General features: G+C 36.8%; 1 protein-coding gene across 1 annotated transcript; it reads right to left on the bottom strand.

Moving 5' to 3' along the window:
- Nucleotides 1-52,959: 52,959 nt before the first annotated feature.
- LOC121169405 (60S ribosomal protein L39-like) lies at nucleotides 52,960-53,209 on the bottom strand. The gene has a single exon (XM_040999991.1). It carries the CDS (start codon nucleotides 53,207-53,209, stop codon nucleotides 53,078-53,080), a length of 132 nt encoding a protein of 43 aa, XP_040855925.1. The 3' UTR covers nucleotides 52,960-53,077.
- Nucleotides 53,210-144,179: the final 90,970 nt, after the last annotated feature.

Here is a 144,179-nt window from a genome sequence, read left to right as displayed (position 1 = left end):
AATCATTTATATAGTAGTAATTGTTTTATTCATATCTATTAGGGGATCACAAAATGAGTAAGTGAGAGAGAGAGAGAGAGATCCCATTCGTTAATCAAATGTCAATAATTGCTAACTGGAAGGGGGGATGGGAGCCAAATCTGAGAGTCATAAAAATAACCCAGTTGTTTCAGGTGTGTTGCGGAAACCCAACTGATTGAACCATCACTGCATATCTCCAGTTCTGCATTATCAGGAAGTAGAGCCAAGAGCTGGAGATTGGAATCGAAATTAAGTACTTTGCTATGGAACGTGCAGATGTAACTCTTTCTTAAGTATCTACTCCCTTATATATACATCTTTATCATACTTAGTTAACACTTTTACCAATTAGGTAACGTAGCAAAATGATTATGAGCTTGAGCTTTCGAATCCAAATTTCTGGAAACCAGGATATATTGTTTACTTAAATGACAAGTTACTAAACATTGATGAGGCTCGTTTTTTACCTTAGAAATAAAGACAATAGAAATACATACATGTAATAACCAATATAATTCTTCTCAAGTGCTTTGAATACTTTCTTTTACAGAGACATTATATTGGGTGTTATATCTATTAACTTTTGCTAAGACATATGAGAAGAGCCTGCTGCTGGGGTATAGCATGTTGAGTCTCAGCTTGTGATGCCTGGAACCCACACAGGTGCCAGTTCCTGTCCTGGCTGCTCCTTTCTGACCTAGTCCCCTGCTGATGTCCTGGGAAAGTGGTGAAGGATGGCCAAAGTGCATTGGACCCAGAAACCGTGTGAAAGACCCAGAATAAGCTCCTTGTTTCAGGAAAGGCCAGCACTGGTGATTGTGTTTATTTGGAGAGTGAACCAGTTGGAAGTCTCTCCTTTCTGTGTAACTCTACCTTTAAAGTAAAAAAGCAAATAAGTAATAAAAGGTGGAATATGAGAAATCTAGCCTACATTTACTCCCAATAAGCCTAGTTCTAACTCCTAAATTTACTTGATAGTAAACTGATGATTTAAGAATTAATTCTAGGCGTTGGCATTGTGCTGTGATAGAAAAAGCCACTGCCTGGAGCACTGGTATCATATATAAGCTCTGATTCAAGTCCTGCTTGTACCACTTTCTATTCACTTCCTTGCTAAAACGCCTGGGAATGTGGTGAAAGATGGCTCAAACACTTGCACCTCCACACTAGTGTGGGAAACCCCAAAAGCTCCTGGCTCCCAGCTTGAGCCTGGCCCAGCCTTGGCTGTTGCAACCACCTGGGAGAGTACAACAGATGGCAGATCTCTTTGTCACTCCCTCTATCTCTGTAACACTTTAAAATAAAATAAATAAATCTTTAAAAATAGTAAAAAAAATGATTGTATAATTTGTAAAATGATTGTTTTTTCTCTCTCTTAAAAAATTAAAACAATTTAGTGTATACCTCTAATCTTGTTTTGGTTTTCCTATTTCTGTATTCTTAACTTGAATTTATTCCATGATGGACTAGCGAATATGTTGCTGGTTGACCTTGTTGTAGAGGTCACAGATGCTAAATTTTATGAGTACTTGTCTATTTGACAATGTTTTATGCCCTATAATATAGTGGTCGTTAACCACAGTGACTATTGAACACTTGAAATATGGTTAGTTGCACTGAGCTGTGCTGATAGGTATGAAATTAAAACATAATTGCAAAAACAGCTTATGTGTAAAATATTTTGTTTATAATTTACATGAATTTCATATTGAAATGATATTTTGTATATCTTCTTATAAATAAATTATCCAAAGTGTGTGAGTTGTTACCTTTTTCAATATTTTATTTGGGACATCTCGGATTACCCTAAGGTATTACTGGAAAGTATTAGAGTTTCATGTTGACTCACAAATAGAATTTTTCAAGTGCCTTGATAATTATGTTCGGATGCACGTAGAATCAGTTCTTTTTTTATCTTGGAAAATCCACAAATTTGCTCAGAAATGGCTTCATGTTGAAATGAAGAACTCCCACTTTGGGAGTTAACCAGCATAACAAAGTATCTGTGTCTCCTTCTCTCTCTTTTACTACTTCATATAAACATAAATAAATCTTCAATAATAATAATGATAATAATAATAAATACCAACATTCAATATTAGAGAACTATGTTTATGGCCTAAGTTTGAGGCAGTGCATTTTAGTTTCTTGCTTTTCTTTCTTGATCTCATATTCTACATCATTTCATTAAGGATGTATTTTTTACAACAAAAATCCATAGTAACTTATTGTCTGTTTTTGTTTAATTGATAATTTAGAGGATCTGGAACTTACTGATATGCATTTGACTGAATAAAGAGGTTTTTAATATTTTCAATAGCATTCAAAGAATGAGTTAAAACAATTTTTTTTTATTATTCTATCATTTAAAACTCAATGTGTTTCAAAGGCAAAGACAGAGAGATGCACAGGTTGGGGGGAGAGAGAAAGAGAAAAAGAGAGGGAGAGAGACAGAATCTTCCATAACTCAATTCATTTCCCAAATGTGTGAAACAGTTGAGATGAACCAGGCCAAAACCAGGAGGATAACGACTCCATTGCGGTGTGCTTTGTGGGGTGATGGAGGCTCAGCGATCCTTGTTACTGCTTTCTCAGCTGCACTAGAAGAAAGTTATGAAGGAGGCAGAATAGACAGGAATCAAACAAGTACTCTGTTAAGAGATAGGAGCATTCCTGGTGGTGGTTTATTCTGTATTTCGATAAAATCCTACTGTTATGTATATGAATATATACATATGCTCAATTTTCGACTTATTTATACAAATATGCATATTAAAGATATTGAAGTTTGCTCATACAACTAAAACTTATTTATTCTTTTAATCTATTTAGCAGAAACATTATAAAATATACTGGTAGAATTTATAAGAATGTTATCAGGTTGTATACTTTTTTAAAAAGTTTTATTTTATTTTTATTGTGAAGGAGCAGAGACAGAAAGGCAGATCTTCCGTCCGATGATTCAGTCTCCAAGTGACCACAACAACCGGTGCTGTGCTGATTGGAAGCCAGGAGCCAGGAACCTCCCCCAGGTCTCCCATACGGGTGCAGGGTCCCAAAGCCTTGGGCTGTCCTCGACTACTCCCCCCAGGCCATGAGCAGAGAGCTGGATGGGAAGTGGAGCTGCCAGGATTAGAATTGGTGCCCATATGAGATTCAGGCTTGTTCAAGGTGAAGACATTAGCCACTAGGCCACCATGCCAGGCCCAGGTTGTATATTTATTTTTTAATTGCCTCAAATGAAAAATTTAAAAAGCCTCCCCAAAACTTGTCTTTATCTTTCTGTCACTGGCAAGAGGAAGAGAATTGACAGAAAACCTCCTGGTGTTTTTAATTAATTAATTAATTAATTTTTTGCTAGGACTTGAAAGACCAAATTATTTTCAGCAACATTAATAAGAAAAATAATCCAGATACTTTACATTAAAATCAAAAGTAAAATGAAAACATTCTAAGATCAATTATGGTCCTTCTGGCGAGATTTTTTTTATTATATGAGGGAAAAAATTATATATAATATGTTGCATTAATTATATAAATAATATATGATTATATATTATAATAGATAAATATATACCCTATATTGAGAATAAACTGACGATTCTTATACAACACTGAAACAGATATCTCCCCTCACATGGGCAAAAGCTTAAAATAGATCCTCACATTAAACAGGTGCCTGAATAGGAAAAAGCATTCGGCTAGTCACTCAGAATCATTGATCATCAGAGAGACGCAAAGTTGTTAGAATGAAATAAAACCCCTGCAGCACCCCCTCCATGCATAAACATTTTCTGTAGATTCATAACATAAATACTAGCATACAACATAAATACTAGCAAACATGTGGAACAACCTGAAATAAATTGTTACATCACTTCAGAACACTGCTTAGTAGTATGTCTGAAACACGGAACATGGCTTACTCCATGAACCAAGAGATCCAATTTGGTTATGTAACTGACATGATGTTGCTATGTCCACCAAAAGAATCGTGTAAGAAGGCTCGGGCATCTGCATTCACAGAAGGGCAAAATCTGATGCATTCAAACTTCTGAATAGTTGTGGAATGAAGTAAGGGAGAGCAACGAAAATGAAGGAGCCCTGTCAGACACAACAACATAGTTGAACCTCACACATTGCTAAGCTGGAGAACACACATACAAAAGGACACAAAACATAGGGGATGACCTAGAAATCCAATCTACTGATCTAAGTGGCTGGTACGAGGCTGCATACGTACGTAAAAAGTCGTCCTTCTGCACACTTGAAGATTTATGCACCTTACCTAATGTTATACCTCCACCAACCAAGGTGAAAAATACCACACCATACATCCTCATTTTGTGACAACGAAAAGGCTAACGCGGTTTTTCTACAAGTGTTTCACCTGAAGGCCTATCCAGCTACTGTTCCTGAAGAAGCCGCTCCTCACGGGTGGAAGGCATTTCTTGGAGAACTCAGCTGGTGGACATTAAGAACAGCACACATTTCAGGCAGGGAAGGACTTGGGGGCTGGTGCAGGGGAAGAAAAAAAAAAAAAAAGCTTTTAAGGGAAGTCATTTTTAATTGAGCAGCTTCCAGAAGCTCAAAACCAGCTCATGCCCTGTTTACTGATGGATAAGTGCAGCATTCCTTGGGCCCGGCGCCATGGCCTAGCAGATAAAGTCCTTGCCTTGCATTCGCCAAGATCCCATATGGACACCAGTTCCTGTTCCTGGCGGCCCCACTTCCCATCCTGCTCCCTGCTTGTGGCCAATCTTCCGCTTGGTCTCTCCTCCTCTTTGTGTATCTGACTTTCCAATAAAAATAAATAAATATAAAAAAAAAAACAGTATTAATGACACAACTGCTTGACACAAGACGCTGCAGTAAACACACTCTCCAAATACAGTACTTTCATACTCAGTGCTTCTTGGTCCCCCTCTGAGGCATGCCAGGCTTAGGGCCCAGCCTACAGATGGAAAGTGAATGTTTCTATAGTGTTGCTTAACTTACTTACTTATGGCCACACAGCTGGTGAGGTGCCAAATGGAAATGCCAACTCCACTCGATCTGAAGGCAGAACCAGGGCTAGAAAAGGCTACTGCGGATGGATGGGTGGAGTTCAGGCCACGCCCTCACATTATGACGTCGTGGAACACTTGCGGCAGAGCCTGCCATGCTTCCAGGCCAGGCTGGTCCAACCTTCAGGCCCTCAGCAACAGTACAAAGTTGAGTCCGCAGCCAAATCACCAGCCAGGTACCTGTGAGCATGGCACTATCCCCCCACTCCCAACCAATTACCATGGGAAATCTGAAGTGTTTCAAGGATCTTCTAAACATTTGTTTTTCTAATATCAGGAACACACTGGAGGTACTTACCAGAAATAGGCGTGGACATTTCACACCCCATTTCAGGAAGAAGGAGGACCTGTGCAAACCACCCTCCACCCCTCCCGCAGCCTTCTTCCCCGTAGGCAGGAGGAAAGCAGGTTGTAATGTTATCAGCCTAGAGATGGGGAAAGCTTGTGGGGACAAGTTGCGCTATGGGAATGGAAGAAAAAATGTGTGGAGTAAAGCAGGAAGCAAGAAATACCTGTGACTGAAGTATGGGCCGCAAACACAGCCCTCCTACGGCCCCTGTGCCTCTTCTAATACCTCTGTTACTTAAAATAACAACAACAGTAATGATCAATATTTATTTTAAAAAACAAAACAGCTTTACATATAGAAAGAGAGGAACGAAAAAAAAAAAAAAATGACTCATCTTCTTGCTCACTCCCCAAATGGCTGCTAGCCTCCACTACTACTACTTTTTTTTTTTTTAAGATTTATTTATTTTTCTTACAAAGTCAGATATACAGAGAGGAGGAGAGACAGAGAGGAAGATCTTCCGTCAAATGGTTCATTCCCCAAGCGGCTGTAACGGCTGGAGCTGTGCCAATCCGAAGCCAGGAGCCTCCTCCAGGTCTCCCAAGCGGGTGCAGGGTCCCAAGGCTTTGGGCCGTCCTTGACTGCTTTCCCAGGCCACAAGCAGGGAGCTGGATGGGAAGTGGAACTGCTGGGATTAGAACCAGTGCTCATATGGGATCCTGGCACGTTCAGGGCGAGGACTCTAGCCACTAGGCCACGACGCTGGGCCCCACTACTACTTTTTAAACAACCTGCTAGAATCCAATTTTTCCCCATAAATCTACTGTATGGATCACTAAGAGGTGTCCTGTTTAAATTTGATCAAATTACTTCTACATTTTAAACCCTCAGTATTTTGATCAAAATAATGTGGGAACTTCTTAATCGAGTATAAAAGTCCCCGTCTGAACCGGTAGTCTTATTTGACAACATTCTTTCCTCACATTTGTATTTTTCAGTAGTATCGTCTTTCTCAAAAACACGTAACACATTTTAAGACCTTAGACAAAATTCTACTAGTATTGTTATCGCTTGTTTCATGTGTTTGCTTTGTGTGCTCAACCAGCTTGTGAAGACAGGATCCATTCCTGGATCGTTGGGACAACTGAGAGATTCCCCCAAAGAAGAACACATACATTCTTGGCTCAGGTGCTGAAAACATTGAGAACCTAAATAAAATAATGAAAGTGATGCACAAGCTATTGGTTTAGTGCTGAGATGGGCTAAATTGGAATACTAGTGTTCTGCTAGTAGAGACGGAGATATATTCAATGAATCTCCCAATTCACCAGACTTATCTATGCAGTTAGTCACTCCAAGCCCAGAGTCACCCATTCCACAAAGAAACATGGCTCAGTCGGGATTTAGGTAGGGAAGAGCAGAACTGGCAATTCTGGGAGTGGGAGCAGAAGGGCAGGAGGCAAATCAACCTAAAAGAAGCAAAAAAGGTGATACTGTTTACTCATTCCTGATTACTACTTCCAAATATAGCATTCAAATGTGCCAGTCTTGGTTCTTAGTCATCCGGATATAACAAGTGGAGAGAGGGGCAAGATGTGTTTAAGCAAAAATCCTTCTTCATGCTAACTTGAGGGTCGGAGGTTCTATTTATTTCACTTATAAAATTATTAATCTTTCTGTTTTTCAAGGTCTATTTGATGGTTTTGAGAAAGTAATGAACTTAATGTTAAATGTATAACCAACTAGAGGAAGCCCAGCCTAGAAAATTAAAACAATTTCAGTAAAGTCAATAAAAGAAATAATTGTTAACCAAGGAGAGGTTTTGAGAACATGCTTTCAACAAGTATGTACTTTTTCTTAAGGTATCTGGTATTAAGCCTGGGTCCCTAATGAATTGCTGGCTTCTTGTAGTGTCTTATAAGAAGAAAGAATAGCTTACAAGTAAAAGACACACCTTGTTTTGACAAGGTGGAATGAAAAATGTGTGGATCATCTTATGCTAGGTGGATATACATCTTAAAAAGCTATTAAACAAATAAATATTTAACAAACGTTGTTATCACATATATTCAAATGCAATATTTCTCTGCTACTGATATTTCTTTCAAGAGTAGGAAAATCGGCTGCTGGAGTTTTGATCAACCAACAAATGGACTATGCCTTGGCTATATTATCATAAAATATATTTTTATAATTACTTAGAGGCATATTGAAATTGCGTTTGATTTTGCTATTTTAAATGTCATGTTTCAACAGAATATTATCAGTGCTCTCTGAAGCAAGCAATTGTGCTTGTTATTTTAGCACTTTGATTTATTGGACATTAACCCCTTAAATGCCAACCTGATATTTGTATTCCTTACATGCCTCTAGGCTCAGGTCAGAGCTTCAATTTTACTTTGGCCATTCCAGTAATAATTACTGGAAATACTACTTAAACTTACTATTGAATTTCTCTGTAAAGATTTAAGCCTTTCTCTTTCTCTGTAGTTATTGTCATGAATTTAGCTAGGGTGTATAATTAATGATGTACATTATTGGGTTGAACATGTAGAGGCTATAATATTTTATTTTTATATATTTGTAGAATTTGTATAATCTGTGGTAAGGTACATTGAGAATGAAAGGTAAGAAATTCATTTCAATAGTTATTAATTGAATTTTCCTTTATGTAAGGGATATAAATCTGGGTTCTTGAACAAATAGATTGCTTTCCCCTAAATAACTTTAATTCCTATTGAAATGTTTATGACAAATTTACGAATGCAATATAATATGAACATGGTAAATTCCATGAATTACTACACAGTGCTCATATCTTCAGAACTATTAAATAGTTGCTCAGAACCAGGGAGATCACATCTGATTACTAGGATACTATAGTTAAGAAGTGTTTTGTAACAACACATTCAGAGTACATATGTAGAAACCATCTGTCAGTGAGGTCACCATTATTATAGGGAAAGCTGGTACTAATAGAAAAGAAACAGTACCAGAAATAATTTTTAGTGTATATTAGAATTTTTACAACTAAATAATGTAATAGGTACTAACGGTGGCAGGATACATATGAGAACAAATGAAGATTGAAAAGAAACTGTGGAATGTATCCAGAAAGAGAAAAAATAGCTTAAAATGCCTACAGAATGATATGCAAATGGTTGAAGACTGCAAAAACACTAAACATAATTGGTCAAAGGCTTTACCTAGCACATTGTTTCATATCTTTCTTTAGCCAAGTGTAATGTTTTTTTCTTCTTTTATAAGATGAGAAGTTTTCCAGATGTCTGATTCCTATTGGATATCAGTGAATCATATGAGTTGTAGTTTCAATTAAAATAATATTTTTTACTAGGTAGAGAGTAATAAGGCTAGATGAAATATTGCTTATGTATTTCTTTGGTATTTATAAACTGGTTATTTCAATAGAAAATTCCAGGCCTTTAGTCGATTCTATGTACGGTTGACAATGATTTTTATCCATATACTTTCTACATATATTAGCATGATATATATAGATTACTGAGCACAATCAATGCCATTAAACTTGCCATTAAATTAACACTGAGCTATATAGTCACCATCTAAAGAATTAGCAATAAAATATCTATCACATATCCCTTGGTTTTCTTGAGATTTCTAACATTTGTTTTCTTTTTTTTTTTTTTTATTGTTGCTTACACTGTATTATGTAGTACAGTTTTATAGGCGCTGGGGATTCCCCCCACCCCTCCCCATACCCCTCCCCCCGTGGTGGATTCCTCCACCTTGCTGCATAACCATAGTTCAAGTTCAGTTGAGATTCATTGCTTGCAAACACATGCCTAGCATAAAGTTCAGCGTCTTATTGTCCAGATAAGTTCAGTGGCCTCCTGGGGAGACCTTCTATGGTCTGAAGATAGGTCTAACAGAGTAAAGATCCGGTCAGTTAAAAGCCCCAACAAGGCCTCAATATCAATATACAACATTATGGAATTAATTGACATAGTATTGGGTAAACAATATGTTAAAAATAATGCAAGTTCCATTCTTCGAAACATCTGGGTTGAGACAGCATCTATGACACGTTCAAAAAATAACAAACAACCAAACAATAAATTACAGGTTAAATCAAGGCAAACATGTGGTATCTAATCTTTTGGGATTCGCTCATTTCCCTTAGCATTATAGTTTCCAGTTGTGCCCATTTAGCCACAAAGAACTGCATTTTGTTTTTTTTAATAGCTGAGTAGTATTCCATGGAGTAGATGAACCAAAGCTTTCTTATCCAATCTTCTATTGATGGGCATTTCGGTTGCTTCCATGTTTTTGCAATTACTGATTGTGCTGCAATGAACATAGGGATGCATGTTGGTTTGTCGTAAAACAGGTGTTTTGGATATATTCCTAGGAGTGCTATTGCTGGGTCATATGGCATGCAGATTCCGAGTTGTTTGAGTGTTCTCCAGACTGATTTCCATAAAGGCTGTACCAATTTGCAGCTCCACCAGCAGTGGAGTAGGGTTCCCTTTTCCCCGCATCCTCGCCAGCAAGCGTCGTTGGTGTTCTTGTTTATGTGGGCCAATCTTACTGGTGTTAGGTGGTACCTCATCGATGTTTTAATTTGGATTTCCCTTATTGCTAGGGAGCTGGAACATTTTTTCATATGTTTGTTTGCCATTTGGACTTGTTCCTTTGTGAAATGTTTGCCCATTTCCCGTGCCCATTTCTTGAGTGGCTTGTTTGTTTTGGTTTTTTGGTTGTTTTGAAGTTCTTTGTATATCCTGGAAATTAGCCCCCTATCGCCTATATCGTGTGCAAAGATCTTCTCCCACTCTGTGGGTTGCTTTTTTACTTTGTTGATTGTTTCCCTTGCTGTACAGAAGCTTCTTAGTTTGATGAGGTCCCATTTGTTTATTCTGTTCTCAACTGCTATTGCTTTTGGTGTCCTTCTTAGAAAGTCGGAACCTACTCCTAGGTCTTGCAGTGTATTTCCTACATTTTCTTGCAAGAGTTTGAAGGTTTCTGGATGTAGGTTTAGGTCTTTTATCCATGTAGATTGGATCTTAGTGTATGGTGATAGATGTGGGTCTATCCTTTTGTTTCTACAGGCTATCAGCCAGTTGTCCCAACAACATTTACTAAAGAGGCCTTCCCACTTGCTTGAGCTATCATTGGTCTTTTTGTCAAAGATTAATTGGCTGTATTTGTGTGGGTTCCCTTTTGGTGCTTCTATTCTATTCCATTGATCTTCCTTTCTGTCTTTGTGCCAGTACCAGGCTGTTTTGATAACCACTGCTCTATAGTATGTCCAGAGGTCTGGGATTGTGATTCCCCCTGCTAACCTCTTATTTTTCAGGATGGTTCTAGCTATTCGTGGTTTTTTGTGTTTCCAGATGAACTTTTGAATCATTGTATCCAGTTCCGTGAAGAATGTTTTGGGCAATTTGATTGGAATTGCATTGAAAATGTATATTGCTTGTGGTAGTATAGACATTTTAATGATATTGATTTTGCCTATCCAGGAGCACGGGATGTTATTCCATCTTTTGAGGTCTTGTTCAATTTCCTTTTTAAATAGTTTGTAGTTTTCTTCGAATAGGTCTCCTACGCTTTTGGTTAGATTTATTCCCAAATACTTCATACTTCTCTCTGTTATTTTGAATGGTATCCTGTTGGTTAGATCTTCTTCCATCTTGGTGTTATTTGCGTACACTATGGCTGTTGATTTTCGTTCGTTAATTTTGTACCCTGCCACTCTGCCAAACTCTCGTATAAGTTCTAGCAGTTTCTGTATTGAGTCTCCTGGTTTTTCTATGTATAGGATTATGTCATCTGCATATAGTGAAAGCTTGACTTCTTCGTTTCCTATACGTATGCCTTTGATTTCTTTTTCTTGTCTTATGGCCTCTGCAAGTACCTCTAGGACTATGTTGAATAGCAGTGGTGATAGCGGGCACCCTTGTCTTGTTCCAGATCTCAGTGGGAAGGGTTCTAGCTTTTCTCCATTCAGTATGATACTGGCGTTGGGTTTTTCATAAATTGCTTTAATTATGTTGTGGATTTTCCCATCTATGCCTACTTTGGCTAGAGTTTTTAGCATGAAGAGGTGTTGGATTTTGTCGAAAGCTTTTTCTGCATCTATTGAAACTATTATGTGGTTCTTGTTTTGCAGTTTTTGGATATGGTTTATAACATTTATGGATTTCCGAATGTTGAACCATCCCTGCATTCCAGGGATGAATCCTACTTGATCCGGATGAATGATCTGTCTGATGATTTTTTGAATTCTATTGGCTAGGATTTTGTTGAGAATTTTAGCATCAATGTTCATCAGAGAGATAGGTCTGTAGTTTTCCTTCTCTGATGGTTCTTTGTCCGGTTTTGGGATTAAGGTGATGTTGGCTTCATAGAATGAGTTTGGGAGGGTTGCTTCCTCCTCTATTGTTTTGAAGAGCTTGTAGAGGATTGGGGTTAGTTCTGTTCGGAATGTTTTGTAGAATTCTGTAGTGAAGCCGTCTGGGCCTGGGCTTTTTTTCGTTGGGAGATCCTTGATGACTGTTTCAATCTCTACCTCGGTTATGGGTTTATTTAATTCTGCAGTTGCCTCTGGACTGAGTTTTGGTAAGTGGTGGGAGTCCAAGAACTTTTCTATTTCTTGGTGGTCCTCAAATTTGTGGGAGTACAGTTCTTTGTAGTAATTTCTAATTATTTTCTTAATGATTGCAGTGTCTGTTGTTATGTTGCCTTTTTCATCTTTAATGCTATTGATTCTCACTTTCTCTTGTTTTTTTTTTGGTCAATCGGGCCAGTGGAGTGTCTATTTTGTCTATTTTCTCAAAAAACCAACTTTTTGATTTGTTGATTTTATGTATAGTTTTTTTGATTTCTATTTGGTTTATCTCCTCCCTTGTTTTGATGATTTCTTGTTTCCTATTGTGCGTGGGACTCTTCTGCTGCTGTTTTTCCAGATCCTGGAGGTGTGTGGTTAGTTCCTGTATTTGGCGTCTTTCTTGGGCCTTGACATGCGCTCTGATTGCAATGAATCTACCTCTTAGCACTGCTTTGGCGGTGTCCCACAAGTTTTGGAATGTTGTATCAGAGTTTTCATTGGTTTCCATGAATTTTTTGATCTCATCTTTAATTTCTTCTCTGACCCATTGTTCGTTTAATAGCATATTGTTCAATTTCCAAGAGTGCCTATACTTCCTGGGGAGTTTTGAGTTGTTGATTTCCAGTTTCATCCCATGGTGGTCTGAGAGGGTACATGGTATGATACTAATGTTTTGGAAGTTGTTTAGATTCGCTTTATGTCCTATCATGTGATCGATTCTGGAGAAGGTGCCATGCACCGCTGAGAAGAATGTATAGTCTGTGGCCTTAGGATAAAAAGTTCTATATATGTCTACTAAGTCTAGTTGTTCTATTGTTTGTGTGAGCTCTGTTGTTTCTTTGTTGAGTTTTTGTTTCGTAGACCGGTCCATTGTTGTTAGAGGTGTGTTGAGATCGCCTACAAGAATTGTGCGGGTCAGTTGTATCATCTCTATGATCTTAGAAATATAGGAGGAATCAGATTTTTGTGATTACTGAATATAGCAAGAACAATAAAGTAAGCCTGTATCCCAGAGACTAAACTAAAGTGACAGGTCAAACTGTAAAGATTGAGGACACTCCAAGGATCAAATATATAGTAAGCAAGTAACTAAAATGATGGAAAGGGATACAGGAAGTTATATGACATTGTAAGTGATTATATATAGTATGAGTGAAAATCACCAAATAAAGAACCAAAACACAGCAAGTTAACTATCAGGTGAAAAAGTCTTTTGGTTAGTAGGTACTGAGATAGAAATAGCTTAAATTTACTTGGAAATTATCAGTTTTTCAGTTCATTGGGGCGATTTAGACTGTTAGTAGATAGAAACAGGGCAGTGGGGAGGGGACAGAAAGAGAGAGAATGAGAGAGAGAGAGAGTGAGACTTCCTATTGTCCACTGTCTATAATGGACTAAGACTTTTAACAGTTTTTTAAGGAGAAAGGTCATGGATGGTTACATCATTTTTTAATGGAGCTAGCCGCAGTTCTCAACAATTCTGAATTTTATGTAAATGCAAGAAATGTGATAAATAATCAGTAAATCCCACATCCCTCTGATTTCCTTATCCTCAGTTTTATCACCCTGTGAGTTACCTTATAAAATATGTCCTGTCCAAATACTGTTATACTTTCTTGCATAGAAATTTCTGAAGTGATATGCAAGCAGATACAGTTTATGACTTACAAGAAAGAACATTGATAGATTGAACTTATGCTCCTTCCTATAGGAAATAAACCATTCCTATCATCCTTAATATCTTCAAATGCAGTGTGATTAATGTTTTCATATAAAGCCTTAAACAATTGATTTACTATAATAAAACCTGGACTTATGTCAAGATTTAATATTCCATTAAGTGAAATGATTTAGGCTGCATGGAATTAATCAACCCACCTTGTTAACAAGAATTTTCCTCTTTGGAGGAAAATTAAGCACAATAGGCAAAAGAACTTTACTCTGGTAGCACAGAGACTACAATTAGTAATATAATTTTAGGTACAATCAGCTCCTGTTGAATTTGAACTTCTCTGGTATTTGCTTAGCTTTCAAATTATACTGACCTTCTCTGATCATTCTCAAATACTTAAATTTTTAGTATTAATATTCCCTAATTTTTTAATTCCTAGCTCTTAAAAATTTAACTATTTCCATAATATTTTCAAATGATACATTATAGGGCATGCATGAAGTCATGATTTTTACTTTCATAATGTGTAAGAAAAAGGAGTAAAGATAACTACTGGAATCATTTATGCCCCTCAAATGCTCTTGTTTACAAAAACAAACGAATTGTTTGTAATTCTCAAGATAGCAGCTTATAATTGTGTTTATGTCTCACTCTTGTGGTGATGATATTGCTAGTTATCTGGACTGTTATGTGGTATCAATAAATCTATTCTTGGATATGTATGAAATTCTTCAGCAGGGTAAAAATTACATCTCTTTAATCCACTAGATGGAGCAAAGTAGCCCTTCTAAGGTAAACTGTTTTCTCTGATTTTGCATATCCGGACCATACCTGGTCTTTACTCATGTAGATTTAAAACATTAAACTACCCACCAACCTGGACATTAGAATAGAAAAATTTGAGTAACAAAAGCTTTTACATAAATATTGTATATAATATGTTATATATAATATATAAAGATTATTATATTAATATATAATGTTATAATGTATAATATATAATATAATATTAAATAATTATATGCAATTGTATAACATAATATATAATATTATAATATATAATATATATTATTATATATAATGAAAAATCAAATATTACACATTCCCATAAATTTTTATAAACAAAAAAATATGAAAGTTTGAAACAGCAACATCTTTGCTATTTGGGTAAATGTGGTTCTTAGGATCATCTTGATGTTTTAGAGAGAGAGTGATGATAATGGTGAAATATAAATGATTGTCTGCAACTGAAAAATTCTGCTTTTTTGTAGGGAGATAGAGTCCACTGATATGATGTGAAAACATAATGTCGAATAAGTAGTTAAAGCACCATGAGTTTGATAGGCAGAGTAGATGTTTATATTAACAATAGTAATCTAATAAACTAAGATTCAATTCAATAGTTTTGCTCTAACATATCTGTTGAGAATTCAACTTTATAGTTTGCTAGGAAAAAAAAAATGGAGGAAACAATTTTTCTTTCACAGTACTCACTAGATACTGTACCAGGAAGATTGAATTTCATAACTCATGGTGTCTTAGTAACCTAAGGGTGAACAGAGATGAGCTGGATTTCTAGACATTATTTATGTAGTCCCCAGCACCTTTGCAAATAATTTCCTTAGCAAATTAAATCAATATCTGGCACTTTATGTGCTTTTAGGGAAGTCAGAGATTCTGATCTTAATAGCTGTGTCTCTGCTCCCCAGTTGTTCTCATTTCCACTCCAGGTAGACAAAACAGTTTCATCAAGTCAGGGTGAGAAGAATTGGGAAGAGAGTGGAACTGAAGGAGGCTGTTGTGGAATGAAGAAACTTCATCTTACTCTTTATATGTAGAAGGAGAAAATTAAGGTATTTGATGGTTCCTCTATTCAACAGCACTTATAAAAAAGGACAAATGCAAGTATACAAGCCTTCCTCTGTGTGTCAATCTTTTAACCTCATAAATATATTCCTTCCAAAACAGATTATTCTAAAGCTTTATAATCAATTTTCTAACACTGTCTTTTCCTGTTTCCTTTATGATTTACTGAACCAGTTCAATCTATTTGCCAGTGGCTATTCTTTTTCTTTCAAAAAGGAATTTTTTTTGTAACACCTACAAAGATGGTGCAGTACTTGAAATGAGACAGGTTAAAGCCATGATCACTTAAATCGCTATGACCTCAAATAAATAACATGGTTTTCAATGTATGTACTAGATATTTAAAAAGTAAACCAGGCCACTGTAGGTTCGCATTCCACTCTGGAAGATGGGGATCTCTTGATAGGTATAGTGTTAAACTGAACTGTCCATATCCAACAGAATTTAATTTTCTCTAATAGTACATTTGCCGGGGTTATTTGGCAACAATTTTCCTCTCAAAACTGATTTTCCAGCAATTTGATGCTGAGTTCATGAAATGTCATGCTACTACCTATCACATATGATCATTGCAAAGCCTCTTATGAAACAACTGGAAGAAATAAGTTATGAAATTGTATCAACCAGGGATTTTTTCCTTCTTAACTGAAGATGAGATTACTGATAGTTAACAGGGAAAGACTGCCTTAGTCCAGAGGCAGTAAAAAGATACAAATGGACTGCGGCACACAAAGGCTATGGAATTATCATGCATACAAAAGTAATCCATACAGGGGAAAAGCAAGTTTAAACAGGATCTCTAGACTTATTTGAAAGGTGAAAATTCAGGATGGTATATTTGTAGAGCAATAATTCACCTCTTTGCTTTTGAACATAATTATTTTTGTTGCCTGTGTACACAACCTAAATTAGTTTACTGCATCACAAAAGCCTAATACAGGATTATGTCTGATATCTCATATTCAAATAGAAGTCTTATCCAAATTATATATTTAAAAATTAGAAATCAATAACAAAATAATGGACCCAATTTAAAGTAAATCATACGCTTAAATGAAAAAGAAACACAAATAATAAATAAATAGTTTAAAAATTGACACCATTATTCACTAGGGAAATGGAATGTATAAGCACAACACACAAGCATCAGAATGATTAAAATTGAAAGTTATAAAAGCAATAACTGAATCAGGGAGGATATAGAAGTATAGGAATTTGCTGAAATAGTAAATGATACAAAAATTTAGCAAAGCTTTTTTTTGTGAGTTCTTATTCATTTTACTTTTTTATATTTTAGCATAGGTCAATAAAAAGTTTGGTTCTCTATAGGTTACATATACTTTTTCCCCCCTTTAGTTTATTTAATACTTATTTCTTTGCTCTTTATTTTGTGTGGCTTGAATATGATACATTTAAACATAGATGTATTGATATATATCCTGACCGCGGTTTACTAAGTTTCCATGACCAATGGTTGATTTATATTGCCAATTGTGGGGAATTTTCAGACATAATTTTTCAGATAATTAATTTCTTCTCCCTGAATTCCCATTCCATTTGTATTTCCATATTTGTCTTACAGGTTTTTTTTTTTTTTTTTTTTTTGCAACACTCTCAGTCTTTCTGATTATTTTTCAGCTATTATTTCAGATTTGGAATCTTCTATTGACATTTAATTTTTAATGTTTCTTTTAACACTAACACTTTTTGAAATGTATTTATTTATTTTATCATTCAATGATCCAGTTCCATAGGCTCCAGGATTCCCCTTCCCTCTTCCCAAATCCTCACTCCCCAACAAATTTCCCCCATGTCATTACAATAGTACAGTCTTTCACAATCAGTCATAAGTCCATCATTCTTCTGTTTAGGCGTATCCTGAAATTGTAGTCATGGACAGTGGCAGAGGCCAGCATCCTATTGTCAAGATACATTCAACATTTATTTTTTTAAAAGATTTATTTAAAAAAAAATGAAAGATAGGTGTTACAGAGAGAAGAGACAGAGTGAGAGGGAGAAAAGGTGAGAGACAGAATGATCTTACATCTGTTGGGTCACTTCCAAGTGGCAACATTGGAGATGATCTGAGTCCAATTGCCAAGAGCTTCTCCAGGTCTCCATATAATTTCCATATGAACCATATTCTGCTGCCTTCCCAGACCACCAATGGGAACCTGGATTGGAAGTGGGATAGCCAGGACATAAGCTGGAACCCATATGGGATGATGATTCTGGCAGTTGGAAGATTAGTGGGTAGAACCACTGTGCTGTCCCCCCAACCATCTTTTTTTTAAAACTTTATTTTATTTTTTAAAGATTTATTTATTATCTGAATGGCAAATTTAGGGATAGAAACATGCTATTTCTTTTTTACTTCCCCTGCCTCTTTGCTGATAAAAGTGAGCTGAGTCAAAGCTGTTTCTCATTAGAATAGGTTGAAGTAGGGAAGTATGTTTTGAAAAACAAAGGCCAGCAAAAAAGACCTGGAACCTAATCACTGAAACATAGAATTTTCCTCCACACCTCACCACTACATCAGTCAGGCTGATGGAAATTACAATTGGAGGAACTGTCTTATCTCAAATTATGTTAAGTAGTGTTTAAGGAAAGCCTGAGATATCAAAAAAGACAAACACAAGGATGCCAGAGGAAATTTCAGCTCGGGACACCATAGCTACATCAAATAATAGGCATAGCCTGACACAGCAAGTTAAATATTAAATTTGACACATAAAGCCTATTTATATCCATTCTTTTTATACGGTACAGAATATTTGACATGTAGCAACGAGATAAACTTACAGACCAAAAACAGGGTTTGAAGAGACAGAGCAAGAATCAGAAACTGACTCAGAAATGTCAGAGATATTGGAATTATCAGACTTACAATTCAAGACCTATCATTGCTCAGGACTCTAAGGCAAAAATATGTATTCAGATAGAAACTTTAAGAAAGTTTCAAAAGAAAATGCTAGAATCCTAAATTGTTTTAACTGAAACAAAGAATACTTTTAACAGACTCATCAATATATTGGACGTAGTTGAAAAATAATCACGGGAGTTGAAGAAATTTCAGACTACACAAAGGTGTATTACTCATCCAGAAAAATAAAATCAAATCCTGGTACGTACAACAAAAGAATGGAACTGAAGATCAATACACTAAATTTAGTTACCCAGACCCATATAGATGAATGTCACATTTACTTTTATTCATTGAAGTTAATAAATAAAATATAAAAATAGGAGGAATGTTATATCACTTGGTATGTAGTTATAAGTAGTGTTTCAGTGAGTCATGTACACAACAATATACTCTTCTCATTATTATGAATCCCTGACTTTATATTAATACCTGTAGCAAAAAAGCAGTTTGACCATATATGTTTATAGTATTTACAGAGGCAGTAAAAATGGCATTTTTCCCATCTATTTTATTTTTAATTGTATGATATAATTTATCTGGGATTTCCCTTACCCCTCCCCAAATTTCCTCTTCCCAACTGATTTTTCCTGTATTATTACAATAGTATAGTCCTTCATAAGCAGTCATAAATCCATCATTCTGTTATTTAAGTGTATCCTGATGTTGTAGGTATGGAAAATGGCAGAATCCAGCATCTTATTGTCAGGATGCATCCAACGGTGTCATTGGAGACCATCTTTTATTTGGAAGTAGAGATGCATATTGCATTGTATTTTCACATCTGGATATGGTAGTCTCTATTACACAGTTTCTATACATCTCTTTAAATGAAAACTCATAAAACAAAATAAACAACAGGAATAAAGTTAAAAAGAGTTTATAGCATCAAGGAGTTAAATAACATGCTACTGCATAACCAATATGTTGATGAGGAAATGAAGAAGAAAACAAAAACTTTATTGAAGAAAATGATGCTACCGTGTGGTCTATGAGTCAGTGAAGAATTTCATAAAATAGAAGAAACTATTTTGAAAAAATGAAAATAAAAACAAAAAAATTCAAAACCCATGGGTTGCAACAAAAACAGTATTGAAGGGGCTTTTGATCTTATAATTTGCATTACCGTGGCCTTACGTCTGTGAGAAAATATGTCATTTTTCCCTTTGGGATTGACTTATTTTTTTTTTTAAATGTTACATTTCCAAGCTAAAACACTTGCATAAAAAATGAAACATTGGAGCAAGGGTGGTTGCACAATAGGTTTGTCCTTCACCTTATTGCACCTTTATCCTATCTGAGCAGTTTCATGTCACGGCTGCACCATTTCCCATCTGTCTCCCTGCTTATGGACCGGAAAGGCAACAGAGGATGGCTCAAGTACTTGAGCCCCTAAACCTCAGAAGAGGCTCCTGGCTCCTGGCTTCAAATGGGCTTAGTTCAGGCCATTGCCACCATTTGAAGAATGAACCAGCAGATGGAAGATCTCTTTATGTCTCTCCTTCAATCTGTAAATCTGCCTTTAAAAAAAAAATCATCAAAAATGAGAGAGATCATGCCCAAAATGCCTGCTTTGAGAAACATGGGAGGGAAAAATCAGAAGACAGAAGATAGATCACTCAAAACGCATTTTTCTGCAAATCTGAATAAACACAGTATATGAACACTGACTATGTGCTTTTGTGAAATTGTATTTCCTAAGAAGTGTTTAACAATAGGACCCAGTGGCGTGGTCTAGAGGCTAAAGTCCTCGTCTTCAACGCTCCAGGATCCCATATGGGCGTCAGTTCTAATCCCGGCAGCTCCACTTCCCATCCAGCTCCCTGCTTGTGGCCTGGGAAAGCAGTCAAGGATGGCCCAAAGCCTTGGGACCCTGCACCCCAGTAGGATACCGGGAAGAAGCTGCTGGATCCTGGGTTTGGATCGGCATAGCATCGGCTGTTGCGCTCACTTGAGGAGTGAAACATCGGACGGAAGATGTTCCTCTCTGTCTCTCCTCCTCTTGTATATCTGACTTTCCAATAAATAAATAAATCTTTAAAAAAAAGAAAAAAAAAAGAAGCGTTTGACAATAATGTGTGAACCCTCTCAGGAAGGCTTGGAATATGCAGGGTCCAATTAAATAATTCAAAAATAATGAATTAAATTCCCAATAGAAACACGAAAACCTAGGGGACATTCCAAGTACAACTCTGGAGACCCCTTGAATTCACACACACAAAAAATTAGGCTGTGATTTGCATTTTTCTGTGAGTCTAACCATCTTGGGTTTTTGTGAGTATAGGAACAGCAATCTGCATTCTATGCCTTCAAATAATGGGCGAAGTCTCTGGGAAGTTGCATGTCTGAGAAAACTGAAGAATAAAAAGTGAAAATTAGCATGTGTGTGTGTTTCAGTGCTTTTCAGTTTTAATGTGTGTTTCTCCTTAGAAGCGTCAATAAAGCTAGAGGGCATGATAGTCTGGTATTTGTCTTCTCCCAAGGCACTAGATTTTGGAAAAATTTAACTAGGTAATGTTCTAGTATGCATTTCTCCTGACACCAGGGGATTTTTAAGAAATATCCTGTTCATTTTTTTTTCAATGATTACATTGCATCTAACTACTGGAAGCATGAACAAACTTCTCTGATTTTCACTGCGAGAAACTCAAATAGCTGCAAGGTGTAAAATTCATGAAAGTTCGATTGGTTTCTTAAAACTGGACTCCAGCACTCTTTTTAACTTGTAAACTTGTCTACATTGAGCCTTGATCAATTCATCAGTTACAAATTAAGCTTCAGTCCTCCAGTACTCATTCATGTACAGTTTTCTACTTTGGGGCTTCTGCTGTGGTAAGTTGTGGTTCTATCTTAAAAACTCAATTTTAGAAACTCTGTTTGCCGTGTGACCTGAGTTGTCTCATACATCTCATATATCTAAGAATAGCTAGTGTTTTCACTTTGTTCAGCATTTGCTGCTATTGTTGTTTTGCAAGTTGTTGCTGTATGAATGATATAAAGTATATCCAAGCTTCTTGCACAAAGACCAGAGAAAAGCATCAGTGATATTTTAAAAGCATAAATCCTGATATATTAGTTCCATATTTAAAACCTATTGCTTATTTCTTATTGTTTTTAGTATAAGATCTTAAGTTTTTATGTCTTCCCTGATGGCCTTGTTTTTCTTACCTTTGGGCTTAGAGACAAGACAGGTCAGTAAATATTATCTTATATGAAGGAAAAATGAATGCAAAAATCTGTTTCAATGGAATTCCATATGCCTCTACACATAAGGAAGTATGAAGGAACATTCAAGGAAGCAGTATTCTTTAAAGCATCTCAAAAAGGTTGTTTTCTGCTGTACAACTTAAATACAAAACAATTAAATTTCAACAAACTGGGTTCACATTTAAAAAAAGAAACAAATGGGCAAATGGTGAAAACTTATGTGTTGAGATTGAGTTGTTATTCAGTAAATTTATAATGCTAAAACAGTTTATTTCAACATTAGCAAAGCAGCAATAAAAAGCATGGAGGTTAATTGTCTTAAAATTGAATTGATTGCAACATTTGTCAATTTGCTCTTAAGTTAGTGGCATAAGACAAAAGGCTGAAGAAATGGAAATAATCACTACAAGAATTTAAGTGATATTACTGATAGCCCACACAGTAAAAAATGAAACCAGAAAGGCCAGATCTGTTGAAACATGTCCAGGACATGTACATAACCTTGGGGTCTCAGAAAGACCTTGGGTTCTTGGAAAGTACCAGAAATATGAGTGAGACTGCTTATTGCAAGAAATTATCTCACTCCAGGCAGGATCTTGCCTTTTCTTTTACACCAGAAGCAATAAGCAAGTTGTCTCAGATTAGTTTCTGTAAATATAATTGGAAGGACCTGTTTGCCTGGTTCAGTTGTTCACTACTAGAATGTAGTGCTTACTGATTGTATAGTTTAGAATATATGATGCTTAAAGTTCTTGGGATTCTGTTTCACACCACCACAACTGACTGGATAATTTGTATTGTGCAGTTATGTAAGTTTGGTTGATTCATGTTTGCTCTTAGTTGACTGATCATTGCCTAAAAATCTCTCAACATGGCTAATAAGGACTCCTCCTCTTTTCCACATGTGGTTTAAAGGAACAGTTCACCAGATAGTGAATAAAAAAGGCTCTTGAGCTGCTTAAAGTCTGCTCTTTCCAACTCATTTCTGAGTTAGATTGATCAACTTGCAGCAATAGGAGCTGTTTATTTTCTTTATCTAATAATTCACTTGAGTAAAGGATTGCTAGGTGAAAGAATAAATGTAGAAACTAGAAAGCAATCTAATTTTAAATGAGTCATCTAATTTTAAACAAGTGAGAGATTCATAAAATGTCAAATGAAAAACGTGGGCCTTGTGCTATGGACTAGTGGCTAAATCCTTGCCTTGCAAGTGGTGTGATCCCATATGGGTGCCTGTTGGTGTCCCAGTTGTCCCCACTTTCATTCCAGATCACTGCTTGTGGTCTAGGAAAGCAGTAGAGGATGTCCCAAAGCCTTACGACCCTGCATCCTCATCAGAGACCTGGAAGAAACTCCTGGCTCCATCTTTGGTTCAGCTCAGCGTTGGGCATTATAGCCACTTGGGGAGTGAACCAGCAGATGGAATATCTTCCTCTCTGCCTCTTCTTCTCTTTGTAAATCTGCCTTTACACTAAAGATAAATATATATTTTAAAAATGTGTAAATGTATAAAAGTCACATTAAACATTTAACATTGAAATCTCCAATACATAATGTTAACTTGTGCTTACACTTTGCCTTTATCATCAGTCCATAAATTACCAAACCTAATATTTTTGTTTTAAAAATGGCCTAAATAAATACAGAGAAATCAGTAGATAATCTGAATTTTTTCCAGGTTTTTGTTCTATATTTTCTTATATCCAAACTTTTTGGAACAGCCTAGTCAAAGCAACCCCTATAACTCCCACCAGACCCATCCCCAGTCATGGTTCCTGCTCCGATCATTGTCTCGTGAAAGCTGTTAGGTGTGATAGCTTAGCCCGGCATGACCTGTTTCCAGTATGGCTCTTGTACATACCAGTGGACTAAGGTTGGCTTAGCCCTCCCCAGTCCACCTTCCTCCATAAGCTACAAATACACTTGCCTGGCGTAACCAACACCCAGTCACCAACCACATGCTCACCAATGGAAGCTACAGCCCACCTAGGAAATTTCCCAAGGTCCCCTACCAGGCCTACTCCAAGACCCAGATCTCACATGTGCCACCAGGTGCTAGACCTTTGCCTGATGTAGTCTGCTCCATTTATCCTGGTCTTTGCATAATCTGGCTGATGATGTTTCCTGGTCTACTCCACACTCCATTCTTGGGTGTGCCTGCGGGTGCTGCATCCTCAACCTGCCTGGCCTCTTCCCAATCCCAGTACTCATGCATGTAGCAGGGTCCAATGGTCATACTGAGCTCAGCCCATCATTATCCCCAGCTCTTAAACTAATCGGCAGAAATTGCAGTTCCACAGGGGTTACCCATATGTTTTGCTATCTGTACTCTGGTGCTTAACTTCACATGTAAGCACTTGTTCTGCTTCTTCCTGCAGACAGAGAGTAAGGACAGAGGTAGCCTCTGAACATGGCCCATGTAAGTCTGTATTCCTCGCCTTCTGTTCACTGCTTGGGTAAGTTGGCAAAAACACAAATGCTAAGAAGTTCTATATTTCTAATCATTGTACTTTCAAGAGTTCAAGGATAGGTGAGGCCTAGTATTAATGGAATGTGGATAGAGAAGCCAGGAAAAGGTCAGTGTTTTCAGTGTTTTCTGTGTCCAGGTTGTTTGCCGAATATATCTCAGGATAATTGATACTGCTGGGAAAGCTAGCATATAGGTTTTCAGCTTAATGGATGGATTTCATGCTAATGACTACTTCTTCCTCTCAGGGTTTCTGTTCAAAATGGATTGTCACTGTGACTTCTCATTTTAAATCTTTGTTATCATATAGATGGATGGTTGCCTAGCAACTGTAGCTAGTAATTAGGAAGGTGTGACTGCAAACATTCTAGAGGTTTCTAGAGTAGTGGGTGCTGCCCTCACCAATCTTGGCTAATAGAAACTGCTTCATAAATTCTACATGCTTGTCCAGCGTAATCTCTCTTGCTTTCGTTACTTAGTGTTAGAGACAATGAACAAGAACAAAGTACAAATCAGGCCAAATACAAGTGTACGACAGCAACAAGTTCCCATTTTCAGAATAATCACAGCTAAAGTTAAAAGATTGAGATAATTAGAATATGTAAAAAATGCCAACTTGTATTGAAAAGGAATTGCAAAGAAATGACAACCATAGAAACTATGGAAGGAGAAAAGATACACTAGTCAAATGTTAACTAAAAAAAAAGCCTACTTAACTACATTAGTGTTAAATAACCAGGGTCAAATGAACATATCATTAGGTATAGTCATGGTCACTACAAGAAATAAAAAGATCAAAAACAGAAAAATGTATAATTACTATCTGTGTATACTCAATAACATAGCCTTAAAGTATATGAATCAAGAATTATTACAAATGCAAGGAGATATTGTCAATATCTCTAAATATTGAGAGAATCAATAGCCTTCTCTCAAAAGAATTAGGAAAATACATACTGGACTTAAAAAAGTAAAATACGTCTGATATATCACACCTACATAAAATGTTGCCACAATTAAAATATATGGAATCTTCATTAAAACTAATCACCATAAAAGAAGTCTTATTTTAAAAATATTTCATTGTAATAATTTATTAAAATTCTAAAAATCTTATAGACACAAAAGGAAGAAAAATGCCAGAAAACTAAGCATTTAAGAAAATGACTTAATATATTAAGTCATTCTTCACAAAGGAAATAGACTATAAAGAGGTAAAAAGTGGAGCAGATAATTGGTGCAATAGTTAAGCTGTCACATGGGACCCCTGCACAGCATAGTGGAGCATGTGATTTTGAGTCTCAGCTTGATTTCTGATCTTGCATCCTGCTGATCACACCTTGGAAGGCAAGCAGAGGATGACTCGAGTAGTCTTATCTGAGAAACTAAACCTGAGATGGGATGGTGGGGAACACAGACAAGAGGGAAAGTATGACAGGAAATTTTCATTGTAAAGTACATGAAATTTGTCCTGTTTACATGAGTAGATGTGAAAAAATAAGAATTTAGAAAAAACAAATATTTTTCAGAAAATCTTTATCATTAAACCACATTAACAAAAAAGACAAGCTGTAAGTAATTTTAATACTAGAACAAGTTCAGTTTTACATAAATGATCAGAGTATAAGAAAATATATTATTAAATCATTTGTTTTCAATGAAATTTCTGTTTAATTTAATTGGAATTGAATATTTTAAGATTTATTTTATTCTTAAAATGAATAAACATGATTTCTAATAAATGTTTCAGAGTCCAAACAAATTTGGAAGTAATCCCTGCCCACAGGAGTTTTTATTTCACGTGCATAACTTGCCTCAGTGTTGTACAAACAGCTTGCTGAGTCCAGGGGGGGTAAGGTTTTCAGTCTTTTTTTTAAGATGTATTTATTTTTATTACAAAGTCAGATATGCAGAGAGGAGGAGAGACAGAGAGGAAGATCTTCTATCCAATGATTCACTCCCCAGGCGGCCGTATTGACTGGAACTGAGCCAATCCGAAGCCAGGAGCCAGGAGTCAAGATCCACTTCCAGGTTTCCCATGCAAATGCAGGATGGCTTTGGGCCATCTCTGACTGCTTTCCTAGGCCAGAAGAGGAAGCTGGATGGGAAGTAGAACAGCTGGAACATGAACTGGTGTCAACATGGGATCTGGTACATACAAAGTGAGAATTTAAATTCTAGCCTATCTTGGTGGTCCTAGCATACTGGTACTTTGATGGGCACATTCATCTAGGCCTGAGAAGTCTCTGGAGAACTCTTTTGTTTGTTTGTTTGTTTCTTTAATGTTTTAATTTGTTTGAGAGGCAGAGAGAGGGGTAAGAGTGGTAGAGAGTGAGAGGGAACTAGTTCCCATCTTCTTCAAATTACTGCAATAGCTGAGGCTGGGCCAGAGTACAACTATAGAACTATAGCCTGGAACACAACCCAGGACAACAATGCAAGTGAAAGGACCCAGTGTTTGAATTAATAGGAAGCTAGATTTAAGACAGAGATCCAGGATTTGAGCCCAGGGACTCCAGTGTGGGATGCAGTTTAAATAGTGCTTAACTGTCCATTCCTAGCTTACTCTTTTATATCTATATAAATTAGTACACATTTCATACTTTCTGTAGAAAGGAACACCCTTTTAATGAACTTGTTGGGATTACTTTTCAATAAGTGTCATCCTCAAGAGGAATGAAGTTCATAATTTAAGTTTTTTTTTTAACATTACTCATATAGTAACATTATTCTGAAAACTCAAGAAACAAAATACAGAAAAAAGTAACAATGGCAAATAATCAGCCAACTATCTTCTTGAGCTGTTACATGACTATAAGGTGAGAGTGAGACTATTGGTATCCGGAAAACATCCATGACTTAAAGAAATTATAACATATAGCAAAAGTCATCTAATGTTCATACGTACACAAAAAAGCCTTATTCCCACAGGTTTGGTTCGTGGGTAGTAATGCTATCAACCAGATTCATTAGGCTGTGTAGGCCAAGTTTTCTTATCACTTTGAGAGTTTCTCAAGATGATAATATTCTAGTCCAAGAAGATTTATCTTCCTGCAAATCGTGAAAAAAATTTTTTTCTGAGCATTTTTCTTATTGTGAATTCTTTTGTACATATTGCTAGGTGCTGGTATCACTGCACAGTTTAGGAAATGAGGTGTGTTGAGTTGAGTCAGAGTATCCATTTAACTTTGGTTTCCTCAAATAATAGTGCTTAGCTCATTGGAAACTTGCAAGATGAAATGAAACAGCATTTGAAAAGTGCTTAGCATACTACCTGTCACTGGTAACTACTCAATAATTAATCAATCTCAGATCAAACAACTCAGATTTTTCTCCCTAACAATTGACATCTGTGGAATATTTGATTTGATGAATAGGATCTAAAGCTGTAAAAGGGCTTTAATATCTTTGGCTTCATTGATCTCTAAAAAACCTTTTCAGATACAGGCTTGCTTGATTTCTATACCATAGTTCCCTTGTCATGGAATATTTAATTGCTGTTTTTCAACATGTAGCACTTTATTGATGAACTAAACCGCAATGGATGAAGTGATTGACTTCTTGCAGCCTCTCTATTTAAAGATCTAAGAGAAAGACAAGTGAGAATATTTTAAGAATTGCACAGTGAGACCTTTGGCTAGTTTCATGGCTACAGAAGCAGATTATTTCATTCTTACTGGATTATGTACAAATTTCCTCTATGACAAATTATATATATAGTGTAACAGAAAGATTTTGTACTGAGAGAAGGACAGAAAGAGAGAGAGAGATCTTCCGTTTACTGGCCCACTTCCAAATTGCCAAAATGACCAGCCCTGAGCCAATCAGAAGCCAGAAGCCAGGAGCTTCTTTTCCATTTCCCATGTAGGTGCAGGAGTCCAAGCACTTGAGTCAACATCCACTGCTTTCTCAGGTCATACATAAACAAGGAGTTGGTTTGAAAGTGAGGTGGCTGGAAGAGAAACCAGCACCCATACGGGATGTCAGTGTACAGGGAGAGGATTAGCTTGATACACTACTGCAACAGCTCCATCTCTGTCAAATTTTTCGTATTTTATGTTCCAACCTTCCTTGATAGTAGGATATGAAATTCTTCAAAGACACTGGTTATAGTAATCCTTCTTGGTAACTTTTATAAACTCTATGTAAAATTTTCTCATCATGAAAAACTCATTAAATAAGCAAAACATGAATACAAAATTCAAAATATTGAATTTTCTGACTCAGAGTCCAAAATATAAAAAGTGAAGAATAAAACACTTTGGTTGGTGCTGGTACAGAAAATTTTATACTCTGGGAGATTTCAAACAGTAAAAGTCATCTCATATTTCTGGGAGCTAGAGCAGCCCATGACTAAGGTGCAAGCACATATTGTTACTAATATGGCAGGTACTAGCTGTGTCTTCACAAAGTGGAGAACACACAGAGTGAATGCAGTTTCTTCGGTGGTTCCTCTGACAAAGGCACAAATTCCACTGTGAGGGTTTACCATGGTCTTAAGCCTTGATGAATTGCATTAGAGTTTTCATAAAATCCATTTTAGAGAGCTGCCTTACTCTGTCTGCTATTCATGCACACATGGAAAAAGGCGGATGTTTATGAAGAATTGGGCCCCAATCAGACATTGATTTTTTTTAAAATGCTATGAATTTGATTTTTTGAAATTCAAGTGGGTTAAGTAATGATTTTTTTTTTTGTCTAAAAGCTACATATCTATATTTCCTTATAATGGTCTCAAACGACTATGGCTGAGCTCTACTCTTATGACCTAATTAGCTTCCAAAGTCCCTACCTCCTATTAATATCTTATTAGAGATAAGTGTTTGAAAATATAAATTTGGGAGAAGCACAAACATATATTCAACTGATAGCCAAATAAGAAAATAAAAACATTTATATTATAACAGCATAAATACCACTACCCATTTTGTGTTTTCTGGTACCAAGAACTACATGAATAATTGTAATTATTCTGCAGAAGAATTTTGACCATGTTTTTTGACATTTAAAATGTATTAAGCAGGTTTGATAAATATAATTGAGATATAAAAATTGATCAGTAGTAATTGTTAATGCTAATCTCAAAGCTTCTTAATAGTTATTTGAAATCTGAAAGGGATTATTGATCAAGGAGATGGAAAGCACATTTTAAAGGCTGTTCACATGATCTCTGAAGTTGTACGCTTAATTCCTTTATTGTCACAAATTGTATATTTACATTTAAAACTAAGTAAATTCTGAGCCCCTATATTTAGCTTGGCTGAGCCTGGGCTGTAGCAGTCATTTGGGAAGTGAACCGTTGAATGTTAGATCTCTTTGAATGTGCCTCTGCCTCTATGTTACACTCTCCCATCTTTCAAATAAATGAGTTAGATAAATATTTAGGTAATTTAAATTTAAGCCTGAGAAACTATAATTTTAAAAAATTAAAATGGCAGTGACTCTATGAAGAAAAAATTGAATTTTCTTAGAATAAAATGAGTTACATTTGTTGCCTTCTTTCGAAAAATAACAAGATAAAATTAAATATGAATAGTGGAAAATTTAATAAACAGTATGTTGAATTAAATTGACTTTGATGAATAATGGTGGACTATTATCAAATGCCTCTCTTCAAAAGGCTTGTTTATAAGAAGGGTTCTGGCATTAGACCCACCTACCCCAAATTATCCTGAAGTCCTTGCAGATGACAACATATTTGAGATGCAAGTGTAAGGAAATCACAATACAGTCCTTTTGATGGAGAAAATAATGCACCTCTTCAAAGATGCACAGACTTTAGCTTTTAGAGACTGTCGTTTACATGGGAAAGTGAAGCTTGCAGCTATAATTGAAGACAAGAACCTTGAGGTAAGAAGATTGTCTAAGGCTTAGCTTGGAAAAATTGAGTCATAGGGATATTAAATATTTTATGACCATGAGCAAAATAATATATAATGACAGAACGTTCAAAAAAGGATACCATGTTGCTGGCAATGAAGATGAGGGAAGGGGCCATGAGCTAAGGAATCTGGAAACCTTTCAATTTTGGAAAATTAAAATAAAAAGATTTACTCTGGGTTATGTAGAAAGGAATATGGCTGTGTCGGAACGTCAATTTTATCCCAGAAAGACTAAGTTTTACTTACAATCTGTCTATAGGACTTTAAAATAACAGGTGTTTCTTAAATTGAAGGACATGAGGAAATTGGCTTCAGCAGTAACAGAAAACTAATACAGATTTTATCAGCTCTTATACTTATATTTTCATTTATTTATATGTTGTGTCAATTTATGACACTTAAGCTAAATATATGACATACCGTCTTAATTGGCCAAATATTAGATAAAGCACAAGTCCAAACTATGACACACCCAAATCACTGTAATAAAATGTTGCACATTAAAAAATCATGTGCATTATAATAAAGACCGGTTTTTATTTCAACCTGACAAAAAAAGGGGGAGCAGAAATTGTGGTACAGCTGCCTGTGCATGAAAGAAACTCATATCATTGGGCCAAATTGCATACTATGGTAAAAATTCCTTTTTCTTTGTTTCTAGTTTTGCATTTACTGTTTGTTTTTGCCACCACACATTTTTCGGAGCTCTCTGGGCGGTCATTTTTCCATGAGGGAGCTAGTTAGATACAAATGACAACAATAGTGCAAAACAAAAAATACAGTTAATTTTTTCAAGCATATATTAAACATTTCATTTAAAAAGTGATGACTACAATCCAAGACAGGCAACAACCACAAATTTCAAGGTGAAGGCAAAATTTGTTTTACAGAATTAATACATTTTAATAATTTAAAATATCAAGCTTTAAAAAATGAAGCAAAGAAAAAAGATCACATGACAAAATTATAGGAAAAAAAAGCAAATTGACAGAAACCATTAGAAATAAAGCTGACATTGAACTTTCTACTTTGAAAATAAAAATTAACTCTCTTATATGTGTTCCAGAGTTCATGGAATGCAGGGTCTCCCCCACAGATTCCACCAGTACCCCATTGCCGGAGGGGATGAGCCTGCTGCCTGCCAAGTAGCCTCCCAGCCCGCAAGAGACTGACAGAGGGACAGGGGTTCTGTCTAAGCAGTTCCGATTTATTGGGGAAATTCAATTTCTTATATAGGGTAAGGGATAGCCTCAGGCCAGGAATTTCAGGAATTCCAGGAGGGGAGAAACTCGGAGCCAATGTCTAGGAGCATGACTGCTGAAGCCACCTCCCATAGGCCAGGGGTAGGTGAGTGAGCTGGCCCTGGTCAGTCAGTATTTCCTTGGAGCTACATGACTCCTGCCCTGGTTCACGCCCAGGGCTCTGTCCTTGGCCGCCATCTTGCCCTCCAGTGACCTGGACTGTTAGCTGCTATCTTAGTGACTTAGTGACCTCTTTGCCCCTGAGCCCCACAATGGAACCCATGGAAATAGAAATAAAGAAAAAATATGAATGTAACTAACAAAAACTTTGGAAAAAAATGATCTCAACAAATTGAGAATATCAATAAAGAGTTATATATGAATAAACCTATTTTGGGTGGTAAGATATGAGCAAAGTGAAAATCATATTATACTATCAAAAAGCTTTACATGATACAAATTTTGTTAATATGTCCAGGTTGTTCAATGTATGTTTCTTAGGAATATTTTATAATGCTGAGGAAGCTGGAATATGGGTGTTCAGTTTAATGGATGGATTTCATAGTAGTGGTCATTTTTGCCTCTCAAGGTTTTGGTTTAAATTGGGTTTAATTTGGTGACTTTTCATTTGATATTTTATAATTAACCATGTCATCACCAAGATTGGTTATCAAAAACTCCTTAAGAAATTCTAGATCTGTCTCGCATGAATTTACTTGCACCCTGCAACATTTCGGAAGCCCCAGTCAGAGGGCAGTGATCATCCTGAGCTCCAGAACCTGGCTTGGTAATCTGGGGAGGCCGCCATGATGATTGACATGGCCCTAGCAACCAAGTCAGGAAGCCTGGCTCACAGGATTTGCACTGACCTTTACTCAAAGATACGATCTAATTAGTTTCTATTCTGACTACTCATAAAGGACTCAAGAAGACTGGATGCTCTTGAGTCAGGGTCCATGAGGGCCCATCAGGCTTCTAAATTGTGTGTAGTAGCCACTTGTCTGGATTGTGTATAGTTGTCATTTGTCTATCTTGATGTCTGTCTTTTTGTTGAAACTGATTCTACACGTGTAGCATGCAGATAAAACTGCTAATCAGAGCTCTATATTGACAGTTCCCTGGGATGAATATGTATTTTGCATAAAAAGAGATGTCATTTCCAGTAACATTGTTTGGCTTCGGTGCCTCATGAGACTGAGCAAGGAATGATCTCACAATAAATTGTAGCTTTATACCATTCTTCCAGCTAAAGTTACTTAAAGAAAATCTCAAAATTGTTACCATGAATTACTGTCTGTGTTTGCTGTGTTTTGTTTTATTGTGAACTAGCTTTTCAAGTTTTTCTGCAACAGGAAAAAAAGATTTAAAAAGGTAAATGTGCTTGTTTGTATGATCCATAAGTCATCTTGGTACAATTAATAAGGAAGATTGGGCAAAAGTAAAAGGCTATTTGGGCTTCTGGAGTAACAGGTGTCTCTTGTTGTTTCTTGTTGTTTCATGATTCCAGCCACAATTCTTTGAGATCTGATTATGTAAAAACTTTCCCGTAATCAATGGAATTGAGCATCAACATTTTAAGGTAGATACTTTCAAAGAACTCAAAAAGGCTGCAGCTTCATGTGGAATGCATTCTGACTTTACCAGAGGATTATTAAAACAATTGGCCACTCAATACCTCATGATTCCATATGACTGGGACAATTTAGCCTAAATAGTATTAGAAGAAAATTTGTTTTTACAATTTAGAAAAGTTTTGGCAGGATAAGGCTCAGCAACATATCTCCACTGTACAGCTTGTAGGCCAGGGAGAATTATTGAGAATCCAGGCCCAACTCCAAATATAATGATGAAGCAATGACTCATGTTCGGAGGTGTGCCTTAAGGGCCTAGGACGGGGTAGAGGATTCAGGGAAACCTCACCAATCCTTTCTGAAAATTTGTCAAGGCACTCATGAGGCCTACACTGATTTCATAGCTCAATTGACTGAAGCTATCTCCCATGCCATTTCACAAACAGATGTGCGAGAAATGCTTCTGCAAACTTTTGCTTATGAAAATGCTAACACAGACTGCCAAAATGCCTTACACCCTATCCGGGCAGTGGGAGGCAGCCTTAATGACTATATTAAAACTTGTGCTGATATTGGGTCAAAAACTTACGAAGTCAATTTATTTGCCGCTGCTCTAACTTCTGGAATGAAGCAAAAGTGTCTTAAACAGTGGAAAATTTGGACATATGTGCCATGACTGTTGTAAGGGCAAAACATCTAACACTTCCAGGCTGGTCTCTAACAAAGCAAGCTCTAACCCTCCTCTGGGGCCTTGTCCAGTGTGTTAAGAAGGGATTTCATTGGGCTATTGTTGAACATCCCCATGCTACATTAAATATACTTCTTTTAAAACAAAAAAGGGGGAGAGGATGGGAACACCTATCACCAAAATACAAACTAACGAAAGCATTATTCACTTTAAATTTTTTAAATTGACGTGAAGACGGAAACACAAAAATAGGCAAACACTGACACACTCCATCGTCACAGATAGAAGAACTACCAGGAAGTAAAGAATGGAAAAGGGGACTGTATAGCTTTGGGGGAGAGGTTTTGCTCTTATCCCTACAGACAATGGAAGATGATGACTCCCCACTAGATGTCCCCTCTGGAGATGGGAAAAGAAAATGAACCAGATCTAGCTTTCAAGATAACTGAGCCACCTGTTGCTGGAATGCGACCTTTGTCATTATCTGCTTCTGTGATTTCCAGAGCTAAGCTGCCTACGCCAATGTGGCGTCAACTAAAACAACTAACATAAGAAGTACCAACCTAATAAAAGAAAACAGGACAATCGTTTAATGCTGAAACACTTTTCTTGGCTAGGCTAGCTATTACCACGATAACATCCTCTCAGGCAAGTAATTTTACTTATTAGACTTATATTCCTAACCCACCTCTCAACAGGCCAGTAATATGGGTGGATGCCACAGTTCCAGTATACATTAATGAAACTATTTGGTTGCCAGGTCCTTAGGGTCTTAGGAAACCGCTTAAGCCTGAAGAAGAGGGGATGATATTAAATGACACTTATCAGACAGGTTCTGATGGCATACCCATCTGCATAGGATATGAGGAACACTGTTTACATGCATATCCACAGCCATGGCTGATGGCTTTTAAAGATCAGAGAAATACATCAATTGTCTTTTTCAATGGTACTGGATTTTATGATTATGTCCTTAACCAGACTTACTCAAAACCAATATGTCAACCTCCAGTAAAGCCTAAGTCATCTCATTGGATACATTGCAAATTTTGTGCAGAGCCTGAACTCCATCCTCTCATTAATATTTCCAATGGAAATATTGACTATATCGACTATATCCCTACGGGAAGGGCATGGAGTTGTAATACTCAACGACAACTGTATTGGAAGGCCCATCATGATTCTCTTCAAATGAGAGTAAATATCACAGATTTTATCACCTGGCATGTAAGAAGCTGGTCTCCTCCAGCTCCTGAATTACCTCAGCATCCAAAACAAATTCATCTGTGGAAATTAGTAATGACACTCAAACCATTTGAGGTTTGGCAGGGACAGGTTGCTAACCAAAGTGTTTTCTTTTCATTTATCATCAAGAAAAATCAAACAGTCCCTATACAGGCTTGTGTTCATTTACGTTTTGTTGTTTTAGTTGGCACCACCACATGGAATCGATCATCAGGTTTAGCTTCCTGTATAAGGTGTTCTTTCTACATTTGCTTAAATTCTAGCACTAATATTAATTTTTCTACCCAGTCTATATAAGTTTTAAGAGCCCATGTAGGTATTTGGCTGCCAATTCAGTTGTCCAGACCCTGGGCAGAAGATTCAAATATTTTTCTCCTTCGCATGATTCTTCATGAAGTAAATAAGAGATTTAAAAATTCATAGGACTGCTAATCACTGCTATCCTTGGTATTGTTGCTATTACAATGGCTGCTGCAGTTGCAGGGACTGCATTACATCAGACAGTACAAACAGCTCATTTCATCCAACAATGGCATCAACATTCAGCAGCATTGTGGAAATCGCAATGACAAATTGATGGACAGTTACATGCAGAACTCACAGATTTGGAATCAACCATGCTGCTCTTGGGAGATCAACAACAATCTGTCAATCAAAGAATTCCATTAAAATGTGCCTGGAATTATACCTCCCTTTTTGTTATCTCTACTCCTTGGAATCAATCTCTGTTCACTTGGTGTAGTGTAAAACATCATTTCTTGTGTCATGTAGATCTCTCTGTTCAACTGTTTGATCTAGAATGAGAGATTAGGTCTACATTTTCAGAGAAGTTGCACAAGGTTTCAGGGTTAAGTCTCTTACCTGATTTTACTGAACATATCTCCTCTTTAGTTTTTGCCAATGACTTTTTTTATGGAAAAATGGGAGTTGTTGGGCCCGGCGCGGTGGCGCAAGTGGTTAAAGGTCCTCGCCTTGCACGCCCAGGATCCCATATGGGCGCCAGTTCTAGTCCCGGCAGCCCCACTTCCCTTCCAGCTCCCTGCTTGTGGCCTGGGAAAGCAGTCGAGGACGGCCCAAAGCTTTGGGACCCTGCACCCGCGTGTGAGACCCGGAAGAGGCTCCTGGCTTCGGATCGGCATAGTATCGGGCCGTTGCGTTCACTTGGGGAGTGAATCATCGGATGGAAGATCTTCCTCTCTGTCTCTCCTCTCTGTACATCCACCTTTCCAATAACAAAAATAATAAAAATAAATCTTTAAAAAAAAAAAGAAAAATGGGAATTGTTATTTTGATTGTACTAACATTATGCCTTTTTGAATTATGTCTCTGTTTAGTGCAAAAGCAGATCAAACGATACCAAGCAATGATGCAACACTGACACAGCATCAATGTGTTCATGCCTCATAATTCTCTAAGAAGGGGGAAACGAAAGGCTTAATTGTAAAGGTGACTGTGCTCCTGGAAGTCTGGAATCTCCAAAGAGACACCTGCATCCTGTTACATGCAAAGCTCCTGTTTCCTGAAAGGCCAGGAGGCAGGCAGGAGATAGGGAGAATCTTGGAGTTTGTAGATTCATGGGAAAGGCAGCTGCCTTCGAGGCATGTTGTTTTATTACTGTCTGCATTGAAGTGATATGATTTGGACCCCAAGCCTATACATTGTCAATTCCTATCTCATGCTTTCTGTTTTGTGTCACTGTTAGCCTCTAATCAGGTACTTGCTCACTGTCGTGTAGCTTTTGATTTTCTTACTATGAAAACCCCACGATTATTTCATTCAGGGTGCTTCTTACTTATGGCAAGAGGTTGCCCCTTGGACTAGAAATTAAAATCATCTCACTCACCTTGGACTCTAGCCCGGATTCATTGAACCCCAACAGCTTTAATACATATTGTAGGGCACATTTACCAAAAAAAAAACTTAGTATCAAAACACATAGAATAATGGAACACAACAGAAACTAATACGTATATTTTCAGTCAACATATCTTTGACAAGGATGTTAACAACATGCCTGGGAGAATGGACAGTCTCTAACACTGGTGCCTGAAAAGCTGGATTTCCTACTTAGAAGATGGAAACAAGATTTCAACTTACTTCCGATACAAAATTAGGACTTGAATTGGACTAAATATGATATCTGAAGCTCTATGCTATTATCACAAGAAATCAGGGGAATATTTCAAGATTTTGGCATAGGTAGCAATTGTTTGGGTGAAACCACAAAACAATAATCAAACAAACAAAAAAAATATGCTAAAGTGTTACATTAAGCTATGAAATTTCTGCAAAGTCATAGTTAACTGCATAAATTAACAATCTATAAGCTAGACTAGAAGAACATGTCTACAAAAATAGCATCTGATTTATGGTTAATATTGAAATGCAGAAATAGTTCAGTTCAAAATGAAAAAAAGTTAATACTTAGCATTTTAAGATGGTATAATTCCATTATGTTTAACGGCAAATTAATATTCCATGGAGTAGATATACCACAGTTTCTTTCAACACTCCTCTTTGGACGGGCGTCTAATTTCTTTCCATGTCTTTGCTTCTGTAGAATATGCTGCTCTAAATATAGGATCACAGATCCCCTTCTCATGAAGTTTTCATTTTCTTTGGGTATATTCCTAACAGCAGGATATTTGGGTCATATGGCAGGCTTATTTACAATTCTTCAAGCACTCTCTGTACTGATTTTCACAGTGGTTGTACTATCCTAAACTTCCACCAGCAGTGAGGGAGGGTACCTTTTTCTCCAAATCCATGCCAGCAGGTGTTATTAGTAGAGTTCTGAATGTAGGTCAATCTCACTGGAGTTAGATGGTACCTCAATGTTGGTTTTCATTTGTATCTCTCTGAAGGCTAGGGAGCCTGAGCATCTTTTTATATGTTTGTTAGCCATTTGCATCTGTTCTTTTGAAGAAGTCTGTCTATTTCCTTTGCCCATTTTTCCACAGGGTTTTGTTGTTGTTGTTGATGTTGCTGTCCCTGGGTTTCTGAAGCTGGTTGTAAATCCTTTATATTAGCCCCCCATCACCTGTGTAGAGTGTAAAAGAAAGAATTCTCCCATTCTGCTGGTTGCTAATTCACTTGTTAAATTATTTCCTTTGCTTAACAGAAGCTTTTTAGTTTGATCTAGATGGTCGCAAATAGAAAGCATCATGCTTAATGAAATAAGTCAAACACAAAATGACAAATACCATATATTCTCTCTAGTATAAGGAAACCATCATGCAAATTAGGCTTTTGTGTTTTCTTTTTGTCACCCATGCGTTGGTTTTTCAGTGGAATGTTTTTGCCATTCTACGGTGCTGTAATTTTTTTTTCTTTTTTCGTGTTTTGTTTTAACTTGATATCTGTTGTTGACCTTATTTTGTATCTTCTCAGTTAAGGGACTACATAGTAAAGAAGTAATAGAGACTACCATCTCCAGATATGAAGCTACAATGCAATATTCATCCTTACTTCCAAATCAAACATGGAATGCCAATTATAGTGTTGGACATATCAAGACAATGGGATTCTGGAGTGTCAAGGCACACTTAAATAGCAAATTCAGGGAATTACAACTTGTTACCAGGGACTATACTATTGTAACAATATGGGGAAAATCAATTGGGGTGGGAATTAGGAGTGGTGGGATCCCAGACCCTTCATAACTGTTCCATACAATTTTAAAAAATAACAATAACAAAAAGGGTTCTTAACTGTGCTAGGGACTTAAAGAGACACATCTTAAGAGATATAGATGCTAGACATCAATAATCATCAGGGTAATGCAAATTGAAAGTAGGATGGAATATCATCTAAATGTTAGTACAGTGGCAATTAACAAAAAGAAAAAAAAAGATAACCAGTGATGGCAGAGATGTTGAGCTCCTGAGCAATCCAGCTGGTATGACAGTCTACAGAACTGAGCCTATGATCCCCCACAAAATCCGCTCCCAGATCCTGTTCTTTTGCATGTTGTTAGTGCCATAGCCAGCCTAACATGGGCCACATTCTGCCCTGACACTCACTGGCAATTACTGTAGTTGAACCCTGCCAAGCAAGTCCCGTACGATGGTGTTTATGTGCACCTTTAGGTGGTGGTTGATATCAAAATCCCAGCTCATGTCTCCCACGTTGGCAAGTGTATTGGATTTGCCCCAAAAGGTCCTCCAGCTTCCCTTCTCCATACCTCCTGTATTCAGCACCGTTGTTTACCTCCAAGTACTGTAGCCTGATTGGTGGCAATCCCGCAGAAGTCACTGCTCACCTGCTATGTTCTCCCTCAGCAATCTTGCCTCCTACACACATCTCCAGACTCCCTTCCTTGTGCCATCCACAGCACCCCACACACTCAAGTGCACAGATAGCCAAACCTGGTCCTCTAGCAGTGTGTCTTGTGAGCCTGAAGCCCTGCCTGTCTACCAGGGCTCATGCACACTCATGCGAATGTCCCTAGACCCTGTCATCATGTCATCATCTGTCCTCCACATATATTTTAAAAAAATAGGTAGACAAACCAATCAATGAACCAATGAATCAGTAAATAAAAATAGAATAGACAATTATGCTGGCACATGGGTATAGTTAACACAAATTTGGCATTAACCAGGCTCAGGATGCCCACCAGCTATTATCTGCTTTTCTCCCAGCAATTTCCTATAGTTGGGGCAGATTCATTCATTATCAAGGACTCATTTCTTGTGGAATTATGAATTCTTATTATTACTTTCAGAAACATCTGGTTTATAAAGGGAAATATCAATAAATACGGATTAGAGTTAATTTAATTGTATTTTGTTGACAAATCCATCCATATTGTGTGTATCTTATAATTTATATTTAGGATTCTAACTTGTCTAAGAAGATAGTGATAAGTAAATGAAGTTGGAGAATATATTAAATCTGAAAAAGAGGAGCGGTGGCTCCAAAGGAAGGGATGCTTCTAGTAACCATCAAGGACTAGAACCTGGAAGATGTACAGGAACACTGAAAGTAGTTTCCACTTCAATAAAAACATTTTTTTCCAACTTGATAGCAAAATACATATTTTTCCAGTTTTTTTTCATTTTGTCAGGAATTTGATATTGAATGTCCTTACTATGAAGATAAAGAAATACATACAATATTTTAAAACTTGTATTAGCCTTTTTACAGTATGACAAATAGGTGACAGGTGCTACTGTGAAAGAAGGTTTAGTTTAGCTTACAGTTTTGTGGGTTCATGATCCAAGATTCGACTTCCCATTAGTTCAGACATATGATAAACCTGGAGGATAGTGAAAGAACAGCTACATGACAAACCAGAAAACAGAGTGACAGAAATCCTGCTTATCCATTCATATGTGGTATATTTTTATAATACCATTATGACTCAATGATGTGATCAACAAATGAATAACAATAAAAAATTCCAGACACTTTTCAAAGGGCATATCTCAGACATCATAATTGCATTAAGTTTCCACCCCAAGTCATTAAGCATTAACTTTAATTAAATATTAACAGACAACTTTGGGTATACACAAAGTAATATTCAAATCATATAATTATGTTCATGGCCCTCAGATTCATATGTGTCTAATACCACAAATCAGGCTCATCCCATCCCTAAAAGTTTCAAACTCTTAACTCATACCAATAGTAATTCAAAGTTCTAAAATCTAGAGTCTACTCAGTTCAAACTCCTCTAGCTGTGAGCTCTATACAACCAAAGATAAGCAACACACGTCCAAGATACAGTGATATATCTTTTCCTTCCAAAAGGGAAGGGAAAAACAAATAAAAAGTATCAGCCAGATCAGAGAAAGATGAAAAATCAGCAGAGCAAGCAATAAATTTTGAAGTTTCATGTCTAGCATGTTTGGTACAACGTTGTTGGGAATGAGTGCCAAAGGTCTTGGGCTATGCCTCTTTGATTTGCTAGTCACACCGTATGCTTTAGTTCTCACAATTTGAAGTCCCATAATTTCAGTCCTACTAGGCATTTGCCTGGCAGCTATCCTTTAGTAGGCATGGCCCTATTGGCGGATCTCTGTCTAGGTCCTTATGTTTTAGAAAATATTCTCTGCAATCTAGATTCAGGTTCCCAAGCCTTCATGGTTCTCTTGATCTCTGCCACATGGCTGCTCCCAAGCCTGTACACTAAAGTTAAGAACTATCTGTACCTGAAATACTGCTTACAGCTTCCTGTGGGAAGTATCTCACACCATTCCTACCTCTACCTTTGTATTGCTTCACTCCCATAGTTTCAACAGTTAGCACCCCATCACGGATTCATATATGAACTTTATCTCTTTAGCACAATCCTGTCGGACCTCACAGCAGTCCTTTGAAATTTCAGTGAAAGCAATCACAACCTGATAATTTTTGCAGTCTACATGTTTGAAAAGCTAGCTTCATATGGATGAAACCAAAGTTTGCTAGGAGTATTACCCACGTTTGGGCCTACTTGAACCTTGGCTGCAGGACTAGCAACCAAGCTAGGAAACAAATACTGCAAGCACAGGAAACAAATACTACAGTTGCATTAGGTGGGCTGTCTAAACATGCCCCATAATTTTATGAAAAGCTTCTGCCATTCCTGGCCTCTGAATCTGTAATGAAAGGGAACGTCTTGAAAATCTCTGAAGTGCCTTTAGGATGTTCAGTTCTTTGAACATAGCAGCCTTTTTACCTATGCCAATTTGCTAGCTAGCTTATTCCCTACAACACTTTGTCCTGAATATACTTCACTTCTCAAGCCAAGTGTGGATTTTTCAGATGTTTCTGCTCTCTGCCATTTTGTGACAGATTCTAAGTATAACATTTACTAGCAGCCAACATTATCTGTTTGGTTGCCTGAATGCCTTGCTGTCTTAAAATCTCTGCCACACAAACTGATCCACTAGCATTAGTCTTTCAGAAAATATCAGGACGGATGTACTTTGTCATGATGTCATAAAGATGACTTTTAATCCCATTCCCAGCACAACCTTCATTTTCACCCGAAATCTTATCATTATGGTTTTTAACGCTAGCACTTTCTCAGTGTTTCAACATTCTGACTGTTCATCAGAGTCACCAATCACACTATTTACAATATTTTGAACCTTCTCCATCTTCCTCCAAAGTCTTCAAGCCTTCTCTAGTAAACCAAATCCAAAGTCTCCTCTGTGTCTTATGTTACAAGTGATAGAAATGACCCTAATCCATTACTTTTCTGTATTAGTCAGCTTTTTGTCACTTTAAGTGTCTAGGAGGAACTGCTTATGAAGAATGGTTGTTTGGGCTTTAGTTTTGGAGGACTGCAGGCCAAGATCAGGAAGCCCAATTGCTATTAGCATCCAGTGAAGCACAAAATTAGTAGAGAAGTAATCACATGGTAAGGCAGGTAGTAGAGACAGGAAACATGCCCATCCATGCCTATGTTGTCTCTCTATATAAAATCACCAGGATTCAATCACAGAGCTCCTTTATAATGACCCAATGCAATAACTTACTAAACCCCAATTTCAGACACAAAAATTGCATTATATGTCTACCTTTAATCCATTTGTCAAAGACTTCAGGATCCTTTCATATAAGGACCTTTGGGGAATAACCAAATCAGTATGCAAACCATAGCATGATTATTGCTAAATTATTCTTTATTATGGAATTATATTTCTATAAATACTTTCCTAATACATTGGTGTGGAAACACTCCATTAAGTAAAACAATAATAATAATAATAAATTCCTAATGCTTTTCAAGATGAAATGGCTTTTAGATTATTTTACTAAATAACAACAATATGTAATTGTTTAGCATAAGCGTATCCATGCCAAATAGGACAGCCAACTAGAAAAAAGGAGGAAACCAGCATAACTTGTTTCACCTCAATGTTTTTCAAAAACATACACTTTAACCTTTGCTCATAATGTGAAGAAGGCTAATACCTCATATTGTTGAAATCATTTTTGTTATGAACAGAAACAAAGCAAAATAGTTTCCATGGCAACAAATCTTTATATTTGAAAACAGAACATTACTTTCATCACTATTCAAGTTTTGTCTTGTTTTGTCTGTTAGCCTATCGATTTACTCAGAGAATAGGGCAGATGCTGAATGTCATTTTGAGGAGAGTGGCGGCAAATCGACAGCATAAAATGCATTTTAAATTCGCACCAAGTAAGGCATTTGTGACATACAGTTAAATTGTGAAGCATTACATGGGCAAAGGAATTAGGTCACACGTTAAGAAAGCACTTTGTAAATTTTAGAATTGGTATACGAAGATGAATTAGTATTAAGTGGCTATGCTATAAATGTACATGCATGAAATGAATTATAACACACAATAATATAGGCAAGGCTCAAAAGCTAGATAATAGAGCAAGTTTGGCAACAAAGACAGTGAAGAGTGAGTTTTTTTTAATAACTTAAAATTCATATATCTCAGATGGACTTAATATAGTAAAGCCGATCTCTAGCCTAGCTGAATGAATTACCTGAGTAATTTTAGACAGTGCAACCTTAAATATGTCATATGATTGTATGTGCATATATGTGTGTCTATGTCTGTATGAAAGAGAATGAGAGAAGCACAGAGGGAGAGAAAAAGAGAGAGAGAGAGAGACAAGGAGACATGGAGAAAATAAGAGTGAGAAAAAAGAGGGCAAAGCAGAGAAGAGACATTGAAAATAATCCATTCTACCTAGTGAAAGCAAAAAAAAAAATGTCTTTGAAGAGGCACTAATGTAACCAAACATTGACCGATGAGTAGATCTTATTTTCTTATTTAATAATTCACTTGTTTATTTGAAAGTCGGAAGAACACAGGGAAACCAGAAAAAGAGATATTTCCATTCACTGATTCATACCAAGAATGGCTACAGCACCAGGTTGGGGCCAATCCAAGTTTGGAAGCCAGAAATACCATTATGGTCTCCCAATGTTTGGAAGGGGTCCAAGTACTAGGGCAATTTTCTCTTGCCTTCTCAGGCACATTAGCAGGAAGCTAGGTCAGAAATGGAACAGCCAGGAATCAAACTGATGCACTGTTATGGAATAATGCATTATACATAGCAGCATATCTGATGGTGTGATGATGCCAACTAAGAAGAAATTCTTTAGAAATTCAAGAAATACGATAGCCTATTGGCTGGAGTCCTTACCTTGCATGTGCCAGGGCCCCATATGGGTGCTGGTTCCAATCCCAGCTGCTCCACTTTCCTTCCAGCTTTCTTCTAGTGGCCTAGCGAAGCAGTAGAAGACAGCCCAAAGCCTTTGGACCCTGAACCCGCATTGGAGACTGAGAAGAGGCTCCTGGCTCCTGGCTGCTAGCTGTGGATCAGCTCAGCTCAGGCCTTTGTGGCTGCTGGGGAATGAATCAACAAATGCAAGATCTTCCTCTCTGTCTCTACTTCTCTCTGTATATCTCACTTTCCAATAAAAATAAAGCAAACCTTTAAAAAAAAAAGTCAAGGAGGAGAAGGTATTTCACAACAGAAATAATAGAACTAACGTTTAAAGGTAGGAAAGAAAAAGCAAAAGTTAGGGTAGAAAATTTAACCTGTTAGGTTTAAAACCAATGTTCTATTTTTTTTTTTGTATTAAAACAGAAGCATTTTAATATTTGAGATATCCTGATAATATTTGGGTTTGATGCTGGTAAATTGCTATTGATAGTTTGCTTTCTCATAGCAGCAAAAATGGCAGCAGAGACTAGAATTATGTGAGGGCAACTGGGAGACAGGATGGATGATGGCTATAAAAAATTCAATTGGGGCCTGGCATGGTGGCCTAGTGGTAAAAGTCCTCACCTTGAACACATCTGGATCGCATATGAGCGCCAGTTCTAATCCCTGAGGGTCCACTTCCCATCCAGCTCTCTGCTTGTGGCCTGGGAAAGCAGTTGAGGACGGCCCAAAGCCTTGGGACCCTGCACCCGCGTGGGAGACCTGGAAGAAGTTCTTGGCTCCTGGCTTCAGATCAGCCCAGCATGGCCATTGCAGTCACTTGGAGAGTGAATCATCTCATGAAGGATCTTCCTCTTTGTCTATCCTCATCTCTGCATATCTGACTTTGCAATTAAAATTCAATCACCAGAAATTCAATTCAAGCATTCCAGGACAGCCCAAAGCCTTGAGACCCTGCACCCTTATAAAAGATCTGGAAGAGGCTCCTGGCTCCTGGCTATGGATCAGCTCAGATCCGGCTGTTGCAGTCACTTGGGGAGTAAATCATCTGACGGAAGATTTTCCTCTCTACCTCTCCTCCTCTATGTATATCTGAATTTGCAAATGAATGAATGAATAAATAAATGAGTAAATAAGAAGTTCAATCATTGGGCCTAGCATAGTAGTCTAGTGGCTAAAGTCCCTCTTGCCTTGCATACTCAGCGATCCCACTTGGGTTCCGGTTTGTGTCCCGGCTTCTCCACTTCCCATCTAGTTCCCTGCTTGTGTTCTGGGAAAGCAGTCCGGAATCATCCACACCTTGGGACCCCGCACCCACGTGAGAGATCCAGAAGAAGCTTCAGACTCCTGGATTCAGATGAGCTCGGCTCAGCCATTGTGGCCATTTGGAGAAGATTTTTTTTTTTTTTGTCTGTATCACCTTCTCTTTGTATATCTGCCTTTCCAAAAATAAACACAAACAAATCTTTTTTAAATGTCCAGTCATTAAGCTCTCTGCATGACACTGACAGGATTTGCAGAAATGGTAGACAAGGAAAGATAGTAAATGTAAAAGGAATAGATAACAGCTGACAGGTGCAAGAAATTGAGAGGAACATCCTGTTTTATCAAGAATGGTGTCACCTCTGTATAGTAAAGTCTATCTTCTGCGGAACAAGTTTCTTTATACAAGATCTAACAGGAGAGCCGATCCTGTGAATAATGATTGCAACAGCTCTCTGCTTCCTTTTAAGTATTTTATTCCTGCTTTGTGTCATCAGCACCAGGCACTGCTTGTGATTTTGTGTACAAGATGTTCTCATGATATTCTTCGGTTGCTTCCAAATTTCTTCAGTGGTGTTCTACTCAGGCGCCTCGTGCTTAGGAAGGAACACATTTCAACCCTGTTCTGGGCTCTAGTTCTTTATCATTTCTACTTCCTAATACATACCAATTTGTCTGCTCCTATATTTTTGCAAAGCATCACCATGTCAGTTGGGGATCTAACTTTGAAAAGTTCTCTATTACTTACAGTATAAAATTCAAAGTGTAAAGACCAAGGTCTGAAAATGGGCTAATGGCATTTCAGAAAATATTATAGCTGCACTCTATGGGTTTGTTGACACTTTTAAGGGATCTTCCATGTTAGATCAACAGGTTATGCAATAATGAATAAAAATAATATTGGTCATATTAAAGTGCATATATGTGAAGCAGACTGGATGTGATAACTTGTAAGTTTAAAAACTGTATGTAACCGTCATAAGAACTTGCCCCAGTAATGCAATCTTTTGCTAAAAAGTAACACTATTATAATGCTGGGTTTCACAGATACTAGGGCTATTCCTTCACTGTTAGAAGTGAAACTCTCGGGCCCAGCGTGGTGGCACAAGTGGTTAAGGTCCTCGCCTTGCACGCCCTTTATGGGCGCCAGTTCTAATCCCGGCAGCCCCGCTTCCCTTCCAGCTCCCTGCCTGTGGCCTGGGAAAGCAGTCGAGGACGGCCCAAAGCCTTGGGAACCTGCACCCGCGTGGGAGACCTGGAAGAGGCTCCTGGCTTTGGATCGGCATAGCATCGGCCGTTGCACTCACTTGGGGAGTGAATCATAGGACAGAAGATCTTCCTCTCTGTCTCTCTTCTCTGTATATCCGCCTTTCAATAAAAATAAATCTTAAAAAAAAAAGAAGTGTAACTCTTGCCCTCAGAGTTGCTATGCAATTCTAATGATAATTATGCAATGGATCTGAATGGCCTTGAGTAGATTGTTTTTGCGTTTAATTTTCCAGATATTACGCAGAAAAGTGAATCTTGAAACACATAGTTGGCCAGATTGTATAATCTAAAAGCAATATACATAATACCCCACACAATCCTTGACAATTTTTATGCTTGTTTTAGAAAATTGGAACCTAATTTTTAATTATTAATATTTGAGATATCTTTATGCTAAAACTGTGAAGGTAATATGTGCCTCAATATTTTTCACTTACACAGTGTTAATATTAATGTTCCCATAAGGTTATTATGAGGATCAGTTTGAGGGACTTCACAAATGTTCACAGAAATTAGATATTATGAAAACTGTATAAATTCAAAAATATTTCTATCAAAATAGACATATTTTAATTTCATTTTCCATGATTTTTAAGTGTCCCCTATAATATAATTCATGTGAAGAATTTAGCAAAACCATTGCTAAATGGTGATTTTTAGTTGCAAACTAATTATCATCATTATAAGTATTATAATTACCGTATGCATTCTAAAGAGTGACCCCTATAATCTTTACTCATTAATATTTCTCTTTTTATCCTTTCAATCATCAATAATAATGAATATTAAGAAAATTATTTTGCATCCTCATTTTAACTGATTTTTTTAGTTCTTGCAGAGAATAGGAACAGGGCTGTACAAGAATGTATCTATTAGTCAGAATAGGTTGTGTTATAGTTAAAACAACAAATATTTACTTCTCGTTCATTTTCCAAATCCACAAAAGATCGTGCAGGGTTTCTATTTCCTGTAGTCACAAAGGATCCCAGCCAACAATGTAGTCACCATAACATTATCGATTACCATATGAAAAGGATAAACTGATCTCCAGAGGATAGCTTACTGGCTGCTGCATGCTTTGGTCTTAGTGACACGTGTCTCTTTTGTTCAAATTTTTGGCCAAAACTGATCACATAGCTTCACTCAAACAAAAAGCCAGAAAATAGAACACTAGCACCTGTGAAAAAGATGAAAATAATGCCATATAAACATTGGTATATGTTTATAATGACTTTAACAAAACTCAAATATATTCAAAACTTGGGTAGATTATATTAACAGATAGAGGTTATGTCTCTGTTAAAGCCCAGAAATTTGATGTTCTTAAATTGACTGTTTTTTGTTGCTATCCAGGCTCACTTTCCTCCTTGCAATCGAAAATGACACAGCCCAGTCCAATAGTTTCCCTGGACTTTCGATGGTTTCATGAGGACTATTCATTATAATGAATGTCTTTGTCACTCAAATATGACTTAAAATTGGAGCTTTTGAATCTCATATATATATTTGATATTGAGAGATTTATAACTCTATATATGATAATTATTTATTTATGATTTGAGTAGCTAGGATGATGAAGGCACTTTTCTCTGATAGAATTTCCAGGATTAAACATAGACAACGGTAGGAGTAGAAGATGAATGCAATTTTGGAAGTGAATTGAAGTACCTAGGTGATGTCTCTAGCTGCACTTATCAGTTTGGATTGGTCATGCATTGTATGTAATCATCATCATTAGGAATAAAATAATTAAAACCAAAAGCATGATATACTAAACAAGGGGGAATATATAAACTTAAGTGAATATAGTAGCTGGAATAAGAAAAAAAGACTAAAACTGCTGAATTTTAGTTGTTATTTTTTTTTTTTTACACTTTGGCTTGTAGGTTTACTAAAACTAATTGGTCTATAATTTTCTTTCATTTCTAGAAATGTATCCATTTTATTAACAATATAGCTCTCTATACTAGTCCTTATAATCCATTTTATATCTGTGGTATCACTTCTAATGTATACTGTTTCATTTCTCAGTTTACACAGTAGAAAGTTCTTTCTTCTTAGTTCATCTAGCTATATGTTTTTCAGTATTTATAATTTGAGAAATCCCATTGATATTTTTTGTTCTTTTTATATTTTCATGTAGCTCCATTATGTTTCTACTTTTATTATTTTCTCCCTTCAGCTAATTCTAACTTTAGCATCTTGGTCCTCTATTACTACTATTTAAAAGTTACAATACTGATTTGAGATCTTTCCTTTATTTTAGTGTAGGCCTTTATTACTACAGATGTTGCTCTTAAAACTGCTTTTGCTTCATCCAAAATGCTTCAGAATATTGAATTTTCACTTTATTTTATATTAACATAGTTTCTAATTTCTCTTTCATTTCTTCTTTGCATCATTTTTTTGTTGAGGAATGTGTTGTATAATTCCAAATACTTGTGACTTACCTAATTTTCCTTTTGCTATTGGTCTGTATTTTAATTCTATCATGCTCATAACAGATATTCAATATGATGATAACATTTGCAAATGTATTAAAACTTGTTTTATGAGCAAACATGTAATATATCTCAGAGAAGCTATATTTGTACTTGATAAGAATATAACATATATATGTATATATCTTGAATTATATATATTCTGCTAAGCCTCTGTCTAAGCTCTGGGACAGGATTTTAACGTAGCATGTAAGTCATTACTTGTGAATTTTACATTCTGTATTATAGCACCTGGTTCTTGTTCCAGCTCCTGTTTCCCATACAGCTTCTTACTAATGCCCAACCTACAAGGCAGCAGATGACAGTTTTTGCCACACTTTTGGGAGACTTGAATTGAGTTCCTGATAGGTTATACTCACATATTCTAAGAAGGTGGAACCTGACAAACCTCTAGCTGCTTTGGGCACTGAGAGAAAGAACTGACAGACTGGAGTTTTCAAGCTCTCTCTTTGAGAGAAACAACACAAATAAAATAGATTTAAAATCTGTAGCAGCCTTGTCTATAAATACATTACTTTTATATGAATGTTGTTGGAGTTGATGTACAGACACAGCAATATGTGGATGTTGGATGGATTACCCACATGCACTTTCAAATTATCAATGATGGGGCCCGACATGGTATCCTAGCACCTTAAGTCCTCACCTTGCATGCACTGGGACCCCATATGGCCCCTGGATCCCATATGAGCGTCAGCTCATGTTCTAGTCACCCCACTTTCCATCCAGCTCCCTGCCTATGGACTGGGAAAGCAGTCAAACATGAGCCAAACCCTTGGGACCGTGCACCCATGTGGGAGATGGCTTCGGATCAGCACAGCTCCAGCAGTTGCTGCCACTTAGGGAGTGAATCAGTGGACAGAAGGTCTTCCTCTCTGTCTATCCTCCTCTCTATATCTGCTTTTTGCATATCTGCTTTTCCAATAAAAATAAAATAAATCTTTTAAAAGAAGAAATTATCAATAATCATTTGTGATAAAAACAATCTGATCTAAATATGAAAATCCAGAAATGGGTAGAAGATCAACGGGTATAGATAGCAAAGGGCAGAATATGACAGTAAGTGATGTAGATGATGGTATAGAACTCAAAGGAGAAGAAAATTTCAACTATAAGTGGAGGATTAATTGTGTTATCTATTTCATTTTATTATATGAGAAAGGCTGTTATGCCTCATATATAGAGACACCAGTGTTAAAAATAAATTTACTTCCAAGAAAATATTGTAATAGCTGGCAAAGTTAACGGAATGAAAAGAAATACTAGATTTAATATGTATGTGGTACTCTCAGCTAACACCTAGTTTCAATGTAACCCTGAGCAAAATGTGACTCCAGTGTACTTATTATGAATTAATTTCAGCTACCAATGTCTGATTAATGATACTGAGGCAGAATTTTAATTTCATGATATATAATTGTTTTATAACACAAATTTATGCTCTACAATGGAAATATTTTAATATTAATCTCTAAAATCTTTCCAAATTGATATGTTGATAATACCGATCACTGTGCTTTAAGTTTAAATATATGCAATGGTTTTACCATGATTTAAATATGTAACATGAAGACTAATATTGAACAAGATTAAGTTTTGTGAATTTGAACTAGGCCTAGAATAGAACCATGATCAGAGAACAGAGTATAATAATTATCAGTACATTAAGCTGTCTCACCCTAATCTAAACATAGGATCCAGAATCCTTTACAGCAAAGATCCATAGAGGCCTACTGCTCCCCAAACGTATCCTAGGTCCTAATTGTTTCCAGATTTCTTTTGCCCAGAAAACACTAGCATTAAAATAGCATTGTCCTGCACTGACAACTGAAACTTTACCCACAGTATTACCTAGCAATCCAAATCTTGGAAATATATCCAGATGAAGTGTAATCTATACATGATAGTGCAGCTTTCAACCTTATATTTATAATAGCATAATCAACAATAGTAAAGACATGAAAATAATCTAGAAGCCTGTCAAAAGAGAAATGGATAAAGAAACTGTAATATCTCTAACCTGTAGAATACTAGTCAGCCATCAAAATGAATGAAATTCTAGCACTTGTAACAGAGTAGTCCCAATTAGAGACCATTATGCTTGGTGAAATAAGCAATCTCAAAAGGACAAATGTCATATGTTCTCTCTGATTTAAGGCAACCTTCATAGAAAATGCAAAATAAATAAATACACTTGTTTATCCATTTATTTAATATATGTAAGTGTTCTGTATAATGGAGACTAGATCACCAGGACATGAAGAAGTGATAAAGTATGCATCTCTAACCAAAATAAAGGAAGGTTTCCCAATGAAACTGCTAAATATGCCTTATTGATTTGATGAAAGATTTTATCTTATTGCCTATAGATACAAAATCATGATACATATAAATAGCAGAATGTTGAAATTATGGCTACAGCTGCAGCAGTATTCATTTGTAATAATACAGGAGAAATGAGGAGGGGTGTTGGGAGTGAGGAAAAAGAGAACAAGTGGTAAGCTCTATACCTATAAAATTGTATAATGGAAAATAAGAATAGCAACAAAAGAATAGCACTACCCAACAGAATTTTTTTTAATTATGGAAACATTATATATCCACATTACACTATATGGTAGTCTCTGGCATTAGTGCCAAATAGCACTTGTGCAAATGTGATTAACAGATAGTAGTATTGTACTGGAAAACACAGCTCTATAACTTGTTAGATAATCTTAAAAACATAATTCATATTAGCAGGTTAACGAACAATCTATGATGTGCCCGCAAGATGACTTTTACCAGATTAGTACCATTAGCATGGTGCTTTAATACAATGGAATGATTCTATAGTAATGAAATAATAGGGAATTCAATAAACTGAATTTGGGGGCATGAGACTTTTACACAATACATAATAAATTTTATTACATGGACAATGGTCTCCTGCTTGTATGTAAAACTGACCTTTAAAGTATAGATTGCTTCTTTGAGTTTTGGTTCATTGAGAAGTGGTAGCTCTTACTTCCCTAGAGTATAAAATCAATACATTCACATTACCATTGAATTTGCAAGCCAGAACTCTGCTATTGCCCTTATTCACATAATTTCTTTAAAGTACATATGCTCTGAGGTCTCCAGTTTGTAAATATCCATGAGCAATAATCTCCAGAGGTAGGTGAATTCAAATAGAAACTCAATTATCCAATTACACATGTGAAAGTATTATTTTGTTTGACATCTCAACCTTTTTCCCTTTCTTTATTCCCATTGCCGTCACTCCAGTAGTATTATTTAGCTTCCAAAATCAAACATGGTTGAGAGTAGTTGCGCAATATTTTTGCATTTATTGGGCTCAGACACATGAAAGTATTAAAGTATTTGACATTGAAGCTAATTACTTCCAATGCTTTTGGAATGACATTTTCAAAACTCAACTCTGTCTACTATGCATTATAATTTTGTATCATGCTATTCTCTAATATTAACTCTCTACCATCACAATATTTGATTAAGTGGTAACAATGCACATTTTTATTTTCCCTCTTCCAGTCTCCCCTAAGCCTCAGTATCAATTTCCTTACTTTAAATTAGGCAAAAAATGCTTACATCATTGAAGTTTTAGATGGATTTGAATTTTTATGGAAACAAAACATCTAGCACATGATAAATATACAACAAATTTTTAAATGCTAGGTATATGTTTTCTCTATTTTCTTCCTTCCTATAAAATTCTACCATGATTTGTGTCATTTATATAACATTGTATTCCAAGGGATATTTGTGTATATATAATTTATAAATGCATTTGCCATATCGCAATTTCTTTGAAGATGGGAGATTGTGAAGCAAGCTTTTATTTCCTTACAGATGAAAATAATATCTATTGTATAGTGGGATATTTAATAAATAAATCTATATGCAGTTTTGCAAGAATATGTAAGAAAAACAATGATCAAATATGCTTAAATGCAACATGATTGTGGTTATATTTCTTTTTTTTTAATGTCTCACATATTTATTACTGAACCAACCCACTACTAATCAAACATTTCCAGCTGTCCATACGATGGTGGTATCCTTAGCTTGATACAGTCAAGAGGGTGATGTTGATACAGCACAAAATATATGTTCCATCTGTTTTAGTGCAGTTCCTCATAGATTCAGCTTAGTTCTTCTTCAGTGTCTCCTCTTGGAGTTATACCTGATCTTATTGCCAGTTTTCATTGGAATCCATTGGGGAATGGGAAATTTTTGTTTTTGTTTTTTGGCCAGGAATCTCTTGATTCTGAAGGTCTTATGAGAAGACATGGCGAAGAAGACTCCAGGCCACGCACCACGATGGCAGAGTGAAGGAGAAAGGAGAGAGAAGGTGGAAGAACCGTGGTTTTATTTCTTATCATGTGTGGACCTCCATCTTCTCACATATAAGACGGAGAAGATGAAATGTCTACTTATGGGGGCTTTAGACACAGTTATTAAGATGATGCATAAGACACTCACATTCCATTGTCAGAATGCCTGGCTTTAAGTAGAGGCTCCAATTTCAATTCCAGCTTCCTACCAAAGTGACCCTGGATGGCAGCAGGTTTCAGCTCAAGCAGCTGAGACACTGCCACCTATGTAGAAGTGGACTGCGTGCCTGACTCCTGACTTCTCTTTGACCAGGCCCTACCTGTTGTGTGTACTTGAATAGTGAATCAGTGGATGGAAATTGTGCCTCTCTCCCTTGTTTTCTCCCTTTTTTTTCCCTCCATCTCCCTCACCACACTTATATTAATAACTTGTAAAAAGATATATAACTACAAAGTTGGTTGTAATATGAAGAATAAAACTTAGCAGGGACCAGAATTAAGAAGGTTCTAGTTCACAACACATCTATGTCCATGTGAATTTTGCATTCAGAGAGGTGTCAACTGGAGACTACCTATAAAACAGTGACCACAAAGATAAAAATTTCAAAAAGAAAACATAGGAAAAAGTTCACATTTAATGTTTTTTTTTCTTGTGTGTGTAATAGCTTGTAGAAGGAAAAGCATTTAATTCTTACTCAAAAGAGTAAAAATAAAGTAGTATTGGATATTAACTACGTGGAGTTTATAAAAAAAATAGACATTTAAAATCACTTCAGATGAAGAAAAAGAAATTCAGCACATAAATTCAAATTTGTTTTGCAACAATGCAGTTGTGAGATCTTGAAAAGGTCATTTCTGCGAGTCTGCTTTTCAAATATCCAAAATTTAAGTTAACCAAAACAGCCTACGGTCTTAATATTTCTGTAGAGAGATAAAATGTACTTTTGTGTATAAGTAAAATTTGAGACTCAAATGTATTCTAAGAGATACAGTGTAAATGAGATTTCCAGGAATCAATATGATTATGAACTAAACTGAGTTAGTACTAAATTTGTACTTGGAAATACGGCATTTACTGATTTATTTTCTCTCAATAAATAATTCATTCATAATTGTATGGTTCATGGAAAGCACCCTATTCTGTAATTTCATTTCTAATAATATATTAAATAATCTCTAAGCCAAAAGCCTAGAAAATCTTGAAAGTAAAATATTACCTGTACCTTGTGAAAGTTGTATTATTTAATAGAGATTTTTGTGCAACTCTAAGAATAGATTGTTAGTGTTTCTCTCTGAAAAGAAACAATGATATTAGAGATATAAAACAATTTCTTAAAGTTTAGTTGCTTGGAGAAAACATTATTAAAGTGAATGTGGTTTAGTACAAGTCTGATATATTCGATTTAAATTGTTGTATGTTGTGTAAAATAAAAAAAAAAAAACTTCAAATTTCATCATGTTCTTAATGGTCATTAAGTAGAGTTCTTTCAATGCCAATAGCCCAAAGCTACTAAAATATGGAATGAGGTATTAAAATTTCATGACACAGTTTCTTTAGCAGTAGTTTTACTGTGGCAACCTATCATTCAAAAAAATATGAAACTAAGGTTTTAAGAAGTATACACATGACCTCAAATTGTTGAGTTTATTTTTGAATTTATCACAGGTTAAAGTAATTCATGGTACTTTCATTATGCATGAAAATTCCCTGTGAGACAAAATATAAATCAAAAGATATCATTAAACCAAGGATGGTAATATTTAATTTTATACTTCCAAATCTTACCTCATGGTAATTTTACACAGAAATGTGTATATTTATTCTACCTTAGGAAAGCTCTATGCAACACCATATGGAGAAAGTTATCTCTAGGATAACTGCCAAAGAAACTGTGTGAATTATATGCCTGCGTAAATTATTTCACTTAATTCTCCCCAAATCTATGGAGATAACTTAAATCCATCATTCCAAATATATAATACATATAATCTAAAATTCTGAGAAGTAAATAAACTTGCTAGAGGTCAGGCAGCTACTGAGCGATAAGAGTTAGGAACTCAAGTCTGTTTAACTACAGGCCTTGCATTTTTGGTTTTGTTTCTGATTTTGTTATTTGAAATGTAGAGTTACAGGGAAAAATAGTAGATGGTGTATGTCAGAGAGAGAGAAAAAGAGAGATCAATCCTCCATGTACTGATTCAGTCTCCCAATGGGCACAACAGCTGGTCCAGCATAAAGAGGTGCAGGGACCCAAGTAGCTGGATCATTTTCTGCTGTTTTCTCAGGTGCATTAGTAGAGTACTGAATATAAAAATGCAGATATTACCCAAACTAGATTTCATATAAGATTCCAGCATCACAGAGAGTGACTTGAATGCTGCAGCATATTGGTACCCAGTGCTCACTATTTTAACTACTGCTCAATTAATTTCAATAATATCAAGATGAAACAGGAAAAAAGTATATTTCTAAATTCCATGTCATGACATGTTTCACAAATCTCATTTTAGTATTATTCTGAAATGCATCTTACTTGTTCGTTGGTATTAGTTTTAAATTATACTTTCTCAAACTTTGGGAAAAATAACTACATTGCAAGAGAATATAACGGTAGCTTTCTACTGTTTGTAGTTTTTTTGTTGTTATTGTATTATCTATACATTAAAATTCTTCTTAGGCATACAAAGTTCATATACATGAAGCTGGAGACCTGAGACTTGCAAAATGGAATTTAATTATGTTTGATAAGTGAGCGTTTATTTCCCAGGGACAAAATACCAAAAATCCATTTGTAAATCTGACTTTTATCAATCTAAAAGGTATAAAAATCCAAATGAAAATTATATGGAGAATTACTGGAAAAAGTAAGATAATATTGAGGAGACAGGCATTGATATTCATTCTAAAATATATTAAATAAATAAAATAATTTCTGATTTAAAATACTTCATGTAGATAGATATAGATATAGATATATATCAAAGTATCTTGGGGACTTTTGATGAGTACCTTACCCACACATCCTGAACATAATTTTATAAGATATTTTTAATGAGGAGTGTCAGATAACAATAACTTAGAACTTATTAAAGCTCTTGTATAACACATATTGTGATTTTAAGTAGCACAAAACATCATGTAACTACTAACCACTTCATTAAATGTGTGTACATGATAGAAAGCAATTGATTTGTGAATAAATAAAATGATTTTCAATGATGTGACTCTATCTTTCTAGTTAAATGATTATTAAATATTTTATGTACTATACCAATGTAATTAATTCAGCCTATCTTAAAGTGCTGCATTACATATATACTGTTTGAGAAATAGACAGATAGCTCCCATTCATGGGTTACTTTCTAAATGCCTGCATCAGCCACAGCTGGGTGAATTCTAAGCCAAGAGTCCAAAATTCAGTGAGGTCTCATATGTCGGTAGTGCGTACCAGAATTGAACTGAGGCACTCCAATATGGATGTAGGTATCCCAATTGCTGGGCCACATGATCTATCTATCTATCTATCTATCTATCTATTATAATATCTATTATATTTTTATAATTAAATACGTTTTTAATTTACAATACAATTTCAAGTTCTCATAATCATTGTACTTCATTATAATATGTCCAATTCTTTTTCAAAGTGTTTAGTTGTTTATAAAGCCTATTAAGTCAGAATTCCTCTTAGATCAGATTATGAGCAACTGATGCTTCTCAAGTTTTATTCTCAGATACATAGTTCAGGATAACATTTCCTAGTCTACATTAAAGCGTGTTTTATTTGGTTTTGTTTGTCTCTATAGCATCCATTCCATCCTTCTCTCATGATTTGGCAGCCTTGTAATCCTAGTATTATTGATTTTCATTTCAGGAGGAAGCAATGAGAAGGCTGGTACAATTAACACAACATCACTTCTTAGATAACATGGCAAAAAAAAAAAAAAACCCAAAAAAACAAACAAACAAACAAACAAAAAAAAACGCTCACCAGAAATGACAAATATGTAGCATTCCTCTAGACATCATGATTGGTTTAGATTGATTCCAAATGAAGCATAAGACTTCATATAATGGGGTTGTGGGTTAATGTAAACCCTGCAACTGCTGTTGCCATGTTGCTATAGTGAGGAAGAGTTTAAAAACAATTTTAACATGTGGAACAACACAGAACTGAGCAATTCTGAAAAATCAAGCTATGGGGTCTAATAAAACTGCCTGAAGGCTTGCCCCTAGGTGTTCCCAACTGAGTTTTGTCAATACATTTTTTTCATTGTTTGAAAGAATGTGAAATCAATTTTCTGTCACTAGTCATCAAAAACATCTCAACAGAAATACCTGGAATTTTAAATTTCTTTTTAAAAGCTTTCATAAATGATTACTGACTTCTTCAATAATTTTTTCCCTCAATATTGCTTTTTCAGTCTCAGAGTTTCCTGTAATATTTTTCTACTCCCTGTCTGCTCAACTTCTATTTCTCTGTCCCTTGCAATTTAGTATGGCTATTCACAGGTTGCACATTTTGTTTGCCATTCACTTGAAAGACCTTCAGCCAATTACAACTTTGGCCTGAAAAGTATTATTCCATAGACTACTCTTGTTTCTGAAATTTTAGTCTGTTGGTTTCCTTGTAAGTAGGCAATATTCCATTTTGGTGAATACTCCTAACTATGGACTAATATTACAATAAATCATAAAAATTATTTTTAGATACCAAAGTAAATGGCTTAATGTTACTGGTTGCTTACTGAAGTATTTTCATTTTATAGAAATCATTGCGTTTGTGATGAAATTTATCCATCCCTTTATCTAAGAATCTGTTTACCCATGCATTTTTCTTTAAATACAATGATTTCAAATAAAAACGTCCATACTAATTTTGATACATCTCTCTCTATGCTCATTTGTTTCCACAGAATATTTTTCTTTTAATCCAATGATTTTAATAGGTATGCATTCCATTCTATTAAAGACATGCCCATATCACCTTTTCCTTATATTATAGAATATTTTCATATTCTATCACTACAAATTCACACTTTCTCGGGCTACAATTATTTAAAATGTGCTTATTTTTATTGGAAAGGCAGACTTACAGAGAAAAGGAGAGACAGAAATATCTTCCATCTACTGGTTCATTCCCCTAATAGCCACAATGGCTGAAGCTGAGCTGATCTTAAGCCAGAAGTGACTTCTTAGTCTCCCATGTGGGTGTAGAAGCTCAAGGCATTGGCCCATGTTACACTGCTTTCCCGGGCCACAAGCAGGGATATGGATGAGAGTAGAGCAACTGGGACACAAACCTATGCCTGTATGGGATCTTGACAGTTGTGGGCAGAGGATCAGCTGGTAGAGCTATCACCAATCTCTAAAGCATTTATTTAGGATAAGCCAGAATGTCCTAATTTGAACTTTCATTTATTGTTTTATTTTTTAAATGTTTAATTAGTATTTAGCATATACAATATGATTTAGATACAATTTTTTAAAGTTTTGTACATTTATTTCATTGATATAAATAATGTTGAATGTATACTTGTTACCTATTAACTGATTCTTCTATAAGGCCACCCTATTTTTTAAAGTATCATACATCTATGCACACATACCAATGAACAAAACGATTCTTTCTGCATCAGGTCTAGTTGAATATTTTTGGACTTCTGGAGACAAAATATTATTAATATAAGGAATGACGATCATTCTCCCTACATGTTAGAGTCTCTATAACAGAGTTGTACTAACTAGCATTTGGGATTAATATGCCTTGTAGATGCAATTATAAGAAAATAATGGTATTCCCTTTTTCCTTTTCTCCCATTCTCCTTCTTCTCCCTAACTTTATGTTTTAAATCTTTGAGACACCATATTTCAGATTTAAATTATAACTAAATATTTAATATCTCATCAAATGTGTTTAACATGTAAAAAGCAAAAAGTTAAAGGTTTAGTGCAAATGCACATAATGGCTACAAATAGTAAATGAATAAAAAATTATCATTACAACCAAAACTAGTGAATTAGAAAGTAATCACAGGTAATTTAAATATAGTAGCATAATATTCTTAACCATTTTTTGATGAGATATGCATAATGCAGAAAAGAGTGAATAAATATGAAATGCAAGAACTACTATTTCTTGGGAGAAGTCTTTGTGACGCTGCACAGGACATTGTCATGTAATCCTTTTCATGCTTTTCATGCCCCATGAAGGATCTTTTCTCAATTTAAACATTGTTAAAATGTTACTTTGTTACAGCTCTTCAGGAATGATGTACATTAAGAAAATGTAGATCAATGACTGAAACAAAGAGATTGGAGCCTGCACTACATGATATAGTGACAACAGATCTTTAAGGTCTATACTATCCAATAGAGAAGAATGTATCTATATATAGTGATTGGAATTTTGACAGATTGAAAATTCAAATTGAGATGATCAATATATGCACAATTTCAGAGATTCCATGTGAATTATAATATTTTAAAATCATAACAGCACATTTTGTTATCAATTGCATAATTGAATTATAATTAGTAAAATTATTGATCTTTGTTTCATTTATTTGTTTACCTTTTTAATGAGTGTACTGCAAAATGCAAAATTATGTATGTTGTATAGATTGCATTTTAATGGCAGTATTATCCTATGGCATATTGAAATGAGGCAAGTCCTTCTCTAGAGCTTAATTGCTAACAATGTAAAACCTAAAGCCCACATATGCAAATTATAAAACTGATTAGTAAGCACTCCAAAAAAGAAAACATATCCTACTCATGTAAAATGATAGCCATGTGAAGCCTGCAAATCTTTTAACAAGGTTATTCAAAGACAGGGTCAGTTTTGAGAACCACTGCTTTATAGGCATTCCCAAGAAACTCTTTCATGGTCTTCATAAAATTTTAAACTGAAGTATATCTTTGAGTGCCTGTTTGGAAAGATATTTGTACCCCAGCGGCTTCTCCCTGGCAAAAATTGAGAGAAAAACTAATTGAGTACTGCTGCTTCATAAATGTGGTTGAACTAAGCGCCGTGTAACTGACTGAGTTACAAGCAGGGGTGTTTGAGAGGAATATCCTATTGTGAAGTATACAAACCTATACAACTAACCCCACTCACATGAGATATCTAAAATAGTGAAACTCAGAAGCAGTGACTAACATGGTGGCTAGAGAGGGTGGGATGAAGAATTAGAGCATAGAGACTTTCAGTTAAAATAGAAATAAGCTATTAAGCGTGCGGCTATAGTATAATTTCAATGTATTATGTATTTGGAATCTGTTAAATGAATAGATTTATTATATATACATCACAAAATAATGATAATATGAATGGTAGTGTGGAATGAATGTTAACTAGCTGTATCGATAATCCCATTATAATGTATACCTATATCAAAACATAATGTACATATTATATTCATACAGATTTTATTTTTTATCATTTCTTAATGAAGTCTAAAGAGTATAGACTTTTGTCTTTTAGAAGAAAATATTTAAATCAGAAAGACTGAAGCTACACTTGGATCATCCAAGGCTGGAGATGATTTTAGTTACACGAATCAACAAGAGGTAGGAAATATAAATACTTATTAGGAGTAGGGAGATTTTTCTGACTAGATCAGATAAATCCTTATGGAAAATTACTAACATGTGTAAAGCCAGCACAGCTCCTTGCTCATTACTGCTTACCTGTTCTCGCAACACAGAGGAAGCAGGCAGACATCCCTGGAGTGCTGGAAAGGCGTAAGTGCTCCTGAACACTATTCTTCCATGTCCACCTGAGATATCATCAGAATCTGAAATATCCTCTGTTCTTCAATATGTTCATGAATATACATAACAAATTTAATGTATTGCATAGGTACAATTTTAATACTTATTGCATTTCTATTTATTTGAAAGGCAGACTTTTAAGGACATATACGGAAAGTCTTCTATCCCCTGGTTCACTCCCCAGGTGACCACAACTTCCAGAGTTAAGCTGATCTGAACCTGGGAAGTGGGAGCTTCTTCCATGTCATCCATTTGGGTGCAGGGTCCAAAGGACTTGAGCCATTCTCCACTGCCTTTCCGAGTCATAAGCAGAGAGCTGGATAAGAAGTAGAGCAGCCAAGACTTGAGCCAGTGGCCATATCGGATGCCGGCATGACAGAGTGGAGGATTAGTTTGCTGCACCACCACTACAATTCTAAAAACATACCAATATTTCCCTCCCTCTGTCCTACTTCGTTCCTGGTTTTCTCTTTTAATCTTCATGAAAGCACACTTCAATTTTCCCTTATAATCACAGGCTTAATGCTTAATTAAATTAGAATTCAACTTAAAAAATAGAAACACCACTGTTTCACAGGAATATAGAAAAGAGCTATAAACAGAATTTACATCATAAAACGTCAATTTCAAATTCTGATACATTCAGGTGTTCTGTTTTCTTTTCCTTTTTTAATGAGGGACGGGTCCTCCACATATCAACTCCCCTAAATCAGAGAAAAAAATGTAACAATTGTTTTTTCACTTGGTAGAATCCTTTCTTGAAATTATCAGTCAAACCCTAACAGGTATATGGTACATACTAATATGTGAATTTTCACTTGATTTTCTGCCCTTGCTTCCTTCTTTCCCTCCTTCCTTTCTTCCTTTCCCTCCTCCTCCCCTGTCATTCTTCCTCTCCTGCTTTCCTTCCTTGCTTATGCTTCCAACGTTCATTTTCTTTCCCTTTTTTTATCCCTACATATAATTTCTTTATCTCTTTATTTTTAAAATTTCTCATTTTATTTCAGCTGTTTCTGTTTCTTTTTTCTCCCCTTCTTTCATCATAATTGTTTCTTCATTGCTCTTTTCTCTTCCTTAAGGCATTTTAAAATTATTCTTATCTGCATTACTCTTTCTTTTCATTGTACCCTTATCTTTTCACTCATTTTGCTGTTTCATATTATTCTTTCTACTATGTTTCTCCTTCCTTTTTGCTTTTCTCCTTTTTTGTTTTTTCCTTCTACTTCCTTACATATGAAAGTAAAACCTGCTTATTGCAAATAGCAAGATTATTAAATAATTTGGAATTGGGTGAAATTAAAATTCTTAAAAAAGTTTATTTTATTTTTATTTGAAAGATTTATAAAGAAGACAGAGAAAAGGGTGTTTCAGCCACTGATTTACATCACAAATGAGTACAATGGCCAGAGCTGAGCCTATTTGAAGCCAGGAGCTAACTTATGTGTCTCCCATGTGGATACAAGTACTTAAGCCATCCTCCACTACTTTCCCAGGCCACAAGCAGAGAGCTGGATCAGAAATCAAACAGCCAGGGATTGAACCATTGCCTATATGGTATGTTGGTGCACAGGTTGAGGCTTAGGCTATACCAAAAATGTCAATTCCTCTTTTCATCTATACCCTCAAAATAACCATTATTTGCCTTTTTTCACCTTTTCCATTTTCCTTTGGACTTAAGCAGAGGATCAGAGAGACAACGTGACTGTCTTTTGCAACGTTTTTGTCTAAGTGCTGCCATTGTGTTTTGGTTAAAATATTAACCAACAGTTCTCTATTTTTAAAAAAATATCTTTTAAAGACATCTTTGTATGTTAGTATATAAAGATCTAGTGCTTCATCTTTTAAAAGTTCCATAGATACCATTTCCTGAATGAAAATGTAGTATCACAAAATGTCTAAACTTGCAGTTACATGACTCAAGAATGGAATTTGAAGTGATTTCTACACTTATCAGCAGTGTAATTTTGAGCAAGATCCTTGCTTTATCGAACCCTCAGTGTCTTTTTCTGCAAAATGGAGATTATAATTGTATATATGGACCCAGTTGTCATTTGCCATAGTTAAGTTATCTTTAGAAAGATTATGACCCAACTCCAGGCCCTTGACTTCCATCAAAATGTTTTACTTTAAAAATTTGGAATGGTAAAGATAGTTCCTCCACCATTTTCAGACATAAATCTTTCTAAAAGCTGCTTGCCAGTTTTATAATCCAGGAATGTCTTTCTCAAAGACTCAGGAGCCTTTTCTTTGAAAACTACGCATTAAAAATTATAGCACTTTTTCCTCCAAATCGCTGTGCAGCGTGGAAGCCTTGCTTTGCTAGGTGCTTTACTCCAAGTTTCAAAACTAGATCCTGTCACGAAAATTTGTGAAACTTATTTTCCTTCTGGAGAAACACAGATGCCCTACGATTCCTGTTAGGAAGCAGGCACTGAACAGAGAGGAGACAGGGTACAAATTCAGAAAGACTTGTTTTAAAGAAAATTAAATTCATAGAGGTGGCCAAATGCTGATGTACATAAGGGGCAAGCTCAAGGCAAAGACAAGAATGTAGTTGTGAGCTGAGCTTATGTAGCAGGAGCCAGGTAAGGGCCCTGTGTGGCTGGCGGTAGAAATGAGCTAGCATTTCCAGGACTTTTCAAACTCAGTGGGCTTTCCTCTCTGTGCGCTACATACTTGGAAAGAATGCAGAATGTGGGATGGAGAAGAATTTGGGGCTTGGGTTTGAGCTTTATTTGTAACGTAGGGACAAGGGATCCTGGGAGGATTGGATCTGTTTCAGGACTTACAATGGTTGAGGATCTAAAATGACATTGCTCTAGTGCAAAAGTCTCTAAAATTTTGATACACATTAAACTCTCCTGGGGAGGTTTTAAAATTTTTAGGTTCCTAGGTTACACCTAGTAATTAAACCAGACTCTATGGGAGTGCAGTCCATGTTTTAGGATTTTTTCAATATCCACTATATTTGGAGGCCTGATGTAGATTATTTCACAAATGTTTTACCCAGATTCCAGCTCTTTCATTCGTTTTCCCAAATGAAAGAAACTACTGGAGAACCTCACTACAAACGTGTGTCTACATTTCCAGCCAACTTCCCCAAACTGAATCATGATTCCCCTAAAACATCCCTTTCCAAGCCCTGAAAACTTTCCACACCTCATGCATCACATCATCAGGATCACTGATTTATATGGAGGAAGTAACTGAAAAAGCATCAATGGGAACGCTGAATTTATACAAGTTTTGAAGGAGGGAAAGGATTTTCACATATGTAAAATGGACAAAAGGGATGATTTTTGTAAGTAGCAATAGCTTGAGGAATGGTTTGAATATTGAGGTGAAGAGCATAATTCTGGCTGTTTTAATATTTTATCTTGCAGTGAATGTAAGCACTATTGCATCAAAAGCTCCTGCGAATGAGGACTAGATATGTCGCAATTTCTACAAAGCTCTCAGGATGGTTCTTGAGTTTGACCTGTGGGACATTGGCTGTCATCTCAATGGGAAAATGCAGTTGGAGCCATGCTTTCACTCCTCTTTCCTCTGCAGAAAACCGACCTTCTATACACCTCCACTGTTGGTGTTTTGCTGCTCCCTTGTGGAGACAGGTGGGAATTATTTTTTTGCTTTGCATTCTGTTGCTGTGAATAACCCTGGAAAGCAAATTAGCCCAAGGTCTAATACCCAGCAAGAAAGCTTGAAAGGATTTAAGAGATTCTTGGCACAACTTTCTTTCTGCTTTCTGTGCTCAGTTAAAAATGAATTTCTCCTTAGACTTATGCAGCAAATCCAATTCCACAGCCTCTCTGGATCACTTAGTAGAAAGTAGAGGGTTTGGAATGGTAGGTCAAGGATAACACTTTTTAGAATTAGAGATTCTGTACTAGAAAGTAACTTGCTCGAAGTAGTGTTCTGGGAAAGATTGACAAGACAAAGGCCTACATGGCGTGTTGAATGAGAGAAAACTTGAGGTAGAAGGCTAATTAGGCTATTGCATTCATTATGAAACATGGAATAGTAAAGGAAAGGACACATGTGACACTGATACTGAGCAAAGACATAGAATTAAGTGCCTTTCTAACAGGAATGTGGCACAAAAGAAATACTAAGCCGATGACTGAGGGATTCTTATTAGGTACAGGTAGACTTCCTCTGAAAACTCAATTCTTTTGAGATGAAAAAACATCTTCAGTGCTAATTTGCAAATCACATTGTATCAAGAAAAGCAGTACTGCCTTGAGCTTTGTGAATAGGGCTGCGCCCATATGGGATGGTTACTGAATTCTTTGCTGACTCTTCTCTTATCAGAAGTCATTGTCTCTAGAAGACAATTCTAAACAAATATTCTTAAAGAAAAATAGCATTAACTTATCTATAGCAATTATGTCTAATTACAATACTGAATAGCTGATAAAGGAAAAAAAGTTGTTAGCATTTAGTAGGAAGATCTATAATTATCCTTAGGACACTGAACCTGAGGTGGGTAGCAGCTGGCAGCTTTGGGTTGTTATGTAAGACGCTACTTTGGACAATCCATAGAGACCTTTCAGCATCATAAAACCCTTGAACTCCTCAGTCAGCAGTAATAACAGTGATCTATATTTATCGAGTGACTACTTATTATGTATCAGGCAGTAATCAAAACTTCCTACCTGTATTAATTCATTTAATCTTTACTTCAGTCTGATAAGGTAGTAGATATCATTTTTGATGCTATTATATAGCTAAAGAATGTGATGTATGTATATTCATCTAGAGATACTGCATAATGGAGACTAGCATACTGGGAAGCTATAAAAAGAAACAGTATCTGTCCCTACTCCTGAATAAAAGGAAAACTCCCAATGAGACTGCTAAATCTATTTTAACAATGGGACGCTGGGCTTTCCAACATCGTCTATACCTACAATGTCAAGCAACAGAATGATGGACATGTGACTGTTGCTGAAGGACTATACTATTATAGTAATATGGCACAAAATACTGGAGGGGGAAAGGTAGAGTTTGAAGGGGAAATCTTAGTGCCTATGAAATGGTTATCATGAAAAATTAAGAAAAAAAAGGTGGTGTATGTAGATATTCAGTAATTAGCCAACAACATACAAAATAAGGGAGTCAAAATTTGAAACTCTTCCCCCTCCCAAAAGTGCTTAATCTTTAGCCATTTGCTTCTCCCCACTCCTTCCATTATCCTGTCTACCTCAGAGACTGTGGTCAGACATTTTGGATATTGAGTTTCATCCTGGATAATTTTGGGGTGTCATTATATCTCTTAACATTTTAGATATCTGGAACAATTTCATGTCCCCATGTTTATGCTAGATAAATAAATCTTTATTTGTTCAATATTTCCAAGTGGACCAGGGCAAGGTTGACAGAGAGATCCTAAAAGATAAAAGATAATCAAGGGAGACCGAATACTTTGACGTGCATAGAATAAATATGTTGCAGCATTCCCTGATTCCATATTTATGCATTAACAGGTGACAACTAAGATTTATTTCTAGGAATGGACAATTTCTCTATATATTTCCCAGGTATTACCTGGTTGAAAAGTAACGGAAGTCAGCTGTACCATGTAGCCTCTGCCTGGGATGCAGGCACGTTATATGGCTGCCAGTTGGTTTTGTATTGCTCTATTTCCCAGCCTTTTCACTGAATGTGCCTGTAAAAGCAGCAGAAAATGGCCCAAGTGCTTGAGACCTTGCCCCCAGGAGGAAACCCAGATCAAACCCCTGGCCCTCGCCTTTGGCCCGGCCCAGTTCTGGCTTTTGTGGCCATTTAGGGAGCACCCAGCAGATAGAATAGCTCTCTGTCTCTCCCTTCTTGTACCCCAACTCTAGGATTCAAAATAAATAAATAAATCTTGAAACAAAGAAAAGAACACAAGAAATGCTCCTCCATTGTTAATAAATCTTTGTGTCATACACGGATGTTCTGAAAACAGTGTTAGAGAAAACTGCTGTGGTAAATAATAAATAAGAATTTCAAAAGGAAGATATGAAGAACATCCTATATCTTTAAAGCCACTAATATGCTATAGGTTCTTATCTGAATTGCTAAAGAAGGTATCTTAGGGATGATTGGTATCCTAGGGTGAGGGAGAAATAAAAATGAGTGCTTTACATCTATATGTATGTTAGAAGCAATCCTTTAAAAAATATCTGTATTTGGCGCCCGGCGAGGTGGCGCAAGTGGTTAAAGGTCCTCACCTTGCACGCCCGGGATCCCATATGGGCGCCGGTTCTAATCCCGGCAGTCCCGCTTCCCTTCCAGCTCCCTGCCTGTGGCCTGGGAAAGCAGTCGAGGACAGCCCAAAGCTTTGGGAACCTGCACCCGCGTGGGAGACCCGGAAGAGGCTCCTGGCTTCGGATCGGCATAGTATCTCTCCTCTCTGTATATCCGCCTTTCCAATGAAAAAATAATAAAAATAAATCTTTAAAAAAAAAAAAGAAAAAAAAATCTGTATTTGAAAAATGGAGTTACGGAGAGCAAATTGGCATCCATATGGAATGGCAGCCTACTACCTCAAGGTGCCAGCCACAGTAACAATCTTTTGTGTGTGTGTGTGTGTGTGTGTGAGACCGCAAAACTTAAATGATTTTAGCGGATGTTTTAAAATGGTTTAATTGATCCTCCTCCCTCAATTTAATGATGGTTTGAATTTGGATTTTGTTCCATACGATTTAAAAGAAAGGCATGGTATATGAGCATTTAAAATGCATTCTTTTTTTTTTATTTTTCCACAATAAATATTTAGCATTCACTTTTATTTGTTTGAAAGGTATAGAGAAAGGAATAGAGTTAGAAAAGGTGTGAGAGTGATGTTTCATCTGCGAGCTCAATTCCCAAGTGGCTGAAACAGCTGGGGTAGGACCACACTGAGGCAAGGCGCCAGGAACTCTGTATGGTTCTCCGACATGAGGGCTAAGGGTTCACGTAACTGAACCATCTGCTGGTTTCCAAGATGTGCATTAATAGAAAGCTTGATCAGAACCAGAGGCAGATTAAAAACCTAGGAATCACAGCATGGAATGTAAGGCATTACATGAAATGGCTTAACTAACTATACCACAATGCCCATCCCTCCCCTACAAATTCTGATTCAAAAATAAAATGGCAATATATACTGTATTAGGTGCATGTCTCAGGGGTTAAATGTGACATGTTATTATGTTTGCATTTTCCGCACAGGTGTCATAGATTCATCTTTTCTTTCATTTGGTTTTCATTGGAAATTCCGGGGATGATCTAATGATTACATTTTTGATAGCCAATTTTCATCTAAATTAGATAAACATAAATTTCATTGCTATGTTAATGGGAATTTGTTAAATATTGATTCCACATTACATAAGCTTCAAGGTCATAGTAGTTGCTAAGAAAATTCAATGTTAATGATAACACAATATTCACTATGTGAAAGACTTTGTTTCAAGGGTTTCATTCATTTTTAATTATTTAATTTTTATAATACCAATAAGACACTAGTATGCATAGTATCCCTTTTTCACAGATGAAAACATTGAGGCAAAGAGAATTTACTGTCCAATGTCAGATATGTGTGAAATGTAGAAATGGGATTTACAATAAGAAAATCAAGCCCTGGAATCCATGATGTTATCACTATACCCTATCAAATCTTCTGTAAACGAAGCGAGAAAGAAAAGACCTTGAAACACTAACAGGATGCTAGTCATGATTTTTTTTTTCCTTTCATAAAGTACAGTGCCTTCTTCTTTTCCTTTCAGAGAATTTTCTTTTTCACACTGCACTATAACCACATTTCCTGGTGGAGCTGACCTCTGATACGATCTATACATAATTATGAGACTTCTGAACATTATGATATGACCTGGTGCTGAGAATCTATGAGGAAGCCATTTAAATCCTAGGTTCCTTAATGAACCTATGTTTTTTTCTTTCCCTTTCCAAGCTGTTGGAAATCATGCAGCTCCATAGGACTCCAAGAAAATTCTATTTTACATACTTATTAGAATACAGTAAATTGATTAAGTGCTAAAATTTCAGTACTAGGGAGACAGGGTCAACTTTTTAGACATTTTTCAATTGTGTTGCTGCATTAAATGTGACAGACATGAGTGCCCGTACAATGTTATATCTAATTTTTTTATAAAGCTAAGTAGCTATAATAAAATCATTTTGTGCGTTAGTTAAATTTAACAGAAAAATCAGTAACCGAGTAAGGTTGGTTCAAAATGAACAATATGTAATTTTTTTCCTTCTGTTGACCATACTTAAAGTTTATTATAACAGATTGATCTGAGCACAGATCTTCCTTGGTAACTTAACAAATATTCCGAATAAACTAGAATTAAAAAGACATTTCTTCTAAACTGTAATATTGGAAGAAAACACAAAAGCAAATCACAGGATAACAAAATGAAGGAATCATGTTTTTTTTTTAAATTGTTTCCATGTATGTTTTGGACCCAGTTCAGATGTTGCTCAATTTTCTACTTTCATTGTGTTGTTGTCTTGACAAAGCTGCAAAGTAGTCACTTTTTACTTTTTTTTTTAAGATTTATTTATTTTTATTCGAAAATCAGATACACTGAGAGGAGGAGAGACGGCGAGGAAGATCTTCCGTCCGATGATTCACTCCCCAAGTGACCACAACGGCCGGTGCCGTGCTGATCTGAAGCCAGGAGCCAAGAACTTCTTTCCAGGTCTCCCATACAGGTGCAGGGTTCCAAGGCTTTGGGCCGTCCTGGACTGCTTTCTCAGGCCACAAGCAGGGAGCTGGATGGGAAGTGGAGCTGCTGCCGAGATTAGAACCAATGCCCATATGGGATTCAGGCTTGTTCAAGGCGAGGACTTTAGCTACTAGGCCACCGTGCCAGGCCCTAGTCACTTTTTCTTTAGGGTTCACAAATGATTTGTGGCTTTGCTTGACAACATACTCAGCCTTCTCCATCCATCTTTCTTCTATACATCGGTCTTAAATATTATTTATCAATATTCCATATAAACACTTTATTTTCATAACCTAAGTTTTTTTAAACAGTTTTGCTTTGTCTTAAAATTCGAGATTAATCTTTGAACTATTTTTTAAAATTTACCAATTTTATGCATTATATCTCTGCCATTTATCTTTTATATTAATCACATTCTTTAGAGTCTAGATTCAAGTTTCAGTTCTGCCACTGTCTACCTGTGCAACTTTATATAAATAGTTTCACAACCATCCATCCACTTATAAAATATAGTTAGTGATATTTTCTACCTTTTTTTGTTTTGAGACATAAATCAGAAGTAAAACAATTAACAATATTTTGTAACACCAAATTGAAAGAAATTAGTATTTATCACATTTGCTAAGTTAGGATAGAGATCTCCTACAGTGGAAAATATCTTGACATAAAATATTTCCATTTATTTATTTATTTATTTGAAAGAGTTACAGGAGAGAGAAAGAGAGGAAGAGATGTTGATTTCCCATCTACTTTTCACTCCCAAAATGTCCATAATAACTGAGCTGTGCTAAGCCAAAACCAGAAATTTCTGATCTCCTACATGGGTGCAGGTTCTAATATTCCCAGGCCATTAGCAGGGAGGTGGATCAAAAATGGGGGAGTAGGGATCTGAACTGATAGGCATAGGGGATACTGGCTCTGTAGGTAGTGTCTTAACCTGGTTAAGCTGAAATTTGTGATGGCAGAATTTCATGTAAGAACACTAGACTGACTCATGCTTGCTCTGTTACCATTCCAGCTCCCTAGTAATATGCCTGGGAAGGCAAAAGGTGGCTCAGGTACTTAGGCTATTATCATACGTGTGGGATACCCAGTCGGAGTTTCTGGCTCCAGGCCATTTTCGCCATTTGATGAGTGAACCAAAATAAAGATCTCTCTCTCTCATGCTCTTTCCCTTCCTCCTTGCTCTGTCTGTTTACCTTCCAAAGAAGTTAATGAAGAGAAAGATGAACCAGGCACAAAGCTCTACTTTCTAAGCAAATCTTAGGTCATTTATTATTATTTTTGTTATATTTTGATATATTAACTTTTTAAATATAATTTTCCTATTCCCTTAACCTGAACTTACTTTTTGAACTCTTCAGGGGCCCTGAGATGAGGCATTGAAAAGAAGATCTATATTCCTTAGCAGATTCAGAAACTGAGCATTGTTAGTCACGTGGGGTTGAGGTGAGTTGGCACTGTTTGAAGTGTGAGAAATGTTAGCCAACCCCAGAGCACAGATGCATAATTTAAATAATTATTTCTTTTTTAGTTTTTTTTAGATTTTTATTTTTAAACTCATATAAGAATTATGTTAACAGTTATTTTAACATTTAAAATTAATTATATACAATTTTATTTTAAAATTTTATTTATTTATTTTATTATTTCATGATATTCCACAGGCTATGGAATTTCCATTCTTCCTTCCCCATATCCCCACCGCCACACTATTTTTCCGCATGTCATTACAATAGTATTCCTTCACAATCAGTTGCAAATCCATCATTCAGTGATTTAAATGTATCGCAACATTGTAGACATGGACAATAACAGAGAGTCCAGCATCCTATTGTCAGGATAATTTCAACAGTTTCATTGCGAGTCCATCTTTGATTTGGAAGTAGAGTTGCAAACTTCATTGCATCTTCACACCTGTACGTGACAGTCTCTGCTACACAGTTACTATACATTCCCTTCAATGAAAAGCCATGGAACAAAATCAAAAACTGAGGGAAAAAGAGAAAATTTACAACATGAAGATAAATAACATGTTAACAAATCACGAATGTGTCACTGAAGAAATGAAAATCAAAGATCTTCCTGAAGCAAGCGATGGTTATTTCAAACCCAATGGTTATTTCAAATCCAGACACAAATTAATCTGGATAGCGAGAGCATTTCGTGAATGCATCAGAGTTTTGCTTCTTCAAGAAGTCACTTGAATAATTGCGCCTTTGGTTGTATAACTGCAAATCTCATGTAGGTGATGAACACCTCATTCAGGTAAAACTCTCTGAGTCAAGGTAGGTAATCACCTGGTGAGAACAGCATTGACAATAAATATTCTATGTTATTTTAGCAAAATCTCCATAAGCAGAAGTATTTACAGATGAATTTTCTAGGGAAGACTTAAATTTGTGATACGTCACAATCAAATCTGGAATGACTTCAATTACTTTGTTGATAGTCTTCTTTATTGCTGGCATGGACTTTGGCTTTGTTAATTACTTTAACCTCCCCTCTCTGTCTCTACTTTTACCTATATTTTGCAGTGAGGATAGAGGATGTTCCAAGTACAGAATTACATTATTGTTCTGATAAAAATTTCTTAAATTTGTCTCTAGTCACCATAAGACCTAAAAATTGTAAGCTTCATGAATATAGGGATTATATCTACTATATTTACCTCTATAGTCTAAACACCCAGCATGGTGCCTGGTACTTAATACACACTGAACTACTCTATGAATAAATAAACAAACATCTATTTGATATGTGTATTTTGGGACCATGGCTGTGCAGTAGCATATCAGACTAATGCTTTGCCTGTTGGTATCCACACCCACGATGTGTTCCAGTTTGTATCCCAGCTGCTCCACTTCTGATCCAGACTATTGCTTATGACTTAGAAAAATTGGCAATGTGTGGTTCAAGGCCTTGGATCCCTGCACCTGGATGAGAGACCCAGAAGAAGTTCCTGGCTCTTGGCTTTGGATTGGCCCAACTCTGCCCATTGAAGTCATTTGCAGAGTGAACCAGCATATGGAACATCACTCTATCCCCCTCTCTCACTATCTTTCTCCCTGTAAATGTTCCTTCCAAATAAAAATATTAAAAAAGATGTATGTGTTAGCATATGTGTTTGTATCCCTGTTGTCATTTATCTTGAGTAAATTTCTATGTTACTATCCTTGTTTTCAAAAAGGTTGCTAAGTCACAGATTTCTTTCATGAATCATGATTGAATGTTTTGACATGTAATTAGAAAGTTATAAAAAAGATTTAGAATTTGCCTAGGTTTAATTAATGAATATATCTAGTCTCTTGGCCTCAGTTTACCTAAAATTGGAACCAGAAACATGGTTAATTTGGGATTATGATCCAGGGAGCAGGCATGGCAGTATTTGTGACTGTGAGGGTGACAAAGCCAGTTCAGGAACAACTTATCAAAGTAGCTACTCCCAGAGAGAACTGATTGACTGCTGCTGTAGGACCTTGGGGTAAAGACAGGAAATGCTTCTCAGTAAGACTAACAAAATGTTGATCATTCTTCATCCATCAAAGCTTACCCTGTGAATCACTAACACTGTTGCATTTTTAGTTGACAATTATGTGAGAGTTTAGTAAGTTCCCCACATGGATTGTATTGCAGTGTCAAAGAAGCAAAAGTCATGTAGTATAGGCTTTAAGCCAGGTGCTCTCATGGTGCATCTTCAATGAGCTGATAAAAGTTAATGAGAAACTGCTTAACCTGAACATGGATGGAGTAAGAGGTAGGGTTGAAAGCTTTGAAATGGAGCACCAGAAATATTCTATGCACGTAGTGAAGTGATTAATCACTTAAAAATATGCCTTGAATAATATGCTTCAGATAGCATTGTTGAGCCTGCAAACAATATTTTGGTTGTAATTCAACCTCTCAATTCAGTTGCTATATCTAAATCACACACACTTCAGCCTGGTGTTTTGACATTAGCAGATCTTCTGGATTGAATCACAAGATGAGTCCATTAAAATGTATTTTATGGAAAAAATATGAAAATAAAGGACATGTATGGCAAATTAGAATTTAAAGGTTTATTATCTACACAGACAGGATTCAGCATATTAAAGCCAGGTCTTCCCAGCAATGTAGCTTCAGCTTGAAAATGATGTTGCACATATTGAACTCTCTGGAACTAAAAAATGGGAACGTATGATTGATCAAGCTTCTGCCTGCATTGATACAATTATTTTATTTGTTACATGAAGTAAACATTTTCTTTTTTTGAGTGTTTAGTTATTTTCATTGGAAAGTTAAATATACAGAAAGGAGATACAGAAAGAAGGATTTTCTGGGTCTTCCACATGGGTGCTGGGTCCCAAAGTTTTGTGTGATTCTCTACTGTTTTCCCAGACCACATACTGGGAGCTGAATGGGAGCTTGTTCAGCTGGGACACAAACCAGCTCCCATATGGGATCCTAGCACATGCAGGGAGACAATTTAGCCACTAGGCTATCGTCCAGGGACAATAAAGCAAATATTTCTAGTGGTGAAACTTTACTCAGAATAACAAATACGTACTTTTGGGCACTGTGAGATGCCCTAGTAGCTAAAGTCCTCGCCTTCAAATTGCAGGAATACCAATATGGGGTCCAGTTCTAATCCTGGCACATCCATTTCCCATCCAGATCCCTGCTTGTGGCCTGGGAAAGCACTGGAGGAAAGCACTGGACAGTCCAAAGGCTTTGGACTGTCCTCCAAAGGCTTTGGACCTTGCTCCTGTGTGGGAGACCCGGAAGAAGCTTCTGGCTCCTGGCTTCTGATTGGTTCAGTTCCAGTCATTGCGGTTACTTGGGGAGTGAATCATCGGATGGAAGATCTTCCTCTCTGTATCTCCTCTTTATATATTTGACTTTGCAAGGAAAATACGCAAATCTTTAAAAAGTAATAATAACAAGTACCTATTTTATGAACCTTTTCTGATAAACTTCTGTTGCTTTTAGATATTCAGGTTTAACTGTTTAATAGTCTAGCTGATGTTGTTAATATTTTGTGTTTTACATTTGGCTTATATTTATGAGCAACTCAGTAATACCTTGTATATCATTTTCTTTATTATTGCCTCACAACACTCAGGATGGTGATCTGTATTTGATTATTATTCTATGTGTGAAAATACTTTGAAAAGTTCATAAAAAATTACATATTATCGTGCACAGCACAATGGCTCAATGGCTAAATCCTCACTTTGCAGGTGCCAGGATCCCATATGTTTGCTGGTTCTTGTCCTGGCTGCTCCACTTCCCTTCCAGTTTCCTGCTTGTGACCTGGGAAAATAGTAGAGAATGGCCCAAAGTGTTGGGACCCTGTACCTATGTGGGAGACCTAGAAGAAGCTCATGGCTTTGGATCAGCTCAACTCCAGCCATTGTGGCCACTTGGGGAATGAAGCAGCAGATAGAAGATCCTTCTCTCTGTCTCTCCTTCTCTCTGCAAATCTGATCTGTCTGTCAAATAAAAATAAATATTTTAAATGTATATATTATGAAGAGAGAATGCAAGAGTTTTAATCTTTATATCAAAATAAACATTTTAAGCTGATTTTCCAACCTTTTAAAAGTACTCTCCTATCTGAATTACTGGGAGTGTGATTTTCATAGCTTACGAATAACACTAAAATATTCATTAAGTATTAAGGATCAGAACATTTTGATGGAACACACTTCTAAAATGTAGAACATATTCCATTGTCTTTTAAATGGAATATAACAAAAGCAACCTTTGGTAATTTCTTCCTTTCAAACGAGTCAGTCACTTACTATGTATATCCTTACTACTCAATATGTCTCTCCTGCCTAGATCTCACTTTTGAACTCCAGGCATGCATTTCTAACTATTAACAGAACATTTCTATCAGAAAAACTCTATTATGTTACCTCCAAAAGAAAACGAACAAAACTAAATTCATTTTTCCCTCCCAAACCATGTCCAGCTGTTCTTCATCCAGTATTTTTTTTTTTCTATCTACACTCCTATTTAGAGGACATATACTCTTTCTTAACATCTTTTCCCTTTCCAGTCAGTAACCTTATTCAATTGATGTTTTTAGAAATATGACTAATATCTCTATTTCTGCTACCTTAGTTAATGTACTTTCATTGAAACAATAAACTTGAATCTAGAAACACCAATATGGGTTGTTGGCATCCCAAGCATTTTTTAAGCCATTGCATCAAATGCTGGTCCCTCAATAATCTTATTTTTAAAGGATGCATTAAAAAGTGACTTGATCATAAATTTCTGCATCTTCTTAAATGGTCTTAAGAGCCCATTTTCCAAATGTATTTGTTTTCCTTCATGGCTGAAGCCACAGCATCACTCAGTATGTAAGTCAAAGCTCCTACATCAAAGCCTAAAATTGTAAGTCATTATTCTGTGAGTGAATGTGAACAAAATGATATACCATGTTGCATGATCTGGCTGCATGAATGGCCTGGGTACCTGAATGAATCAACCTGGAGATATGGAAATTTAGTTCCAAGAAGTAGCTTTTTTTTCACAAGCCTTCCAGAAAAGTCCAGCAATAGCAGTGCCAAAGAAAACACACCAAGTGCGAGCAACCTACCAGATCTCCTCACAGCAAGTAACAGAGCAAAAGTCTGCTTAGGATTTCATTGCCTCACTCGACTTTACAGTTTTGCTTGAATCTTATCTCTTTTTACGATTGATCCTCAAATCCCTGCTTGTGACCCCCCGCCAGATGAAATATCAGCATATTAATCAGAACATTAATCTAATCTTCAGTGGAAAGATAGTAAAAAGTCTCACAATCAACAAACTGGATGTATCATTTTTCCTCCACAGATTCACTCACTATTACAAATTTTTGTGTATCCCCCCCAAAGGATAAATGCTAAAAATACATATTATATTTTAAAATGCTATCCATGAAGGCATTCCAAAAATTTCATGAAAAATAAAGTTGAAGATACATCTTAAATTTAGCACAAGAAATTTTTTAAAACCTATGTATAGAATAATATTACATGCTTCATATGAACTTTTTGGAGATTTCTCATTTGCATGAACTTTTTTTGGTAGCAGCATAAATTGATCTGCTAATTCCATTTTCCACAAAACTTTTGATTATTCTTCTGTATATATATATATATATATATATATATACAGAAGAATAATCAAAAGTTTTGTATATATATATATATATATATATACAAACATCATCCCCTTTCTAAAATATATGTTTCCATTACACCTGGTGTAAGACTGATCATATCACTCTCATACTTCTAAGATTTTGATTTATTGGTCCCAGCTAAAATTAAATTCCAAGGTTTGAAGACCATTCATACTCTGGCTTCCAACTATGATTATTCCTTTTACTGTTTAGTCTTCTGGACTAATGACAGCTATTTAGTCATATTCCAGGTCTTTATGTTGCTTTTGCAAGCACTGCTCTCCTATATTCCGTACATTTGTGCATTGTTTTCAAATTGCATAAAATATTCCTTCAATGAATTTATACTGGATGATTGAATAATTCAACATGTTCGCCCAATGACTACAGTTTGCTTTTCTTTTTAAATGTTGGGTTACATCCTCTATTTGTACATTTAACTGTAATTTTTCACAACTATCTATGTGTGTATGTTGAGCAACAGGTGCTGATACCACAGAAATGGCTGAGCAGTTTAAGCTAGGTAGACATAATGTTTTCAAGGAAAACCAAGTAGTCAAGCTACAAAAAGTGATAACTTTAATTTTCTATACAGTAATATTTTATCACGAGTACAAATTTAGGCTATAAAAGAGCTGGCTGCTTCAGTACTTGCTGCTTCAGGTGATTCATTTAATTCTGGTTTTCAGTTTTGCTTCAGATGATTGGTTTTTTTTGAAAAATCAGACTGGTGCATCAGTGAAATGTCACCATTCCTTACATTTTTCAAAATTCTAATATATGACATACATGCACACCAGACAGTAAAGAAAGGGAAAATCAATCATTTTTTTCCTCTGGTCTGCATGCAGAAATAGCATTATGTATTCAAAAACCAGAACACTTGTTAACATCCTAGGCATTCTTTGCTTAAATCTGGAGTCACATAAACACAGCTGTCTACTAGGACTTTGAAGAATATCTGATATTTATACACACTTATTAAAGGAAAATGAAGTTCTCAGAGTTGAGTCATTTTAACTTTGTACAGGTGAAGAAAACAAGGCTTTGAGCTTCTTGAAAGGAAGGAGTTATACATGCATGAGGTATTGATTTAGCCTTCTTGATTCAGATCTCCCAGAATACCAACATTATATAATGCATCTCCATTTGTTCATAATGCATTAAAGGGCATTATATATATATATATATATATATATATACACACACACATATATATATGTAGCTATACTTGAAGTAATTGAAAAGATGGTTTCTCCAAATAATACTCCTTCCTTAAAACAGCTTAAAAATGGCTTTTCTACACCTTTGCTTTGTATAGATTGAAAGCATACAAATACTACTGTATGTCTCTCTATAGCCAAAGCAGATAATATATATTCAATGGAACCTCAATGAAAAACAACTATTAAAAGATTGTCATGTCTATGACCTTTTAAAAAGCGGTTTAAAGCAGGGGGAATCAAGAAAGAAGAATAGGGTTAGGGCACATCTAAAGAGTTAGAGAATCATTATTAACATGAAGCAAAGAGAAGATTCCAAGAACAGGAGACTACAGGAAAATGGTACAGGGGTACATTTCATTTTATGACACCATTTCATTGGTTCCCCTAAACCTTCGCAGTACCCTCCCCCCATGGTGGATTACTCCACCTTATTGCAGTATTACAGTTTAAATCCAGTCACGCTTCTTTCATTGCAAGCATCTACCGTGCATAGAGTCCAGCATCTTATTGTCCAGATAAATTCAACAGTTTCTTGGGGAGACTATCTCTGGTCTAAAAGCAGAGCCGGAATAATATCATCCCGTCCAATTAAAGGCCATAACATAACATAACAGCAGTTTTTGTTTTGTTTTGGGGTGGGGGGCTCTGGAGCGACCCTGATGGTCATTGTAGGAGAGGGTAGGGATCCAAAGTTGGAACTGAGGACCAGAGAAAGTTCCTCTCCCCAGTCCCGAAGGGAGTTTACTGTTCTGTTTCTGCAGCACAATGACTAGTTTTAATTATTTTAAGAGAGCCTGGTTATCTCTGAGTTTATGTCAGTAAGTTAATTTAAATGGCCTGATAAGCTTCACATAGATTTATGAGGGTATTTCAAAAAGTTCTTATAAATTTGAATTAATGGATTAATATGAAAAAATGAAATTCATGTATACATATGCAGTATCATGAGAGTTTTGAAGACTTTTGCTTATTTGAAAGGCAAATTTTCAGAGAGATAAGAAGAGACAGAAAGATCTTTCACTCATTCGGTTACTTCCCAAATGGCTGCAATGGCAGAAGGTGGGTTGTTCCAATGCCAAAGCCTGAAACTACTTCCAGCTCTCCTGCATGAGCCTAGTGCCCAAGGACTTGGATTGTTTTTCTTTGCTTTATCAGACATGTTAGCAGGGAGATGGCTTTGAAGTGAAGCAGTCAGGATTCAAACTGGTGTTCATGTAGGAGATCAGCATCATAGGCAGACTTATGTTACTACAGCATGGTGTCAGCATCATCTAAGGCACTTTTAATATTTATGTATTTCAATATGCCAAAAATAATCATTCTTTTTAAAAATTTGTATTTATTTTCTACTTGTTTTTGTTTTACAAACAGAGAGACACAGAAACCGTCCATCTTCTCCCTAAATGCATGCAACATCCAGGGACTTGCCAAAGATAACCCTGGAGACCAGAATTCAATCCATGTCTCCTATGCAGGGGACATGGACTCTCATACTTGACACATCACCTGAAGCCTTACAGAGTATAGGTTACCAGGAAGTAAGAAGGGAAATGAAAATGGGAAGACTTGAACATCCCTCAGATATTTCCGACATAAAATATCAGCTAAAACAGGTCCAAATTAACCATCTAACTGAAATTTTCATGAACACTCTGTAGTACCGTCTTATTTGTTGTTAGTTTTATGCCACTGTAAGTTTTATGTGGAGTATCTCACTTGGGCATCATCTCATTTCTATAGTACACAGGTTATCTGGGTAGACCTTTTTATATAGCAAATGAATAAGAAAATATACAAATGAAACACTGAGAGATGGTACATTTCATGCAACACTTACATGTAACAATAGTGTGCTTGTAGGTAAAGGATTAGCTAATTGAACCATTGTGCAGTGCCTATGATGGAAATATTTAAAATTCTTTCTTCTAGCTATTTTGAGGTATAGGATGAATTATTGTTACATATGACCATTCTATTGTATCATAGAACAATAAAATTTGATCCTCTTATCTGCTAACCTATTAATCATGTTCTTTATTACCCCTCCTTACACTCTTTGCCCACCCCACTAACCTCTAGTCTACTGTTTACTTCTACAACATCAACTTTTTCCACCTTCCACATAAAAGGATAATCATTTTCTATGTATCTCTCTGTAGCATCTTTTTAATGGTCTCCTCCCATGCTAACATTATGGGTGTTCAGCAAAAGAAATAGAAAACTAAGTGGAATCTATTGGAAAGTAATGAGGGAAAAATTAGGATCATGAAATAAAAGAAGCAATTATTCTAAAAGCTTCAACATACTGATAAAGCCAGATTCATTAAGATGGCTTTCCAATTGGTATTTCACAACGTTTTCTAACTAGGAAAATTTTAGGAAGACATTTTCTTCAAATTTCTTGCATTCAAAGCATCTTACCAATTTCAAGATTCAATTAAAATTGATGATAATAATTATTATGGATGAAATGTTTATGGTGCAACAGAAACTTGGTGAACCATTTTACATACAGCATCTTATTAAATACTTATAACTATTATATGACATGAATATAGTGAATGAACTGCAATTGAACATGATGAAACACAAAGGACCAGAGAGGATAAGTAATGTGACGGGTGTCGCAAAATCAGTGAATGGCACTGCTGGAGTCTGAATCTCTGTATGATCCCAGACTACACTAACCTCAAACCAGTTAGTTTGAGATTACTTCTATATTAAGTGTAGATAGATAGACAGATGGATAAATAGATAGATAGATATAGTATTGGGTCTGGAGACAAGGAAGTAACATTGGATGTAAATGTTGATTTCTTTATGGAAAACTGATTCATTTTACCATATTTTTGGAAGACTCCAATTATCAGGTGGAAGCATTGAGAATTATATACCAAAGCATGGAAATACAAAATGAATAAAATATAGTATGTCAGTGGTTTGAAATTTAGTATTGAAAGGCAGACATAGATAGATAGATAGATAGATAGATAGATAGATAGATAGATAGATACAATTCAGAGTGTTAAGAGCCATTGATGCTCCAAACTCAAACTAAGTTTTGTGGCCTCACAGGAAGGTATCCCAAAAGTACATGAGAGGCTTAAACAGAAAGAGGCATATTCAGCAGAAGAAGGTGGTAGGGACAGAAAAAAATACTATGTTTGCAGGCAAAAGAATGATAATTTATAAAGATCTGGAGAGAACATAGAATACACTACATTTGGGGAAATGCTTGTAGTTCCATAAAACTACTGTAACTAAACTGTTCAACTGAGCTATTTTTGGAACTCATCTGCTCAGTACCAGAGAGCAGAACTGGAGACTCAATGATCTGATGAGTATCCTGAGGAGACCTGGACTATGCTGTCAGAAAGGTTCATTGTTACATCTCTTCAGTGGCCAGTAAAATATAGAACATCTACTAATCTGTGAATATGCAAATGTCCCTTGGATTGAAGAAAAGTAGAGAACAATGGTTATTTAGTGTGCTGAATAAAATGTTGATAAGTTAGCTGCTTGAAGAATGGGTGGAAAATGAAATCCTCAACCCAAAAATTCTAAAGAAACCCAACCATAACTTTCTTTGAGCAGAGTACTCAGCAAACAGAATACTTTATCACTGTACAGGCACTACCATTAGGAAGCCAAAGTCAGAACAAATTCTCATACAGCATATGTGCATATCTGACCCAATTTGGGAAATGAGAAAACTATGCTCACGTGGCATGTGTTTGAATTGGCAATCACTTTGTGGCATGCAGGGTAGATGATTGAAAAAGAGTAAAGAAAAGGCATCTAGGTTAAGTGACATGATAACCCTTCTATTGTGAGTTTCCACATAATATAGAGAACTTTAGGCTTACTTGTATAGTTCACTACTATATAACTATGGATAGGAATTCTTAAGGATATGCACTTGCAAGATTCTTTTGTGCAATTCAATATACACTTGTTAATTATCACTAATAATCCAAATAGTGTGTCATGAATAGTAGAGGATATAATAGTAGATTTAACGTAGTATAGGAGAAGCAGTTAGTACGGAACTAAATTAAAATTATTTCTAAAAAGTGTTTAATAATGTAGGGGAAATGTCCAAGTTCTTCATGGATAGAGTGGCAATTGAGCTGGTCCTTCATAGGATATAAACTGTCAATAAGTGAAGTTGGCAAGAAAAAATATTTTGAGCTGTGAAAACAGTAACAATAATGATAAAAGATAATGCTGATTGGGAGATCATTATTTGCCAAAACTTATTCTAAATACTTTACAACTTCAGTTCATTTAATTAATGTTTGCAAAATTCTGTGCAACAGGCTGTACAAATACTTACACAGAGAAAAAAAGACATACAGAAAAATAAGATAAAATGAACTGCCAAAGGCTATACCTTAGGTAAATATTGGAGCTAAGATTCAACTAGGGTAATATGACCAGAGATCCCATATTCTTTTTTAGAAAAATTACTTATTTGTGTATATAAAATGATGTCCATAATGCCCTGAACACACCCAACCTCATCTTATCCCATATTCTATACTATTTTCGTAGCACATGGGATAAGAAGAAAAATTGAAAAAATATGAAAATATATATATATATATTTTGGAGTGATTGCAGCATAGTATGTGATAGAATTAGATATAAGTAACTAAACGCACATCTAAGAAGACAGTTTGAAATCTTATCATTGACTGCTTTAAAATTCATTAAGAAAATTTCAACTCCTTACAGAATTAAAGACGGGAGTACAATTTGGGAGTAATTATAGCTTTTAAGGAAGTGACATGATACAACCCATTTTAGAATAATCCACTTAAAACCATAAGGGGAGCATCCCAAGATAAGAGCATCCAGAGAAAGCACAGATAAGATGTGAAAGTTATGAAGAACATTATAAGTTTCATTGTGAGGGTTACTACCGTTCATAATTGGTAAGGAAGAGAATGGATACTACACTCATTTTTTTTTTTGTGCCAAAATGTTGTGCATTAATAGGAATGAAACATCTCAAAGCCCGTGACCCAGTTCAACTTCCTAACAATAATGTTCTTTATATTGCAGCTCTTCTTGAATTATTTTGACAAAGAGACATCAGATAGGTTTTATTATATTATGAGAAAATAGCTAGTGTCATTTACAATAGCACTTAGGAGACCATGGCAGAATGTTAACACGCTATGAGGATTTGTGAAAGAAACCCTTATTGTGATGCTTTTGTGCAAGGACTACTTTTTAATGCATTGCATTGTGGTGAAATAAATGTTATCATAACAGTGCAAAACTATTCATTTAGCTCCTACTGTCTAATTTCTTATAAGAGAATCACTTTGGCATATATATATATGTATATATGCAAATAGCTCAATTAGTTATGTATTGCTTAAAAGTATTAAATAACATTTTAAAATTTGAACTCATTTCCATGGAAAATGCTATGTATCATGTACCTGGAATGGTGTCAAGGAAGGCTTAATGTTCATTAATTCCAACGAAACCACTCCAAAAGCTGATTGGAAGATAAATAAGTGTATTCTTCTTACCAGTGATTCAGATGATGGCTGGTTGGTTAGTAATCTGTTCTATCCAGCCAAGAATACACAGATTTACTTAGTACATGGATAAACAAGCATAATTGGTTCATGGTCAAAATATCTCTGTGTGCTCCCCAGAATTTGAAGGGCTGCAGCTAAGGTTTGCATTGGCCCTCCTCACCAGATTCCACTTAATTATGTTATACCTGGGAAGAGAGAGGCTAATTCCAGAGGCCACCTCCAGGTCATAAACACCTTCTCATGGGGAAGGCAGCATTCTGAGCCCTCTCGTCAAATGTAGAACTCATTTTATCCTGAGTCCAACAGGCAGTGCAGTGTAGAGACTAATGGTGAAGTCTCAGGGCCATACTACTTGGATTCCAAATCAGTTCTGTTATTAATTCTGATTACTATGGTGGAGTAATAATCTGTGCCTTAGTGTTAATATTTGTCATATAAGAAGGATAACATCATCTGCTTCAATCAGTGAAAATAAGTGGGTGAATATATGCAAGTCTAAAACTGTTATCACATTTGGTTGTTTTATACAGAATGATTACTATTACTTTAAGATAATGTAGAGCTTGTATATTAAAAACTACAATTATAATATTATGTCCCCATTAAGTCAGTGGTTCTCTTTACATTAATAAAAACCAACATACAAAGTGTACACATAAAGGCTCTATCGCTTTTGAAAACTTTTTAGTTCATTTTTTATCAGAACTAGGGGCAGTGTTAAATATTATAAGTACTATCAGAGTGAATAAATCCTAAGTAATATGAGAGTGAATAAAATCTTGATGTTGTTACTAGTAATGAAAAAATAACAGCTTAGAAATTTCCATTCAGAATCCATTGGTATGTATTAAATTATTTTGAACATTGTGATATATGTTTCTGTTAGAAGCTGTCGCTGGTTAGCTTTATATAATAATTGAGTTCACAAACTACATGTAAAGCAACCAGGAGAAAATTGGTAGGCAAAGCAGGAAAACTGCAAGGCTTGGTTTTTTTCTTTCATTGCAAATTGATAGACATTTAATAATTATTTCTGGTCCCGAACTTTATTGCAAAAAGCTTTTCCATTGGTATTTCTGACAGGGGTCAAAATTTCATCCTTCCCCTCTGGGAGGCTATGTTCATTCTGACACCTGAAAAAAGTTATGAAATTGAACAACATGCTTCAATGTCATAGGTTATTTCTCCTACGATCAGAGTTCCAATTACTGAACACCTTCCTTGTAAAGCTCATTGCAAAGAGTTTGGGAGTTTCAGGATGGAGGATAGGTCAGATGTACAAGGGGAAATAAAATTTGGTTCCTACAAGGGAGCAGACATTGTTGTACATTGTAGCAACGTTATATATTGACAGACCTGGTTTTGTGGATTTACAATAATTAGGCTTAAACATGACTCCTTAAGCCTGTGGTAGGTGCATTGGATGTTCCGAGGAGATGCTTGCCTTTAGACTTAGGACTCTTTATCTCGGCAAACATCAAAATGTGAGCAGAAAAAAAGAAAGAGGAAGAGAAAATAAGCTATTGATTTTCTCCTGTTGTCTTAACCTGTCGCCTAATTGAAGGTCAGTATATGTATCCATCTCAAAGACTGATTTTTGGATAGGCATTGTGGTTTCCTGACACACACACACACACACACACACACACACACACACACACACAAAGAAATTAGTTGCTATTCCACAGACAATACAGGGGGAAAAAATCAGCCGAGGCAAAATTTCTCTTAGGAAAATCAGACCCAGAAAATGTGATCTGCAAAATAATTTGACTGCTTATCAAAAGGCCAGATGAAAGAGAAGACATCTCAATTGGGGCAATAGTTTAGATACAGGTCAGAGGAAGATTACTGCATTTTCTTTGTCAATAATCCATAGCAAATGCTAAATGTGTTATATATCCAAAGATCAATATATGATTCTCTAGATCTTTCTCTTCTTTAGCATTAAGCATGTTTCTTTTCTATACTGTATGGAGATAAATTCATGCAGAAACTGTGACCATATAAGGCACGAAGAATTCCTAGAAGCAAAAGAAAAACCCACACTGCTTTTTCTGCGTTTGTAGCTTGTACAGAGGAACATTAATACTCATAGTGTTTGTGCAGCTCCTGCCTTGCTGCTCATAAAAGAAACTTCTTTGTGATAAAAAGGAATGAGAGAAGAGTCCTGATTTTCTTTTACATTTCTTCAGTGACACATTAGTCATTCAGTAGTATGGTATTTAACTTCGTGGTGTTGTTAATTTCTTTTTTTTTTCTTCCTGTTGTTGATCTTGTTTTGTGGCTTTTCATTTAAGGGGATGTACATAACTGTGTAATGGAGACTATCATATCCAGTAGCATGTTATTTAACTCCATGGCATTGTAAATTTCATCTTTTTGTTGTTGATTTTGTTTTATGACCTTTTATTTAGGACTATGTGCAGTAACTATGTAATGGAGACTATCATATCCAGATTGAGGATACAATGCAGTGTGCATCTCTACTTCCAAATCAAAGAAGGACTCCCGATGAAACTGTTAACTACATCCTGAGAACAGGATGCCAGACTCTATTGTCCATGCCCACAATGATGAACATATGACTGTTAGTGAAGAGCTATACAATAGTAGTAATATAGGGGAACTCAAAAAAAGAAGTGAAGAAAAGGAATGGGAGAGGTCTGGCTCCTGTCTGCCTTGTGTGCTTCATATAGGAGTCCATTTTCTGACAAGAACATAAAGAATTAACATGAAAATACGAAGTGGCTGTAAAACACAAGTTTAGTTTTCTTTTAGGGGTGACCGGATATACTCTTAAATTAAATTGGGTTGAGAGATGTGTGGTATTATATATATATATTTAAACACATTGAACTGTACCCAGTATGTCATTGAATTTTACAATGTCTGTAATATTTAAATATGATATTTGATTTTTTAAAGGATCGTCATGTGCTCATAGGACAAATCCATATAATACTTGAAGTCTAAATGGAAAGAGACAATCATAGATGCTATCTATATGCCTTTAGAAGCAGTATTTCTAATTGTTTTAAACATTTATTTTAATCATTGGAAAGTCAGATATACAGAGAGGAGGAGACAGAGAAGATTTTCCATCTGATGTTTAACTCCCCAAGTAGCCATACTACTGTCCTCGACTGTTTTCCCGGGCCACAAGCAGGGAGCCGGATGGGAAGTGGGGCAGCCAGGATTAGAATTGGCACCCATATGGGATCCCACCGTGCAATGCAAGGACTTTAGCCACGAGGCTACCACTCCAGACCTGTCTTTCTATTTTTAATTTGTTGATTTATTTAGTGCAACATGAAACCTATGGTTATAAAGCAAATTAAAAATATGTTACTGCCAAAATGTAAGAAAGAAAGGAAGAATTGTAGCATCACTCTATTCTTAGAATTGTATCTACAAGCTATTTATATTTGTTTTCTTTATATAAAGTTAAAGAAAAAGCCAAAAGCTAAACTGCCTGGATGATATATCTGCAACAGTATTTGTTGAACTTCTTAGATTTTGAACAACTCTAGCGGGAGAAATGGCCCTGTATACATTACCCCACTCAGTTCTTCTAGTTTGCTATGGTAAAGCATATCACACCAAAATCCTTCCCTGGAGGCAGGGGCACCTTCTGCAAAAGAGTATTTTCTGGATTCTTTTACACAAGGCTGAACTTTGAATTTTCACATGTAAAATTTCTCTGCAATGTGTCTTCCTTCTCTTCTACTAATACTTCCCCCAGATTCTAACACTTCTGGCCTTTGCATTTGGACTGGCTTTCTTTCAGCTGAATATCCTGAATAGCCTGATCTGCTTCAGCACACAGCATGTTTTATAACTTCCAAACAGCCACTGTTCAACCAAAGTTTTTAAACCGTTTCACTTAAGATCAAAGGTGTCCCTCTCTTCCCCTGCATTTCTAAACCTAATGATTGCTCTGACCAAGAAGGGTGATCAACCACTCACATTACCTCAGACTAAAAAATGGTTTCTAGCCTCTGAACATGAATGTTTTAAAAACACTCTCTAAGGAAACGACGAACTGATGTGGGGGGGATGAAGGTAGCATTTTAAATGGGCCTATCAATAATATTGTAACCTGCATCAAATTAGGCTGATTACCACAATTTGGGAAGGATTAACTCACAACTCTGTATTCTTTTCCAGAATTCAGGTGTTAGTCATAAGATGCTTTCAGTTGTTCTATATGAGAAATGGAAAAGTGGCTTCTTAAGTTTCACTCAGCACCATTTCATTCAGGATATTTCAAGATCTTTTCTTTCTTTTTATTTATCCTTTTTTTAGGCAATACAAATTTATTTTCTTATAATCTCGAATGCTACATTTCCAAGATAAAGTTTTTAAATGATTTTTTTATTTTGGGACTGTCTTGATGATTCAGTGGCTAAATACTCACCCAACAAGTGCCAGGATCTCATATGAGTGCCAGGATCCCATATAAGATTTTTTCTATGACATAATTTAATTTATTGGTTCACTAATAATCCTATTTAAAAAGACTTATCTGAGCCCTGGTGCGGTGGCCTGGCGGCTGAAGTCCTCACCTTGAATGCTCAGGGATCCCATATGTGCACCGGTTCTAATCCCGGCAGCAGCTCCACTTCCCATCCAGCAACCTGCTCATGGCCTGGGAAAGCAGTCAAGGACTGCCCAAAGCCTTGGGATCCTGCACCAATGTGGGAGACCTGGAGGGCGTTCCTGGCTCCTGGCTTCGGATTGGTGCAGCACCGGCTATTGCAGTCACTTGGGGAGTGAATCATTGGATGGAAGATCTTCCTCTTTGTCTCTCCTCCTCTCTGTATATCTGACTTTGCAATAAAAATAAATATATCTTTAAAAAAGATTTATCTGTTCATTTTAAAGGCAAAGTTATCTATCTGCTGGTTAACTTTCCATATAGCGTAAAGGCCTACGCCAATCAAGACGAAAACAAAGAGCCTAGAACCTAGATATTCCATGAGGGTGACAGGAACTTAAGCACTTGGGCCATTTTATACTTCTTTCCCGGGTACATTAGCAGGGAGCAGGATGGGAAGTGGATATGATAAGAATCTTTAAATTAAATATTTTAAAGGGTAAACTTCACTGCATGAAATTTTATCTGATTTTGTGATAAAGCAGTCCTTTTTAAAAGGTTGATTGTTTTCCATGTTAAAGGTAGATTTTACAGAAAGGAGACAGACATCTTGCATCTGCAGTTTCACTTCCCAAATACCCACAATGGCTGGAATAAATACACTCTGAAGCCAGGAGCCAGGAACTTTTTGTAGGCCTCCCATGTGAGCACAGGTACCCAAGGACTGGAGCCGTACGCCACTGCATTCCCAAGCCACAAGTGGGGGCTAGATTGACGGTGGAGCAGCCAGGACACAAATAAGTGCCCATGTGAGATGCCAGCACTACAAGACAGAAGATTAGCACATTGAGCCACCCCACCAATACCCGTGATAGTTCTTAATACAGTTCATGTACAACAAAATATTTCAGTCAATGACAGACCATACATATGATGGTAATCTTATTGAAATTGAAAATTTTCTATCACCTAGTGTTATCATAGTCTTAGTATGATTGGAGCACAAAACAATAACTCCTTTGTGTTGATACTGGTGTAAGCAAACCTACTATTCGTCACATAAAATTATAGCACACACAGTTATGTATGGCATAATACATGCTAATGATAACAATTGATTGGGCCATTGTTTTATATACCTGTTATACTGCATTTTGTTTTATTTTACAAAGTACTTTCATTTACTTTTTGAAAGTTACTGGGCCCAGGTGCAACGATTCAGAGGTTAAATCCTTGCCTTGCAATCACCAGGATTCCATATATGGGTGCCTGTTTGTGTCCTGGCTGCTCCACTTCCCATTCAGCTCTCTGCTTGTCACTTGGGAAAGTAGTAGAGAATGGTCCAGATCCTTGGAACCCTGCACCCACATGAGAGATCCAGAAGAAACTCTGGTTTCTGCTTAGCCATGGCCATTGCAGCCATTAGGAAAGTGAAATAATGGAGGGGGCTCAGTGCTGTGGCCTAGCAACTAAAGTCCTCGCCTTGAACTAGCCTGAATCCCATATGGGTACCGGTTCTAATCCTGGCAGCTCCACTTCCCATCCAGCTCCCTGTTTGTGGCCTGGGAAAACAGTCAAGGAAGGCCCAAAGCCTTGGGACCCTGCACCCATGTGGGAGACCTGGAGGAGGTTCCTGGCTCCAAGCTTCGGAATCAGCACAGCACCGGCCATTGCGGTCACTTGGGGAGTGAATCATCAGACAGAAGGTCTTCCTCTCTGTCTATTCTCCTCTCTTTATATATCTGATTTTGCAATAAAAACAAATAAATCTTAAATAAATAAACCTTTAACAACAACAAAAAAAGAAAGAGTGAATGGCAGATTTTTCTCCTCATGTCTCCTTCTCTCTGTATATCTGGCTTTCCAATAAAGATACATCTTGAAAACTCAAGTTACTATAAAAAAGTATGCCATGTTAAGCCATCAGCCTCATACTTCTGGTACTGATATTATATTTTGATTGCATCAATAATCCATATGGAGTGATTAATTCATGTTTTGTGTAAGTATACCCTATGATGCTTAAATACCAATGAAATTGCCTAATAATACATTTCTTAAAATGCATCCTACCATTAAAAAAAACAGAATGGTATGTAAACATAGCCCGATGTGGTAGCCTAGCTAGCCTAGCTGCTAAAGTCCTTACCTCGCACGTGCCAGGATCCCATATGGGCACCAGTTCTAATCCTGGCAGCCCTGCTTCCCATCTGGCTCCCTGCTTGTGACCTGGGAAAGCAGTTGAGGGCAGCCCAAAGCCTTGGGATCCTGTACCCACGTGGCAGACCCCCCAGGCTCCTGGCTTTGGATTGTCTCAGTTCCAGCCGTTGCGGCAGTTTGGTGAGTGAACCATCAGATGGAAAATCTTTCTGTCTCTCCTCCTTTCTGTATATCTGACTTTCCAATAAAAATAAATAAATCTTTAAAAAAAAAAGCTACAAATTTTACCCCCCTGGTCTCAGCAAGTTATTTGTATATCACTGAGGCAAGTTATGCATGTGAACTAAAAACTCCTGTGGGCAGAGATTACTTCCAAATTTGTTTGGACTCTGAAACATTTATTGGAAATCATGCTTATTAATTTTAATGATTGATTCTCAATCATGTAACAAATTCTGAAAATATTGAATGTGTTCAGAACAATTAAAGCAACTTCTATTTATCTTGAACCATTGCTTGTGGCCAAATATTATGCATTCCAAAATAACAAGAAAAATAATTAGAAAAGTCAAGAGAAATCCGATTTCGTTGCAATATTTTTCTTCAAAAAGAAAAAAAAAAGAGAGTTCATATAACCAATTACTTCCATTGTTGCAAGACTTCCCTAAATATAATGCCATAGCTTCTTTGAGCAGTCTTTTTTTATTATTACTATTATTTTATTTTCATTCTAAGCCATCATCCACAAGATATCTTTAAATAGCCAAGAAATTCTCCTTTCTTGAGACATCTGTTAATTAACATTAAGGTAAAAAAAAAAAACCAAATCTCCTCATATTGATAAATATGTTCTATTTGGTTAATTGTTCAATTACACTGAAGTTTTAAAATGAACTTCCAGCTGCTATATTGCTTTTGGTCGCATCTTGTTCTTGATAAGAGATGCAGGAATTGTGCTGGGTGAGATTATTAAAATATTCGATGATTCAGCAGACTTAGTTAGTATACTAAAACCCAAAGGATTATAAGAATTTTTTAAATGGAAATTTTAACATAAAGTTGATGAAAGGATTTCTGTTTCACAAGATTAAAAAACAAAAGCATATTATTCAGAAAATGTTGAGATGTTCTTTCTGTACATTATTAAGACAACTTACGGAGGAAGAAATACTTTTTTTCTCCATGGCACAATTCTGTTTGTCTGCCTACCTTTTCCTTTTTCATCATTCCTTCCTTCTTTCTCTCTCCCCATTTTTTGTCTCATTATTCCTTGTTTTGTCTCTTTTAGGAATATTTATTTAAGCACATGCCTACCCTAACACAATGAAATAATTTCATCTTACTTCCCCAAAAGTGGGTCTGTTTATGTCCTGCCTGGAAGAAAACAGCTTTGATGAAGGGAAAGCAGCTGATTGTGACAAGGTCCATGGCCTAGTTTTCATTTGATCTATACTTCTCTGTTTTTACTGTCATGAAACTATCAACAGCTAAAGCCTTATTTAGTGATCAGGTTTTCATAGACATGGAATAACTTTTAGACAGCCACAGTATAAATATATGACTTGGATTTTTCTTTAATCTGTGATGCTCATTATTTTGATAGGAATGACAACAACTACATGTAGAGTTCATTGATATTTATTTTAGTTGGCCATTAAATATTTCCTCCAGTCAGTTTAAGTTGTTGCTTCAAAACAGATTTATTTCTTTTTTATTTGAAAGGCATACTTTTTAAGATTCATTTTTAGTTTTTTTTATTATTAGTAGTAGTAGTATTGGAAAGGTGGATATATGGAGAGGAGAAACAGAGAGGAAGATCTTCTTTCCAATGGTTCACTGCCCAAGTGACCGCAATGACTGGTGCTGCACCGATCCGAAGCCAGGAGCCAGGAGCTCTTCTACGTGGGTTTAGGGTCCCAAGGCTGTCCTGGACTGCTTTCCCAGGCCTCAAACAGGGATCTGGATGGGAAGCAGGGCCACCAGGATTACAATCAGCGACCATATGGGATCCTGGTGCGTGCAAGGCAAAGATTTTAACCACTATGCGATTGCGCTGGGTTCATGACAGGCATATTTTACAGAGAGAGAATGAGAGATTAAGAGAGGTCTTCCATCTGCTGGTTCACTCCCCAAATGATCACAATTGCCAGAGCGGAGCTGATCTGAAGCTGAGAGCCAGGAGCTTCCTCCAGGTGTCCCACATGGGATCAGGATCATAAAAACTTGGGATATTCTTTGCTGCTTTTCCAGGTCATAATCAAAGAGCTGGATTAGAAATGGAGTAGTTGGCACATAAACTAGCACCAATATGGAATGCTGGTGCCACAGGGCAGAGGATTATCTCGCTACACCACAGTGTTGGTCCCAGTTTAAGCTGTATTTACCATCCCTTTCCAGATTACAAATGTAGAGATGAAATCTGAATCCAGGAGAGAAATGGTTTCTTATTTTTCCAAGGATTCTATTTTATTTATTTGAAAGGTAAAGTTAGAGACGGAAAAAAAAGAGAGAGGATTTTCCACCTGCTGTTTGACTCTCCAGTTAGCAACATTTGCCAAAGCTGGACCAGGTCAGGAACCCAGATCTTCTAGGTCTTAACCCTCTGTGTTATAGCACCTCCATCATTTTCTTATCTTTAATCCAGTATCAAGTTGTCTATGCATATTGTAATATTCCACTTTCTATTTCCTTAGATGCTCCCTGCTTTGTTGGGGAAACTATGTCCAGGCTCAGATTCCCCATTTATTCTAAATTATAATCATAGACTCAGTCACAGGAAAGAAAAACTCTAAAACGTCCTGCTTTGCGTAATCTGTTTCCAAAATCTGAGAAATGGCAGATCACTAATGACTGAGGTTACATGTCTAAGAAGTTTACACTTACGAGCATTTTCCTTCCACAAGTATGCTATCATCTACTTCCAGCAATCACACTAAACTTACTATTTTCCATTTATAACTTGCTTAAATTACCATTGAGTATTTTCTGCTGTAGCAAATGCCAGCCTGCTATATCAGAAGAAAGACAACAATTCGTGAATAACTCTAGGCCCCAAAGGAGTATCTGCTTTCTTCACTGCGGTACCGATCTTTGTACTATCAGAGTAATTATTTTAGACCAAGAATTGCATTTTAACAAAGCCCCAATTTAGTAGAAGTATATTGCTTGTAAAGAACAAACTGTTTTGACAAGTCTGCATAGAGCATGGATGAGCCAAAAAAGAAACCAAAAAATGCATAGGGGAAAGTTAATAGCCATATTTGATAAGAGACATCAGAAAGCTTTTATGGTGCAAAAAAAAAGGATAGATTTATATTGCAATCTTATGTAAGAATGACTTGGTAAGTGAGGACACAGATGCCAAAACAAGACAATTAAAAATAGGAAAGAAGCTACATGTAAACAGGAGAGAGATAGGACCCAAAGATAGCCCTCAACTTGCCTTGCAGGAGCATTGGCCTACAGAAGAGACATCAACTTGAAAGTGAAAGAAACAAAATAAAACAACAACAAAACAACCTTAAATCTTGTATACGAGGGGGTGTTTTTGTATACACATGTCTGTGCCTGTGTCTGTGCAAAAGTGCATGTATGTATGGTTGCTTGACTACAGTTTCAAAAATTTCTTTATTGAAAATCATACAATTTGTAAGTGTAGATAATTGGTACAATGATGTTTAAAAAAAAATCTTTGATATCAGGCCAGAAGTAATGGGAGGTAGTAAACAGACAATGCCAATGCACCTGTTGAAAGCTTGAGATGGTTGTTAGAGCAGTTCACCAGAAAACATAACAAAAGTGTGACTTAGCACATTTTTGTCTGTTTATAGTTCTGCATGTGAATAGCTTCAATTTTCTTTTTTCCTTCTTTTTTTTTTTTTTTTGATTGCATGAAAGGTACAAATTTCCTACGATCTCCAGTGGCTTTAAAGAAATGTTAAGTTCAGCCTAGAGTGATGGCCTAGTGGCTGAAGTCCTCACCTATCATCCACCAGGATCCCATATGGATACCAGTTTGTGTGCCAGCTGCTCCACTTCCCATCTAGCTCCCAATCTGTGGCCTGGAAAAGCAATTGCAAATGTCCCAAAAACTTGCAACCCTGAACTCTCATGGGAGACCCAGAAGAAGCTCCTGGATCCTGGCATCAGATTAGCTCAGCTCTGGTCTTCATGGCCACTTCAGGAATGAATCACTGGACAGATCTCTCTCTTTGTCTCTCTCTCTCTCTGCAAATCTGACTTTCCAATAAAAAGAAATCCTAAAAACACGTTAAGTTACTTTCCTTGTAGCAAGAACATTCATTGTCATTCTTTGACACTGTGTACAGTTGTATGTTCCCAATGCACTAGTCTAGAACTGCAATCATTTGGTACAACTAATTGAGTAAAATAGCATTTCTAGAGCTGACTTGGTTTCAGCCAAGTGGACTAAAGAATAAAATGCTGTATCAGGTAGTTAGGCTTTCAACCTGGAAAAGGCAAAACTAAAACTGGGTAGAGGAAAAAAAAAACCTAAATGATCAAGATGCTTTTTGTAAAAACAGTACTGAGTTTATGTTATTTTTCAAATTTCTAAGCTTAGATGGTTTACATGCTGATCAAGAGAGAAGTGACAGGGCCCAACATGATAGCCTAGTAGCTAAGGTCCTCTCCTGGAATGCGCCAGAATCCCATACAGGCTCCAGTTCCTGTGCCAGCTGCTCCATTTCCCTTTCAGCTCCTGTTTGTGGCCTGGGAAAGCAGTGGAGGATGACCCAAAGCCCTGGGACCGTGAATCTGTGTGGGAGATTCAGAACTTCCTGGCACTTGGCTTCAGATTGACTCAGTTCTGGACATTGTTGTCACTTGGGGAGTGAAGCAGCAGACAGAAAACTTTCTTCTCTCTGTCATTCCTTTTTCTGTAACTCCGCCTTTCCAATAAAAATAAAATCTTTTTTAAAAAAGGGACTGAAATTGCCAGGGTTAAATTAATATATGTAATGTGTTTACATATATGCAATTAATTTTAAAGTGTTTTTTTTTTTATTTGAAGCACAGAGAGAGAGAGATCTTTTGGCTACTGGTTCATCCCCCCAAGTTGCTACATCAAGGGCTGGACTGGGCTGAAGTCAAAAGCCAAGAGCTTCTTTTGGTTCTGCAAGGTGGACGCAGGGACCCAAGTACTTAGGATAGTTTACTCTGTTTTTGCCAGCTACATTAGTAGGGAATTGGATAAGAAGTATATATGTATTTCAGAAGGGTCATTCATCCCTCCCTTTGTGTTAGGTAAGCAACACTTGAACAACAATAACAAAACAATCTGTATTGAGATGACCAATATAATTTGGAACCAATTTTCTGGCTGTAAAAACAGTCACTTCACGTGCCCATAAATGAGCCACTGGAATCAGAATGACAGACTCTCTCTCTCTCATTAAGATTTATTTATTTTTATTGGAAAGACAGGTATGCAAAGTGAAATAAATACATAGAAAAAGATCTTCCATCTACTTGTTTATTCTCCAAGTGGCTGCAAAAACTAGAGCTGAGCCAATCCAAAGTTAGGAGCCAGGAGCTTCGTTTGTGTTTCCCATGCAGGTGCAGGGTCCCGGGGCTATGGGCCATCCTCTACCGTTTCCCAGGCCACAAGGAGGGAACTCGGTGGGTAGTAGAGCTGCCTAGACACAAACCATCTCCCATATAGAATCCCAGCATATGCAAAGCCAGGATTTAGCCATTATACTGAGGAAAAACTTCAGAAATTATACAATTCTACCTCTAGCCCACTATGTGAAACTTCTTTACAATATCCCTGATAGATGGTTAATAAACATTCCACTAAAAAAAAAAAAAACACCTCGCATCAACTCATGTTTGAAAAACACTCAGAGAACCAGAAATTGAGATAGGAAGGAGATTTAAAATTTATATAATCTCTTATTCTCTCTTGCCCAAACTCATACAGTCATATTATAGAGGGGAAAACATTAGAATAAGAAGCAACCTCTTTTGATTTCCAGCAGGTATGCTATATACTATAGCTCAGGCCACAGTGCACATAATATACCACTGGCATTATATATACACGTTGTTTCAATTTCCAATTACCTTTTTTTGGATATTGCTTTGTCACATTCTTCCTAAAGATATAGTGGGCTGAGTTAGTGTAGTATTGAAATAAGATCAAGAAGGAGAAAAAGCACAATTTCCTATCGTTGGTATTCTAATAGAATCTGTTTTCAGTACTTAACTCAGTACCTAATTCAGGCTTCTAAATAGTCATCTCATGTTTTAATAGAAATCTGTTTTAATACGCCAGAACCCATAAATTATCTTTTTAAAGACTGTTCAGCATGTCTCCCTATCTTTATTAGTGATCTCTGGGTGCTGTAACAAAATGCCATAGACTGGAAAACTTGAAAAATTGAGAGTTACTCACATTTCTGAAGGTTAGAAGTCCAAGATCAATGTGCTGTCTTAGTTTGTTTCACATGAGAATCTCTTCCTGGCATATGATGGCTGCTTTCATTCTGTGACCACACATGTCAGGGAGAAAAATAAAACAGCAGGCTCTGCAGTATCTCTTATAAGGCAGTTAATACTGCTATGGGGTTCTGAATTTTACCTGTTCCTAATTATCTAATGAAAATACCATCATATTAGGGGAGATAACACATGGATTTTTAGAGGGTACAGTATAGTCCATGGTAGTATAATATCATATTTTGTAGCTTTCTGATTTTATACAAAGAATATGTATCTATATATAGATATTGTTCCATGGCTTGGCAAGGCAAAAGTCAGAAACTAGGAACTTTGTTCTGGTCTTCTGAAGGGAAGGCAGAGGCCCAAACATACGAAACATGATCTGATGCCTTCATAGTGTACATTAGCAGTAAGTTGGACTGCAAGGAGAAATACAACTTGACCCCAGGTTTTTTGTATGGCACGTGACTATCCCAAGCAGCTACTCAACTTAAGTGCCACAATACCCTCTCTCACATTTTTATTAACCCATAATTGTATGCCTTTATAGACTCTAACATATTTAGATAAATGTGGTAAATTTGTATGGATCAAATCAGGAAAAGCACCATTCACAGCTCTTCACTGTTTCCTCGCATTTGGAGTCTTTCAGCACCACATTACAGTTCTTCATAAAATTCAAGTGCTCTATCAAAAAATCATGAAGAATGTTCATTATGAAGGTAGAATGCACAAATTCCGACTTTGGGCATGAAAGTGAACTTATCTTTTAATTCCACATTTCAATGAACTTTTTGTAGTATCCTCATGTATAATAGGTTGTTGTAAAGCATGATCATCCTACTATGCTGTAGAACATTGCAGTTTATTCCTATCTGATTGCATCTTGGTACCTATTATTCAGCTTCTCACTACCCTCCAAACCCCAAACTTACCCAGCCCCTAGCAATTACTGTTTTATTACCTTCTAGTAAGAAAACATGTACATAAAACATGTATATGCAGAATCCCCAAATAACTATTGGGATATGAGTAGCATGAAAAAGGAAACAAAACTCAAAAAAGAGCTATAAGAAACATGAAGAGAAAATTCTCTTCGCTTTATTTTTCTCAAATCATGTGCGTTTAGGCTCTGTTTTTAGAAAAGTGGTTAGACATCACTGTGCATGATGATATTTCTCTTCTTCGACATCTTAGCAACCCAACATACATACTAGACCTTTAAAGTGAAGCAGGCATGAACTTTTAGCACAAAAGTTAAGATGTTTTTTGGAATGCTGCTGTGTGAATGCTTAAGTCTGTTTCCTGGTTTTGTTCCCAATTGCAGCTACCTGCTAATGCACACGCTGGGAAGCAGCAGGGGGTGGCACCAGTAGTTTGCTCCTTGCCATCCATGTGAGAGAACCAGCTGACACTCCAGGCGTCTGGGTCTTTCCTGGCCAGCTGCCATGGCTGTGGTATGCATGTGAGGAATGAGTCAGCAGATGGGATTTCTTTCTCGCACGGCATGTGTATGCACATGTGTGCGTCCCTTTCACTGCTTCCTCCTTTTCTCTGCCTTGCAAATCAACAAAACACATAACTGTTTCTTTTCAGAAAGCAAAACAGCCAAGACTATTACTATGACCATATGTAAACTCAATTTTCAATTTGATGTGTGCATGTGTGTGTAGAGAGAAGCAATTTAGAATGTTCATATTTGATAGATTTTCATGACATAAGAATACAATTCAAATAAAGCTCACAAAAAATGAAAAAATAAAAAAAGATTCTATTTATGTTCAGCTCAGTGAGGTTAAAAGTCAGAGAGAGGATACTGTGCTAGACACATACTAATTATCTTGATGTCAAAGCAAACCCTATAATTTCAGGTATTCAGAGTTCTGCCTTAACCAGCTCCCTGTTGGAAAAATGACATTCACCATTTTTATAATTCTTTTGGTATTTTTCAAGCTCTGTTTCTGACAATATGAACATTTCCTCTAGTAGTTTACAAATTGTACTTCTAGCAACCTAAATTGTATATTCTGAATGTCTGATTGATTTATCAAGTTAAAGGAGAAATGTTTAATGTCAATATCCAGTTATGAGCTCGTTTGTGGATTGGCTAATACATTTTAAATTGACTGGCTTTTTGATTAGCATCTCCTTTGGAAGCACAAACACTGTTATGTTTATGTAGGTTATTATATCTAAGTTAAGTGGAATGAAAATTTGTTTCTCATTTAACATGTTTCTGCAAGAACCCATAGTTTTTCAGACATATGTTAATTCTCAAAAACACATACGTACTTTGGACAGTACAAGTCTTGGTATTTATAGAAATCAAGCCAGATAATTCTGCACTCTAAAAGTTAAGAGTCTCTTTCCCCTGTGGCCTACAAAGGGACTTTTGTTCAATCTCTGCTTGAATACCAGAATGCCTCAGAACAACAATGCAAATGTTGGGCTGAAAGTCTAAACCTATGGTTTTATAGAGGTCCCCAAACTGAAGTGAAATTGTGACAATTGAAACTTTGTATTTATTTAATTTGATGTTAAATTATTGGATACTGCAGAATTAATCAAAATTCAAAATCCAAACCCATCCATTGCTGCCTACCCCAGGCCATGGACAGGTAGCTGAATGGGAATTGGAGCAGCCAGAAATAAAACCAATGCCTATATTGGATGACAGCATCTCAGGTGAAGAATCAGCATGCTACACAACCATGCTGGTTCCCTCTTACTGCAGGAGTCAAATGGGCTAATAAATAGTTAGGGTTTCTGGTCCCTAGTAAAATTTCTCTTTGAAAATACAGCTTTTGAGCCTGGAGCAGTAATTTAGTGGCCAAAGTCATCTCTGCATACGCCAGGATCCCATATGTGCACCTGTTTTTGTCCTGGCTGCCCCACCTCCCATCCACGTCCCTGTTTGTGAACTGGGCAAGCAGCTGAGGACAGCCCAAAGCCTTGGGACCCTGTACTTACATGGGAGGCCCGGAAGAAGCTACCGGTTCTTGGTTTTGGAGCTGCTCAGCTCTGGCTGAGGCAGTCATTGGTGGAGTGAATAAGTTGACAGAATATCTTTCTCTTTGTTTCTCCTTCTCTATAAATCTGACTTTCCAATAAAAAGAAATAAACAAAACAAACAAACAAAAAACCTTGGGCCCCATACAGTGGTCCAGTGGCTAAATCATCACTTTTCATGCACCAGCATCCCATATGGGAGTCGGTTTGTGTTCTAACTGCTCCACTTCCCATCCAGCTCCCTACTTGTGCCTTGGGAAAGCAGTCGAGGATGATGCAGAGCCTTGGAACACTGCAACTGCTTGGAAGACAAAGAAGAATATCCTGCTTCCTGGCTTTCTTTGGACTGATTCAACTCCAGGCACTGCGGCCACGTGGTAAGTGAACCAGCAGGTGGAAGATCTTTCTTTTTCTCCTTCCCTCTACAAATCTGCCATTCGAAAAAAAAAAAAAAGTTAAAAAAAAAACCCGAAAAACCAAACAGAAAACCCCTCAAAATCCAGATATCTGCAATTTGAAATATTGAACACACTTGGTAAACATGTAATGGAAAGTCAGAGATATTTGATCATTCGAAACAAATAATTTTCATCTAAATCTTAACTTTCTTGAACACAATTGGTGAATTTGGAAATATTAGCAAATAAGCAAAACTTGTAAGAAATACAAATTATTTATTTCTATTTATTCTGAAGAGATATGAATGTTTAATCTTCATCACTTTATAGAATTTTAAGTAGAAATCTTTTAGAAGTGTTATTAAGTATGTGCTACACACATTCTAGGGATGTGTTTTTTTACAGTAGTAAGATCATGTACATGTCATTTGAACTTCTTGGCCTATAATCTCTAAAGTAGAGGTTTGGTTTAGATCAGATGATCACTAAAATCAAATGCTGGAAAGGACATTTGGATGCTTGAAATGGGAGAATATGAACATGTTAAGTGTGAGAAAAGCAATAGCCTAACCAGGAGAGCTTTTGCAGTTGCTATACTGTCTTAGAATTAGGAAAACTGAGAGTGACAGGAATGGAGGTAAACTTGAGTGTCCAAGCTCAATCCAAAGAGAACAACCTCTATTTATTTCTAACAGATTTTTTTGCTTTGTAAAAATACAGTTCCAATTCTGCCAAATCTTCTGATTCTGCAAGTGAAAATGGATTTCCATATCTGTGCAACCTCTCCCTCCCTTTTAATGTCAGCAATCAGTTTGACTTATTTTGCAATATTGTGCAAGGAAGATAAAACACACCTTAGATGGATCTGTCAGCCAGTTCATAACCTCTGGCTGAGATAATCAGTAAAACTGCTGTGACATAAATTAGATCCATTTAGAGCTGTTTTAAAATTCTTCTCTTCTCTTTTGCTAATACCACTTATTTGTGTTATCTCTACTTCTTAGCTGTACCCAAACCTTTCCTACTCATGCAATTTCTTGTGATTGCTGTGTTTGCTACAATGGTGATTCGTGCATCTATAGTAAGCTTTTCTGTCACTGGCACAAAAAGACCATCTCTTCCATCTTCTGATAGTAGAACCAAGGCCAAATGGAAAAGTAGCCAAGGGCACAATAAGTTGTGAACTGAATTTGGATCTGTGCTATCAAAATGGCCATCACAGATCTTAGAATTCACCAGGTTTTTACAGCCTTTTGCTTGGATCACGTAGTTTCGTGGATGAGTGAAAAATTATTGTTGCTGTATGAATAGCAAACCCTCTTCTCCACCATCTTTTTGATATAACTTGGATAACTGACATTTTAATTTTAAATTTATATTTGTTTCAGAGGCAAGGACTGAAAGGATGACAGAGAGAGAGGAAGAGGAAGAGCCAATTGTTACACTTGCTAACTCATTCCCCCCAAACGTGTGCCACATTCAAGGCTAGGGTGAAGCTAGGAGCACAAACCTCATTTCAGTACTCCCACATAGTTGGCAGACTCCCATGTAGTTGGCAGAGACATAACCATTTGAATCATCTTCCATTACCTCTCAGGATGTGCATTAATGGAAACTAGAGTTGTGAACAAAGCCCAGACCCCAACAAAGGCACTCTGACATAGGATGTGGGCATTTCATGATATTTTAATCCTTAGATAAGAAATCTACCTCATCCACTAACATTGACTTATTTATGTTTTAAACATTTTTCTGAAAAGCATGTTGATAGAGAAAGGGAGAAAGAGAAAGAAAGAGAGAGAGAGAGAGCACTCCACCTACTAGAACAACCAGGGCTGAACCAGACCAAATCCAGGAGCCAGGAACTGTATCGTGGTCCCTCAAATATGTGGTAGAAGTCCACAATGAATACTTGACACCCATTCCTTCCTGAAGACCCTTTTGGATTGGGGGAACGGGTTGTACAATGAAAATGAGTGACTATAAGGAGAAACAAAGGAGCAGTATAAAGCAAACACAACAGGAGTTTGGGCTCTGTCCCACTAGGCCAAGACCACCAGCCTGGCCTGATTGAGTCTCTAAGATAGGCTGTTATCTCACGAATGTCATCCTTTCATTTGTAAATCTATTTCAGGTGAGCACACAATGCAGACACTAAAGTCTGAGAGTTCAAGATTTCAAGATTTGTTTTCCTGAAACTGTCAGCTAAATGGCTCCACTTTTCTTTTCTAAGGCTTATAAACTGACAAGAATGACAAGCATGCTGTCTTCCATCTTTGAAATGGACATATCTAGTTGGAAAAAGTGTACTGAATATGTTCACACCGATGACATATTATTTTTAAAGCTAAAATAAGTAGGTAGCTATGAGTTTCTATGGGCTGACTTCTCTTCGTACCTTCCAAACACAACAGAACTTTCATGCACAGCAATTGTCTGTTCAGTCACTCAAGGATGGGATGTGAGGGTGAAGCATATAGCATCCCCTGCTAGGATTTGTGTTTGAAAAAGTTGATTGCTTTCTCACAGAAAGGCTGATTTTTTTCCATTTTTAAAACCTGACACTCTAAAGTTTAAAGAAATATTCTTGCTATAGAACTGAACTTTTATTTACAAGTGAAACTACCAACTGCTGGGAGAGGATGGAATGGAGAGGAGCGGGTTAGCCAACACATATTGAGTGCTTACTAAGTTCCACATGCTTTTGTTCATCTAATCAAAAAAAAAAAAGACAGAACATCTTATTACAATCTTTAGATAAAGAAATAAAACTCATGGAGGTTTCCTACACAATGCTGCCAGCCATTGGATATCACAACCAAATTTTAAACCCAGGTCCATTTGACTCAACAACTAAGGCCCTTTTTGCCTAACTATACTCCTTATTAGATATATACAAAATGGAAAATTAAACTTATAATAATTGAAAAATATCTATCATGCTATCTGTTTTTTTTTTTCCAAAGGCATGACCATTCTCGTCAAATCATAGCAATATTTAATTTGGAATTTATTCCCAATTTTCTTTCTAGTTGAACCACAGTACAAATGCAGAGGCAGTCATCGACTTAAGGTATTAAGGAAAACAAAACTAAAAGATTCTCTAGGTTGAAGATTATATCTTACTCACATTAGTTTACTCAAAACCAAGCTTACATTCTGACTTCAAATAAATTCAACAATGCTTGCATAAGGAAGGGAAAGATTCTAAAGATGATTAACATTCTCTTAAACTAAAAAAAAAAAATCCTTGAATTATTGAAAGCTTTGTCTATGCTCTGCTGAGTGAGAAAATATAGACAAAACTTTCTATAATTCAAGGTTTAGGATATAACAGCAGGAAATATCAACATTAGGGGGATGTTGCTGTGGCCACTCACCATAAGGAAAGAGAAGATGAGCGATCACAGATTTGAGAACCAAAAGAGGACAATGCCACTTGAACGTTCATAGCAGTTTTACATGTGTTAGCCAAAGACAGGAAACAATTCAACTGTCCAGAATCAGGTGCATAGCTAAACAAACTGTGAACCAGTCATACAGTGGAACACTGCTCAGCATTAAAAAGGCATACATGACAAGCAACATACATGACATACAACATAGGTGAATCTCAAAAACATCAGATCAAGTGAAAGAAGTCAGAAACAATGTAAAAACTGTTATTTCATTTGCATGAAATACTTTAAAAGAAAAAAAAACTGATAAACAGTGACAGAAAGCATATCAAAATGTTACTAGGATGGGGGAAAATGATCATAGTGTTTGGTGACAGGGGGAGGGAGTTTGGGTTGCTGACTGAAAATGGATAAGAGGAAAAATTTTTAGGGTGCGCGAAATGTTCCGTATCTTGATTGAGACAGTGTGGCAAAAGATTTAAGAGTATAGGGACCACAGTGAGCTATACATGCACTGAACCGGGCAAGAACTCACAGAGCTCAGGTCATTGCACATTGATCCCATAGCGAAAATAATACCAACTTGGGCATCATATGGGTCAAAATAGGTTCATGTGGCTCCCATAACTAATGGTCAACAGATTCTCGCAAGATCAGCACCAACAACAACCTAGCTATATAGAACTCCTAGTTTCTCCCTAATCCTGGGAAGTGTTCAAACTGGAACTGGGAAAACAGTTTATAGACAAAAGTGCAGCCTCAGTATTGGTATTACAGGAGGTGGAGAGTGGTGAGAAAGGAGATGAGCTGCAAAGACCATGGTGGAAATGTAACATAAGAACCTAGACTTGGGACTCTCTGGAGTGAATGGCACAAGTGACTTCAAACAAAGAGTTGTATACCAACTGCAATAAGTAAAATTGAATTGTGGACCTGTGGGTGACACAGTTTAGAAACCTGCCCCAGGAAGACTCTGCTAACCAGAATTACAGGGACCAAGAGTAAAAGAGACAAAGGCAGATTGAATATTACTGAAGACTTCTCTGCAAAGGAGCAAAAACCTTTGCCAACCTCAGAGATAACTGAGGAATCCATCAAGCAAATAGGGGATACAGAATTAAAAACACTTTTTATAAAGCTTCTTATCAACAATGAGAAGTATGTAATACAAGACTTTAAGGCATTTAGGGAATATGTCACACAGGAAATGAATCCAATAAAAGCTGATATATCAGAAATTAAGAATGCAGTGGAGCAAATTAAAAGTATAGTGGAGAATCTCCAAAATAGGATGAAGAAGAAAGAATTTCAGAATTGGAAGATATTTTCTGTCACCAGGGGGAAATAAACAAAAAGTTGGAAGAGAGGGGGTCAAGCTAAAAAAGTGTTCAAGAACTGAAAGACAATTTTAAGAGGCCAAACATAAGAGTTATAGGAGTCCCAGAAGGTGCAGAAAAAGAAGCTGGGTTTAAAAATGTATTTAATGAAATAATAAGGAAAAATTTCTCTAATCTAGAGAAATAATTTAGAAACAACATCCAGTAGGGGCAGAGGATCCAAATATGGTTGACCAAAACTGATCTGTTTACTATATCTTGACAATAGGATGCTGGACTCTCTCCCATTGTCCATGCCTGAAATGATGGACATATGACTGTTTATGAAGAACTATACTATAGTAATAATGCAGGGGAATTCGGTGGGAGGGGGAGCAGGGGACTTGGGGAGGGAGGAAGGCAAGTCCCAAGGCCCATGGAACTGTATCATAAAATGATAATAATAATAAAAAAGTAAAAAAAAAAAGAAGAATTGGAATTTTGTTGAGCAGGTTTTTCAGAAGTCTAAGGGAATAGATTTGAGGGTATTCCTAAAAGAATAATTTCACCATTGGGTAAAGATTGAACAAAGAAGAAAAGTCATCCAATGGCAAATGAACAATTTAAGAGAAAGTAGAGAAATGTAATAAACTCACGTAGTACATCCTCAATAATTTACTGACAAATCTATGAACACAAAGATGCTACAAAAAGAGATTCTACAGATGGCCCAGGAATTACAGGAAGGCATTGGAACAAAAACTACATAACAAGGGACTTATAATACACAAGGCAAGAGTGTTAAAACTTTCCTTTATACATTACCCAATGGAAAATGGTTATTAAGTGTGAAATTAAATGTGGATCAAAGGTTTAGGTAGTGTTGTGTAGTGTACCAGATGGACTGTTTTAATTGTATTGGGTTCATAACTGAAAACTCAGAGCTAGCAAGTAATGATACGTTCTCCAGCCAAATCATGTTTTTGAACATTATGTGAGAAATATATAGTAATTTCATATTTTTAAGATTAATGTAATTTCAGTCAGTAAACAAGTTATTGAAAGAAATTATTGCTGTGAATCCACAAACTACCAGGGAAGTTATATGAAATAGGGAATCTAGATATTCAAATATGCATTGCAGCAAGTTGAATGCAAAGCTAAGAAGCTCCCCAAAAACAAACGCAAAGGCCCCCGCCAGCTTCATTGATGAATTCCATCAGATTTAAGGAAACATTAGCATCAATTGTTGATTGCATTTTACAGAAAACAGATAAGATTGAACAAACACTTCCTAATTCTTTCTCTGTAGTTATATTACCCTGATACCCAAACCAGAAAAATGATGGTAGAAGAAAAGTGACTTAACAATGTTTCTAACAAGCTATATATCTTAATTCATACCAGCAAACTGAACTCTGCATCATATAAAAAGCCTATATATCATGGACTATCATAATTTATTTCAGATTTGCAAATGTGGCTCACCATAAAAAAATCAACACCAGCATATAAAGCAAAACTACACAATCATCTAAAAAAAAAAAAAAAATCAAGAAAAGCCCTGCTTCAAGATCCAGCACCTTTTCATTAAAATTCTCAACAAACTAGGGATAGAGAGTAATTTTCCCTATGTGATAAATGTTGCTAAACAAAACCAAATAGGTAGTAACATCATTTTTATAGCAAAATATTCTGAAATTAGGGGAAACAGGAAAGTGTGCAGTAATTATTCATAAATTGTCAGAGATTCTAATAGCCATTCAAATAAGGCAATAAAATGAAATTAAAAGTATATAGAGACAGGCTTTCGGATTAGCAGTTATGATCAGTTATTATGCTGGTTGAGATGCTTACGTTCCACACGAGAATGCTAAACTTTGATACCCATCCATGGAAGATTTAGATTACATTCCTAGCTCCTTGTGTAAGATTGAACCCAATCCAGACTGATATGGGCATTCAGAGAGTCAATCAGTTGGTGGAAGCATGCTTTTTCTCTTTTACCACCCCCACCTCTCTCTTTTTCTTTGTTTTTCTATATCTCTGCCTCTAAAGTAAATAGGTAATCTTTAAATACCTACAAATTCAAAAGAGTAAAAAATGCTTCTTCTATTGATAGCCGAGAATAAAATAACAAGTAATCTAAAATTGACATATACAAGAAATCCTGGGGAATAAAAAGAGCTCAATTAGATCATGTGATATAATATCAACCTTCAAAAATTTAGGGGTCAGTTAAATAATAACTCTGGTGGAAAACAAAATTTGTAAATGCTATTTTCTCAAAGTTAATGGCATACTTACGGTTTACACTTAATAAAACTTATTTAAACTCTATATACCAGAAATTACTAAATTATTATAGAATAAAGAACATTTAAAGATATGGAGAAGCATACTAGGTTCATGAATTGAAATACTCAATGACTGTTGCATTTATATTTATATAATATACACATGTAAAATGCATAAATAATATGCATATATAAAATTTATAATATATATACACACGTGTATGTTAGGTTTCTTTACTTGAAATATAGTTTAATAGCAGAGAGAGAACTTCTATTCTTTGGCTTACTCCCCAGATGGTCAAAATGATCAGGGCTGGCCCAGGCTGAAATCAAAAGCCAGGAGGTCCATCTTGGTCATCCGTGGGTAGCTAGAGTTGAAATGTTTCAGTCATGCTCTGTTGTTTTCCTACGTAAATTAGAATTGCTATTACTGGAGGACTGTAACACCACACTCTCATTGATGTACAGATAAACAAAGGATCCATTCCCATCTGCTCTATATATTCCTTTATCATGTGTACAGAAATTATACTTAAAGAAAAATTGAAGGTGTTTCATATTTGAAATATTTTGGTTATATGCATGCGCTGAAAGTCATCATAGCACAGTCACTATAAACGTGCTGACTTACCTTTATTGTCTCAACAAGTGTCTGTTTTGTGTACTTTGAAGAAATTTGCCTGAAATAATTTAGTATTAATATGTATCCTATGTTGTTTCAATATCATTGAGTATTTTGGAAGTTAGCAGTTTTTTTCTTGTAACCTAAATTCTGTTTTCATTTGAACAGTTAATTAGATATAGAGAAAATCAATAAATCTCTTTTTTTATTGGGAAGTCAGATATACAGAGGGAGGAGAGACAGAGGAAGATCTTTATTCACTGATTCACTTCCCAAGTGGCCACAACCACCAGAGCTGGGCCGATCTGAAGCCAGGAGCCTCTTCTGGGTCTCCCAACTTGGTGCAGCATCCCAAAGCTTTTGGTCATCCTTAACTGTTCTTCCAGGCCACAAGCAGGGATCTGGATGGGAAGTGGAGATGCCAGTATTAGAACAGGTGCCCCTATGGGATCCTGGCATGTACAAGGTGAGGATCACACCCAATAGGCTACCGCGCTGGGCCCAAAATCAATAAAATTTAAAAACAAAAATTTATAAGCTTAAACACAATTAATATACTGGTGGTTCAACTAACAACAATAAAAAAGCAGGCAAGCAAGCAAACAAATAAAAACCCAACAGCAAAAGACACAATTCAAAAAAGCAGAGATGAAAAGGGGGATATTGGAACTGATAACACAGGATAACACAGAAATAAAAAAAACAGAATCAGGAATTTCCTCAAATAGTTGTATTTCCAAAACTTAGAAAGTATAGAAGAAGTGATCAAATTTCAGGACACATACATTCTAAGAAAATGTAATAATGATGACAGAAAACATAAAATGGACCCAAAATGAAGATGGAGATTGAATCATTAGCAAAGACCACTCTATCCCAACCCCCTGGCGAGAAACAAACAAAAGCAGTAACTTCACTGCTGAATTCTTCCAGAATTTTAAAGAACTAATTATAATTACAGACTTCAAAACAACTGCAAGTGAGGAAATCCTCCCAAATTCCTCCTATGCGGCAAGCGTAACTTTAATTCCAAACCCAGGAAAAGATGCAACAAATAAAAGAGAACTATACATCAATATTCCTGCTGAACATAGGAGTAAAAATCTGTAACACAACACTAGCTAACTGTATCCAGCAACACACTAGGAAGATCATCCACCCAGACCAAATGTGATTATCCCTAGTATGCAGGGATGGTTTAATACATGCAAATCAGTAAATCTGATATATAACTTAAGACTAAGAAGAATAAGAATCATGTGATTAACTTAATTAGATCAGTGAAAGCCTTTGATAAAATATCTCATGGTAAAGAAATAACTTTAAGCAAATTTGATGGGAAGAGTTCTCAGCACTGTCATGGTGATATACAACATTCTCACAGCCAACATTATTAACTTGGAAAAGTTAGAAGCAATCCCACTACGATCCAGAACCAGACAAAAATGCCCAACTTAACAATTTTTATTCAATATGTTTATGGTCATTTTAACCACAACTATTAGAGAAGAAAAAAAAAATCAAAGGGATTAAAACTGGAAAGGAGGAATTCAAGGTATCCCTTTTTGCATAATGCATGATTGTATGTATATGGGAATTTCAGATGGCAGGAGTGTATGTGTGTGTGTGTGTGTGTGTGTGTATTATATATATTATATACTCCCCTAAGAAACTATTGGAACACATAGGAGAAAGAAGTAACAAGCAATTTATACAACAAAAACAAAGCTAGAAGCATCACAATATCAGAATTCAAGGTATACCACATGGCAGTTATAATCAAAGCAGTCTGGTACCACTACAAAATAGACATGCAGATCAATGGAACTTAGTACAACCCCTCCCAAATCAATCCATGCATCTCCATGCCTCTACAGCCAATTAATGTTTACAATGAAGTGAAATACAGCACTGGGGGAAAGACAGTTTCATTAACCAATTGTGCTGTGGTGTTGGGGAAATTGATTTCATGTGTACAGAAATATAAATCAGCAACCTGATACTATCAAATTACTAGAGAAAAGCATTGGGAGAAGTTCTGCAAGACATGGGCATAGGCAAAGTGTTCTTGGAAAAGGTCCCAGAATCACAGGCAATTAAAGCAACCAGACCAATGTCATTTCATCTAGCTAAGAAGCTTCTGCACTGCAACGTAAGCTGTCAATAAAGTGGAAAAAGCAACTGACAGAATGAGAGAAACTATTTGAAAATTATGGAGCTGATATAAGGTTTATACCCAGAATCTAAAAAGAGCTCAAGAAACTCAACAGCATGGCCAGGCATAATGGCTCAATGGTTAAATCCTCACCTTGCAAGTGTTAGGATCCAATATGGACACCACTTCATGTCCTGGCTGCTCCATTTCCCATCCAGTTCTTTGCTTACTTACCGCCTGGGGAAGCAGCATAGAATAGAGATAGATCTTGGGACTCTACACCCATGTGGGAAAATTCCCGGCTTCAAATCAGCTCAGCTCCTGCCATTGAGGCCGTTTGGGAAGTGAACCGGTGAAAGGAAGTACTTTCTGTCTCTCCTTCTATCCATAAATCTTATTTATCTTTCTAAAAATAAGCAATAGCAATACTAATAAAAACCTCAACAACAACAACAACAACAAAACAAACCATCCAGTTACAAAGTGGGTAAAGGACTTGAACAGGTAATTTTCAAAGCATGGACTATAAATAGCCAACAGACACATGCAAAGATGCTCAGCATCACTCTGCATCAGAAAAAAATAATAAACATAAATAAAAATCTCAATGATGTATCACTTCACCCCAGTTAGAATAGCTATCACTCAAAAATCAATTAATCACTCAATGCTGGCCAGAAAGTGGGGCAAAACGAACCTGTTTACATCCACAATTGATATGAATGCATATCAGTACAATCCTTATGGAAAACAGTAAGAATATTCCTTGCCGATTTGAAAATAGATCTACCATATGACCCAGGCATATTACACCTGGAAATTTATTCAAATGAAATAACAGTATATGAGAATTATTTGTTCCACCATATTTATTGCAGCCCAGTTCACAATAGCCAATAAGTAGAATCAACCTAAGTTCTTATTAACTGATGACTGGATAAAAAACAAATAAAAAATAAAAGAAGAAAATAAATGTGATATATATAAACTCTGGAATACTATCATTCATTAAAAGTATGAATTTCATGCTTTTGCAAGAAAACGGACACAACTGGAAACGATTATACTAGTGAGATAAGCCAGTCTCAAAAAGACATGTATTGTATGTCAAAAATATACACATGAACAAAACAATATTTTTAGCCCATGTTTATACTCCAATGGAATCATGATCTTTCCATTTTTGCTTGTTGAATATTATGATTAATGGGGAACTAATCCCGTGAATACAGATTGAATTAAAATAATGTCTTCGCAAAAACTGATGAAGAGAGGGGAGGGAGTAGAGGGCATTGAATGAAATCAGAGGGGTGAAAGAAGTGTGGTCATCTTAAAATTGTACCTATGGAATGATGAAATCTATTATCTAAATTAATAAAACTTAAAACTAAATGTCATTAACATAAATGAATAATAGAATATTTTAAAATTTCCTTTGAATGTACTGCTGTATTCCCTACACAATAATTATATGTGTGTGTATATATATATATATTGCTTACAACCTGTTTTGGAAAATAGCAGCTCACTACAGATAAGTTGAAGAAACAAAAAGAGCCAAAAATTTTATGACCAAGCCACTATTATGCATTTTATGAATATTATCTCCTTGCATTTTTGTATCTTGGCTGAATTCTTCACTGTGAGATTAGCATTATTATTCTACTTAGCGATGAGATACAAGACCTTGTGCTTAGTGTCTGAGATAGGACTTAAATCTAGGTCTGTTTAACTTTAAAACTCAAACTCTCAAAGCACATTGTTAGTATACTAAAAGCACCTTCCAACATGAGGTTAGGATGGGCCTGATTTGGGCATCTGAGACCCAATGCTAAACAGGGTTGGAGTCACTTTAGAGATAACATAACCTCTGTATAAACATCATTGGATATGAATAAAAGCTAACATCGATGTCATCTGGACAGATGTAATAATGTCATTGTAATGACCACTGAAGAAGATGATTATACATACCATCTTGTATAACCCCATCACAGTTTATGAGTCCAGTCCACAACTACTAAAACAATTACTTTAAAGCATATGTTCCTTTAAGACTGTTTCATTGAGACTAACAAAATGTAATCTTCAGTAAATACTAAGAACCAGAGCAAGCCCTGGTACCATAGCCTAGATCCTTGCTTTTGAGCCGCCAGGATCCCATATGGGCACTTGTTCAGGTCTCGGCTGCGCCACCTCTCACTCAGTTTCCTGTTTGTGGCCTGGGAAAGCAGTTGGGGACAACCCAAAGCCTTGGGACCCTGCACCTGAGTGGGAGACCCAAAACAAGCTCCCAACTTCGGAACAGCTCAGATCTGATCATTGAAACCATTTAGGGAGTGAATCAGCAGAGAGGTCATTCTCACGGTTGCTCCTTGTCTCTGTAAATCGGCCTTTCCAATACAAATAATAAAATCAATCTTGAAAAAAAGAGTAAGAGCAGTCCCAAATATTTAACTCTGTCATGTCCTGATTCTGACCGGTGAGAAAATGGTGCAGCCACAGACCTTCTCAGTGGCCATGTCTGAGGCAGATTATCTCTCAAGCAGTTAATCCAGGGCGATTAGCTGGAGTAGCAGCCCTGATGTAGCTTGGTTGTTTCTTTTTGATCAGGCTGCAGGCTTTCTGTGGCAGCAGTTGTCTGGGAAAGCTCATTGAGCTTAACGTTCCCATTTCATTTGAATTGTCTATTAATAATTTTGGGAAAAGCTAATTAAATCTTAAAGTTAGAGCCTCTACAGGGACCCACAACATTTAGAAGCGTATGAGGGAATATTTCCAAGGATTCAGTTTAAATTTTTGCAGCTCCATTTTCCCTGCAAAATGTACACTTGTATATATTCTCTAATTTTCTGACACTTCTTTCTGATTCTGATTAAACCTCTGCCTCTTCCTCTCTCTCACACATGCCATCATAACTGCTACCCATACTGGTCGTAGTTGGCACATGAGAGCAGCACTTTTTGGGGAAGAAGTATTACCACTCTCTCTAGAAGCTGGCTCATAGAGCTAACCATACTGTTGCTTTCTAGTCCCTTGTTATCTTTTGCCTGCATACTAATTTACCAGAAATGATTCCACAACTAGGAAATTCCTTAAACATGTTTCCCTTTAGTTTATAGAAGAGGAAACTAAGAGTGGCAATGTGAGTGACTTGCTCAACATCACAGGGTTAGTTAGCAATGAAGTCAGGGCTAGAACCCAGCAGCAAGGTATAAGAGACAACAAACAAGAAAGGAAACACCATACAGTGAAATTCTCCTGATACGCTTATTCTAAAGTGTGTCATGGAGCTTAGTGGTAATTTGTTATTTGCTCTACCGCAAAATCTAAAGCAGTTAACTGAGATTAATATGTATAATGGGACTTGACTGCATTGGCTGTGCTGATGTTAGTGGTATGGAATTGTTGATGCTGCCATGGTCCTCAAACGTATTTATATTTGATGTTTTAAATTAGAATCCAATCCCGCTCTAATAAGTGAAGTTGAGCTTCTTTAACTGGCTCCTTCCAGCTTGGGATTCCATGAAAACCTGAGAGCTCTCAAATTAAAATGAACCCTCTAGGCGGGATGATTACCATATGTGCCTGCACACCTCTGCAGTTCTTGCTGTTAAACTACGCAGGCCCAGAGAGAATTCAAATGCTAATTCAAGTGTACTGTTCAGTGCTTTACAGTTTTGTGGTCCTCAAAACATATGTCATCCATCATATTTTTTGGAGTGATTTAATGCAAAGAATGCCACATTTTTTATTGTGCCTATTCTTTCTCTTACCTCCCCTTGGAAACCTGAGAAATGATCATCCAGATGTAAGCAAGTGAACCAATAAGCTCAGTGGAAATGCACTACTTTGATGATTCACTTCTTTATTTCATCTCGGCTTTGCACACACACATACACACTACACACACACACACACACACACACACACACACTACACAAATGAATGTGCTTTGACTCATTTTTCCAAAATGTATACTGCTTAGTAAGGTAGGACACCATAAGAGTAGCAGCTCTCACAATGAGCATTTACTATATGCCCAACACTGTGCTAACCCCGGGTTAACTCCATTTTTATCAGACAAGTTCTACAATTTAAGTCATTTGTACAAATAGGGAATCCAAAAGTAGATATAATTTTCCCAAGGCCATGTAGATAATAACTGGAAAAATCAGGATTTGAATGCAGATTTCTTGAGCTCTAAAATAACTTTTGCTTTTAGGCAATTAGGTTACAACAATGCTACAGTCCTGTTGGACCTTAGTGAATGATGACAGCAGCAAAATAAATGCAGTAAATGGAGCCTCACCACTTAAAGCGGTGAAAGACTCCTCTCTGTGCCCAACATACTTCTGAAGAGTAGGCCCAAGGGAAATTCTGGCTCAATACATGTTGAAGAATCATAATGTAAACTAGTTTTAATTTTAGAAAAACTATAAATAGAAATGAAGCACATTTAGCTTGTAAAAAATCATTAAAATGGTTATTATTGCCAGTTTCCTTAATAAGGAGAATAGTTAAAATTATATTAACCTGAGTGAGATTTTTTTTCCATACGCATTTCTTCCGCATTGAAGCAGTTTTACTGTTTTTTTTTTAATAAGGCAGGAGATAAAAGCATACAAGGGTAAAAGAAAACTATAAATTTTAATATGCAAAACTATTATGGCAAGAGTACAAACTTGTCTCAACGAACTGCTTGCCTTTAAAATCTGCACCAACTGAATTTTCTTATTAAAGGTTTATTTTAAGAAAAGTCCAATTCCATTCAGTGTGAATACAATTCTTACAGTAACAGCCTGTCTTTCACAGTTAATTGCTGCTTGTCTCCTTGGATATAATCATTTGCATAATTTGATTCTTTTCAATAATAAAAAAAGAATTATATAATCTTGGAGAAGCAAACATCATAAAATCCAAATTTACATGAAATTAAAAGAATAAATGTTCCATGGTAACAGAACTATTAAAATCTACCAAAAGAATAAAGTCTTTAATATTATAGCCTATATATTAATAGAAAATCATTTAGCCTACATTACTCTTCACACGTCATTCGACATTAAAATTTTAGATCTCATTTTGAATTTGCAGTAAGATCGGTATTACTAGCCATAGATAATGTTTATACTAAGCAAAGACAGGGAGTGGAAAATAGAAATCTCAATGCTGTTTTGCCTCAGAGACATATGAAGGTGGACTGGAGGGCAAAGTCCCCTTGGATGAAAGTGGAGTTACGTTAATTCATGGCATTTTTATTTTATCTGTTGCATTCTATTTGCCCTCTACATGTCTGGCATGCAAATCCAAAATCCAATGTCTAAAAACCACCTTGATCCCCCACGTTCTCAAATTTTTGGGCCTGCCCCAGGTGCTACTCCATGCCAGCACTGAGGAATGCATGGCTGTGTGGCAGCTGCCAGTCTGCTCCTGGGAATTGAGCCAATCATCTGGTGATGCCCTTGACAAAACATGGCACCACAGCACCACAAACTGTGCTTCTCCTTGGCTTGCTACACCAGAGTTGGCAGACTTCCTATTCCCTTCATTAGATATCCAATTTTCATTCATGCCATCACCTGTGCTGGATTTTCCAGTTAAAAATCACTTGCTTTCACTTTTCACAATGTGGCTAACTTATTAAAATATATGAAGAGCATGAGAGAAAATAAATCTCTTAAGATGTTTATAATATTTCAAAGTTCCCTTCCTTGACCAGTACAGAAGCAGACTAGAACTATTAAAGTGACCTAGAGGGCCACTGCTGTGTCATATTGGGATGTCCTGCTACCTAAAGCATCAACATCTCCTATGGATACTGGTATGGATCTCAGGTGTGCACCATCCCTTCCAGCATTTTGCTAATGTGCTTGAGAAAAGTGGCAGAAGATGGTCCAAGTCCTTGGACTCCTGCCACCCACATGGGAAACTGGAAGAAGGTCCAGGCTTCTGACTTTGGCCTGGCATAGTTCCAGTCATTTTGGCCAGTTAGGGAATGAATCAATGACTGGAAGAGCTCTCTCCCTCTCCCTCTCTCTGTAACTCTACCTTTGTAATAAATAAATAATTGTTTAAAAACACTATCCTTGGAAAACAAGATAAACATCACAGTACATTAGATTGCACATGCAGGAAGGCAGGTGCTGTGCAGCTGATTATGCTGAATTTGTGAGGGTGGGATGTAAGTTATAGATAAATATGAATGAAACTCTAGAATAAAGAAATATGTGGAAAATTATACCTAAACCAACAGGTTTCAAAGAACAAGTACATTGGGAAGATTATAACTGCATATACTGACATATTTTAGCAGATAATGGTATAGAGCTCAGGCTTTGAAAATGACACACTTGACTGACTTGCCTGGAAAATTACTTAGCATGATTACCTTAGACAAGTGATTTAAATTCTCTGACGTTTAGATCTCTATGCACAACTGGAAAACATCTGATTTGGTATGCAAATACCGAAATCATGAATTCCTTTTAAAATCTGTACAAATGGAGAAAAATCACCATTCTATAGAACATTATAATTCACTGGAAATCACTGAGCTGAATTCCCATGTATTTTAATGTATATATCCATTCTCTTCTATGATGGGAGAAGAAAGTCATCCACTTTCTTGTAGTCATTCTGCTCCTTTTTTCCCTGTTTGTCCTCCCTATCCCCAAGGTCTAACTATATATGCTTTGTAAAGAAGAAAAAAGTTGCTCTTCTACCATACAACTCTAAAAAATAATCAAGAAACATAAGCCACAAATGTTTTAGCTGAGCAGTATGTTACTTAAATTTTGTTAATATAAAAAGAAAATTGCCACATGTGTCTAGAAAGGCCTATGTTTTGAACCTGAAGAAATTCCCTGGCTTCTTGCTGGTGGCATTTTATTTCCAAAGCTACAGATGAACTGTAGCCACAATCTATCATTTTAGTGCAATAAAACCTAGGGGGAATCTCCAAATTTAAGAGATAATGAAGCTAACATTTATTCATCACTATTTTTTTAAATGATGTGTTTAGTTACTTGAAGGGTGAATTGACACAGAAAATAGAAGACACAGAGAAAAAACAAGAGTTATTCATCCTCTAGTTCACTCCTCAAATGGCCATGATGGCTCAGGCTTGGCTGAGCTGAAACCAGCACCACGCATCTGGGTCTCCCAGTGAATGGCAGAGGTTTACTTAAGCCATCATCCAATGTCTTCCTAGGGCTCATTGGCAGGAAGCTGGGATTACAAGCAAAGCACTCAGGATTCAAACTGGCACTCTGCTTTGGTACATCCAAAATGACAACTGGCTGCATCATGATGCCAATACCAGTTCCTCAATATGTTGAGGATTAAACCTCTAGGCCTCTTGGCATTCCACTAACTCCTAATCATCGCTATATGGTGAGTCACTTGGTCTAAATTTATACCAGTGGGTGAAAAATATAAATCTGTAAGCATTTTGTTTTGGTCCTCACCTTTATCTTAATAAGTGGAATTGCACTGCAAACCAAAATTTTCCTGCAGGCAGGCTCTTCTAGGCTAGTAAGAAAACTGTGCTACAGATATGAGATGTCTTGATCTTCGTCTTCTGGCTACTGTTTTCATCATTTCTTTTACAAATCAGATCAGTATGATTACTTGTCCATATGTGTGATTCTTGGGTAGGATAAAATATGTAAAATTAAATACATATGTAAAATACATCAATCCATACAGAATTAGTGTTTTAAGAGCAAGGTCTTTAGAGTAAGCACTGAATGTAAATACTGTTTGGAAATGTTCTACCTGTGTTACTTGGGGCAAAATAATTAGCCTCTCTGGGTTTCAGTTTCCTCAAGTGGAAAAAATTGGATAGCAATATTAACTCAAATATCTACAAAAAATATTTATGAATAGATGGGACACACCTGACTAGCTTTCAATAAAAGCTGATTTTTATAGGTACATTTACAATTTTTGTCACCACATCATCACCAAAATCATTATTATAGAAGAAGCCCCTTGTGAGTGCTCATCTTCCCTACATACCTCATGCATATATGCCAACTGCCTGGTGAAAACCCTCGTGAAGGGTTCAACACATGAGAGCTGAGAAACTCATGCCTTTAACAAGTGTGAAGCCCCTGATTCAGAAACTTCACTTTCCACGCGCTTCTTTCTTCATTCTTAAAACAGTTATTGTTTTCCACCATCTAGTTTTGTAGGCATGGAGGTTTCGCGCTCTCCTGCCTTCCTTCCTTCCTCCTCATTTCCCTCCATATCGACCATTATGACAGTGGCATAGTCGCATATTAGCAGTTACAAGATTAATTATCTGCTGTTTAAATGTATCCTGACATAACAGGTGTAGGTAAAGGTAGAAAAACTAATATCATGTTGTAAGAGTAAATATACATATTTAATTATTGCCATACTACTGCAAAAAGTAGAGATGCGTACTGCAACATAACTTCACTTCCAGTATGCCAGACTACATTAAGAATATGAAAGTAAGTCCCAGCACAGTGGCCTAGAGACTAAAATTCTCGCGTTGCACATGCCACATCTGATATGGGCAGCAGTTCTAATCCCGGCAGTACTGCTTTTCATCAAGCTCCCTGCGTGTGGCTTGGGAAAGCAGTAGATGATGGTGGTTGATGTTGGTTGGTGATTTATATAAAATATCATCATAATACATTCCATGTAAAAAAAACAAGATATTAGAGTATTAAGCAAAGAAAACAAAATACATTGGCTATGACTTGAAGCAAATGGGAGTAACAGACACATAATACAAGTGCATCAGCAAAGATAACTGACATTGAGGAGATCAATACAGACTCCTTGACAGTATAGTCAAAGTTAGAACAATGAGTGATAGTCTGTGAAGATGATTAATATCACTTGATATATGAGAATTAGGCAAATGCATACTAGGACTTCAACCAGTGCGTTTCAAAAAAAATATCTCTACTGGGAAACTGGGCCAGAATAAGTCATATTTCAGCCAGTAACTTGTGCAGAAATAAAATGACAGAACAGGACACAGCATAGAAATCAGCAAGGTAAATCCCTTCAATGAAGGTTCATGAGCAAAACTATAAAAGGTTACAGGGAAAGAAAAAGCAATCCAGAAGGATAGTAAAGGATGATGGATCTAAGTAACATACATAAGAAGAGTTAACACCTATGGAGTATTTGATAGGTGTGTGACACACTATTAAATGATTTATTGCAATGCATTATTTAAGGCACTAATCCTATAAATGAAGTAGTAGTATTATACCCATTTTACAGATGAAGATGGTGCACTTCAGAAAAATCAAGTTTTACCTTGCTCTGCTTAGCTTAAATTTGAAAATCTTAAACTCTATATAATCTTTTCTCGATATCATTGATAAAACAATGGTTGATTTATAAAATTGATTCTGAGACATTAAAAATATTGCATATTCATGTTACAAGAAACCAGCCATATCTGTGTGAGTGACAATTAAGGGCTTTTTATTTTTGTCCCAGTGCTCATATTTGACCTAATTGTGTGACTTTTCAGAAGGATGACTGACATTTCAAAATGAGATGGAGCAATAGAAGTTGATATATTTTTCAAAGACAGCTATTTATGATGCTACAAAAGAATGTATTTTTTCTCCAAAGGAAAAAGAATCTCATCTTTTGAAAAGTGTCCAAATACATTGTATGTTTATGATGCTGAGAAAACAGTTTTAGCAATTTCTCTCACTTTTGTGACACCCACCAATCTTTGACACACATCCACAGCAATTTATATGCAAATGTTCTCAAACACACATGTGAATACTTATGCTCATGTGTGTACAAATTCACACAAGGAATATATGCATATATACACATGCTCATGTTTGTGCATGTGCAAAAGCTCACAAACACTCTACAACGTAACTTTCAAGCACAAAATGAAATTATGGCAATTCTTCCATGTACTTCCGTAAGCTAGGGTTTGGCGTTAAATAAACTGGATAAGAGATGACACAAACTTGCTAACTATAAAGTGATGCCCCAGCAAACAAAAAGATGAAAACAACAACAACAACAAAAATGTTACAGTGTGGTGCTAGGAGATTTAGAGCGCTACTGAAAATACTAAACAGAGCCAAGGAAGCCAACTTGCTACTCATGATAAATCTATTAGACAATGATGGGGGTTTAGCACCTGAAAGATGTACGTGGCGAAAAAAAAAATACCAATTTCAGGAAGCATTCTGGAACAGCAAACTGGAGTATTCTGCTTGTTTGTTTAAGCCAACATGACCATTTTAGAAGTTTCACATAAATTTATAACACAGGAAAGTTTGTTGCACTAGGATGTTTGAGAAATTCCAAAACTACTTTCCGTCTATTGCAGGATTCAACAAATGAGTAAATATGTTGAGAATGATGGAGACTCACTTTCTCATAACTTGAGGATTTTGAAATGCTGAAAGGGGTTGAGGACATGAAATTATATCCTGTGCTGCTCAGTTGGAATTAGAATTATCAGTATGAATTCACATGAGATGAAGACATAGACAGAAATAGATGAGAAAGAAGCAAGATATATACATTTGGCTAAGTTGTGTAAACAAGGAGCCATGAGAGTGCTGTGCACTATTCTTCCAATTTTTCTGTAAAGATAAATTTTCACCAAAATAAGCAATCAAAAGAAGTAGACACAAAATCAGGCAAGATTCCTGGGATTCCATATGGGAGCCTTGAATGCTTTTGAACATCCAAAGTATGAACACACTAAATCCAGATGTAAGTAGCATACCAGGAATGTGGTGAATAAAAAACAGACTGGTCAGTAACAATCAAAGACAGGAAATCAGTTGGCAATCCCAGACTGTAAAGTCAAAAGAAAATCAGCACAGCATAGCTAAATCGGTTATAAACAGAGAATTTAGTAGTGTCTCTGTATATTCCTGCTGTTTGGAGACAGGTTAAGTTCGAAATTGTGAACACATACGGAGGAGTTTAGAATGCCTGTATTACTAAGAATAGTGCATGGGAGGAAACATGAGCATATCCTTCCAGTTAGACTACAGCACCAATCTGAATTATCTGAGATCATTTGAGGGCATAGATCTTTATAATGTATATTTGTAAGCTACCAAGAAAGTAAATTTGGAAAATGTAATCATCCCAGAGTTTTCAAAAACATACTTCGCCTTTGCTAACAGAGTGTATGAAAGTATGTGGACAGAAACATCTTTTCATTTTTGTGTTACTGTCTCTCGTGTCTCCCAGATCATAGGTGCATTTTGAATTCATCAGGAGAGCTTTTTAAAATATCAAATCTGCACTTTACCTCCAGAGTCTAATAAACAGGTCTAGTAAGAGACTCAAACACTAAGAGTTTTTAAATTCCCTTAGATAATTGTAAGATGCAACCAAGTTTGAAAAATATTGGTCTGGGTATGATTTCTTTATCTGAGCCACCTTTATTAGAATAATCAGGAGTACTTCTTAAAAATGTAAAATGCTCTATCCTACTCCACAAGTACTATTTCACTATTTGGAGAATGGGACATTTCAGCAGAGTTTCTAAGGAACAATTCCTCCGGATGCTTGAAGAGTTCACCTTGAAAGTGTTTAATTCTCCAGAGAATGTGGACTTTTCTACTACCTCTCTCTTTTCAGGATGGTGTGTCCTCATTCTGTGAGACTAGGCCCTCTTCAGAGTATGACATACTATGCCAAGTGAAGCTTCCTAGGAAAGTTGTGTCATACAAGAATAATGCAAGGCTTTCATTCTAATTTGAGCATAGAAGCTTCTTTGCATGCAATTCTGCTAAAGGTCAAATATTACAGAAAAGATGGATACCACTGCTAGTGGCTGATAATGATGATGAAGGTCTTATCACTTGTGAGATATACTTTCCAGCATAGCACAACTTCACACATTTTTGAAATGGTGGTTGATAATTTTCTCATATTCTGATAGCAAATAATACAAGCAACTGCATATGAGCTGATGAATTCCTTGACCTGTGTTGTAAAAGATCAGGAATTAAGAGCAAGCATTCTGGATCTAACACCAACTTTAGAAACAAGAATATCCTTTGATTATCATGTAAAATAGAATATACTACCTCAACAGTTAACAGCATATTAGTTAAAAAGAAAAAAAATAATAGGAAGAGGAAAAGATACTTTATGAAGAATGAGAAATCATTTTTTGTTTTAGCAGTCAATCCGTCCGTTGCCTGTAGATATAGCCAAATTACACTACTCAAAACATTTGCAATATCTCTGCACAGAGAGATCAGTTATTAAAATGAGAGCAATGTCAGGATCTTTTTTCAGTGAAAAGAGAAAAAGAATTTTAGTGCATTGCTGAGGTCATTCTAAACCATCTAAAATGAAATCATAACTATTTCTTTGGTCTAGAAAGACGATTCTGAGTCATTAATAAAACATGTAAAGATAGCATAATATGACTAATGAGGTGGGAAAAAACGTGCATAACATTTTAAGAAACAACTACAGAAAGAAATCAGTTAAATAAATGTCTGTCGCTCAGAGAGTTAACTTCTGTTACATGGAAAACTTAGCTTTTCCTCAGTTCTAAGGGTAAAACTTTCACAAATTATGTGAAGAGAAACACACAGGGATTGGTTATCCTTCTCACTATCATCAAGTAAATGCATTCCCTTTGCTTCACTTGCTTGCATTTGTGTGTCTTAAGAAATGATTTTAGTTTTCATCCTTACACTAGACATAAGCAACATGAAATGCATTAACATTCTTTCCCAAAATTACAAATCCATGTAACTCCATCTGGAAATTCTCACTAAACAAAAACAAAACAAAACAAAACAAAACAAAACAAAAAACCTGTGGCTCAGCGCAATAACCTAGCAGCTAAAGTCCTCACCTTGCACTTGCCTGGGTCCAATATGGGTGCCACTTCTAATCCCGGCAGCTCCATTTCCTATCCATCTCCTTACTTGTGGCCTGGGAAATCAATTGGCGATGACCCAAAGCCTTGGAACCCTGCACCTGTGTGGGAGACCTAGAAGAGGCTCCTGGCTCCTGGTTTTGGACCAGATCAGCTCTGCTATTGTGTCTGCTTGGAGAGTGAATCAACAAACAGAAAATCTTCCTCTCTGTCTCTCCTCTTCTCTGTATATTTGAGTTTACAATAAAAACAAATAAACCTTAAAAAAGAAAAAGAATAAATGAAAGTTTACGATGGAAGAGGGTCATTGTGTTGATTATATTAAAATCTGGTGACTAAGCTGCTATCATCATCTGAGTGGGTGCTAAACTCAGGGTAACACAAACATAGATGCAACTGTTTTAGTTTTGTAGCTTGAAGCCAAGGAGTGATAACAGCCAAGAGAAACCAAATGAGACTAAGTACAGATTGATTTTAGTTTATAGTAGAAGCAAGGCTCTCCCCTCCTTGCACCTTGATTTTGGTCCTGAGGTAATGAGCCTAGAATTTTGAACTCCAGGAGTATGAGAGACCAAACCTGTGTTGTTTGATGACAACAAGTCTATGGCAAGTTTTTAAGGCTACACAGGAAACTTGCTACAATTACTCTACATGACCAACAACTATTCCAGATGCTATGTCACCACTGAGAGAAACAAGAAAATAAGGAGCTAAAGCCAAGTTGCTAAAATAATAACTCTAAATCAACACTCCCTTAAGTCTCTGGTGGCGGTGGCAAACATTACCAGAATGCTCTGAACTTTTGTTATAGCTCCTGAGAGATATAAAAATTTTATGAAATCCAGAAAGAGAAAATAATATATTCATTTTCCAGTGTGCATGGCTTTTGATATTCTTATTTTATGTCATTATGTTTTTTTTTTTCCTTTTCTGAGAGAATCTTTCAAATACATCATTTAAAGAAATCTCTCATTTGTGGCCAGCAAAACAGCTTTAGTAATCGATGACAGTTTTCCAAGAAAGATAGGTTGTGTTATTTAAAAGTGGATCATAGGGACAAAATTGGGAAAAAAGACTAACCTAGGTTGACTGACAGAAACGTATTTAGAGTTCACCTTGATTGAAGATGGCATCATAGAACACATACTATTGTAACAAGTGCTATGTGAAGTCTTGGACAATTTTACCAAAAAATCTCTCTCCTGGTGTATTCTGATTTTTTTTTTATTGCATCAAATCAACATCTTTCATTTCCATTACCCACAAATATTTAAGTATCCTCATACAGCTAAAAAACATATAAGATCTATTTCTTCTGAGCAGAAATCTAGATCGTTGTGTTTAAAACAGGACAACAGAAACACAATTCAAAATTATAGCCATTTAGAAAGATATGCATGTGATATGCTCATCTTTGGGTTGCAGAATTTGTTCCCGATTCAGTGAATTGGGATAGGATCCTACCACAGCCCTTGTCACACATACCATACTGGTTGAAATAACTTTGAGACCATATATTTCTTTGGGATCTTGAAATATCACTGCAACCATTACCTTCCTACTGGAAATAGAGTAGTTGCTAGATATGTGGTGCATAACTTGGGTTGCACACCGAAGTGGTTTTTGTTTGTTTGTTTGTTTGGAAATTATTAGAAACATTATGCCTGGGATCCAGCCGTCCAAACTGTTGTCTATAGTATTCTGGACATATGGATTTTAACTCCATATCCACCAAAGTGATTCAGAAGTATTATAAACCATGTAGGCACCAAAGATGTAATTTTGCCCAGAACTCCTCAAACTTTTACGTGCAAGTGAACCACCTGAAAGTTATTGTGAAAATATAAATTTTGACACATTAGATTGAAAATGAAATTGTGCATTTCATTCAACTTTCCCAAATAATATTGCCTCTGGTTGTTGAGTACTATAATCTAGGGAGCAAGTGCCAAGATCCTTGCTTCCTTATTTTTAGAATACAATTATATGCATGTTATAAAAATCTATGGATGGGTTTTTAAAATCTTACACCAAAATGAATATATTTTAGTTCCATTTTCCATGAATTTCTGAAGTACCTACATATGTGCATGTATAAATGTACACACATACATATATGTATGCATATTCACACATATGTATTTCTATAAAATTTGGCGTGCTGAGCACACTGAAATTTCCAGATAATGTGCTCTTAGCAATACACAGGGTTTGTGACTTCCTCAGTGACTGATGACTCTAATTTCCCCACTCTCACCAACCCCACCTAATTCAGTTACCTCAGAATTAAGGGAAATGAAGTGTCAACTCATCTGTGACCCATTTTGATGGAAAATAATGACATCCTGGTGCTGTATATGTGTCTTATATCCAAAATTGCATCATCAATATTCAATATCTATAGATAATACAAATGCTACAACTATATCAGTATGAAATACCTAAGAGAAAACAAAAACTACGTGACTTTGACTAAGGACATAAAGATTATCCACAGGTGTATCTGCCATTACCTAATGAAATTTAGAGTATTCCGGAGCAAGAAAGTCTAGTCAATGTAAATAAAAAAAAGATGAAAAGGTAAAAGGGAATTTCAAAACATTACTAAATTCAAACATCCTCATTTTAAGCTAGCTTTCCAGGATTGCCCAGACCAATTTGTGTTTTGTCTTCTTGAAAAGCTGTTTCAGTGGGTATTTAGAAAACGGTACAGAAAGGGAAAAATGAGGGTTGGATATAGAGAAAGAAATTTAGCATCTCTACAGTATTGAAGGGTTCACCAGCATGACATACAATTGATTACAACATGTACAATAATGAAATTACTTCTTTTACTTTATTAAGCTCATAGTTTAAAATGTATTTCAACATATGAGAGAAGGGAAAAATCTACTATATAGTCAACTTTTTCTAACTTAATTGGCTATAAATCTTATGCTTAATTTATTTTTATAAAAGGTAAAATTAAATTATTGCTGGCATCAAGAGAGTGTTTTAATTTCCACTTGAACAAAATGACACAGAAAGGTTGGGGATAAAGATTTTAATAAATGGTGGCTGGTTCTAAGGAGTTGCTGAGCATACCCCAAATGCTATCTTTGCAAAATTTCTCACATGTAAATATAGCTCTTCTAGAGGTATTGCACAGGCCCAGTTTTAATGCCATGAACTTAATCTGATCTATGGAAGGAAGATATGTGCCTCAAGATTTCCATGGGCTGTTGTGATGAATTGCTTAGTGTTACATTTTTGTATATATTTGCTATCCCATGTTAAGTATACTAATAGGATGAGTATTTTCAGATTATGAAAATAATCTTAAAGATTTTAATGCCCCTATTTATTATATGTATTAGCTGAAACTTTATGAATCTAAGTGGCTAGCCTAAGACTCCATAGCACAACAATAACATTAAAAGTCTAGAATCAAGTTTATTTGTTTATTTCTGTTTATATTATGAATTAATATATAATAAGAAAGATTATGAAGATACTGACACAGATCAGTGAGATGCTGAAACAAAAGTGCCCAATGCCTAAGCTATGCTCTGAGATGTTATCAGTGGGATGCGCCATTCCAATTTATGCATCATCTTAAAGGCAAATAAACACAGGACTACACAAGAGAATCAGTATTTGTAATGTCATTTGACAAAGATTTCAAAATCTCTAAGTGAACTACTGTGGGTAACTTCTCTGGCATTAAATTATCTGCTTGAATCATCTATAAACTTGAAAAGCCCTGAGAGTAGAATCTGATGGATGAGTAGCGATGGATATTGACTTCGGTTTTAATGAAAAGGTTTCGTTGTTCTAGTTGATGATTCACTTGGTGAAATTTCTCTTTTTCTGATTCCTGTGCCTGTCATTTCATTCCTGCAAAGGTCATCGTTGAATGAGTCAACCTCATTTTGTTGAAATTTCTAATAGTATTAAATTGTGTTGCATACATCTTGACACATAAAAGGAAATTTTTCTATTATAAGGGTCTTTTTTCTGAATTGTTATCATGTAAAGGAACGTTTTTCCACAATCCAATAATTTGAATACATCTATAGGGTTATTTTTGAAAAAAACTCTTACATATTCTGATCTTTCTAAAATAATTTTCATTGAAAAGGCAGAACGCCAAAGAAAGGGGAATGAAAGGTAAAAGAAAGGAAGAGTGATCTTCCATCCAGTCATTTACTTCCAAACAGCTGCAACATACGTGGCTGGGCCAAGTCAAAGCCAAGGGCCAGAGAATCTACCTAGTCTCCCACACAGGTGACAGGGGCCCAAGTGCCTTCCCTTCACGTGCTGCCTCCTCATGTAAATTATAAGAAAAAGGCATCAGAAGCAGAGCAGCCAGGAATGGAACTGGCACATGGATATTTGATTATAGCATTGTAAGCAGTGTTCCTGCACGACAATGCCAGCCCTGATATTTTATAAACTAAAATTTCAATATTTTTTATAATTTATGGTATTTAGAAGGCTCATCTAGTAGAATTTCTTAATTTTTTTTAACATTATCTCAATTGAAAACCAAATTTTCCTCTAATATTGGTGATTAATGGTATATATTTCAATAAAATGTATTCTTAATTTTACTGTGCAAATATGTGACATGTCATCATGAGTCAAAATTCAAGCAATAATTTCTGAATTAACAGAATTCCAGAATCAATCTTAATTTGCTTAACTATTTTACATATGAAGATTCTATTTTACCGATATTTTTCCAGATATCAAGGTCAGAGGTAGAATTTGTTCCTTGGATTTTTAATTGAACAATGCATGGAAAGACAGACATGAAAGCTGTTGTTCATTTGAATTCTCCATTGTGTATTTTAGCATATTCATGAGATCACTCAGAGGTACATTGTATAGGTGCTGAATAAATTGAAAAACCAACAGAGGTAGAAGACAAAATACCATTTTAATTATGAATGGCATGAAATGAAAGTATATGGCATTAGTTCTGTTGATCAGGTGGACTTGTTAATAGCAAATCCCAGAATCAGATCATCTTCATTCGCTTATTCATGGCTACACTTAACCAGAACAGTCCTCACTCCCTATAGGGACAGAGCATCATAAATCTCCCCAGAGGTAAGTCTGTTCCCAAGCTGGAGAAAGATATAGCTGAGCAAAGCCTACAAAGTTGTTTATCAATCTGTTAAGTCATTCCGGCTTGCCAGCGGCAGAGCGACTTAAAATGGGTAGCATCCCTGACAGTGCATTTAGAGTCATCTCCTCATGAAATCCCAAGAAGTTGGAAGAAGGCTACACAGACTTGCAAGATTTGACTTGACTCTTACAAAAGTGTTTTGTTGGTCTCTACTATTCTTTCTATCACCATCCTCTTTTTTTTTTTTAATTTTTTGCCATTTCCCCATGCCCCTGATCTTTTTATCACAAAGATAAATAAGGATATGACTAAGGTTCAAGTAAATAAAATGATGGATGATACACAATGGGGCATCTTGAATAGCTGGAATCATAAAGGATTGCCAGGTTTAAAGAAAAGAATCTTAGAATTGAGCACAAAAGGTAATGGTAGCCAAATGAGTTGAAAACTGCAATATCTTGATGGGGGATAGAAATTGATACGCCCTTCAGGAACCTGAAGAGAAAAACAGGCAAGTCCTGATCAGTATAATGAACACTCTATAATCCTGGTGTTTCCGTACTCATGCAAAATGTGTGAAATTTAGCATAGATACTGCTTTATTGCACTAGTATAAATCTTGTGGTCAAGGAAAGTATAGGTTTTCCTGTAGCATCAACAAATCCATTTGAAGTGAATGATGTGGAAAGGATGTAAAGAATTGCTATATGTAGGCATATCCTTTCTATATAAGTACATGGACTATATTGCTTCCCGGTATTTTGGTTAAGATCAAATGCAGTCTCTCTTGTAATCAGCTTAATAAACACATGGGATATAAACTGACTGGGCCTATAAGATAGCTTAGAGATAAAATTTTACTTCAAAAACTGAAATTATTATGTAAGTTTATATGTTACAAAAGCCTTGTTCCTGGTTATGGCACGGTAGCCTAGTGGCTAAAGTCCTCGCCTTGCAGATGCCAGGATTCCATATAGGCGCCGGTTCTAGTCCCGATGGCCCCACTTCCCATCCAACTCCCTACTTGTGGTCTGGGAAAGCAATTGAGGAAAGTGCAAAGACTTGGGACCCTACGCCTGCATGGGAGACCCAGAAGAGGCTCCAGTCTCCTCGGCTCAGACCAATATAGCTTTGGTAGTTGTGGCTGCTTGGGGAGTGAATCATTGGACAGAAGATCTTCCTCTCTGTCTCTCCTCTTCTCTGTATACCAGACTTTCCAATAAATATAAATCTTAAAAAAAAAAAAAACCCTCGCCCTTCCAAAAGCTACTGTATAGTAGTGAGGCGTTATTGATTTAGGTAAAATGTGTAAACTTCAAGAGATAAAAAGACAGTTAAACTGGTCAGAGATTTAACTTTTCCCAGCTATATTTTTTCAATCTTAAGGCAGCAATTATTTTTCCACTGTTCTTACCCATATGTTTTAATGTAATTTTGACAAATTCTTCCTTATATTCTATGATTTCATAATCATTTGCCATGTGGTAATCTTTTCATTCAGGCAAAAAGTTAGACTTGACAAAATCTTTGTATCAAAGTTTCATAATTAGGCTGTTTTATTCAGAGTTTGCAACATTATAACCAGGAGAGGAAAGCAATATAGCTTTCAAAGCCTTGGTTGTTACCTTATTTTAAAAACTATTTTCCCAGGACCCAACATGGTAGCCTAGTATCTGAAGTCCTCACTTTGCATGCTCCACGGTCCTATATTGGTATTGGTCCATATCCTGGCTTTTTGCTTCCCTTCCAGCTCCCTACCTGTGGCCTGGGAAAGCAGTAGCGAATAGCCCAAATCCTTGGGACCCTGCACCCATGTGTGAGACCCAGAAGAAACTCCTAGCTCCTGGCTTCTGAATGGCTCAGCTGTGGCTCTTGTGGCCACTTAGGGAAGGAATCAGCAGATCAAAGATCTTTCTGTCTCTCATTCTCTTTTTAAATCTGACCTTGTAGTTAAATAAATGAATACGTGTATAAATAAATCTTTCAAAAACATTCCCGCTCTCTACGTTGTATTATTTCTTTTAGGGATCATAGACACCCACAAAATCCATATCCCAAATGAGAGAGAAAATGCTGTTAGCACCTGATATTACTATCAATCATCTTGGGCGCACATAGGAAATAAGATGGACCTGCTCTGTTTACACCATTAATTGGGCTGAGTCCGCACGTGATTGTGATTCCTTTGCTATCGCTAGAGAAGTCAGGTAGCAATAAGGTAACAATAAGGGTTCTTTGGTGTTAGAACTTCCGAAGTAAGTCAAAGATAGGAGAAAACTAGTCGAAAAACTAGGAGAAAACTGAGAAACTGCAACTGATATCGCATGATGAATACTTACATTATCTGCAGTAGAAAACTAAATTGCCAATTATTTGTTTCTGGGCGTTTAAACCTGTGTCACAGTAAAAGAGTCAGTCAATTTATGTAAGACTTGGCAAAAAGAAGGAAATATCACCTCAAACGTTCTTTATTTTTGTCTTAATCATCTTACTTTAATCCATGCGTCTTGCATATATCCTCTTCTATCTGACACCTGCTTATTTTAAAAGTTTATCTTTTATTTGGATGGCAGAATTTACAAAAAGGAGAGGTAAAAAGCTCTTCCACCTGCTGGTTGACTTCTCCAATGGCCACAATGGCCAGAGCTGAGCTGGTCCGAAGTTGGGAGTGAAGAACTTCTTCCAGATCTCCCATGATCTCACGCCTATTATAGAGTGTTCGCATTTGCTCTATAAAGTATACCAAAATTGTTCAACTCACTAAATTGTTGTTGTTTTGAGCACTATAATTCAAAGTTCTAGAAAGCATAGAATATTTGTGTCCCCTACAAAAATATTTCAGCAATCTTTAATTTTGCCTTATTCATTTAAATATTTAGTTGGAACGCACTGCTGTGTTCTTTCATAGAACCATTAATAAAAATCCATAACCCTAAATGATATTTATTAAATGATTATGTTTGGAGTGAGCATTTGGTGCAGCAATTAAATGCTGCTTGGGATGCCCGTATCCTATATGAGAGTTGGTGGATTTGAGTCTCAGTTCTGCTCTCCGATTCGGCTACTTACTAAGGCATGCTGAGAGGCAGTGAGGTGATGGCTCAATTACTTGAATCCCTGTCACCTACATGGAAGATGGATCTACTTTCTAGTGCCTGATTTTGGCTTTGTTGAGCCCTGGCTATTGTGTGTATTTGAGAAGTAAAATAGCAAATAGCAAGGAGATTCTGTCTCTTTTTCAAGTAAACAAAACAAATAATTAAAATGCAAACGGTAGTTTATATTTTGTGTTTCTCTTTTCCCAATAATCACCAGGAAGCTCAGGAGATTTTTCAGTAGAACTTTATAAAAGTTCAGGATACCATATTGAGGGGACCAGTTGTTTCTGAAGACTTTTTATTAGGTGATCTTTACATTTGCCGACTCATGCTTATTCCCAGTCCTATTCTTTGGATATTCCAACATGTTCTAAATTAAATTGGTTTGCCTAATGGCTATCTTATAATCCAGCAAATAAATGTGATGTAATTTTAGTTTACTTAAGTCTGTCCTCATTTAATAGATGCAAAAAATGTGCATTAAGTAACTGGGTTAAGAGATTTTAGCAATCGAATCTGCTGGAAAGCAGCATTGTGTTAATGTAGCTTGTATTGCCAATAACTCAGACCAGTCTGGTGGTTGCTTACCATAGGAAGGAAAATATTATTAGAGGTAATTAAGCATAATAAATTAACCATATTATGTGATGTCATTTATCTACAAAAGTGTATACACACTTTGCAACAAAGAACTTCAAATTTTTTTCTGAATATCTACTTCATTATTTATATTTCTATTACCAGAAATATTTATTGAAATGTTTATTAAATATTTTCATATTTAATTATGTGCCAGGGAGAACACTATGTATATGTTTTAGAAAGTCTTTGTAACTTCACTGTGTAGTGAGAATTGTAGAGAGCTCCCCATTTGTAGCCGAGGGTAAAAATGTGCAGACAGTAGGGCCCAGTGCAACAGCCTAGTGGCTAAATTCTCATCTTGCATCCACTGAGATCCCATATGGGAGTCAATTCATACACTGGCTGTTCTACTTCCCATCCTGCTCCCTGCTTGTGGCTTGAGAAAATCGTGGAGGACAGCCCAAAGCCTTGGAATCCTGCACCTGTGTGGGAGACCTACAAGAGTCTCCTGGCTTTTGGCTTCAGACTGTCTTAGCTACAGCTGTTGGGGTTACTTGGGGAGCAAACTAGTGGATGCACAATCCTTCTCTCTGTATCCCCTACACTCTGTAAGTCTGCCTTTTGAATAAAAATAAATGAATCTTTAAAATAAAAGAGAAGTGCAGACAGTAACTAGGGCAAGTGTAAAGATAACACCTAACATTGAAATGACTGTCCCCTAAAATTTGTACCTTTTACATGATTTTATTTCCTGGCTGTAAATTGCATGGGCATGTGCGCACCTGTGTGTAACAAATTTAAATGATATCATGATAACAAATATGTCATGCCTTTCTTTTCTAATGTTGTCTCAAAATGAAACTCCTGGTTCATGTTGGTCAATTGTTAAAAGCACAGAATACGGATTGTCATGATTTGAAACCCAGTTCCTTCTTCTTTTCCTTTTTTATGTTTGGCCAAGTTACTAAGCCTCATTGAGCTTAAATTTCTGCAACTGTAATATGGTAATAATATTATTATTTAGAATAGTAATAACCTCATGATTTTTGCAAGTGATTATCAAATTTGCAGAGAGGGATAAGGATGTAGACTATGGATGGGGCAAAGTGGGCTCTAGAAATGTCATCACAAACTATAAAGGAAAAAAAATGCTTTATTGAGATGGATGAGTAATACATTTTCTGTTTGAACCTCTTAGCTTGTAAGTCATTTGAATGTCAAAGCTGCCAAGGTCACCTTTGACACTCTGTGTGTGTGTGTGTGTGTGTGTGTGTATGCGTGTGCGTGCACATGCATGCATGTGTTCATTTGATAGTCTCACATTTTCAAAAGCTGCGTATTTTCCAAATTGCTGAAATCCCCTACAGGGATACAAATAATTTAATCCTGGCTACAAATTGAAATGACCTATGGTACAGAGGATTTGGGTACTGACTGAAATTACTATTAATTTCTGAAAGAAAATATGTATGTCTTTATATCTCTGATTTTTCCATGGGAAAATATGTATCCCTTATCTATCCAGCAAAAAATAAGATTTAAACACAGAATTCACCTTTTCATTTTTTTATTTGTCCTTACGTGGTTTATTTTCCGTAGTTTTTTGGTTTTTTTTTTTTTTTTTGGTACTTTGCTAATTCGTCTCCCTTGTCTTCTAGTGCCACCTATTGTTCACACAGAAACATTGCATATTTTAAAACAAAGAAACGTCAAAAGTTCAAAAGCTCATTTCACTTCAGTAGTGAAATTTTAATGGGCAGCGTCACAGTTTCCATTGTTTTACCTTTAAAATCAGCCATTACTAGGAAAAATAACTAATTGTGTTCATTTTTACTTTCTCTACATTTTTTGAGGTAGATGCTCTTAGTAATACTTATTTACTAAGTCCATTTCCTTAGATCCAGGGAACCAAAATGGGAGCAGTAGAGTTTTCTGTTTCAGAGGGACAATCAGCCATGACTTCCTCTCTGTGCATGAATGAAAGAAGCTATAGAGAACCCATATGCTTCCCCCAAATCCAGCAAATCAGCACATACTTTTGAAAGAGCTGTGTTTGGCAGGTTTTACAGTAAGGCTGAAGGAGTGGATGGGAGGGTTTCCGAGTGATGATTCTGGAAAATCTGTTCCAGAACTCTCTATAGGCCTCACCTCCGTAGGGTTAACTTTTTTTCCTGTAGACCTAAGTACAAAGCTGGAGGCCAGACCTGGTGCCTGAATAAGTTGCATGTGGGGCTTCGGGGATTTTCTCCCTCTCACTAGTTATTGTGTAGCAAGGAACTGGCTAGATGAAGCTATTAGCCTTCCTGTGGGAGGGAGTAGGGGGTTCGCTCTTTGCCTTCTGCTGTATTTGAACAATGTAAAATGTCTGAATGCTCGGAGAGAAAAGAAAAGAAGAAGGAAGTGGGAGGGGAAGGAAAGACTTGATCTCCATTAGTGTTCTGACACCTATGCCAAGCACTACATCTAAATTGAAAAATAAACTGGGAAAGAGGCTACACAGAATATAGAGGACTTTCCCGAGTCCCAAAAGTCTAAAAGCATTCCATCTATTTACAACCTCATTCCAAAATAACACTATTAATAACATTTATTTTTATGAATACTGATAATGAACCATCACAAAACAATAAGAAGCTTTTAACATCCTTTTTAAAAATTAGAATGTTAATGTATAGGCATAGGTCTCTTGTTCCCAGAAATGAACAATGTAATTCTAGTCAGAAAAGAAATGGTGGATCAACAAATAAAAGAACTTACATGACATGGCCTTTAGAAGACTAAAAGCATAGACTACTACCAACAACTCCTAGCAACCATTAAAGGTATTCATTACTGGAATATTGGAAAGAAAAAGTACACCAAGACATTTGCTTAACTTTTTTCTTTTAAGATTTATTTTTATTATTTTTTCATTGGAAAGGCGGATATACAGAGAGGAGAGACAGAGAGGAAGATCTTCCGTCCGATGATTCACTCCCCAAGTGAGCGCAAAGGCCAATACTATGCCGATCCGAAGCCAGGACCCTCTTCCGGGTCTCCCACGCGGGTGCAGGTTCCCAAAGCTTTGGGCCGTCCTCGACTGCATTCCCGGGCCACAGGCAGGGAGCTGGAAGGGAAGCGGGGCTGCCGGGATTAGAACCGGCGCCCATACGGGATCCTGGCCGTGCAAGGCGAGGACGTTAACCAATTGCGCCACCGCGCCGGGCCCGATATTTGCTTAACTTTTAACAAAGGGGATAAACCATCAAAGAAATTTTCTTCCACTGTAGATCCTTAAGGCAAACGTCACAACTCTTTCAGAGAGACTATACTTGAATGCTCATTAACCACCTGGTGCCTAAAGAGCCAGTAAATCCAGGTCACTATGGGTTTACTTAAGCCAAGAAAGTACTTTAAAGAAAAACACAGCACAGTAAATGCACCAAGAGCATCATTCAGAAGAGTATACGTGTACCCCTGCACAAGAAAAATGAATGCATTCCCTATTTAAATGGAATCTCGGCAGTTAGGAGTAAAATTAATCAACTTGTAAAAGTTCAACTGAATAATTGTATTGGTAGAAAAATATATTCAACATTATTCTCATGTCATTTCACTTAACATTTTCTCAATGGGAGTTGAGTAGAAACTGCAATGGCAGATCAGACTATATTGTTTGTCCCTGAAAAGAGTCATCACTTACTTTAAAATGATGTAAAAGGAACCTGGTTTCTCAGAGAATAAACTAAGTTTATTTGGAACTCTTGGAGGTAGTCTCTATAAAATGAGGCAACACCAATGGTAGTTAGCAATTTTTTAAGCCTTTACCAAATGCCAAGTGTTGTGTTAAAACCATTTTTTAAAAAAATTTTAACAACACTAGGAACATGCTATATTCCTGACAACCTGCCCAAGACCATTTCTCTACTAACTACAATAGCAAATACTTAATGTCAGGGCAATCCGAGGATAAGCCAGTATTCTTAAAGGCAAGAGAAAGATTCTATGGAGGAAAAATCTCTGGACATCTTATCCTTAGAAGATATAAACATCTAAGCTGAGATCTGAAGTATAAATGAGAATGAGTAGGGAATTAGAATGAGTCAGCATAAAGAAAAAATGTGAGAGAACATACAGAGGAAATTAGTTTTTTTTTTTTTTTTATTTTGTTTGTCAATTTTAGTTTTGGTGATGTTTACATAGTTGAACAATGTGGGAAGGGTCAACCATCAGGGAAAAGTGGGCGACACCATTATTTCTAAATGTTCCCTTTCTTCTTCCTGTATCTGGGAGATAAGGGAAAAAGCCACACCCAGTCTCCCAGCTGGTTCAATATGACCACCCAGTGTCATTCCTGGGTCCCTGATGTGGAGCATGCTCTGAAGGATCTTATTAGGTAGTTTTGATAGTTCTGAAATGCTGTCGACTGCTCCAATCTAAAGATGAGGAGATACTTCCAAGGTCCATTGGCCGATAGTTCACCTCTGAGACCCCATTCACCCAGGTATTTCCTGTGAATGCTTGAATAGTGTAGTTGTCCAATTTGTTCTGCCTTCCTTGGAAGTCCTCTGCAGGCCCCAACAGATGGCCGTGTTTTCCAGGAGCATCTGTGTATGCCATCCATTGTTCTGTCTAGGCCACTGAGTAGGTCTGGTTCTGACACATGCACACCACGGTTAGTCTACAGATCCTGCGATTCTCCCCATGGTTGGAGTTCTGAATGCAACAGCTCAGTTGGAGAATCCCCAAAAAAACCTCATCTAAGGTGATCCCACAGCTGAATCTGGTGCATGCTTGACCATGCATGGGATCTGGTTCATTCCCTCACCTACATTAGCCTACACACACATTGATATTTGCAATTAAGTGGTCAGTTCTACCTCCAGCTGTGTATCTTATATAAACTATGGGATGCTGCAGCCCAGCCCAACCCTGCATGTCACACACTGGGCCCTCCCACTCACAGGGGGAAAATGCAGCACAGTTAGAGCAACCCCAAATAATCCCCACCAGGCCCATCCCCAGCCCTGGTTTCTGTGTTTGCCAGTATGTACAGCAGATTGGTCTAATCTGTCCCACAGCCTATTCAGCTCTCAAACATATTGATGGGCACTGAAGCCTGGCTCAAACTGACCAATCCCACTTTCTAGCCTACATTAATGCTGGTAAGTACCACCACCTGTCAAGTCAGGCCAACCCCTTGCCTTGGTCCTCATATTCACCAGTGGCAGTTGCAGTGCATCAGAGAAGTGCCCACGGTTTCTCTTTTGGACTCACTTCCAGTTCCGGATCTTGTACTCTCAAAATGGTTCTGCAGTCTAGCTCGACAGGACTTACTCCCAAACCCAGAAAATGCCAGCTGATGCTGCAGCAAAGCCCAACCAGCTTGCACTTACTCTGGTCTGTGCATGCATCAGTAGATACAGTTGGTTAGCTCAGCCTGACACTCCCTTTATCACAGTTCACATGCAGGTTAACAGATGTTGTATCTTGCCTGTCCTGGCAAGTTCAAGTTCGCACACTCACCCGTGGGATTAGTGGCCCAGCAGGAGAGTCCCTTGCAGGCCCCATTCTGTGCTCACACTACACCCTACCACAGCATCCAGGTCTCAAGTATACTTGTGGGTTCTATGACCCATTCTAGCTTGGCCTACCTGACCTTGGCATTTGCAGGCAGGCACTGCAACCTAGCTTAACCCAGCCAGCCCCCAGTCTCAGCCCTAATGTGAACTGGCTGGTATTTTTGCCTGACAAAGCTTGTCCTGCACCCTGTCCTAGTTCTCACATCTGCCAGGGGGTTCTATGAACTAGCCCAACCTAGCCTGCCCCCAGAACTAACTCACATGTATGCCAGTAGATGCGGTAACCTGGCCTGATCAGGGCTTCTCCAAACCTTGGTTCTTGTACTCACTTGCAGGAACTGTGTCCTGGCAAAGGAGTTCCCCAAGCTCCTCTATCAAGTCTCCTCCTGGTGCCAGATTTCGCACATACTGGTAGGTCCTTGTCCCAGACTGACTCAGTCTACCTCCTGTCCTGGCAGGAATAGTGGCCTTGCCCATCTGACCCACATCCATCCTGGTTCCTACTGTTGGGTATTACAGTTCAGCCACACCTGGTCCATGCCAAGACCTAGCTCTCACATTGTTCAGCAGGTACCAAGACTTAGCCTAAACCATTCTACAACCACCCTGGCTCTTACAAGCACCAGTGGGTGCTGGAGTCTAGCCCAGTCTTGCAAACCCCAGATCTAATCTTCACCCATGCTGAGGAACACTGTAGTCACGTCCAGCAGAATCACACCCCTATTCCAGCTCTCCTGCTCATAAATGGAAACCACAATGCCACTGGGGCATCTCCTTATCTCCCCAACAAGACCCGTTCCCAGATCTTGTGCATACAACTGATTGTTTTGCATAGTCCAGCCCCAATCTTTACCTTTACCTCTGGTTGATTCAGACTGACCTGGCCCAGCCTCAAGCAGTCTCAACTCTCACTGCCAGGTGCTGCAGCCTAGCCATGCCAAGTCTGCTCCCATGCGTAGCTGATGCAAACCAGTAGGTGTGATAGCTTAGCTCAGCATTACCCACTCTCTAGTCTGGTTCCCACACATGGCAGTGAGCTAGGGTTGCCCTGGATCTGCCTCAGCTGCCCCATCCAGAACCAACCCACACACTTTCTGACAGGTTTAGATGCCTTGTCTGGCCTGGCCAGAACCTAGGCCTGAATCACATGCTTACCTTCTGTAACTATGGCCAACCAGGAGAGTTTCCCAAATTCCCGCACCAGGTTCACCTCCAGATCCATATCTCACATGCTGGTGGATATTAGGCCCTTACCCAGCATAGTCTGCCCCCTCTGCCCTGACCTTTGTATGAGCTGGTGAGTATTGCAACCCATCCTGCCCCACACCCCATGCTTGGGTGCACCTGTGGTTGCTGCAGCATGAACCAACCTGGACCGTTCCCAACTCCAGTACCCATGAGTGTCAGAGGTTTCTGTGAACAAGCCTAGCTCAGCCTGACACTATCCCCAGCTCTTAAGCAAACCAGTGAAAATTGCAGTAACACAATATGCCCACAGACTTGCTTCTCTTGCGTGCAGGTCAACGTCATTTCCAAGTCTAACACTGCCAGTCCCTATTTCGATTCTTACTGGTGAGTACTGTGATTCTGCTCTGCCAGGTAGATCCCAGCCCTAGCTTTAGTGTGCACTGGTGAGTGGTAGTCAGTGGTGATCCATTCAAGTCTTGCACATGGGCTCGCACCTTATTCTGGCAGATAAAGGACTTCCTGTCTCGCCATTCCATAACGCTTGGTCTCAGCCACCTCATTTACTTGCAAATGCAGTGGCCTTGAGATGAAAGTCTCTCAGAAGTCACTCCTCACTTACAACATACTCCCTCAGCAGTACACACACACACACACACACACACACACACACACACACACACACACATTTCCTTTCCCCCTTCCTTGATCATTCCAAAGTCCTTGCACCCAGGATTTCATGCATTCCCCAGCCAAGCCTTTTGAAACCCAGCATTCCTATGGTGTGCTGTGCTGGCCTTGAGTTCTGCCTTCCCACTAGTGTCCCAAGTTCTTGGCACATGTGCTGGTCTGGGACCTCATCCCTCTGCACACCCACATCCCAGGTCCATTTAAAGTTCTGCAAACCCGGTCCACCAGCACACCAGTCCAGCATGCTAAGCCCTCCCTTACCACCCTGGGACCAAGTATATGGGGAAAACCCCAGGCTCCCTCCAACTCCTTGGACATGAACCCCAAGGTCACTGCACACATCCCCTGGGCCCCTACGAGCCCATCAAGCACAAAGTCGTTTTGTGGTATGCACCAGAAAGCACAAAGGCACCAAGTAATGCACCACTGGAAAGAGCAAAGGGATTGTATTTTAAGAACCAAATGTAGATGGGAGAATCAAGATACTGGAACAGGGTAAGGACATGTTCAAATAAACAAGGAATCATTAGCCAGGGTGAAGCAGAAAGAGAAGATTCCAGCAAATACAGGAAAGGCTGATAGCAGAGGAGCACCTGGAAACTGAAGGACATGGGGAAGCAGCAGAGAAAATGATGTGTTGCACTGATGAGATAACCTAGCAGCAGTAAATGAGTGGTGTCCCAAGCTGTACAGGTGGCCAGAAAGCCCCACAGGCAGCCAGGTCAGAACAGGAGTTCTCCGGGGGATCAGGAGGTAAAGCCAGGCAAAGAACTGCCTAACCTGCTGATTTGTTTGATTCGACCAGGAAAGGACAAATCAACAGACCCCAAACAGGCAGCGGAGGAACAGAGTGGATTTCACTGCTCAGACCCCCCACCAGTGCCACATTGGGAACCATTTTGTGTAGTGAGACAATGGTTATGGGACTGGAGGTATGCACATTCACTAAACCAGGAGTAAACTCATTTCTGACTCAGTGTGTTTCACTGATCCCACACAGAAAACAGTGCCAATTTAGCATCTTACAGTGTCCACCAAAGCTAGGTCCAGGTGCATCCCAGACCTAAAGGCCAACAGACCCAGAACTCCACCAGTGCCATGTTAGTTGCTATTTGGTGCAGTGTACAAAGGCTGTGGGATCAGAGGGACAGCAATGAGCTCTGAATGTACTAAGCCAGGGAAAAACTCATTTCTGACTCAGTGCATTGCACTGGTCCCACTGGGAAAACAGTACCAATGTGACATTTTATAGGTTCCATCTAAAACAGGTTTAGGTAGTCCCCAGAATCAACTACCACCAGACCTAAAACTCTACCATTGCCACACCAGACAGCATTTTGTACAATGTTGCAAAGGCTGTGGGACTGGAGGGACAACAATGAGCTGTGCATATGCTAAGCTCTGAGTGAACAAAAATCCAGCTCAGTGTATTTCATTGGTACCACAGGGAATATAGTACTGACTTTTGCATCCTACTGTTCCTACACAATATAGAACCAGGCAGCCCTCAGACCTAAGGGCCAGCAGATTCAGCAAGATCAACACCACTAACAACCCAGATATTTAAGATAGCTGTTGTCCCTAATACTGGGCACCGATCAAACCAGAAGTGGGAGAATGGATATACAGAAAATAATGCTGTCGAGGCATGGGATCCCAAGAGGTGGAGAGTGTTGAGCCAGGATCTAGGGCTGTGGAGATTGTGATGAAAGACTAACACAAGAGCCCAGACTTAAAACTCGCTAGAAGGAGTGGCACAAGTGATGAAAATGAAGATCTGGGTAGCAACCACAGTCAATAAAATCCAACTGTAGATCTATGGGTGACACATCTTAGAAACCTACCTTAATAAGAAGAATCTGTTAACACTAAGTACAATGACAAAAACAAAAGAAGAGACAGAAGCACAATGAATATCACTGAAGATTTCCCTTCGAAGGAGCAAAAGCCATTGCCAACCTCAGAGTTAACTGAGGAATACATTGATAAAATGAAGCATAGAGAATTAAAAAAAAAAGACTTGTTATAAAGCTTCTTATCAACAAAAAGAATTTAGGAAATATGTCACACAGAAAATAGTGACACTGAAATAAGATCAAGCAGTATAATTAGAAATGAAGGACACAATGGGGCAAATTCAAAATTCAGTGGCAATCCAGGCCAACAACAGAACAAATGAAACAGAAGAAAGACACTCAGAATTAGAAAATGTTAACTGCCACATGGGGAAACAATCAAAAAGTTGGAAGTGGAGCATTGTCAAGCTAAAAATATATTCAGAATTAAGAAACACTATTAAAAGGCCAATTATAAGACTTATGGGAGTTCCAGAAGGAAAAGCTGGCCTTAAAGATGTAGTCAATTAAATAATAAAGGAAAACTTCCCTAATATGGAGAAACAATTGAGAAACAACATAAGGAGGGGCACAGAACTCCTAATAGAGTTGGCCAAAACAGACTTTCATCATGACATGATAATCAAGCTCTCTTCAGTCAAATATAATGAAAAGATCCTTAAATGTGTACATGAAAAAAACTTACCCATTGAGGAACCCCAATCTGACTTACAGCTGACCTCTCAGAGGAAACACTGTAGGCCAGAAGAGAAGGGAACAGCATATATCAGAGTCTTAAAGAAAAAAAAAGTCAGCTCAGGATAAACTTACCCAGCAAAGCTTTATTTTGTCTTTGAAAATGAATAAATTATTCCACAATAAATATCAAGGCATATGCCTCTTCCAAGCTTGCCCTACAAACGACTCTTATTCTCTTGACAGAGAAAAGGAAAGCATGCATCAAAATCAAAGGCAAATGTGGAGAACATTCCAATAAAATGTCAACAGAAGTCTAAAGAAAACAGTGAATAACCCATTGCTAAAATGACAGGGCCAAATATCCACCTGTTCATACTAACCCTGACTGTGAATGACTCAAACTCATCAACCAAACATAGACTAGCAGACTGGATCAAAAAAACAAAACCCATCTATCTGTTGGCTACAGGAAACATATTTCACCAACAAAGATCAGTGGATGTTTTCATTTTTTTTATTTCTTCAAAACTTTTTTCTCATGTTAAATTCTTCATAGATCATATGGTAGCATCATTTTCTTCAACAATGCTCTTGATTTTCTTTTTCATTTCTTTAGCGACACGTTAGTCATTAAGTAACAGGCTATTTAACTTCATGGCATTGTAAATTTTTACTTTTCTTTGTATTGTTGATTTTGTTTTGTGCCTTGTCATTTAATGGGATGTACAGTAACTGTGTAATAGGGAATATCATATCCACATGTGAGGATACAATGAAGTATGCATTTCTACTTCCAGATCAAAGATTGATTCCCAATAAAGTTGTTAACTATATCTTGACAATAGGATGCTGGACACTGCCATTGTCCATGCCTGCAATGCCATAATGTATTTAAATATTGAAATTATGGACTTATGACTGTATATGAAGAACTATACTATTGTAATAACACAGGGGAAATCTCTACGGGGGCGGAGTTTGAGGAGTGGGTAAGAGAAATCCCAGAGTCATGGAACTTTATCATAAAAGAATATTTTTTTCAATTGGAAAGGCAGATATACAGAGAGGAGAGACAGAAAGGAATATCCTCCATCCAATGATTCACTCCCCAGGCGGCCACAATGACTGGAGCTGAGCCAACCCGAAGCCAGGAGCCTCTTCCGGGTCTCCCACGTGGGTGCAGGGTCCCAAAGCTTTGGGCTGTCCTCGACTGCCTTCCCAGGCCACAGGCAGGGAGCTGGATGGGAAGCGGGGCTGCCGGGATTAGAACCGGTGCCCATATGGGATCCCAGGTGTGCAAGGCGAGGACTTTAACCACTGCGCCATCGCGCCGGGCCCCATAAAATAATTTTTTTAAAAATGAAAAAAATATGTATTCAAAGTGACTGATACTTGATGTGTGACAAGAATAATCATGGGAGACAACCATGAGAATATTGTAGAAGGTAATAAACAGGCTTGCAAATTGAGACTTTGAAAATTATTAGGAAGCTAATGAGTGATCCATTTTAAACTGCAAAATGGCATGATCAGGTTTGTTTTTACAAAAAGGCTAGTCTGAATCAACAAGACAGAATTGATTAGAGAGGGGCAAAACCACAAATGAATACAGGTAAATGACTGCTTCAATTATCCAAAAAAAAAAAATTATCCTGAGTAGATGAAGAAAGAGAAATATATTTGAGAGGTATTTGAATAATGACTATGACAGATCTTGGAGAGTAAATGTTGAGGATGGTAGTGTCGAGTATGACTTTAATGTCTCTGGCTAAGATCCTGGAGAAATATAGAAATTGAGACTTCAAGATTTCAGAGCTTATTGATTTATGCATACTTGCTCTAATCCTTTCTGATAAATCTTCATTTGATTAGTATTCCCAGGATTCATTATACTCATATGGAAGTAGTCATTGTGGGAACATACCAAAGAAGCTGTATAAGCTAAGACACCTTCCTTATAACAGTTGATAGGGAAGACAAAATATACAAATCTAAAAATATATGACAGTGTAAAAGTGTCTGCCAGAATACATGAATATACAATCAAAATTATATTTAACTTCATATAATAAAATAAAAATATTTTATATAGTAAAATACAATATAATGAGTATAATGCTTAATGAAACAAACATCTGTTACAGATCTTGAGAACAGATGCCTTCAACAAGATGGTTAGAATTCCAGAATGTTTGAGTCTTAAGGTGTTCTCTCTTTCCTGGTAAACAAGCTAAGAGGTTGACTTCCAGGAAGGTGATATGTGTAACAGCATAGAATTGTGATCATTCTGAATGACCTAGTATTGTAGGATGTCAAATACTGGTGAGTAGTTCCAATATACACAACACCACATGCCATGCAGTAAAGTGAAATATTTTATAAAAATTATTGATTAAATCCTTATAAAA

The sequence above is a fragment of the Ochotona curzoniae genome, unplaced genomic scaffold (assembly GCF_017591425.1).
Source record: "Ochotona curzoniae isolate NIBS_2020 unplaced genomic scaffold, NIBS_Ocur_1.0 scaffold_1852, whole genome shotgun sequence".
Taxonomy (NCBI): Eukaryota; Metazoa; Chordata; class Mammalia; order Lagomorpha; family Ochotonidae; genus Ochotona; species Ochotona curzoniae.
This window is presented reverse-complemented; position numbering and strand designations above follow the sequence as displayed.

Excerpts from the sequence above, each read along its gene's own strand:
- LOC121169405 (XM_040999991.1), bottom strand. The coding sequence starts at position 53,209 with ATGTCTTCTCATAAGACCTTCAGAATCAAGAGATTCCTGGCCAAAAAA.